The sequence below is a fragment of the Siphateles boraxobius genome, unplaced genomic scaffold (genome assembly GCF_051911475.1).
Source record: "Siphateles boraxobius isolate OS27281-9 unplaced genomic scaffold, OSU_SipBor_1 141, whole genome shotgun sequence".
Lineage (NCBI taxonomy): Eukaryota > Metazoa > Chordata > Actinopteri > Cypriniformes > Leuciscidae > Siphateles > Siphateles boraxobius.
The window spans coordinates 333,489-477,667 of NW_027508746.1; the positions used below are offsets into that span (position 1 = coordinate 333,489).

Here is a 144,179-nt window from a genome sequence, read left to right on the forward strand (position 1 = left end):
CGATCAAAAGTTCAGTATGGTGTACCACAAGGCTCAGTTCTAGGACCGATGCTGTTCACTCTGTACATGCTACCCATCAAACATCCATTTTCAAAACGGTTTTCATAGGATGAATTCTGAGTTCGTAAGCTTTCAAATGATAGCTAATTAACTACTAAACTACTACTAAAAATATGTGATATAACTACTAAAATATGTGATATAATAATAAAAAATTATTTATATATATATAATATATATTATACATTTTAGAGGACTTCTTTACTTTTTAAAATATAATTTTATCTTTTTTTATTGATAAATACTAGATTATGTTTTATGAACTTTTAGCATTAAAAACCAAAGTTTCAATTATTAAAAGTGTGTGCGTCGACTTTTTGTGACAAAGGTCCGAAACTCCTGTAATGACAGCGATTTTTTGAGGCGCACTCTTGTCATAAATTCATATATTACTGTTCAAACATAATTTTTAAGAAAAAACAGTGCTAAAATATCTATTTAAGAGTCTTAGACCTTTCCAACAATATATAGTTTGTCATAATTAGATTAGGATTTAATAGTAATATAGCAAAGTAAAGTCAGATATCCCGTATACGGGATCGTGACAGTTAATAGCAGGAAATTACACGTCATCCAGCATTTTATATAATTTAGACACTCTTAATGTGTAAATAAAACACATTTACACATAATCTTAAGATAATTGCATTTGGAAGATTTAACTTTCAGTAAAAAAATTTGCAATATATTGTAAAACAGTGGTCTCAAACTCAATTCCTGGAGGGCCACAGCTCTGCACAGTTTAGCTCCAACCAGCTCAAACTCACACCTCCAAGGAAGTTTCTAGCAATCCTGAAGACCTTGATTAGCTGAATCAGGTGTGTTTGATTAGGGTTGGAGCAAAACTGTGCAGAGCTCTGGCCCTCCAGGAATTGAGTTTGAGACCACTGTTGTAAAAGGTGTTATGCATTTTTGGGCTGGGTTTTTGTTTCATTTACACTGTTCTGACCACTAGGGGTCACGTGGAGACAGGTGTTGGATTGTTTCGAAGCCTCAGCACAATATGGCACATTTGATTCAACTGTTTCAGTGTTCCACGAAGCCTCAATCTGCCCATCACTAGTGATCTGATTTACAAAAATGCTTCTTAGTACCAGGTTTAAACTAGGCCTTGGACCGCTACCTCATTGGGATACAACAGTTAAGGGATTAATGCTGAAAGCAGTCTACTTTCAATAAACATTACTGGGACTAGCCTGAAAGAAAATCTGTATCAACCCTGCACTCATCCTTTATCCCAAGATATGATTCCACACTTGCGTGACTGTAAAAAAGCCAACAAGTGACCTTAGAGGGGTTTGGGCATCAATAGATGCAGTTATCCTAGTCCAACCACAAAGTTGTATGTAAAGCCTTAACTTGATATGTAAAACATGAACAGGGGCCCCAAGTTAACAACTAGAACTTGGAAAATAGTAAATTTAAATGGCTTAGGCAGACACTTGGCTGAGAATCTCAACGCACAAAAGAAAAAGGTTTAGTAGTGCAGCCCTAGAAGTCAAACTGAGAACAGTCATGAAACATCCAACCTCAGTCAGAAATGAAAACCAAAGAGAAACATGTTGGGTTTCATGAGGTTTATTAAAACAATAAAATTCACTTGACCAGGGTAACTTCTCCACTAGACACCACAGTTTGCCCACTAGAGATGGTCTTGATGTGCGTGTCTCTTCCTGTAAAAAGAGGTAGAAGCATGAGGGGTATTTAAATAAATTCTCAGTTCCTGAAGTCAACTTCCAGCAAGCACTCACTTTTCCTTGTGCAACTTTGCTCACAGGAGCCAGAGGAGGGATGGCACACCGCTGTACTACAGTGGATGAAGATCTAACAGAGGGGGGAAGGGTTAAGCCATAGAATTCACTGTAAAAGCACTGATATTAAGGGTTGAGGTAAGGCTGCAGAGCATACAGTTTCCTGCAGAGGAGCCAGTGATGCTGGATCTACAAATGTGAACATCTTCACAACAAAGCGCTTGTAGTGGGTCGGGAACTGAAGACCAGATGATCCAGCCACTGGAACCAATGTGGTCAGGTAACGATCATCCTGGTAAGGGCATCTGAAAGGCAAAGAGGCAGTCAGAAATGCCTTACAGCACACTAGATGGATAAACACTGGCCTTACTCACCCATCAACCAGAAGATCCCATTGGGGTAGACTGAGTGGACTGGGGGTTGATGTGGCCCAGCAATGTCCCAGCATCAGGACAATGTTGGGGTCGGTCCTCTCCAAAATGTGCACCTCAACATACACAGGCTCACGCAGGACTTTTGTAACTGGATAATCAGCATCACTGTAGTAGGACGTGTACGCCTCGTCCCCTGAGGAAGAATGCAGTGTTTAACTAGAAACTGGAGTTTTAGAAAGGCTTTAGGCATACTTGGGACAAACTCTTACCTTCTGCACAGCCTTTGGTGACACATTGACCATTTGCCAGTCTAAGCTCCACCCTGAGGGGTCCAGGAGCAGCTACTGGTGGAGGTGGAGGAACGGTGTTGACCTCCACAACTAGAGCTTCCACAGAGGTACCAGAGTACCTACACTGGAAGAGAAGCCTGGACAACAAACAGGGAGCTTGTAGTATTTGTCAATGATTCACATTTATGATAAAGCATACATCACTTACTCAAAATGACTATCCCTTGTGATGGAACCAAGCGGTCCGATACCCACTTCATATGAGGAGGTCATTCTGTTTTCATACACCACATATCCACTGTCCTCCTGCAAATAGTAACACTGTTGGCATCTAGTCCATTCTAAGCCATGCAGAACAAAACCACAAGCAGCTACTCGCCATCATGCTTGTGCCACATGCAGTGACAGGGAACTGGTATATAGCAAAGAAAGGTGTGGATCCCACAGGACTGCAAGCTGGATCATTTCCACCAAGGAGACGGACTGAATCCAGGCTCAATCGAGGCAGCGTAACATCTCTAGCCACCACTACCACAAACTGACCATCTCTTATACACTGGACAGTCACTGGAACGAGTTATAAGAGCAGGTTATTGCTGAGGATCAGTTTAACACAAACACCTTTACATTGACTCAACACTCTTACCTGCCTTCCCATAGTAACACTGCTGTCCATTAAAGCAGCAGTTGATAGCAGCACACTCGGCACCACTGATACCAGGTGGTCCACATTGGATCTGCTCATAATCAGCTACAATACATTTGTCAAGGGGCTCTGCCTTTGCCACTGGCTGCTTAGGCTGAAACTGCGGATTAGCTTGTTGAACCTGCTGAGGAAACTGTGGACTAGCTTGTTGAACCTGCTGAGGAAACTGTTGACTAGCTTGTTGAACCTGCTGAGGAAACTGTTGACTAGCTTGTTGAACCTGCTGAGGAAACTGTTGACTAGCTTGTTGAACCTGCTGAGGAAACTGTTGACTAGCTTGTTGAACCTGCTGAGGAAACTGTTGACTAGCTTGTTGAACCTGCTGAGGAAACTGTTGACTAGCTTGTTGAACCTGCTGAGGAAACTGTTGACTAGCTTGTTGAACCTGCTGAGGAAACTGTTGACTAGCTTGTTGAACCTGCTGAGGAAACTGTTGACTAGCTTGTTGAACCTGCTGAGGAAACTGTTGACTAGCTTGTTGAACCTGCTGAGGAAACTGTTGACTAGCTTGTTGAACCTGCTGAGGAAACTGTTGACTAGCTTGTTGAACCTGCTGAGGAAACTGTTGACTAGCTTGTTGAACCTGCTGAGGAAACTGACGACTAGCTTGTTGAACCTGCTGAGGAAACTGACGACTAGCTTGTTGAACCTGCTGAGGAAACTGACGACTAGCTTGTTGAACCTGCTGAGGAAACTGACGACTAGCTTGTTGAACCTGCTGAGGAAGCTGACGACTAGCTTGTTGAACCTGCTGAGGAAACTGACGACTAGCTTGTTGAACCTGCTGAGGAAACTGACGACTAGCTTGTTGAACCTGCTGAGGAAACTGACGACTAGCTTGTTGAACCTGCTGAGGAAACTGACGACTAGCTTGTTGAACCTGCTGAGGAAACTGACGACTAGCTTGTTGAACCTGCTGAGGAAACTGAAGACTAGCTTGTTGAACCTGCTGAGGAAACTGACGACTAGCTTGTTGAACCTGCTGAGGAACCTGACGACTAGCTTGTTGAACCTGCTGAGGAAACTGTTGACTAGCTAGCTGTTGAACTGGCTTTTGAACCAGCTGAGGAAACTGTTGACTAGCTTGCTGTTGAACTGGCTTTTGAACCAGCTGAGGAAACTGTTGACTGGCTTGCGGTTGAACCCGCTGAGGAAACTGTTGACTAGCTTGTTGAACCTGCTGAGGAAACTGTTGACTAGCTTGCTGTTGAACTGGCTTTTGAAACAGCTGAGGAAACTGTTGACTAGCTTGCTGTTGAACTGGCTTCTGAAACAGCTGAGGAAACTGTTGACTGGCTTGCTGTTGAACTGGCTTTTGAAACAGCTGAGGAAACTGTTGACTAGCTTGCTGTTGAACTGGCTTTTGAAACAGCTGAGGAAACTGTTGACTAGCTTGCTGTTGAACTGGCTTTTGAAACAGCTGAGGAAACTGTTGACTAGCTTGCTGTTGAACTGGCTTCTGAAACTGCTGGTCAGTTTGCTGGAACATCAGAGCTTGAGGATTCTGGGGCAGATCACTCCACTTCGGAACAGCATGACAGAAAGCACAGATCCAAACACAAAGTGCCAGCGACTGAACAGCACACCAACTTCCTGCCATTGTTCAACAGCTAGTCACAATGCTGAGATGCTACCCTTCGGTCTTTTTGTACTCTACAGACTTTGGCTAATTAATGATAACCCCTCCCTCTTCATTAACAGTCATGATTCTCCAGACTTGCACGAGTGGGAGTTTATGCAACTAGGTGATTCTATTGTTTCTTAAAAGTCAATTTTTCTTGCTTTTCCACCCTTTTGAACATACTTATACCACATTGAGCTGAATTCAGAATAGTATGCTAGTACTATTTCTGCCACTCTGAATTCAGCCTTTTTTATCCTTCAGTAGCTGAATATTATATTATGTGTTTTAGCTAATCTGGAAATTTTTTATTTTTTTATTTTTTTAACATATCATAGAGTTCTAATGGCAACAGGCCTGTATATTCAGGTTATGATTACCGTTTGTCGGGTGTCTGTTCCCCGAATTAGGAAATACAAAAAACTTCCAAACCCATGGAAGGGTAAAAATGTAATTGATTTTCAACAAATAAAGAAACAGAAATAATACAAATGAACAATTGATAAAGCTTGGGTTGCTGAATATTCTATCCCTTACTTCAAAAGCACTTATTGTTAATGATATGATTACGGACTATAACCTAGATGCGCTGTGTTTGACAGAAACCTGGCTAAAACCAAACAATTGCATTACTTTAAATGAGTGCACCCCGCAATATTACTGTTATAAACATGAACCTCGTCTGAAAGGCAAAGTATAATTCTTTTGAAGTATTAGTGCTTAATGTAACAATATATAGAGCAAATGATAAATCACATTTAAGATTTGTGCTGGCTACTGTATAAAGGCCACCAGGACACCATACAGACTTTATCAAAGAATTTGCTGACTTTCTATCAGAGTTAGTACTGGCTGTAGATAAAGTCCTAATTGTTGGTGATTTTAATATACATGTAGATAATGAAAAAGATGCATTGGGATTGGCGTTTAAAGACATTCTTAACTCTATTGGAGTTAGACAACACGTGTCAGGACCTACTCATTGTCGTAATCATACTCTAGATCTAATATTATCACATGGAATCAATGTTGATGTTGTGAAATTCTGCAGCAGAGCGATGCATCTCAGATCATTATCTAGTCTCGTGTAAACTTCATTTAGCCAAGGCTGCATAGCGGACTCCGTGTTACAAGTATGTTAGACCTATCACTTCTGCAAGATTGCTTTATTAATAATCTTCCTGATCAGTTTCATCATCTCAGCATCCCAGATAGCTTAGCAGAATTCGATATTGCAACAGAAACTTTTAACTATCTCTTTTCCAGCACTTTAGACACAGTTGCTCCGTTGCGCTTAAAGAAGATCAAAGAAAATAGTCCAACGCTGTGCTACAACGAGCACACTCAGGCCCTTAAGAGAGCAGCCAGAAAAATGGAGTGAAACTGGAAGAAAACAAAACTAGAGGTATTTCGCAATTTCATGGAAGGAGAGAACGATTGCATACAGAGAGGCCTTAAAAAGTGCTCGATCTGCTTATTTTTCAACCCTATTAGAAGAAAATAAACAAAAACCTAGGTATTTATCCGAAACAGTTGCTAAACTGACGGAAAATAAAGTTTCAAGCCCAGAAGTTTGCAAGCAGCTCAACAGTAATGACTTTATGACCTTCTTCACTTTTAAGATTGATAATATCAGGAAAAAAATTATAACTATGTAACCGTGTACTACAGTATCGCATCAGACAGTGCATTGTTGACTCACTGACGAAAAATTAGATTCATTCATTGCTATGGGAGAGGAAGAGTTTTCTAAACTCGTTAAATCATCTAAATCGACCACATGTGTGTTAGACTCTTTACCGACTAAACTATAGAATGATGCTTCCAGAGGTTATAGATCCTCTTCTCAATATCATTAATACATCTTTGTCACTAGGATACGTAACAAAAACTTTTAAGCTGGCTATGATTAAACCACTTGATAAAAAAAAACGCAACTTGATCCTACAGAATTAGTCAATTACAGGCCGATCTCAAATCGACCTTTTCTGTCAAAGATACTAGAAAAGGCAGTATCCTCACAACTATGTTCCTTTTAAGAAAGAAATGGTATCTGTGAGAATTTCCAGTCAGGATTTAGACCGTACCATAGTACTGAGACAGCTCTCATTAGAGTCACAAATGATTTGCTCTTATCATCCGATCGTGGTTGTATCTCGCTATTGGTGTTACTCGATCTTAGTGCTGCATTTGATACTATTGACCACAACATTCTTTTAAATAGACTCGGAAATTATGTTGGCATTAGTGGAAATGCATTAGCATTGTTTACATCATACTTATCTGACAGTTATCAGTTTGTAGCAGTAAATGAAGAGATGTCTTATCGATCAAAAGTTCAGTATGGTGTACCACAAGGCTCAGTTCTAGGACCGATGCTGTTCACTCTGTACATGCTACCCATCAAACATCCATTTTCAAAACGGTTTTCAAAGGATGAATTCTTAGTTCGTAAGCTTTCAAATGATACCAAATTAACTACTAAACTACTACTAAAAATATGTGATATAACTACTAAAATATGTGATATAATAATAATAAAAAATTATTTATATATATATAATATACTTTTTAGAGGACTTCTTTACTTTTTAAAATATAATTTTATCTTTTTTTATTGATAAATACTAGATTATGTTTTATGAACTTTTAGCATTACAAACCAAAGTTTCAATTATTAAAAGTGTGTGCGTCGACTTTTTGTGACAAAGGTACGAAACTCCTGTAATGACGTCGATTTTTTGAGGCGCACTCTTGTCATAAATTCATATATTACTGTTCAAACATAATTTTTTAGAAAAAAACAGCGCTAAAATATCTATTTAGGAGTCTTAGACCTTTCCAACAATATATAGTTTGTCATAATTAGATTAGGATTTAATAGTAATATAGCAAAGTAAAGTCAGATATCCCGTATACGGGATCGTGACAGTTAATAGCAGGAAATTACACGTCATCCAGCATTTCATATAATTTAGACACTCTTAATGTGTAAATAAAACACATTTACACATAATCTTAAGATAATTGCATTTGGAAGATTTAACTTTCAGTAAAAAAAATTGCAATATATTGTAAAACAGTGGTCTCAAACTCAATTCCTGGAGGGCCACAGCTCTGCACAGTTTAGCTCCAACCACCTCAAACTCACACCTGCAAGGAAGTTTCTAGCAATCCTGAAGACCTTGATTAGCTGAATCAGGTGTGTTTGATTAGGGTTGGAGCAAAACTGTGCAGAGCTCTGGCCCTCCAGGAATTGAGTTTGAGACCACTGTTGTAAAAAGTGTTATGCATTTTTGGGCTGGGTTTTTGTTTCGTTTACACTGTTCTGACCACTAGGGGTCACGTGGAGACGGGTGTTGGATTGTTTCGAAGCCTCAGCACAATATGGCACATTTGATTCAACTATTTCAGTGTTCCACGAAGCCTCAATCTGCCCATCACTAGTGATCTGATTTACAAAAAAGCTTCTTAGTACCAGGTTTAAACTAGGCCTTGGACCGCTACCTCGTTGGGATACAACAGTTAAGGGATTAATGCTGAAAGCAGTCTACTTTCAATAAACATTACTGGGACTAGCCTGAAAGAAAATCGGTATCAACCTGCACTCATCCTTTATCCCAAGATATGATTCCACACTTGCGTGACTGTAAAAAAGCCAACAAGTGACCTTAGAGGGGTTTGGGCATCAATAGATGCAGTTATCCTAGTCCAACCACAAAGTTGTATGTAAAGCCTTAACTTGATATGTAAAACATGAACAGGGGCCCCAAGTTAACAACTAGAACTTGGAAAATAGTAAATTTAAATGGCTTAGGCAGACACTTGGCTCGTTTAGTTCAAGACAAGAATCTCAACGCACAAAAGAAAAAGGTTTAGTAGTGCAGCCCTAGAAGTCAAACTGAGAACAGTCATGAAACATCCAACCTCAGTCAGAAATGAAAACCAAAGAGAAACATGTTGGGTTTCATGAGGTTTATTAAAACAATAAAATTCACTTGACCAGGGTAACTTCTCCACTAGACACCACAGTTTGCCCACTAGAGATGGTCTTGATGTGCGTGTCTCTTCCTGTAAAAAGAGGTAGAAGCATGAGGGGTATTTAAATAAATTCTCAGTTCCTGAAGTCAACTTCCAGCAAGCACTCACTTTTCCTTGTGCAACTTTGCTCACAGGAGCCAGAGGAGGGATGGCACACCGCTGTACTACAGTGGATGAAGATCTAACAGAGGGGGGAAGGGTTAAGCCATAGAATTCACTGTAAAAGCACTGATATTAAGGGTTGAGGTAAGGCTGCAGAGCATACGGTTTCCTGCAGAGGAGCCAGTGATGCTGGATCTACAAATGTGAACATCTTCACAACAAAGCGCTTGTAGTGGGTCGGGAACTGAAGACCAGATGATCCAGCCACTGGAACCAATGTGGTCAGGTAACGATCATCCTGGTAAGGGCATCTGAAAGGCAAAGAGGCAGTCAGAAATGCCTTACAGCACACTAGACGGATAAAGACTGGCCTTACTCACCCATCAACCAGAAGATCCCATTGGGGTAGACTGAGTGGACTGGGGGTTGATGTGGCCCAGCAATGTCCCAGCATCAGGACAATGTTGGGGTCGGTCCTCCCCAAAATGTGCACCTCAACATACACAGGCTCACGCAGGACTTTTGTAACTGGATAATCAGCATCACTGTAGTAGGACGTGTACGCCTCGTCCCCTGAGGAAGAATGCAGTGTTTAACTAGAAACTGGAGTTTTAGAAAGGCTTTAGGCATACTTGGGACAAACTCTTACCTTCTGCACAGCCTTTGGTGACACATTGACCATTTGCCAGTCTAAGCTCCACCCTGAGGGGTCCAGGAGCAGCTACTGGTGGAGGTGGAGGAACGGTGTTGACCTCCACAACTAGAGCTTCCACAGAGGTACCAGAGTACCTACACTGGAAGAGAAGCCTGGACAACAAACAGGGAGCTTGTAGTATTTGTCAATGATTCACATTTATGATAAAGCATACATCACTTACTCAAAATGACTATCCCTTGTGATGGAACCAAGCGGTCCGATACCCACTTCATATGAGGAGGTCATTCTGTTTTCATACACCACATATCCACTGTCCTCCTGCAAATAGTAACACTGTTGGCATCTAGTCCATTCTAAGCCATGCAGAACAAAACCACAAGCAGCTACTCGCCATCATGCTTGTGCCACACGCAGTGACAGGGAACTGGTATATAGCAAAGAAAGGTGTGGATCCCACAGGACTGCAAGCTGGATCACTTCCACTGAGGAGACGGACTGAATCCAGGCTCAATCGAGGCAGCGTAACATCTCTAGCCACCACTACCACAAACTGACCATCTCTTATACACTGGACAGTCACTGGAAAGAGTTACAAGAGCAGGTAATTGCTGAGGATCAGTTTAACACGAACACCTTTACATTGACTCAACACTCTTACCTGCCTTCCCATAGTAACACTGCTGTCCATTAAAGCAGCAGTTGATAGCAGAACACTCAGCACCACTGATACCAGGTGGTCCACATTGGATCTGCTCATAATCAGCTACAATACATTTGTCAAGGGGCTCTGCCTTTGCCACTGGCTGCTTAGGCTGAAACTGCGGACTAGCTTGTTGAACCTGCTGAGGAAACTGTTGACTAGCTTGTTGAACCTGCTGAGGAACATGTTGACTAGCTTGTTGAACCTGCTGAGGAAACTGTTGACTAGCTTGTTGAACCTGCTGAGGAAACTGTTGACTAGCTTGTTGAACCTGCTGAGGAAACTGTTGACTAGCTTGTTGAACCTGCTGAGGAAACTGTTGATTAGCTTGTTGAACCTGCTGAGGAAACTGTTGACTAGCTTGTTGAACCTGCTGAGGAAACTGTTGACTAGCTTGTTGAACCTGCTGAGGAAACTGTTGACTAGCTTGTTGAACCTGCTGAGGAAACTGTTGACTAGCTTGTTGAACCTGCTGAGGAAACTGTTGACTAGCTTGTTGAACCTGCTGAGGAAACTGACGACTAGCTTGTTGAACCTGCTGAGGAAACTGACGACTAGCTTGTTGAACCTGCTGAGGAAACTGACTAGCTTGTTGTACCTGCTGAGGAAACTGACTAGCTTGTTGAACCTGCTGAGGAAACTGTTGACTAGCTTGTTGAACCTGCTGAGGAAACTGTTGACTAGCTAGCTGTTGAACTGGCTTTTGAACCAGCTGAGGAAACTGTTGACTAGCTTGCTGTTGAACTGGCTTTTGAACCAGCTGAGGAAACTGTTGACTAGCTTGCTGTTGAACTGGCTTTTGAAACAGCTGAGGAAACTGTTGACTAGCTTGCTGTTGAACTGGCTTTTGAAACAGCTGAGGAAACTGTTGACTAGCTTGTTGTTGAACTGGCTTTTGAAACAGCTGGGGAAACTGTTGACTAGCTTGCTGTTGAACTGGCTTTTGAAACAGCTGAGGAAACTGTTGACTAGCTTGCTGTTGAACTGGCTTTTGAAACAGCTGAGGAAACTGTTGACTAGCTTGCTGTTGAACTGGCTTTTGAAACAGCTGAGGAAACTGTTGACTAGCTTGCTGTTGAACTGGCTTCTGAAACTGCTGGTCAGTTTGCTGGAACATCAGAGCTTGAGGATTCTGGGGCAGATCACTCCACTTTGGAACAGCATGACAGAAAGCACAGAACCAAACACAAAGTGCCAGAGACTGAACAGCACACCAACTTCCTGCCATTGTTCAACAGCTAGTCACAATGCTGAGATGCTACCCTTCGGTCTTTTTGTACTCTACAGACTTTGGCTAATTAATGATAACCCCTCCCTCTTCATTAACAGTCATGATTCTCTAGACTTGCACGAGTGGGAGTTTATGCAACTAGGTGATTCTATTGTTTCTTAAAAGTCCATTTTTCTTGCTTTTCCAACCTTTTGAACATACTTATACCACATTGAGCTGAATTCAGAATAGTATGCTAGTACTATTTCTGCCACTCTGAATTCAGCCTTTTTTATCCTTCAGTAGCTGAATATTATATTAGGTGTTTTAGCTATTCTGGAATTTTTTTATTTTTTTAACATATCATAGAGTTCTAATGGCAACAGGCCTGTATATTCAGGTTATGATTACCGTGTGTCGGGTGTCTGTTCCCCGAATTAGGAAATACAAAAAACTTCCAAACCCATGGAAGGGTAAAAATGTAATTGATTTTCAACAAAAATAAAGAAACAGAAATAATACAAATGAACAATTGATAAAGCTTGGGTTGCTGAATATTCTATCCCTTACTTCAAAAGCACTTATTGTTAATGATATGATTACGGACTATAACTGTCACGGTTGTGGTGTAGATGAAGACAGGCTGAGGCAAAAAGCTCCAATTCAAAGATTTACTCAAAAGCAACAACAAACAGGTACAGGCAGGCAGAGGGTACACTCACAAAACACTATAACTTTACATAAGAACCGACCAAGACAGACTGAACAGAGAGAACTAAATACAGATACAAACGTCCACTAACGAGGTGAGGACAGGTGACACAGATGATTAAGACGATGAACAGGTGGATGATTGAGGGAGTGAATTCAGGTGTGGAGACAAGAGGATGCTGGGAAGTGTAGTGAAGATGACTAAGACAGACCGGTGCAGACGAAGACTGTGACAGAATGCCCCCCTTCAACAAGGCACGACCTCGTGCCGTAGAACATCAATGGGGTGGGGGGGGCGGGCGCCCTGAAGGCTGGCCAGGGCGTGGCCAAACTGGGACGGGAAGCCTCCAGGGCGGATCAGGAAGTGCAGGCGGCCATGGCGGAGCAGGACGTGGGCGTGGCCATGGCGGAGCAGGACGTGGGCGTGGCCAGGGCGGAGCAGGACGTGGCCAGGGCTGAGCAGACGAACCCTCGGGCGTCCAGGGTGGAACGGTCAGACCCTCGGGCATCCCGGGCGGTGAAGACCCTTCGGGCGGCCATGGCGGTGCGGACCCTTCGGGCGGCCATGGCCGTGAGGACCCTTCGGGCGGCCATGGCCGTGAGGACCCTTCGGGCGGCCATGGCGGTGAGGACCCTTCGGGCGGCCATGGCGGTGAGGACCCTTCGGGCGGCCGTGGGTCCTTGGGCGCCCACGGCGAGGGCCTATGGCCCCCCCCCCAAAAAAATTAATGGGGAGAGTGACAGAGTCATTACAAGTCTCTGGGCTGGACGGAACCAGCGGTGAAGGCCCGGCTATGCTGGATGGAACCAGTGGTGAAGGCTCAGAAGGGCTGGACGGGACCAGCGGTGAAGGCCCGGCTATGCTGGATGGGACCAGCGGTGAAGGCTCAGAAGGGCTGGACGGGACCAGCGGTGAAGGCTCAGAAGGGCTGGACGGGACCAGCGGTGAAGGCTCAGAAGGGCTGGACGGGACCAGCGGTGAAGGCTCAGAAGGGCTGGACGGGACCAGCGGTGAAGGCTCAGAAGGGCTGGACGGGACCAGCGGTGAAGGCTCAGAAGGGCTGGACGGGACCAGCGGTGAAGGCTCAGAAGGGCTGGACGGGACCAGCGGTGAAGGCTCAGAAGGGCTGGACGGGACCAGCGGTGAAGGCTCAGAAGGGCTGGACGGGACCAGCGGTGAAGGCTCAGAAGGGCTGGACGGGACCAGCGGTGAAGGCTCAGAAGGGCTGGACGGGACCAGCGGTGAAGGCTCAGAAGGGCTGGACGGGACCAGCGGTGAAGGCTCAGAAGGGCTGGACGGGACCAGCGGTGAAGGCTCAGAAGGGCTGGACGGGACCAGCGGTGAAGGCTCAGAAGGGCTGGACGGGACCAGCGGTGAAGGCTCAGAAGGGCTGGACGGGACCAGCGGTGAAGGCTCAGAAGGGCTGGACGGGACCAGCGGTGAAGGCTCAGAAGGGCTGGACGGGACCAGCGGTGAAGGCTCAGAAGGGCTGGACGGGACCAGCGGTGAAGGCTCAGAAGGGCTGGACGGGACCAGCGGTGAAGGCTCAGAAGGGCTGGACGGGACCAGCGGTGAAGGCTCAGAAGGGCTGGACGGGACCAGCGGTGAAGGCTCAGAAGGGCTGGACGGGACCAGCGGTGAAGGCTCAGAAGGGCTGGACGGGACCAGCGGTGAAGGCTCAGAAGGGCTGGACGGGACCAGCGGTGAAGGCTCAGAAGGGCTGGACGGGACCAGCGGTGAAGGCTCAGAAGGGCTGGACGGGACCAGCGGTGAAGGCTCAGAAGGGCTGGACGGGACCAGCGGTGAAGGCTCAGAAGGGCTGGACGGGACCAGCGGTGAAGGCTCAGAAGGGCTGGACGGGACCAGCGGTGAAGGCTCAGAAGGGCTGGACGGGACCAGCGGTGAAGGCTCAGAAGGGCTGGACGGGACCAGCGGTGAAGGCTCAGAAGGGCTGGACGGGACCAGCGGTGAAGGCTCAGAAGGGCTGGACGGGACCAGCGGTGAAGGCTCAGAAGGGCTGGACGGGACCAGCGGTGAAGGCTCAGAAGGGCTGGACGGGACCAGCGGTGAAGGCTCAGAAGGGCTGGACGGGACCAGCGGTGAAGGCTCAGAAGGGCTGGACGGGACCAGCGGTGAAGGCTCAGAAGGGCTGGACGGGACCAGCGGTGAAGGCTCAGAAGGGCTGGACGGGACCAGCGGTGAAGGCTCAGAAGGGCTGGACGGGACCAGCGGTGAAGGCTCAGAAGGGCTGGACGGGACCAGCGGTGAAGGCTCAGAAGGGCTGGACGGGACCAGCGGTGAAGAGGGCTTCGAGCTAGGTTCATGGGCTGTGACGAATGTGTGTGGTGCCCACACACACAAAACAGCCATGGATCTCACAAGGAGCACTGCCTCCTCCAGAGCTGGCTGGACGGTCTCTGGCTGGACGGTCTCTGGCTGGACGGTCTCTGGCTGGACGGTCTCTGGCTGGACGGTCTCTGGCTGGACGGTCTCTGGCTGGACGGTCTCTGGCTGGACGGTCTCTGGCTGGACGGTCTCTGGCTGGACGGTCTCTGGCTGGACGGTCTCTGGCTGGACGGTCTCTGGCTGGACGGTCTCTGGCTGGACGGTCTCTGGCTGGACGGTCTCTGGCTGGACGGTCTCTGGCTGGACGGTCTCTGGCTGGACGGTCTCTGGCTGGACGGTCTCTGGCTGGACGGTCTCTGGCTGGACGGTCTCTGGCTGGACGGTCTCTGGCTGGACGGTCTCTGGCTGGACGGTCTCTGGCTGGACGGTCTCTGGCTGGACGGTCTCTGGCTGGACGGTCTCTGGCTGGACGGTCTCTGGCTGGACGGTCTCTGGCTGGACGGTCTCTGGCTGGACGGTCTCTGGCTGGACGGTCTCTGGCTGGACGGTCTCTGGCTGGACGGTCTCTGGCTGGACGGTCTCTGGCTGGACGGTCTCTGGCTGGACGGTCTCTGGCTGGACGGTCTCTGGCTGGACGGTCTCTGGCTGGACGGTCTCTGGCTGGACGGTCTCTGGCTGGACGGTCTCTGGCTGGACGGTCTCTGGCTGGACGGTCTCTGGCTGGACGGTCTCTGGCTGGACGGTCTCTGGCTGGACGGTCTCTGGCTGGACGGTCTCTGGCTGGACGGTCTCTGGCTGGACGGTCTCTGGCTGGACGGTCTCTGGCTGGACGGTCTCTGGCTGGACGGTCTCTGGCTGGACGGTCTCTGGCTGGACGGTCTCTGGCTGGACGGTCTCTGGCTGGACGGTCTCTGGCTGGACGGTCTCTGGCTGGACGGTCTCTGGCTGGACGGTCTCTGGCTGGACGGTCTCTGGCTGGACGGTCTCTGGCTGGACGGTCTCTGGCTGGACGGTCTCTGGCTGGACGGTCTCTGGCTGGACGGTCTCTGGCTGGACGGTCTCTGGCTGGACGGTCTCTGGCTGGACGGTCTCTGGCTGGACGGTCTCTGGCTGGACGGTCTCTGGCTGGACGGTCTCTGGCTGGACGGTCTCTGGCTGGACGGTCTCTGGCTGGACGGTCTCTGGCTGGACGGTCTCTGGCTGGACGGTCTCTGGCTGGACGGTCTCTGGCTGGACGGTCTCTGGCTGGACGGTCTCTGGCTGGACGGTCTCTGGCTGGACGGTCTCTGGCTGGACGGTCTCTGGCTGGACGGTCTCTGGCTGGACGGTCTCTGGCTGGACGGTCTCTGGCTGGACGGTCTCTGGCTGGACGGTCTCTGGCTGGACGGTCTCTGGCTGGACGGTCTCTGGCTGGACGGTCTCTGGCTGGACGGTCTCTGGCGGAAGAAGCTCAGGAAGGTCGTCAAAAAGCTCAGACTCAGGCTCGGCAGAACATGACTCAGGGCCCACAGTGAGGGAGGATCCACAAACCCACAAGGTGTGGTCGATGAACTCGACAAAAGGGAGATGAAGATCTCCCAACAGCAGCATCTGGGCGAGTAGATCGTCTATCCCACTCCAGAATTGCTGCTTGAGAGATTCCTCATCTCTACTCACGTCCTGATACAGGTTGATATAGACCTCCACATACTCCTCCAGTGATCGCCCATCCTGGGAAATCCAGTGATCTGCCTTCTTGCCAACCCTCCTTTTCCTCATGGTCGGTTCTTCTGTCACGGTTGTGGTGTAGATGAAGACAGGCTGAGGCAAAAAGCTCCAATTCAAAGATTTACTCAAAAGCAACAACAAACAGGTACAGGCAGGCAGAGGGTACACTCACAAAACACTATAACTTTACATAAGAACCGACCAAGACAGACTGAACAGAGAGAACTAAATACAGATACAAACGTCCACTAACGAGGTGAGGACAGGTGACACAGATGATTAAGACGATGAACAGGTGGATGATTGAGGGAGTGAATTCAGGTGTGGAGACAAGAGGATGCTGGGAAGTGTAGTGAAGATGACTAAGACAGACCGGTGCAGACGAAGACTGTGACAATAACCTAGATGCGCTGTGTTTGACAGAAACCTGGCTAAAACCAAACAATTGCATTACTTTAAATGAGTGCAGCCCGCAATATTACTGTTATAAACATGAACCTCGTCTGAAAGGCAAAGTATAATTCTTTTGAAGTATTAGTGCTTAATGTAACAATATATAGAGCAAATGATAAATCACATTTAAGATTTGTGCTGGCTACTGTATAAAGGCCACCAGGACACCATACAGACTTTATCAAAGAATTTGCTGCCTTTCTATCAGAGTTAGTACTGGCTGTAGATAAAGTCCTAATTGTTGGTGATTTTAATATACATGTAGATAATGAAAAAGATGCATTGGGATTGGCGTTTAAAGACATTCTTAACTCTATTGGAGTTAGACAACACGTGTCAGGACCTACTCATTGTCGTAATCATACTCTAGATCTAATATTATCACATGGAATCAATGTTAATGTTGTGAAATTCTGCAGCAGAGCGATGACATCTCAGATCATTATCTAGTCTCGTGTAAACTTCATTTAGCCAAGGCTGCATAGCGGACTCCGTGTTACAAGTATGTTAGACCTATCACTTCTGCAAGATTGCTTTATTAATAATCTTCATGATCAGTTTCATCATCTCAGCATCCCAGATAGCTTAGCAGAGCTCGATATTGCGACAGAAACTTTTAATTATCTCTTTTCCAGCACTTTAGACACAGTGGCTCCGTTGCGCTTAAAGAAGATCAAAGAAAATAGTCCAACGCTGTGGTACAACGAGCACACTCAGGCCCTTAAGAGAGCAGCCAGAAAAATGGAGTGAAACTGGAAGAAAACAAAACTAGAGGTATTTCGCAATTTCATGGAAGGAGAGATCGATTGCATACAGAGAGGCCTTAAAAACTGCTCGATCTGCTTATTTTTCAACCCTATTAGAAGAAAATAAACAAAAACCTAGGTATTTATCCGAAACAGTTGCTAAACTGACGGAAAATAAAGTTTCAAGCCCAGAAGTTTGCAAGCAGCTCAACAGTAATGACTTTATGACCTTGTTCACTTTTAAGATTGATAATATCAGGAAAAAAATTATAACTATGTAACCGTGTAGCCTACTACAGTATCGCATCAGACAGTGCATTGTTGACTCACTGACGAAAAATTAGATTCATTCATTGCTATGGGAGAGGAAGAGTTTTCTAAACTCGTTAAATCATCTAAATCAGGGGTCGGCAACCTATTTGTAATAAAGTGCCATTTTTAAGTTTCCGAGTTCATCACTGTGCCATAACCCCCCCATGTTTAAATAAACATAAACATATTTTAAATATTCATAATGGCTAACACAGAAATAGTACAGAAATTAAAATGTTTCCCATGAAATTTGTTTTAGATTTCATCTTTGTTTTCAGGCCTAAATTAGACTTTGAAGAACAGATTGGACCTGGTCATTCGTGTTTTTACTGACTTCTTTCAGTTTTGTTAAAAGTGTTACACTTCCACTTGGCAACATAACTGCATCTCACTACTTGTAATGAAGACTGTGGTGTGATCTATAATATTGTTACACTGCCAGGGCACTAGGTGGCAGTAAGGGGCGAGGACAGGGTGGAGAGGGTCAGTGTTTGAGCAGTAAAGAATAAAGGATCCATGTGAATAGATCCGGCTACGTCTTTTTTGCTTATCATAAGAACCCAACACAACATGGTGTCAGAAGTGGAGCTACAGTAAGGAAAAGGATAGCGGACATTATATGAGAAGAGGAGGAAGGAAACCGACAAGTGGTTAATGTTAATGTTAAGCAAGGTTAATGTTAAGCAAGGTTAGCAAGCATGTCGCACTCGCAACGAGGACAGCAAGCGGCCGGGGCTGAACAGGACGATCCTCCACAGCCTACTGCTAAAACATGTGCAACGTTCTCAATAAACCCGCCGGAATCCTTTGACTTTTCAAAGCCACATGACTGGGAAAAATGGATAAGACGGTTCGAGCGCTTCAGAGTGGCTAGCGACCTGGATAAGTCAACAGATGCTAACCAGGTAAACACGCTAATATATTGCATGGGAGACGAGGCAGATGACGTATTAAAAGGGCTGACTTTAACCGCAGATCAGAAAGAGGTGTACAGCTCTGTCAGAGACGGCTTCACAAACTTTTTCGTGCCGAAGAAAAATGTGATTTACCAAAGGGCTAAATTTAACCAGCGAGTTCAGGGGCCGTCCGAATCTGCAGACTCGTTTATTACTGCTTTATATGCACTGGCTGAAGATTGTGAGTACGGGGCACTGCGCGATGAACTGTTGAGGGACAGGATCGTAGTCGGCATCAGAGACAATGTGCTTTCACAGAAAATGCAGATGGAGAGCAGGTTGGATCTGGCAAAAGCCATTAATATGGTTAGACAAGCAGAGGACATTAAACGGCAACAAACAGATCTGAGAGGAGATGCTACACATGCTATTAAAACTACAGTGGATGCTGTCCACACAAGGAAAGCAAAGCAGCAAGCATGGAAAAATAAAAGACAGCCAGCTAAACGGTACAAAGACAAGCACGAAGCACAATCAGGAGCTGAGCATAAATCATGCCCCAAATGTGGAAATCTGCATGCTAAGTTCCAGTGCCCAGCAAAGAATGCAGACTGCCACAACTGTGGTAAGAGAGGGCATTATGGCAAAGTGTGCAAGTCTACTAAAAGTGTGAGTGCTGTCACGGAAGATGGCGACATATTCCTGGGAACCATTGATGCAGGAGAAGATGCATGGACTGTAGACTTACAAGTAAGGCATACTAATGTGAGGTTTAAGATTGATACAGGAGCTGACGTTACTGTCATACCGGAGCAGGTGTACAGACAGATATGCGGTGACACCGCATACAACCTCACCCCAGGTAATAAAGCACTGTTTGGGCCAGGCCGTGTACCTCTCTCGGTAGTGGGTGTAGCCAGAGAAATACTGAAAAGTGGAGATAAACGCACCACAGAGGACATTTATGTAGTGAAGCACTTGAACACAGCTCTGCTGAGTAGACCCGCCTCAGTTAACCTCAGACTGGTAGCCAGAGTAGATAGCATCGACTTGGACTCTGTAAAACAACAGTACCCAAAACTGTGCGGTGGGTTGGGTTTAGTACAGCAGCAGTACACAATTAAGCTTAGACCAGATGCCAAGCCTGTGTCTTTGAAAGTGCCTCGCCGTGTCCCACTGCCCTTGATGGGGAAAGTAAAGCAGGAACTCCAGCGCATGGAGCAGCTAGGAGTCATCAGCCGGATTGAGCAGCCGACAGAGTGGTGCTCTGGAATGGTGGTCGCACCAAAGAAATCTAAGGATGAAATCCGGATCTGTGTTGACCTCTCCCCTCTCAACGAAGCGGTGTGCAGGGAAAAGTTTATCCTCCCGTCTGTGGACCAGACGCTTGGAATGCTGTCTGGAGCAATGATATTCACTAAACTGGACGCCAACATGGGGTTTTGGCAGATCCCATTATCAAAAGACTGTGCCCATTACACCACTTTTATCACCCCATTCGGGCGCTTTTTCTTCAACCGCTTACCATTTGGTATTGCCTCCGCTCCAGAACATTTTCAAAACCGGATGGTAACGGAAGTGACGGAAGGCTTGGAAGGGGTTGTCTGCCACATGGACGATGTCCTTATATGGGGTTCCACACAAGCTGAGCACGACACACGGGTGCATGCGGTGCTGCAGAGGGCACAGGCGGCAGGCATCACACTGAATACAGCCAAGTGTGAGTTCAGCAAAACCAAGGTGAAGTTTCTCAGATACATCATCTCAGCTTATGGGATAAGCCCAGACCCAGAAAAGACACGTGCTGTACGTGAGATGGATCCGCCACACAACATCAGCGAGCTCAGGAGCTTTCTGGGCATGGTGAATCAGCTAGGCAAGTTTGTGCCCAACCTGGCTGAAAAGGACAAAGCTCTCAGAGACCTGCTGTCAAAAAAGAACCTGTGGTATTGGGGGCCAGAACAGCAGAAGGCATTCACCAGCCTCAAGCATGAGTTAGCGTCCACTCCGGTCCTGCAGTTATATGACCCAAACAAAGAACTGAAAATATCAGCCGATGCCTCGTCATATGGGCTAGGCAGTGTACTTCTGCAGAAATGCAAGGGGACCTGGGCGCCTGTGGCTTATGCGTCCAGGGCGCTCACAAGCACGGAGCAGCACTATGCTCAGGTGGAGAAGGAAGCACTGGCCCTGACATGGGCATGTGAAAGATTCAGCGACTTCATCATCGGTCTCCATTTTGAGTTGGAGACGGACCACAAGCCCCTCGTGAGCCTGCTGGTAGGACAAGCGCTGGATTCTCTCCCACCTAGAATACAAAGATTCAGGATGAGACTCATGAGGTACAGGTATACGATCATGCACGTCCCAGGGAAAAGCCTTACTACAGCAGACACACTGTCATGGACGCCGCTGAAGGATGGCGTGACTGATGTAGATGGCTTAATGGAGGAAACTAACATATATGTGGACTCTGTGATGGAACACTTACCAGCAAGCGATGCTTACCTGTCCGAGCTGCGGAAACAGCTGAGTGCAGACAGCGTGTGTGCGGAAGTGATGAAGTACTGCAGCGAGGGCTGGCCAGATCGCAGCAGACGGGATGTGCTAGTAAGACCCTACTGGACTGATAGGGCTGTTCTCAGCACTCACGATGGACTGTTATTGCGGGGTACTAGACTAATTATCCCTTCAGTAATGAGGAATAGTGTGCTAGAGAAAATTCATGAAGGTCACCAGGGAATAGTCAAATGCCGTGAACGAGCCAAACAATCCGTGTGGTGGCCGGGGCTTAGCAGCCAAATAGGAGAGCTGGTGTTGAAATGCACAGAGTGCGTTAAAGAACGTGCCAATGTGATTGAGCCTCTTATGCCTTCCAAACTACCTGATAGGCCATGGCAGAAGCTAGGGGCTGATTTGTTTACTTTGAAAAACAAAGACTACTTGCTTGTTGTGGACTATTTTTCCAGGTACGTGGAGGTGGCCCAGCTGAGCCCGACAAGGAGTGTGGATGTGGTGATGCACCTCAAGTCAATTTTCGCCAGGCACGGCATACCAGAGATTCTAGTCACAGACAACGGGCCTCAGTTCGCAGGGGCTCACATGTCGGCCTTCGCCACAGAGTATGAATTTGAGCATGTAACGAGCAGCCCAAGATACCCCCAAAGCAACGGCGAGGCCGAGCGTGCTGTCCAAACCATCAAGAACCTGCTGAAAAAAGCTATTGACCCTTACCGTGCGCTGCTGGCTTATAGGAGCACTCCTTTGAACAATGGCTTCAGTCCAGCTCAGCTGCTTATGGGGCGGCGCCTGCGCACCACTGTGCCAGCTTTCCCGGCAGTGTTGGAGCCAGCCATTCCAGACCTTCGGTCGGTGCAGTGCAAAGAAAGTAAGAGGAGATGGATGGATGCAAGCAACTACGACTGCAGACACAGAGTGAGAAATCTCTCTGACCTGTCACCAGGAGATCAAGTGTGGATCACAGATACAAGATCTACAGGTACTGTGACAGCCGCACATGAAACACCTAGATCTTACCTGGTCAGTGGACCACAGGGCACTTTGAGGAGGAATCGCCGCCACCTCATGCCCATGTCGGCAGACAAAAGCAGTAACATACAAGAGCATGCTGCAGGGGTTGACCTGCAGGACACTTCGACAGACACTGGACATGTGTCTCCGGAGGGGTCTAGGAACACTCCCCAAACTGTGAGAACCCGATCTGGCAGGGTTATCACAAAGCCAGATAGACTGAATCTGTGAAAAAAAAAGAAGAAAAGAAAAGATGCCAAATGTACTACAGGAAGGTTTAGTCAGTTAAGTGTTATAAGAGTTTAATAAGAAGTTGAATCCTGTTTGGTGTTAACAGTCTAGGGTGACTACTGTGTGTTCATGTGTAGTTTAAAGAGGCCCCAACGAGTTCATATTTTTTTTTGTGTAATTTGGTCTCACTAAGAGTTTTCAGGAAAGACGAGTGTTAAATAAGTACTGTAAAGAAATGTGTTATAGTTGAGCTATGTTTCATAAAGATACACAAGTGAGTGTAAGAGTTTTATAGTTTTATGCAATCTGCTGAAAACTGCATAGGTCACAGTCTATTGCTTTTCAGAAAGGAAGATGTGGTGTGATCTATAATATTGTTACACTGCCAGGGCACTAGGTGGCAGTAAGGGGCGAGGACAGGGTGGAGAGGGTCAGTGTTTGAGCAGTAAAGAATAAAGGATCCATGTGAATAGATCCGGCTACGTCTTTTTTGCTTATCATAAGAACCCAACACAACAAAGACAACTGTGTGTTAAGCTTCAGAATGTAAGCTAAACTTTCAGTTTCATTTGCGCAGTTTGCACGTCGGCTTGCTGAAGAGATGCGTGTTGCAGCAGCGCTGTCATATCTATAAACCGGGGGCCGTTATAACACTCGCATGTTTTTTAGTTTTTTTTTTACCAATTTGGTAGGAGTAAAATTTACATTTGTGACTTCAACAAGCATATATAATGCATGTATGCATTTTGTTCATTTTCATCTGGAATATGTAAAAGTGTGCTCTCAATCAGAGGGCATTTGTCTCACGATTGGATAGCTTTCCAATCAGAGAAAAAACATGAAGTGATCAGTTTCCACATGCATCGCAGTCATTTTAACATGTATGGAATGTTTAATAAGGACTCTTTACACTTGGTTGAAATTTATAGCATTAACTATTTACAGCGGAACGAGCTTTAAGGTGTCAGTTGGATAACTTGTTTGCGCTGATGCGCAGTGGTCAGCGCGACCACTCTGACCAATGGTTTGTTAGAGCTGCACGCTTTCATTGACTTGTGCAGTTTAATACTCACACTTTAATAATATTAATAACTCCTAACTTAAGTTAATAAAACAAGCTGTTACTACAAGGAATTATTACATCAATATGTAGATCTGTATATGTGGGAGGTAGGCTACTTTATCCGAATGAAATACATACACCCCTCTCGCGCTTGATTGCGTGCCAGCGATTAACCCTCCGCGTGCCAGTGTTGGCACGCGTGCCTTAGGTTGCCGACCCCTGATCTAAATCGACCACATGTATGTTAGATCCTTTACCGACTAAACTATAGAATGATGCTTCCAGAGGTTATAGATCCTCTTCTCAATATCATTAATACATCTTTGTCACTAGGATACGTACCAAAAACTTTTAAGCTGGCTATGATTAAACCACTTGATAAAAAAAACGCAACTTGATCCAACAGAATTAGTCAATTACAGGCCGATCTCAAATCGACCTTTTCTGTCAAAGATACTAGAAAAGGCAGTATCCTCACAACTATGTTCCTTTTAAGAAAGAAATGGTATCTGTGAGAATTTCCAGTCAGGATTTAGACCGTACCATAGTACTGAGACAGCTCTCATTAGAGTCACAAATGATTTGCTCTTATCATCCGATCGTGGTTGTATCTCGCTATTGGTGTTACTCGATCTTAGTGCTGCATTTGATACTATTGACCACAACATTCTTTTAAATAGACTCGGAAATTATGGTGGCATTAGTGGAATTGCATTAGAATTGTTTACATCATACTTATCTGACCGTTATCAGTTTGTAGCAGTAAATGAAGAGATGTCTTATCGATCAAAAGTTCAGTATGGTGTACCACAAGGCTCAGTTCTAGGACCGATACTGTTCACTCTTTACATGCTACCCTTAGGAGATATCATTAGGAAGCATGGCATTAGTTTTCACTGTTATGCTGATGATACTCAGCTCTATATTTCTTCACGCCCAGACGAAACTTACCAATTCACCAAATTAACGAAATGTATAGCTGATATAAAAAATTGGATGACTAGTAATTTCCTACTACTTAACTCTGAAAAAACAGAGATTCTAAATATTGGACAAAAAACTCCCTCACGTAATAACCTACAATACTGTCTAACACTTGATGGCTGCTCTGGCAAGTCCTCGTTGTCGGTTAGGAACCTGGGTGTGCTCTTTGATAGCAATCTTTCATTTAAAAGTCACATGAATAGTATCTGTAAAACCACATTTTTCCATCTAAAAAATATATCTAAATTATGTCATATGCTCTCAACGACAAATGCAGAACAATTAGACCATGCGTTCATGACATCAAGGCTAGATTATTGTAATGCACTTATAGGTGGTTGCCCTGCACGCTTAATAAACAAACTACAGCTGGACCAAAACGCAGCTCCTAGAGTTCTTACCAGAACCAGGAAGTATGACCATAATAGCCCGGTTCTGTCAACCCTGCATTGGCTCCCTATTAAACATCGTATAAATTTAAAAATATTGCGGATTACTTACAAAGCACTAAAATGGTTTAGCTCCCCAGTACTTGAGCGAGCTCTTAACGCATTATAGTCCTTCACGTCTATTGTGATCTCAAAATACTGGCCAGTTGATAATACCTAGAATATCAAAATCGGCTGCTGGCGGTAGATCCTTTTCCTATTTAGCACCAAAAAACTTTGGAACAATCTTCCTAACATTGTCCGGGAAGCAGACACAGTCTGTCAGTTCAAATCTAGACTAAAAACACATATCTTTGGCTTAGCATACGCATAACACATTATAGACTCCTATAATTCAATGTTGGGCTGCATAGTTTAGATCAGCTGGAACCGGGAACACTTCCCATAAATCCTGATGTATTTGTACATCATAAGAAGGATGGCGTCTACGCTAATATTTGTCTCTCTGTTTATCCCGAGGTTATCCGCAGTCCGCCGGATCCAGGCCGTATCCGGATCTGATGATGGACCTGCGCCTGGACACGACGACAACGCAGTCCTGAAGTGTCACTAGTCTCTCCCTTGTGAAGGTCTCCTTCCCTTTACCTCTGTACTGTTAAAACGTTGTCGGGATAATTCTGATTCACGTGGCTACGCGGAAGCGATAAAAAATTTCAGAGCCACCAGGCACTGTTTTATGCAAATGAGCGGACGGATCGCATTAAAGAATTTTCTGTTAGAACGGTGTCGTGTTAGCGGCCCCTAAGTTAATAACTAACGATCGTTGTGACGGAAGTGAATCAATAAAAACTAACTTTAGCTGGACAATAACTTTATTCTAGAGCTGCTGTAAAGCCAAAACAATCTCGGTTACTTTAATTTCCTATTATCACTGTAAAGCTGCTTTGAAACAGTCCATATTGTTAAAAGAGCTATATAAATGAAGGTGACTTGACTTGACTTGATTAAATAATGACGATTAATGACTAAAAACAGAAACGTTTTTCCTTTGATATTTTCGTGGGCAGACGACAACATAGGATGACCACCTCTCCCGCATTCTGCGGGACAGTCCCGAAATTGTGAGTTTTTTCCCGCAAGACATAAATAGTGTCCTGCATTTCAGTTATGTCTGTATTATTATTAGTCTTTTTTTCATCCCTAAAATTACAGTACCACAGTAAGAAATATAATAAAAACGGTGCCTGGCATTTAAAAATCTATTTGTGCAGCTGTCATGTTCTAGCTGCGGAAATAACCAACCAAAATACGCAATCGTGGAGAGAGGTTTTTTCCACTGATGACAACTAAATGGACAGCGTAAAGAAATAAGTGCAGGCCTCATCAACGTCTGTAAAAACAGCTATAGCAGCAAGAATTTCATCTCACATTCTGGATAAGAACCTCAAGAGCTGCTCAAATTTATAATTTAAAGCATGCAATCATCAAATATTTCCAACGAACATGCACCGAACCGATGCCATGGATGCTCGAGTGCCACCTACAGAAATGGTCCAGCAACTACGGAAAAAACGGCTAAGCAGAGAAAGTTTAAATCACACCTGCTAGCGCACTTAAAATTTTATGTACTAGGTCAGTAGGCGGTAGAGTACACTATGTTATGCGGCTGTTCGAACACATTCAACCCCAATAGCATCTACTCTATGAAAGCAATCTGGTCAAATGTGTTTGACTACCTCTGGAAGTGGCCAAAAATAGATAGCTCAAAAAAAAATTGGTAGCACTTTGTTTTACAGTCCTGTTTCGAATGTACATACTATGTACTTATTGTAGTAATGACACTAACTAGGTACGAACCCTGAACCTATCCCTAAACCTTAACCCATGTAGTTACCTTACACTACTCATTACTTTTGTGGTAAGAACACTGTAAGTACATTGAAAGTGCACGTACTGTAAAATGAAGGGTTACCAAAAAATTAGCCCCTTTTTACACCACAGTCCACTTGAGATTAGTGATGGCAATTTCAAAACACTGCTTCATGAAGCTTCGAAGCCTTTACGAATCTTTTTCTCCGAATCAGTGGTTCGGAGCGTGTATCAAACTGCCAGTCACGTGATTTCAGTAAATGAGGCTTCATTACGTCATAACTGTTTCGAAACACTTCGAAACTTCAATGGTTCAACCGCTGGGAGCGATGATCTCTGTCAACCCATGAATCATGAGGAGTCACTGAGAACCAATGAACAAGTGTCTGTGGGTTTTACCTGATCTCTGATCAGTTTTATACAATTGTAGACATTTTAATTAGACATTAGTATAATTACTATGAGGTAGTTAGTCTTATTGGCCGGTTTAGTTGAGCCATTCATAGGACAAACAAAACAAACCCTGACAATTTATAAAATTCAATTCAATTCAATTCAAATTTATTTGTATAGCGCTTTTCACAATACACCTTGTCTCAAAGCAGCTTTACAGAAAGTGCATTTCGGAAATGTACATAGAAAAATACAGTCAGTTAATCATGTATTAATTTAGGGCATAACATATCGCTAGCGTTGAGTCGTCTCTTCACAGGCGTTGAGTCGTCTCATCACAGGTGTTGGGGCATCTGAAGTCTCCGTGAGAGGCTGGATACAAACTGGAGCTGACGAATGCTATTTACCTCGGGACTAGCGTCCCGAGATAACAGCAGAAAGGCAGATGGGAAATAATTAGCATAGCTGATGTTCATAATGTTAATGCATTCGAACTGATTCAGCAGTGGTATAAAAGGTAAGCATTAAGTGAAAGCTTGGTTAAATAGATGCGTCTTTAATCTAGTTTTAAACTGGGACAGCGAGTCTGAGTCTCGAACAATATCAGGAAGGCTATTCCAGAGTTTAGGAGCTGAATGCGAGAACGCCCTCCCTCCTTTAGTGGACTTAGATATCCTAGGAATGACCAGACGCCTCAAATTTAGTGATCTTAAAGAGCGCGATGGATTGTATGGCGATATAAGGTCTGTTAAATACACAGGAGCTAAACCATTTAGGGCTTTATAGGTCAGTAGGAATACTTTGTAATTGATACGTAACTTAATAGGTAACCAGTGTAGAGAAGATAAAATAGGTGTTATATGATCATATTTTCTTGATCTAGTAAGAACTCTAGCAGCTGCAGTTTGCACTAACTGTAGCTTGTTTATTGAGGATGCAGGACAACCAGCTAATAAAGCATTATAGTAATCTAGTCTCGAGGTCATGAATGCATGAACTAGCTTTTCTGCATCAGAAACAGATAGCATGTTACGTAGCTTAGCAATGTTTGAGAGAGGGCGGAGAGATGGCGCCTGTGTTCGGCTATGCATCGGTCACTCTGCTCTCTCATACATTTGTAATCCTTCTTGTGATTTTCCTTGTGTCAACCCTATCAACTACTAGTTATGTCTCTGCAATCATACAGTACGATCGGGCTGTGTTGCTCCGCATTAAGGCACATATGCAGGACTTTTGTATTACCCGGGAAAGATTTTCGGAGTTTTTCCTTCCAAAGCTGGAGTGCCACGCGTCATCGCCTGAATACCTGTTGTGTATCCGGCACCGCGGTAGGAGAAGGAAGCGAGGATCCAGGGCAGGGATCCAAGTCTGGAGGAGAAAGTGGCGATCCCGTGGATTTTCATCTGGGCCAAATGGATCCAGAGCTCCCAGGAGTGAGCGGTGCCTGAGGCCGGTTCCAGTCTGCGAGTCAGATCGGGGCGCGGTCTGTGTGTCATCGCCTGTGTGGAGCACCTCCGACCGGATCTTTCCCACCCGGCCTGTTTGCTGTCGTCCGCCCCGCCAGCGTGTTCTGTGCCTGGATATATGTCGGACGGATCATGCCATCCAGCCTGTCCCAGGACAGTCACATGCGCGCGCTACCAGGGTTGCACTTCTCAATGCGCGCTCCATTGCAAGCAAGGCTTTTACCCTGAACGACCATTTCACTAAGGAGAACTTGGATTTTCTATTCATTACGGAGACGTGGCAGCGTGAGAACGAACACCTTCATCTTAAAGAATTATGCCCCCCGGACTGCTCCGTGTTTGGGACCCCTCGGCTTGCACGTCGTGGAGGCGGACTTGCGTTGGTCTTTCGGGATTCTTTCTGCTGCAGTTTGATGAACACCGTTTCGTCCGACTCCTTTGAGCTGCAGATGTGTAAGGTTGGGAAAATACACCCCTTTTACTGTGTTTTAGTTTACCGACCTCCTGGTCCTGCACGTACATTTCTTGATGATTTTTCTGACTTTTTAACGTCTATCATCAAACTAGATCGCGTTTTAGTCCTCGGGGACTTTAATTTACATATTGACGATCCCTCTTGTTCAAATGCAGTTGAACTGTCGACAATTATGGATTCTTTCAATTTTGTACAGCATGTTTCTGGCCCCACGCATAAAAAAGGCCACACGTTGGACTTGGTTTTTTCTGGTGGCCTAAACATTGATAAACTGAGTGTTGAAGATTTTCAGATTAGTGACCATTGTTGTGTTTCTTTTAATTTAACACTTACCACGATGCCTGCTGTCCGAAATGTTGTAACACAAAAACGCATCATTAGTGAGACAACACCTAGTAATTTCTCTGCCTCTTTTGAATCTCGCTCCTTTATTGAATGTGATGATGTTGATTCACTTGTGCAAAGTTTTAACAACCACTGTTTGTCGGTCTTGGATATGGTAGCACCTGTTAAAAAGATTTCAGGATCACAGAAGAAGGCCCTTCCATGGATAAATGATAATATTTGTAGTTTTAGGAGAAAATGTCGGAAAACAGAGACACAGAGTGTCTGTGGAAAGCCACTAAATTAGAGGTACATAGACTACACTTAAAAGACATGATGCTTGATCTTAATGAATTGATAAAGCAGGCTCGCTCTGCTTATTTTTCTAATCTTGTGTCAGGAAATAAGAAAAATCCAAAAGTCTTATTTGACACCATTGAAAATCTTACTGCACCTCCTGCTCCTCTTGTGCCTGTGTACACACATGAGGACTGTAACAACTTTTTGACCTTTTTTTTTAACAAAGTACATGACATTAGGGCCAGTGTAAATCCTCCACTCATTCGTGGTTGTTTTAATGAGTTTTCACAGGTGTCGTCTTGGTCGTCCTTCACTCCTGTCAGCCTACAGGATGTGAAGACCATAACAGGAAATATGAAACCGTCTTCGAGCCCCGCTGACATTGTCCCAACAAATCTATTTTTGAAAATATTTGATATTGTCGGCCCTTGTGTGGTAAAAATAATTAATCTGTCACTTAGATCTGGCTCAGTCCCTAACTACTTCAAACACGCTGTGGTAAATCCGATCCTTAAAAAACCCAATCTTGACCCTTCAGAACCTAAAAACTATAGGCCCATATCGAAACTTCCATTTATCTCCAAAATCTTGGAAAAAGTAGTGGCATGCCAGCTGACCTCCTTTATGGAGCAGCACAATCTGTTTGATACTTTTCAATCTGGCTTTCGGAAATTACATTCCACTGAAACAGCCCTTATTAAAGTCTCTAGTGATGTGATTATGGCAGCAGACTCTGGCCGCTACACTGTACTTGTACTTCTTGATTTGACTGCTGCTTTTGACACTGTGGATCACGGTATACTGATCAATCGGCTCCAAAATGAGATGGGACTATCAGGATCTGTACTTCAGTGGTTCTCTTCCTATATTCATGACAGAACCTTAAATGTTGCTGTAAACAATGTACAGTCTGATGTGACCAATTTGTCCTGTGGAGTGGCACAAGGTTCAATTTTGGGTCCTATTTTGTTTTTACTGTACATTTTGCCACTTGGTCAAATCATTGGTTGTTTCAAGGATGTATCATACCATTTCTATGCTGATGATGTCCAGTTGTATTGTTCTTTTAACGAGTCTGAGTTTCATCGTTTGACTCTGTTTCTAGAGTGTGTGTCCTCCATCAAAGACTGGCTAGCCACAAACTATTTGCAGATAAACTCAAACAAGACTGAAACGCTGATTTTTGCCCCAGACCATAAGATCCCGCTGATCAAACAGCACCTTGGTTATCTGGGCCTCTCTGTCAAATCCAGCCTCAGAAACCTGGGGGTTGTGTTTGACCAGGCCATGTCTTTGGAGACACACTCTAAACAGCTCGTCCGAAATTGATTTTATCATCTTAGGAACATCTCTAAAATTCGCAAAATGTTGTCAAAGAAGGATCTTGAAATGATAATTCATGCTTTCATATCCACAAGGCTTGACTACTGCAATTCTGTTTTTATCTGTATGAATAAGTCTGCTTTGAACAAATTGCAAATTGTTCAAAATTCTGCTGCTAGACTATTAACAGGTGCCCCTCGAAGGTCTCAAATCACACCAGTCTTATTAGATCTCCATTGGCTCCCTGTAAAATTCAGGATTGATTTTAAGATTTTAGTGCTGACTTTCAGAGCCTTAAATGGTCAGGCCCCACATTTCATCCGGGACCTTTTGAAGCCGTATTCCTCTGACCGCACTCTCCGGTCCTCTGGCCAGAACTTGCTTACAGTCCCTAGGACTCGTTTTAAGACCCGAGGGGACATGTAATTTCAGTCTGTTGCTCCCAAACTGTGGAACGCATTACCCCTGTCCATACGTCTGGCAGACACTGTTGTCTCTTTTAAAAAGGCTGTGAAAACATGTTTATTTAGGAAGGCTTTTGGTTGATGGGTTTTTCACTAGTGTCACTTTAATTTTACATATGTACATACATTTTATATTGTTTGTTTAAATTATCCTCTTGTACAGCACTTTGTGATTTTATCTGTGAAAAGCGCTTTATAAATAAACTTTACTTACTTACTACTTACTTACTTCTAAGGTGGAAAAAGGCTGTTCTTGTAACATATGAAATATGATTTTCGAAAGTCAAGTTGCGGTCTAGTATAAAACCCAGGTCTTTTACTATAGTGGATAAAGTAACAGGACATCCTTCTAAATTGTAGTTGTATTGCAAGGGATTTTGTGGGTATTTTTTGGACCAATAAGTAATACCTCCGTTTTATCTGAATTCCCCTTAACTGTCACCCCCCCTTTTGATAATTGACATTAAATGTACTATACAAACTTAAATGGTTGTAATTCAAGAATGCTTTGGAATACAGACCTAAGTTTGGTCTTGTTTTAAAGAAAACAATCACCAGATTATTACTGAAGTGAAAGCACTTCAATAAATTAAAGTATGAAAAAGTTATGGAAGTTATAATTTACAGTAAATCAAATATACTTTATTAATATATATTTTTTAATATAAAATAAATATTTTACAAAATATTTTTTACTATAAAATTACTATAAAATGAAAGCTATATATCTAACCAAGTTGTGTTCCAATTTTCAAATTGATATCACAAAAACTGAAGTTCCCATGAGATTTTGTTTAGGCGTAGTACCAAAAATAGCCACCGGGTGCCATTGCATTCCATTGAATTTAATTGTATGCAATCTGCTGTAACAAATTCATAAATTTCTATCCAAATATCACTTCTGTCACTAAATATGGAACCTTGAGACTCAGACCTTTCTGACAATATGTGTTTTGTCAATATTAGAAAAGTTTTTGATAATAAATTATGAAAGATGATGCCCAAAAGGGGAGGGGCCTAATTAAAAAATACCGTTTCTATGGTAACGCAACATCCATTTTCAAAACGGTTTTCATAGGATGAATTCTGAGTTCGTACGCTTTCAAATGATACCTAATTAACTACTAAACTACTACTAAAAATATGTGATATAACTACTAAAATATGTGATATAATAATAATAAAAAATTATTTATATATATATAATATACTTTTTAGAGGACTTCTTTACTTTTTAAAATATAATTTTATCTTTTTTTATTGATAAATACTAGATTATGTTTTATGAACTTTTAGCATTAAAAACCAAAGTTTCAATTATTAAAAGTGTGTGCGTCGACTTTTTGTGACAAAAGTCCGAAACTCCTGTAATGACGTCGATTTTTTGAGGCGCACTCTTGTCATAAATTCATATATTACGGTTCAAACATAATTTTTAAGAAAAAAACAGCGCTAAAATATCTATTTAGGAGTCTTAGACCTTTCCAACAATATATAGTTTGTCATAATTAGATTAGGATTTAATAGTAATATAGCAAAGTAAAGTCAGATATCCCGTATACGGGATCGTGACAATTAATAGCAGGAAATTACACGTCATCCAGCATTTCATATAATTTAGACACTCTTAATGTGTAAATAAAACACATTTACACATAATCTTATAAGATAATTGCATTTGGAAGATTTAACTTTCAGTAAAAAAAAAATTGCAATATATTGTAAAAGGTGTTATGCATTTTTGGGCTGGGTTTTTGTTTCATTTACACTGTTCTGACCACTAGGGGTCACGTGGAGACGGGTGTTGGATTGTTTCGAAGCCTCAGCACAATATGGCACATTTGATTCAACTGTTTCAGTGTTCCACGAAGCCTCAATCTGCCCATCACTGGTGATCTGATTTACAAAAATGCTTCTTAGTACCAGGTTTAAACTAGGCCTTGGACCGCTACCTCGTTGGGATACAACAGTTCAGGGATTAATACGGTGGCCGAGAGAGCTCAATGTGCTGCAACTTAAGAAAACACATACAAATAGTAAAAAACGCATGCAACTAGAAAAAAAACGCATGCAACTAGAAAAAAACGAATGCAACTAGAAAAAAAACGAAGGCAAATTAAGAAAACATCTTCATCAGTTTCATAACACACGTGTGCTCCAAATACTCACAGCACAACCAAATACAGAGACGCGCTGCAAATAACGCAGACCACAACGGAAATGTTTCCGGGGGAACCAAATAAGTTACGAACCCGGCTCGGACGTGCGTATGTAACCATAGATATCATATAGAGACTAGATGCCCTATTGGCCGCTGTGGCGCAAGAAATGCGGCCGCCATATTAAGCAGGTCATACTCCTATTTGCGTTGCATAGCAGCAGTAGATTTCAGAGCACTGTGCAGCATATTCCTGCTCAAATCGGCGGACCATCACTCGGGGATTACTTTACACAAGTAAGATTTAACATTTAACATTACCGTACTATTAGTTGTATTTTGTGAACAAAATATTCAATGTGTCCTGTATCGTAGCTACGTGTATGACCTTTGCATCAAAAAAACCCGCGTGAAAATCCGTTCGGTTTTCAGTGAGATATGATTAATTAAATGCGCTGGCAGCTCATTGCACCAGCCAAACAGATTACACTGAGCGGAGCGGGTGACCGGTTTAAGATGGCGGCCCCACGGCTCGTCCGCGACAATAGGCAGTAGCGGTCGATAGGGCGTCTATCTATATGATGTGTATGTATGTAACGGGTTGTATATAGTTGTTAAATTCCTGCATAAATGGGGACAGCGCCATCTGCGGGCGTCACTTGGTATTGCGCCACTGTGCTAAAAATAGGGAATTCTGGGTAATCCACAGCAGAACTTTTGATAACTGCTGTGGTAAGTCGCATGTTAAGCGCTGCAGAGACAATTATAGCCTAAGTGCTTAAAATCTCACTACACAATGTTTTATTTCACTGTATTTTTGTTATGATGTAACTAAGAGATGAATGCTGTTTGTTTGACGTCGAGTGAGTCATTAGTTTTAGAGTTGAATGTTAAATGTAGCATATGTTGCATGGCTGCTGCTGATGCTCTTCCTCCGTCTGATTTACCGTGTGTTGTGTAGGGCTGTTCTATTCTCTGTCTGCGATGTCATGCCATTCCTGATTCGTTTTGGTTTCCCCTTGTGCAGGTAATATATAGAATTTTTAGTTTATTTTTTGTTGTGTGAAAAATGTATGTTATAAGAGCAATATTTCTGTTGAAAACAATTTGCTGTTTTATATACTGTGTTTTCATATAGCAGAAATGTTTTAGAAGCTGGAGATTTTATTAATTTTATTTTATTTTACATTTTACTGTGGAAAAGACAAAGAATTGTGAAACATGTATATTTGTACTTTTGTTTAAAAAAAAGAAGAATCATTCCACTATACGATCACATTTGAACCAGTTTAATAAAAAAGAGCAGAACTTTTGATAACTGCTGTGGGCTGTTCTATTCTCTGTCTGCGATGTCATGCCATTCCTGATTCGTTTTGGTTTCCCCTTGTGCAGATGCTCCACATACACAACGAGACTGATACATAGAGGACCGTCACACGTACAGCTCAAAATTCTACTTTATTTTATTTTATTTATTTTAACTTTGTATTTTTTCGCAAAACATACAGAGATTACATTTTTATGATATACAACTTGTATAAAATATACAAAATGTATTAACAATATGTTCAATGTCATCAGAATACAAATGAGAAAAGAGCAATGAGCTGAAAACTAAAATAAATAAATAAAAAAGATAGAGAAGAAGAACATGAAGGAAAGATTTTAATCTATACATCAGTTACAGTGTACAAATTGTTTCATGCTATGTTTAAATTTTCATAAAGAACTGTTTCATGAGAAATGTTAGGTAATGTAGGGTAAAGTTGAGACAATGACACATAACGCATTTTTTTTTAAAATTGTGAAGTAAAAATAAAAAAATAAATTTATTTGCAACCGTTATGTTAACAGCATTATATTTCTGTCGTCAGAACAGCTATTCAGCTGATGGACAACGTGCTGCGTTGTCATGGGAACATCCTAGGTGAAAATAATGAGGAAATGACTTGTCTTTCGTTGTTCCCTTCATCAAGTGCGTTCCAAACGGCTACATAATGGCACACTAGTGCAATGCTCACTCCCAAGTCCCACTTGAAGAGCTCGGCCGTCTGCCCTTCGAAGGGAGTAGGGCATAGGGATGCTCACGAGCAATAAGCACGTCCGAGCCGGGTTCGTCACTTATTTGGTTCACCCGGAAACATTTCCGTTGTGGTCTGTGTTATTTGCAGTATTTGGTTGTGTTGTGAACTTTTGCAGCATTTCTGTATTTGGTTGTGTTGTGAACTTTTGCAGCATTTCTGTATTTGGTTGTGTTGTGAACTTTTGCAGCACGTTTCTGTATTTGGTTGTGTTGTGAGTATTTGGAGCACACGCGTGTTGTGAAACTGATGAAGATGTTGTTTTAATTTGCAGGTGTTTTTTTCTATTTGCATGCGTTTATTTCTATTTGCATGCATTTATTTCTATTTGCATGCATTTATTACTATTTGCATGGTTTTCTTCAGTTGCAGCACGTTGAGCTCTCTCGGCAGGGTTCCCACTCTAAACCAAATGTCAAATTCCCTGACTTTTCCCTGACTTTCACTGACTGAAAAGATGAATTTCCATGACCTATAATATGGAAGTAAAATAACGCCAAATGTTTTTGAAACAAAAAGCCTGTTGAATTGCAGATGGAAATTAGCCTAAGGCTATAATCTGACATATTTACATTTGTGAAAATGTTCATTAATATGTATTGTCCCTTTTGTTTTTTCAAAAAAATCCAAAAATAAATAAATTGTACTACTTGAAAAAAATATGCATTGCATTAACCCTGCTTGTATTTTAATGCATTGTATTTTTAGGGCTTGCATTTTTATGGGCTGAAATTTAGCATGGTTGAATATTTAAGCTGTGAATATTTAAATTCAAAACATTTCAAACACATTTTCATTAGTAAAATTTCAATAATCCATATTCACCTTTCATATTTCACTTCCACAATATTCAAACTGATTAAAAATACGACCTATAATATTCAACAGGCGGTTTTCGGTCCATTTTATTTCGCTTTGCAAATTCACTTCCACAAATTCAGTAGTTTAAATTCGACAGTAAATTCAACGTTGACATCCAGGAACTGCAGGAAAAGCAGTAGATTACCGAGCATAATCTCCATCTGCTGTTAGTCGACCTCACCAGCAGGGGGTGCAAGCGCGTGTTGTTGAAGACCAGAGCAACTGTTAGATCAAGCCATTCATTCATAAAAACTCATTTACAACGATGTAAGTGTATCTGTGAATGATTATTATGTTTTATGTGAAATTCAGTGTCTTTGCGATTACTTTTCCTGTGTAGCCTACATGCATCTCTACCGTGAACGAGATCATAATGTTATTCCCCCTATGCGGATGTATAGAGATCCAATGTTACATTTGAGTTTGACATATCTATTGGTTGTTTAGTTGCCTCAACCTTATATTGCGGGGGATTGTGCTGCATGCAGTAGCTACTAGGGTTTCCCTCAATATGTCAGCATTCCCCTGCTGGACATATAAAACGCTTAACGTAGCTTAATGGACTCATACAGTGATATAAAAGACCAAACTCGCAGGCAAGCAGAAGCACTCAGAATATGAACTTAACGCGCAAAGTTTAAAGCTGCGCGTTTCTCAGTGATACTGGCATTTGCATGACATTGACATTGGACATTCGCACATTTAGGGACCATCTCTAAAGTTACATACGACATTGGTATACACCTTTCTAACTTCAATAGCATTTGAAGAGAACGACTTGCAGTCATAAAACCAACTGTAAAGTGTTCATGTAGGTGTCAGGCATAATGCGCAATTTATTCAGATAAATTTAAGTTTGCTATTGAAGTTAGAAACGTTTAGGCCTATAGGACTACCAATGTTACCTTAGAGACGGTCCCTAAATGTGCGAATGTCAAGCCAATTTTACATTTAGTCTTTTAGCAGACGCTTTTATCCAAAGCGACATAAGTTAGTTAAACTAATATAGGACAACAATATGAAAGTGCTATGACCCTTCCCAGATTAATCATGTATGTAGGAATATTAACATGTATCTTATACTATAGATCATGTATGCGAGTTATTATGAATGAATGGCTTGCTCTAACTGTTGCTCTGGTCTTCGTCAACAACACGCGGTTGCACCCCCTGCTGGTGAGAATCGGTATAGAAAAATTACATTTTGATAAATGGAAACTCAAATTTAAAGCAACAAACTAAATTCCCTGATATTCCATGACTTGGACAAAAAATATATAAAATTCCCTGACTTTCAATGTCTGGAATAGACCTTTTAAAATTCCATGACATTCCAGAAATTCCATGACCCGTGGGAACCCTGTCTCAGCCACCGTAGATTAATGCTGAAAGCAGTCTACTTTCAATAAACATTACTGGGACTAGCCTGAAAGAAAATCTGTATCAACCTGCACTCATCCTTTATCCCAAGATATGATTCCACACTTGCGTGACTGCAAAAAAGCCAACAAGTGACCTTAGAGGGGTTTGGGCATCAATAGATGCAGTTATCCTAGTCCAACCACAAAGTTGTATGTAAAGCCTTAACTTGATATGTGAAACATGAACAGGGGCCCCAAGTTAACTAGAACTTGGAAAATAGTAAATTTAAATGGCTTAGGCAGACACTTGGCTCGTTTAGTTCAAGACAAGAATCTCAACGCACAAAAGAAAAAGGTTTAGTAGTGCAGCCCTAGAAGTCAAACTGAGAACAGTCATGAAACATCCAACCTCAGTCAGAAATGAAAACCAAAGAGAAACATGTTGAGTTTCATGAGGTTTATTAAAACAATAAAATTCACTTGACCAGGGTAACTTCTCCACTAGACACCACAGTTTGCCCACTAGAGATGGTCTTGATGTGCGTGTCTCTTCCTGTAAAAAGAGGTAGAAGCATGAGGGGCATTTAAATAAATTCTCAGTTCCTGAAGTCAACTTCCAGCAAGCACTCACTTTTCCTTGTGCAACTTTGCTCACAGGAGCCAGAGGAGGGATGGCACACCGCTGTACTACAGTGGATGAAGATCTAACAGAGGGGGGAAGGGTTAAGCCATAGAATTCACTGTAAAAAGCACTAATATTAAGGGTTGAGGTAAGGCTGCAGAGCATACGGTTTCCTGCAGAGGAGCCAGTGATCCTGGATCTACAAATGTGAACATCTTCACAACAAAGCGCTTGTAGTGGGTCGGGAACTGAAGACCAGATGATCCAGCCACTGGAACCAATGTGGTCAGGTAACGATCATCCTGGTAAGGGCATCTGAAAGGCAAAGAGGCAGTCAGAAATGCCTTACAGCACACTAGATGGATAAACACTGGCCTTACTCACCCATCAACCAGAAGATCCCATTGGGGTAGACTGAGTGGACTGGGGGTTGATGTGGCCCAGCAATGTCCCAGCATCAGGACAATGTTGGGGTCGGTCCTCTCCAAAATGTGCACCTCAACATACACAGGCTCACGCAGGACTTTTGTAACTGGATAATCAGCATCACTGTAGTAAGACGTGTACGCCTCGTCCCCTGAGGAAGAATGCAGTGTTTAACTAGAAACTGGAGTTTTAGAAAGGCTTTAGGCATACTTGGGACAAACTCTTACCTTCTGCACAGCCTTTGGTGACACATTGACCATTTGCCAGTCTAAGCTCCACCCTGAGGGGTCCAGGAGCAGCTACTGGTGGAGGTGGAGGAACGGTGTTGACCTCCACAACTAGAGCTTCCACAGAGGTACCAGAGTACCTACACTGGAAGAGAAGCCTGGACAACAAACAGGGAGCTTGTAGTATTTGTCAATGATTCACATTTATGATAAAGCATACATCACTTACTCAAAATGACTGTCCCTTGTGATGGAACCAAGTGGTCCGATACCCACTTCATATGAGGAGGTCATTCTGTTTTCATACACCACATATCCACTGTCCTCCTGCAAATAGTAACACTGTTGGCATCTAGTCCATTCTAAGCCATGCAGAACAAAACCACAAGCAGCTACTCGCCATCATGCTTGTGCCACACGCAGTGACAGGGAACTGGTATATAGCAAAGAAAGGTGTGGATCCCACAGGACTGCAAGCTGGATCATTTCCACCGAGGAGACGGACTGAATCCAGGCTCAATCGAGGCAGCGTAACATCTCTAGCCACCACTACCACAAACTGACCATCTCTTATACACTGGACAGTCACTGGAACGAGTTATAAGAGCAGGTTATTGCTGAGGATCAGTTTAACACAAACACCTTTACATTGACTCAACACTCTTACCTGCCTTCCCATAGTAACACTGCTGTCCATTAAAGCAGCAGTTGATAGCAGCACACTCGGCACCACTGATACCAGGTGGTCCACATTGGATCTGCTCATAATCAGCTACAATACATTTGTCAAGGGGCTCTGCCTTTGCCACTGGCTGCTTAGGCTGAAACTGCGGACTAGCTTGTTGAACCTGCTGAGGAAACTGTTGACTAGCTTGCTGTTGAACTGGCTTTTGAACCAGCTGAGGAAACTGTTCACTAGCTTGCTGTTGAACTGGCTTTTGAACCAGCTGAGGAAACTGTTCACTAGCTTGCTGTTGAACTGGCTTTTGAACCAGCTGAGGAAACTGTTCACTAGCTTGCTGTTGAACTGGCTTTTGAACCAGCTGAGGAAACTGTTCACTAGCTTGCTGTTGAACTGGCTTTTGAACCAGCTGAGGAAACTGTTCACTAGCTTGCTGTTGAACTGGCTTTTGAACCAGCTGAGGAAACTGTTGACTAGCTTGCTGTTGAACTGGCTTCTGAAACTGCTGGTCAGTTTGCTGGAACATCAGAGCTTGAGGATTCTGGGGTAGATCACTCCACTTCGGAACAGCTTGACAGAAAGCACAGAACCAAACACAAAGTGCCAGAGACTGAACAGCACACCAACTTCCTGCCATTGTTCCACAGCTAGTCACAATGCTGAGATGCTACCCTTCGGCCTTTTTGTACTCTACAGACTTTGGCTAATTAATGATAACCCCTCCCTCTTCATTAACAGTCATGATTCTCCAGACTTGCACGAGTGGGAGTTTATGCAACTAGGTGATTCTATTGTTTCTTAAAAGTCCATTTTTCTTGCTTTTCCACCCTTTTGAACATACTTATACCACATTGAGCTGAATTCAGAATAGTATGCTAGTACTATTTCTGCCACTCCGAATTCAGCCTTTTTTATCCTTCAGTAGCTGAATATTATATTAGGTGTTTTAGCTATTCTGGATTTTTTTTTTAAACACATCATAGAGTTCTAATGGCAACAGGCCTGTATATTCAGGTTATGATTACCATGTGTCGGGTGTCTGTTCTCCGAATTAGGAAATACAAAAAACTTCCAAACCCATCTCAGGGTAAAAATTTAATTGATGTTCAACAAATAAAAAAACAGAAATAATACAAATGAACAATTGATAAAGCTTGGGTTGCTGAATATTCTATCCCTTACTTCAACTTGTTAATGATATGATTACGGACTATAACCTAGATGCGCTGTGTTTGACAGAAACCTGGCTAAAACCAAAGGATTACATTGCTTTAAATGAGTGCACCCCGCAATATTACTGTTATAAACATGAACCTCGTCTGAAAGGCAAAGGGCGAGGTGTTGCAGTAATTTATAGTAATATTTTCAAAATTACTAAGAAGTCTAGTTTCAAATATAATTCTTTTGAAGTGTTAGTCCTTAATGTAACAATATATAGAGCAAATGATAAATCACATTCAAGATTTGTGCTGGCTACTGTATAAAGGCCACCAGGACACCATACAGACTTTATCAAAGAATTTGCTGACTTTCTATCAGAGTTAGTACTGGCTGCAGATAAAGTCCTTATTGTTGGTGATTTTAATATACATGTAAATAATGAAAAAGATGCATTGGGATTGGCGTTTAAAGACATTCTTAACTCTATTGGAGTTAGACAACACGTGTCAGGACCTACTCATTGTCGTAATCATACTCTAGATCTAATATTATCACATGGAATCAATGTTGATGTTGTGAAATTCTGCAGCAGAGCGATGACATCTCAGATCATTATCTAGTCTCGTGTAAACTTCATTTAGCCAAGGCTGCATAGCGGACTCCGTGTTACAAGTATGTTAGACCTATCACTTCTGCAAGATTGCTTTATTAATAATCTTCCTGATCAGTTTCATCATCTCAGCATCCCAGATAGCTTAGCAGAATTCGATATTGCAACAGAAACTTTTAATTATCTCTTTTCCAGCACTTTAGACACAGTCGCTCCGTTGCGCTTAAAGAAGATAATTTAGATAGTACAATAATTTAATAGCATAACTATAATAGATTGATAATCACAATTGTGATAATATAATAATAATAGCAAATGCAATGTAATATCAATTGCAGAATAATATAGACAATAATAAAATAAATAAATTAAAGTTTGACTAGTACCTACCCGAAACGAGTACCTATCATAAAAGTCGGGTTTAAAATAATATAGATGAATATTTGGATTTCAGGAAATTTACTTTGTAATATAAAATATGATTTATATCATAGTTTTAGGTTATATTATGTCAACTCATGTCTCAACTTTGAACACAGCTAAGTTAACTAGCAACATCGCTAGCTATTTTAGTCTGACTGACTCCGGTGGCCAACTAACGTTATTAGTACTAATTATATAATGACCAAATACAGCCAGAAACTAATGTTCAGTCTTACTTGTGAAACGTTCAATTGTGCGGTGATTTGTACAGCCGCAATTCCAGTTATGAGAGTTACGGGAAAGTTGCCCTCCGCAATATGGCGGCACCGTTGACGTACGATCCAGCGGCCAATAGGGCGTCTATGTATTTATAATGTCTATGGAGAATAGAGTAAACGTTTAGTCACAGCTCCACCTATAGACCAAACCTGTGCATGACCTGCAGTGTTTGGCATAAAACACGTTACATTTCTCTTCTCCTTTCAGGAATCCTGCAGAAAATGATCAATCCATAAAAATAAAAAGAGAAACAACGTAAGATCATCTCAAACTGCTTTTATTACATCTTAAATAACAGTACATTTTAATATAGTTTCTATCTTGCATCCAGCTTTCTGTTGTACACTGACTTTAAAATTAAATACAAAAGATGGATAAGGGAACAGTGGGGGAGTTATCCGTATGGAGAGAGGACAGGGAAGAGAGGGAGAAAGAAAAGCAAATTTAGTTCTTTTTTAGTCTTTTATTTTTCTTGCCGACTCCAGGCCTAACGCACAACGACAGCACTTTTTGTTTTTGTACAGAATGTTGCAGAGAAATAACAGAAGGGAAGAAATGCCACTACAGCGAAGGAAAGAGCTTCTCTTGATACATGTCGAGAGGAAATGACAAAAAACTTCTGCCGTTCAGATGCTGCGTTACTTTTTTCCTTTTTTATTAAAGAAGAGAAAACCTGTTTGTTACAAAATGTCTCTAGCACTGTCTTTGTATCTGAAATTTTTCTTTTGCTACAGAGAGAGATTTCTTTGTTCTAGTTATTTGAGAGTGTGTTTTTGTACAGAGTCAGTGTGCGTGCGCGTGTGTGTGTGTGTGGGGATTCACAACTCCATGGACAGAACAACTCATTCATATTTGTGATCAACATGTTTGCTTCTCTTAAGTGCATAGCTTTGAAAATTAAACTAAGTTGTGTATGCACAGAGTAGCAAAAGAAAAAAGTAAAATAAATACTGTGGTGATCTATTAAACAGGTTATTAAAAAAAAAGAAAACATCAAGGACTTAGTTCCATATGCACCTCTTTTAAGCAATTCTACAGCATGCGATTCTACGAGTTTCCCACCCATGGCAGACAACCAAAATAAGATTTTTTTTTTAATTTTTAACTTAAAAAGTTTTCAATATCATTATTTTCAAACATTGATTTATACAACATGTCATTCACAGAGTAGTAACTGTTTTCCAAGCACAAAACGGGCACCTCTGTCGAAACAAAAACAAAAATAATGAAGAACCGCCCACCCCTCCTTCAACATCCTCCACATCAAAGAGAGAAAAATATAAAATAAAATTATTAAAATGATTGGTTAATCTTCACTGAATTACTCGTCATTTTCCACACAAAAAAAGCATGAGCGGAAGTATGGTTAAAATTGACATGGTTTCATCTTGGAAAATCGAGCATTCGTCAACATGAACAGCACGTGCTTGGTTAGTTAACGGTTTTGAAAAATTGTAGGCTATTACCTTTGCAAACAAAAAAATTGCAAGTAGAGAGAAGGTAAAAAATGTTAATCAAATTTCCCGGGATTAAATATACTGCCTGATAGCAGCTAATGGACCCCTGATCAAATCCTTTACGTAAAGACGGATTTTGACAGTTTTAACTACCAATTTGATCCCAAAATATTTAAAAACTAGAAGAGAGAAGCACATGTGCGATCCGGACTGGGGGGAAAGAGGTCCAAAAACAGCCCATAAAGCTATCGAGCAAGTTTCTTTTAGGAAAACACGCCTGCTTTCATGTTAAAGAGAGATGACGTTAGCATAATGACATAGCAGTGGAATGAGTGTCTTTATGTTCTCAGAAATGGTCCCAGAAGGATGCACAATTATCAACTTTTATCCCCTTGCCAACTACAATCTAGCTGAGTGTAACAATTGTGCTCTTTTTTTCTTTTCTTTTTCGAAGGAGACATTTTTGCTCTTTTGCCGTTTATAGATGCTGGGGGTCAGTTCTGTTGTGTTGGAGAAGGAGAGAGGAGAATAAAATCGAACATTTTCATTTTGGAATGGTCTTCCAGTCAACCTTAGAGTCCGGATGCGATCTGGGAAGAAAGGAAAGGAAACATTTACTTAAAATCAACTTCACAACTTAAGACTTTTTTTTTATTTTATTTTTTACTTCAGTACACCTGATGAAACAGACGAACACTTTCAACTAGGACTAACACTGATCATCAGAGGCTCGGGATGCTTTACTCAATATACACACACAGTATTGAATGCTTTATGTACTGATATATCACTGCATACGACTTAAAGGTCGATTGTATATGCGTTACTACTCCCACTCATTCACACAGATGACATATCTATAACATATTACAATATAAACACCATGAAGTAAACATTGTCATAATTCATCAACAGTAGGATCATAAGCAACAGCTTGGCAAAAATGTTTTTTTATATTATAAACCTTTCTTGATGCTGTTTCAGGCTCTACTAGAACAGGTTTTCCTGCTTGAATGTTGATTATTTTCCTCATATTCTCCATTGTTGCGGCTCCTCTCTTCCCAGTCTGTCAGTAACGCTCTGTTTACTTCCTGTCTCTATGAAGCCCCTCCTTCTGAAAAGCACACTGTGCTCTCATTGGTCAGCTGGAGCAGTGTGTTGTGATTGGTCGATCGCTTCGAGTGTGTTTGGGAAAGTCCCGCCCCTTCCCATAACCACCAGTTTAACACACTCTAATTAACTCCACCAGACCCCGCCCCTTTATTCTGCGTATGAATTATTATAATGAGGAATATTGTGACGTGTTCGTTCCCGGAAGAAACTCTTTCAGGAGTTCAGAAACACTGACACTGATATAGAGAAGAACTCCCGCTGGAGGGACGTTTTCATGTTCAAACACTAAACACAGATGGAGATGTGAAGAAGAAAAAAACACCACTGGTCCTCAATTTATTGTCTTTTGACATTAAATCGTGATTTCCAGTTTTTTAGTCCTAAATTGAAGACATCTTAAGACTTTTCTTACTCCATTTAAGGCTTTTAATTGGATGAACTGAATTGAAGATGTTTTTAATGACGTGCAGTTTCATGCTCTGCTGAAGTATCTGACTGTAACAGCAGAGGGCAGTAGAGATGCATGTGTGCTCATTACAACTATTTATTTGCAAATCTGACATCACTGGAGTCTTAAAGAACGATACGGCTCCTGGACAAGGTTTCTGATGCCGAGTCTGGTTCTGGTGTTCTGGACTGAGTCTGGATAGGCTAAGGTTGTACGTTTCCTCTTGAACCCTGTCGCCTGTTAAATGAGAAGTGGCCAAAAGTGATCCGCTTACCTTGCGGCTTTAATTCCAGATCTTCAGGAAACTATCCCAGGAGCCAGTAGCCACAGCCATCCCATCATCAGTGACGCCCAAGCAGCTGACGCGGTTATCGTGACCCGCCAAAACCCCTGCGAACACACAACATGCACACGTCACTTACGGCAGTGGCTCTCAATCCTGGTCCTGGGGACCCACAGCTCTGCACAGTTTGTATGTCTCGCTCATTTAACACACCTGATTCAGATCATCAGCTCGTTAGGAAAGAGCTCTATGAACTGAACTGGCAGTGTCAGATAAAGGAGACATATAAAATGTGCAGAGCTGTGGGTCCCCAGGACCAGGATTGAGAACCACTGACTTACGGGCACACACATCTGACGGGTTTCTCCCGCATCTTCACATTCATTTCACATAAAATGATGCAACTCTTATAAGGGTGTTCGGATAATAAAACAATGTCATTCATAAATACACTACCGGCTAAACGATTTTTAAAATGTTTTTGAAAGAGTCTCTTCTTCTCACCCAGAAATGTAACTATATTATTGCTATATAAAGTTTATATTAAATATTAAATGTTTAAATATACAGTATACTAATGCAGGGCGATATATCAGGCATGTGATTGGCTAAGGACAAAAAAGCAGGAAAATATACCGATTTTAAGTTATGAATAAGACTTTCAGACCTTTTTAAGGCCTTCATTTGTGTAAGGGTGAATTAAGACTTTAATGGTGAATTAAGACTTTTTAATGGTGAATTAAGACTTTTTAATGGTGAATTAAGACTTTAAAGGATGAATTAAGACTTTTTAATGGTGAATTAAGACTTTTTAATGGTGAATTAAGACTTTAATGGTGAATTAAGACTTTTTAATGGTGAATTAAGACTTTAAAGGATGAATTAAGACTTTTTAATGGTGAATTAAGACTTTTTAATGGTGAATTAAGACTTTAATGGTGAATTAAGACTTTTTAATGGTGAATTAAGACTTTAATGGTGAATTAAGACTTTTTAATGGTGAATTAAGACTTTTTAATGGTGAATTAAGACTTTAAAGGATGAATTAAGACTTTTTAATGGTGAATTAAGACTTTTTAATGGTGAATTAAGACTTTTATGGTGAATTAAGACTTTTTAATGTTGAATTAAGACTTTTTAATGTTGAATTAAGACTTTTTAATGGTGAATTAAGACTTTTTAATGGTGAATTAAGACTTTAATGTTGAATTAAGACTTTTTAAGGGTGAATTAAGACTTTTAAGGATGAATTAAGACTTTTTAATGTTGAATTAAGACTTTTTAATGTTGAATTAAGACTTTTTAATGTTGAATTAAGACTTTTTAATGTTGAATTAATACTTTTTAAATAGTGAATCAAGACTTTATAATGGTGAATTAAGACTTTTTAAGAGTGAATTAAGACTTTTTAATGTTGAATTAAGACTTTTTAATGTTGAATTAAGACTTTTTAATGTTGAATTAAGACTTTTTAATGTTGAATTAAGACTTTTTAATGTTGAATTAAGACTTTTTAATGTTGAATTAATACTTTTTAAATAGTGAATCAAGACTTTATAATGGTGAATTAAGACTTTTTAAGAGTGAATTAAGACTTAAGGATGAATTAAGACTTTTTAAGGATGAATTAAGACTTTTTAATGGTGAATTAAGACTTCTTAAGGCCTTCATTTGTGTAAGGGTAAATTAAGACATTTCAAGACCCTAATTAGCTTCATCATCATCAGTAATTCTAAAGTTGTTTGTGAAATGGGTTACCCGTGCAGAACATCTCTCACACTGACCTGCGCGGTCGGCTTTGAGAGCATCCCACACGTTGCAGTTGAAATCGTCGTAGCCGGCGAGCAGCAGGCGTCCGCTTTTGGAAAAGGCCACGGAGGTGATCCCACAGATGATGTTGTCGTGAGAATATACCATCAGCTCCTGATCGGCACGCAGGTCAAACAGCCTGCAGGTGGCGTCGTCCGAGCCCGTGGCGAATGCATTTCCGTTGGGGAAAAACTGAGAGGGGAAAAGCAGGTTACTAACATCACGTGACACACGCGTGTGTATTCCAGCGAGTGCACGCGGGTGCCGCTTACACAGATAGCGTTGATGTCGGACTCGTGGCCGGTGAAGGTTTGTCTGCACATGCCTTCTCTGACGTCCCACAGCTTAGCAGAGGCGTCACACGCGCCCGACACAAACAGACGGGTGTCTGGGGCCAGAGACAGTGACATCACGTCACCGGTGTGACCTGCGAACGTGGTCGTCTGCTGCCCGGTCTCGATGTCCCACAGAGCACTGAAACAAGCACACAAAACAACGCATGAACTTACACTGTTCCAGTCATTGTTATTAGTAGTGTGAAATAATAAGCTAATAATAATTAAATTATACCTTTCACTACGGTTTTATATGATTTTATTTTTTTAATACGCAAGCTTCTTTCTGCCTCGGAACTATTTTTTTTTTTTTAATTGGTTAACTTTACAATGAAACTGAACAACAGCGCAAATGCATTATTTTCCTGTTATCACTGTAAAGCTTCTTTGAAACAATCTGTATTGTATAAAGCGCTGTATAAATAAAAGTGAATTGACTTTAACTCGCAATTTTTTTTAGTTTAGATAAAAACTAAAAATTTTAAGATGTATACTAAGAATTGTGAGAAATAAAGACAGAATTGTGGCAAACTCCAGATTGCGAAGCGGAAAATCAGAATTAAGAGTTATAAACTCAGAATTGTGAGGAGAGAAAAGTATGAATTGTGTTATAAACTGAATTGCGGGAAAATTACTGATTGAGTTATAAGCTCAGAACTGTCAGAAAAGTCCAAATTGAGATTGTGAGTGAAACAAAACAACAACTGAGTTATAAACCCGAAATTGCAAGAAAAAAGTCAAATTGAGAGATACAAATTCTGAATTGTGAGAAAAAAAAAGTTTAAATTGAACAAAAGTATAAATTGAACAAAAGTCTAAATTGAACAAAAGTCTAAATTGCAACTCCGGAAAAAAAAGTCAGAATTGTGTTATTAACTTGTGATTGTGAGAAACAGTCATAAATTGTAGTTATAAACTAAATTGCAAGGGGGGAAAATCTAAATTGTTAGAAAAAAGTCTGAATTGCACAATAAACTTCTTCACAGGGAACAAATCAGAACTGTGTGTTATTAACTCGTGATTGTAAGAAACAAAGTCAAAATGACAAGTTAAACTCTGAATTGGAGGAAAAGAGTCTGAATTGCATGATAAACTTACAATTTCAAGGAAAAGTCAGAATTGTGAGTTATAAAGTCAATACTGCAATACTGTCAATTGTAAGGGAAAAAAGTCAGCATTCACAGTCGCTATCACGTTTTTTTATTTTTTATTCCATGGCGGAAACAAGCTTCCAGTTTTCAAATAGTTATTTCCATTTATGATTATTTGTCTTGTAATATGGCCTGTTGACAGATCTGATCCTGCAAAATAACTGAATGCTACTATAAGACTAAAAACAGCTCTTGTGAAACAAAGCAGACGAATTTAAAAGAACATCAGTTTCAACCAATAGTCTCTATATATGAACTGGCCGAACGTATTCAAGTATGTGATCAGTGATAATAACTCCATAGATGAACTATAATGCTGATAATCATGAGCGTTTCGTTCTAAAGCAGTGCCCAAACTCACCAGGTGGTGTCGCCTGAGCTGGTGACGATCTGGTTATCATCCAGAAAACGGCAGCAGGACAGATAGCCTGAGTAAAGACAGCAGTTCAACATCAGGAAGGAGAGCAGAACACGACACACAAACACTGAGGCTCAAGTGGAGACATGACTGTGTGTGAGAACGCGTACCTGTGTGTCCAGCCAACTCACGGCTGACACGCACGTTCCCCTCACGGGTCTTTAGGTTGTAGATGGAGCAGATGTTATCCAGGCCCCCGCAGGCCACATAGTTCCCAGATGGGGCATAAGCACAAGTCATCACCCACGAGGAGCGCAGAGGAATAGCGTGCACCTACACACCAACACGTCAGAGATTTAGCTTTCATATGACACGCTGAATCTCGTGGTTCTGAATCTGCATGATCTACAGCATTTGAAGTGCATCAAAACCTTTCATCAAAGTTATACAGGAATTTTGAACAATGCCTGTTATTGTCTAAGGACAACTTTTATTAACTTTTTTGATCCAAATGTTGACAACAGTAGATTAAAAGATTTATGAGAATATAAAAACAGGTTTGTCGGCTCTACTTGTGTCATCGCACAGTCATCACAAGAACTAATGGAATTTTTATTGTGGTTATGAATAATCGAAGCAATTCTGGTTCTTTTAATATTTCTTTTCGAAGCTATGAGGAAGAAATATTTGAAGGCAATGCAAATCAGCTCTGCCAAATCCTGAGATCACGCCCTCATTTAGAGTTGCCAATAGATACTGAAATGATACAAATAAAATGCCAGTCTTTCTTTAGCTCTGACACAATTCAGTGCCTGCTCATGTGCATTTGTGCAAAGGTTTCCATTTACAGTGTATTTCTCAAAGCAGTGAGCATTGTAGCCAATCATTGAGCGCATGAATTGACCAAAATCTGTTGATTATAACCATCAAAGTACAGCGGTTGGACAATGAAACTGAAACACCTGGTTTTACAGCACAATCATTTATCATTATGGTGAAGGACCTCTTTTTGCAGCCAATACAGCATCAATTCATCTTAGGAATAACAGATACACACGTCCTTCACAGTGTTTAGCTTCACATTTTGAGCCGTTCCTCTTCCAGAAGACGGTCCAGATCACTACAGTGCCTAGCGTATGTGAACACACCCTTGCTAAAGTTGACTAAAAAGAGGAATAAAAAATCATCTTTTGGAAATTGATTTTAATGCCTTAATTAAAAAAATGTGGAAAAATGTGGACATGGGGAACTTTCCATAAGATCATCTCTCAATGCAAATCAAACTATTAGGCTGACTGAAATAACACCATGCCGATCTCTAGGTATGATGAAGGGTGTGTGATGATGTGGGATATTTTAATCCCAAAGGCCAAGGGAACTTTATCAGGATGCATATTATCCTGATCCATGAAACAACTGGCCTTTAATAATAAAAATCTGCTGTCTCTATGGGAATTTAGCATAGGGGTGTCCTGACTTATGCAACCTGTATTTTAAGGAAGAACATTTATTTATTTATGATACATTATTCATTCACAAAGAAAATTGGTGTCCTTAAAGGTTGGATTTTTCCTCATTTTTTTAATTAAGGCATTAAGATCAATTTCCAAAAGATGATTTTTTATTCCTCTTTTTAGTCAACTTTAGCGTGGCTGTGTTCACTTATGCTAAGCACTGTATGTGATGCTGGTGGAGGGAAATGCTTTCTGACTCGCTCCTCAATAATCGGGGGTGGTGATGGCGCAGTGGATAAGACACATGTCTCTGGTGTGAGAGACCCGGGTTCGAATCCACTGTGAGACACCAATGTGTCCCTAGTTGCTCCAGAGGCGTGCGGACCATGGGAGATGTTTAACTTCACTTTCATCTTCATCAAACCACTCTGTCACAAGTCTTGCTGTGTGTATTAGTGCATTATCATCTAATACACGGCCCGATCTTCAGGGTTCATATGAGCCATCGGGTGTTGAGCTTCTTTGGGCGTCTCCACAGAGAAAAACAGTGAAGGTGTTTCACACTGTCCACAACCCATGATCCCCACTGTTGGCACCAATGAAACCAATGTTTGGCATTGGCATGAGCATGAATATGGCCTGTGCTGCTCCAGATCAACAGGTTTGGTGGAAACCGCAGAGTCGAGGTGTGCATTTACTTCTGCAGTGTGTGGTTTTATGTTTTCTGGATACAATCCAGGTTGGTACCTGGACATCCCTTTCACACAGCTTCCTCTAGCGTCGACAGCGCCTCCTGTTGGATGTGGATCGCCCGACATTACTCTGGACACCACAGCTCTCCATACACCACAGACTTGATGACGAGACGCTCACCAACGATTTGTCCTCTTTTCAATTCTGATATGTCTCCCATTATGTTTTGTGGATTGCAATATTTTTAAGTACAGCTGTGCTTTTGCTCTGCTAATTCAACCTCCTATACTTTACTGGCCAGTGTTTCAGTTTCATTGTGTTTATACAGGGGTTGGACAATATGAATAAGAGATACACCGTGCAGTCTAGACTTTTTTTAATCCATCCATCTATCTATCTATATGTCTATCTATCTTTTCCTCCTCCAAATATTTAAACAGTTTATATAGTTTATGCTATGTAACTGAAACTGGTACAGTGAGAATCCAGGCTAAGAAGTTATTTAACATGTTGAGTCATTAAATGAAACCATCAGTTCACACATGGCGTTGTCTTTCACTTTTACCTTGTTTGTAGTATAGCTGTCCCAGATAATAAGTTTTCCATCCTGGGAAGCACTAACAAGAAGCCTGAAATAAACAGAGAGAGGGTGGAAATTAAGAAACCGAGAACAATGAGCACAATGATCATCTCAACTCGGTCTGAAAAAGGGATGCTCATCTTGACCATTTAACCATCAACCGAAAGTAAAAATTGACCGATTAATACTATCAGTTAAATGGATTAAAAGTTTTTTTTTCCAGAAGTAAAAAATTGTTTTTTAAAGCTTCAAATGGATTCAGTGTTTTCTTTTTGTCATCTTAATTTGTAAATTATTTAGGTTAAAACATGTAGGTGTAGGTTATTTTATGTTTTTTACTTATATTATTTTATTGTTTTTCTCTGTTGTCGCTGTCAGAAATGCTGCCGGTGCGTGAAAATGTGATGTGAATCCAGATTCTGTTGTAGATCTTTTCTGGTTGCTGCTGTTTGCACATTAAAATAATGTGAAAACCTGTGAATTATTTTTTTTTAACGGGTCACAGACACTCGTCCATTTTATTTTAATTTAATGCCAATTCAATATTATAATCATCCATTAACGGTTAATACTCGGATAACAAGCGGCGTTTGTCGGTCGGGAAAATTAACCGAAATGAGCATCCCTAGTCTGAACGCATCTATGTGATAAGAAAACAGTCTGAGGATTATCAAATGGATATAAAACATGCCGACTGCAGATGTATGACATGGTCTGCATATAGAGGAAGTCTTGTTCTATTTGAACTATAAGATTAGAGTAGTCAAATAACCCTTCAAAAGAAAACCGCGTTCACATGATGTCCATACAATAATAATCAAATTAGAAGAAAAGCACTCCCACTTCTAAAAGGATCTTGTTTTCAAGAGTCTTGAGAATAATCCAGCAGAAAACTCGCTTGTAGACATACCAGAGTTATATTTTAAAACAAAGTTTCGGGAGATTGTGTTATTGTGAATATAGTCACGGCTAAAGGCTGTGTTGTTAGGCATATGAGCATATACACAGAAATGCCATGCATTATGTGAGAGCATCAAATGATCTCAGACCACAACTAAACACTTAACAGTGCAGGGTTTCTGCACACTTTTTAAAGGCACATTTAAGGCTTTTTAAGACCTGAAGAAATCAAAATGAATACCGTGCATTAGGGGTGTAGCAATATTGACAAAAATATGTCTCTATTTTCAAAGTTTTGTTGATAATAATTAGATAATATTTCACTGATTGTGTTTGTGTGCTTGGTGCCATGGCTGGTTTAGGCCTGTTGTTGACAGCTGACTCATGAAGATATTCATATTTTTCATATTCTATGCAGTGGTTCGTTCACAGCAGTGACAGAAAATGATTTCCAGGGGCATTTTCACCTATATATGGGCATCACCTTTTATGTCAAATTCTAACATTCAAATTAAATTATATTAAAATAATAACAATACCACTGTTACCTGTCAAATTAAATCATTAAATCAAAATCCATCTTTGCAGTGCAGAGGAGACACAGAAGCAGCATCAGAACAGGCATTCATATATTTACACTGCATTTACAATTGCATAAATAAAGCTATGAGATTGTTTTTTTAATTCAATATTTAAATATGAACTGATTTCTAATTTTAACGTTTTAATTAAAGGGTACTTTAAATATGAAACTAAAACAGCCAGTAGGCGGCGGCAAGTCACTGTCTTAATAAGTGAGTTTAGGGAGTCAACCGATTTGTTCAAACGGCTGATTCATTCGGGAAAGAAGCAAGTGATTGTTCACTGAATCATTAAATTGATTCGTTCAAAAGCTGGATTTCAGTCAAAAAATTATCAGTCTGTTGCATTGAGACTCTGCTACGGTTTCATTTTGAAATTCTCGTCGGCGAAATAAAGGGAAAACAAACAATATTGACAATATTGTTTATAAAATATAACGCACAATACTCATTTATTGCTCATTTAACTTATATAAAATAAATATCACATTTGCAATTGTGCACGGGAAAACGGCACTCTTGCTGATGTGATATTGTATGATAACAACATAATATGATATAAATATAAGACAAAAACTAATTTGGGAACATACCTATAACTGCACACATCACGCAGTGAAAGCACGAGAGACAAAAGTGATGTCAGCTCACAGTGCCTCTTACATCGTTAAAACAATCATTACAATATCATAATAGACAATACACATCGCACACCACTACGCACATAAAGAATGAACTTACATTTAAGAACAAACACACGGCGAACGCAAAGTGCTCCTGATTCAATGCAACTGGAGATTTATGTAATTAGAAATGTTCGTGGTAGTTACAGCTTCACACAAAGTTAAATGACACGCAGTGACACAGATGAAGAGACGAGCTGCTGCTTCTATTTCTATGAAGAATACAGGCACTGAAATACACACGGATCCTCTAAGGATTTGCTTAATGCCAAAAGAAGACACTTGTGTTTAATCAGACCGCCTTAAAAATGTGTAATATTCAGGCATATCCAGTTTCACTGCTATTTTATATTGTATATGTTCAATTCTTATAAGTTGCACTTTGTTAAACTTAAGTAAATATGCGTCTCTCTGTGGCGAGACCAGAGTGCAAAATGTCCGTCAAGCTTTTGTTTACATATAAAACAAGGGAAAAGCAGTGCAGAAAATGTGTTCTGTGTGAACGGCTTGGTTACGGTTCTTCTCTGCGTTGAGCTTCTCCATTTCAGCAATGTTTTGAATTCAATTTTAATTTTAATTGGATGGCCCTAAAAATACTGTAATAATATTCCATTACTCCTTTAAAACATTAAACAACTCCATTTAAATACAAATATCCCACATTTCTGCCACAATCCCATGGTTTCAGTTAGTGTTACTACAGTAAATGTTGTGATTTGTGGATTGAAAAGCCTTCTAACTGTATCATTGTGGCTCAGTGTTGTTGAGAATGTCAGCGCTGTTTTATCTGGCTTTAAACTAGTTTAAAATCACACGGCATTTTTGGGTTTGTATGGGAGAACTGAACTGGAAAACTTTTCACCGGATCTCAGTGCTGTTTACTGGTCAGCGACTACATGTATTTTCTGTAAGCTCACGCTGCGGTGTGTGTTTTGAGCCGAGCTGATAAATGTTCTGTGTGGTGCGATTCAAACAAGCAGCTCCGTTTCATTCCACTTTTGCCACATTTGCCGTTTAATGTTTCTCATACGCAACAGAAATGGCATCAATTGCCCCCAGTGCGACTGTCCGCAACAAGCATACACAGCATTATTTAGATAGTGCATAAACATTATATTGAACACTTGTCAGACTTTTGTTATAATTTTATTGAGAAAAACTATATTGCATTAATCATCATTATTGTTTTTACCATCCAGCCCAGAGGTTGATATGATTGGATTAGGGATGCATGATTTTGGATTTTTGCTGATATACATTTTTTTTTCAAATAATGTTTCAACGCCATTATGCAGGCGCATTATCAACATGTTATCATCCACAATGACAATAACCTCCAATTTTCATTACTGTAAAAAAGTGCAAAAAAACAAACTCTTTCTACAGTAGTGAAATAGAATGAATACAAATGCATGCTATTATAAATCATGGTAGTGTTTTTCCACACACACACGCTTTCATGTTTACTATGTGTATGTATGCATGTTGATCATTGTTTAGATGTAAATAAAAGCTTGGATTAAACCACTAGATTCATATGGATTTTTTTTTTATTAAGAATTTATAACCTTTTTTCTTTATTTTAAGTTTTTGCTATGGGTTTGGAACGACATGAGGGTGAGTAAAGGTCGTTGCATACTGAGTCCGAAATTTTCGTATGCGACTTTTTCATATTTGTCATTCGGTGGCTCTGAACTGTCAAAGCACCTCTCAAAATGCTTGCTATGGATGCAAAAAACACAGAAAATCAAACCCGATCCGAATTGTTTTATGACGGACGAAAGTTTCGGAGGCAGTGTGTAAACGTGATGTCGTATTTATTTTTTAACGTGCAAAAATTTCGGACGAGGAATTTGTATTCGGTGTGCAAGGACCTCAAATGACAATTTTCCTTTATGGGTGAACTTTTGGATGAATTGTCATGAATATATATGTCACAATGATAAAAGTCAATTTCTTTATGCAAAATCATTTTTCCTTCTGATTTTGCAGTTGATGTGATCCAGATTCAGAAACAAAGTTGTTGTGTATACTATGAAGTGACTTTGGCTTTTCATTGCTTCAGCGGGTGTGTCAGTCAACGTGTGTGTGTTAGAACACATGACAATCATATTGGACGTGTCGATCAGCCTGCTGGAGATCAGAAACATGACTCCTCTGTACATTAACCGTCACAGCTGTACTAGCTCACAGCATCACCTTGAGTCAGTGCCCCAGTGCATGGCATAGATCTTTGCCAAGTGTCCCCTCAGTGTCCGTCTAGTGCGCATCTGAATCCGCCCCACAGGCTCAATATTGGCTGTGATCTGCCAGAAACACATGAGAACAAAACCTAGTTCAAAAAACACCCATATGAAACTCCATCTGAATACAACATGATTTGAGACGTCTATTTGTGATGCTGGTTTGATGATTAAAGAGTCCTACCTGAGAGAGGGTGGCATCTGCACATGCTTTCCGGGCATCCTTGAGAAGAAAAACACAGATAAAGCCACATTCACAAACACACAACTTCAGACAGATGCAGAAGTAAAGATGCAAAGTAGTGTCACCACAAGGCACCATCCAGAAAGCGTCAAGCCTAAAGGACGCTTTGCTTTTCCATTTCATGGATTTTGTTCCAATAAGCCTATGCAGCATCACATGACTGAAATTGTCCTGAGTGACTGGTAAAATGTCTTATTGCTTGCGGCAGTTGATTAAGATAAAAACGGGAGAAAAACTGGTTATGACACTGCATGTCATTGTTTGAGTGAAAACAAACAAATGTGTGTAATGAGCGTTGCTAAAGATAAATGTTACTTTGTACAATCTTCATATTACATTCCTGCAAAGATGACAGAAAAGTGTCCTGTGTCAAAAAACACGAGGGCGATTGTGTTTTAGACCAGACATGAAGCGGTGCGCTTGAGTGCGATCTGAACACACCAGTGAGTGATGGGATAATTTGCTAATGAAATGATTGAACTTTATTGGTATCTTGGTATCATCTCAGTGAGCTTTTATTACGTTTCATGCATGTGCAGTAAGATGATTTTAGCATTTTCCAACAGTTCAGTGTTCACTTTTGGAAAAAGCTTTAAAACACTAGTGTGGACTAGGGCTGACAAATAAAAATTAGAATTTTGAATATTCGTCAAATTGTGTAAAAAAAAAAAGCACATTCTAAGTTTTGGTGTGTCATCATGATGACGTAACTTACGCTGTTTGTTTTTGTTAGCTTATCAAGTGCAGCACGGTGCGGTTGCGTTGCAATTTAAAAAAAAATGTCGAAAAAAGGCTTCCTTCTGACGAAAACCTTCTCAGTTGGTGTCAAAAATCGTGCAATGACACACTTGCCCAAACCTGCACATCGGTCAGAGCTGAGTGTGTGTTTTCATCAGCTGGAAACATCGTCAAGACAAAGCGCTCAGCACTCGCTGCAGATCAAGCTGAGCGTCTGGTGTTTTTGATGAACAATATGTAGATGTAGTGAGTGGAAGTGGAGTTTGCCGTTTTGTGTTCATGTAGTTCATTACACTGTGTGTTGAAGCGTGTTTTCTCAGGTTACTGATGCACAAACAGTTTTATGCACTATTGTAACCTAATTTTCTTTGCATGCACATTAAGGCAATTACATTTTATTTAAAAGCAATTGTTTCAAAAGTTAATGCACTTTAAAAAGTGTCATTTTAATAAAAGATGCAATGCTAGATTTGGTTTATATTTGCATATTGTGCTCGCTTGCGTCCTCTTGTGGGCACCGGAGACAATAAAGTATTTTTTCCTCTAACATTAAGTATTGCCTTCAGAATTTGAATATAATTCGAATTTTGCAAATATTTAAGAAATTTGATTTTAACTTTTCAGCCATTTTGACAGCGCTAGCGTGGACAGAGCGTTTTGAAAAAAAACCCGCCATTTTCAAATGTATCCAGATTAATGTATACATAGCCTATTATCATATTGCGATGTGTGGCAGCATACGATTTGGTAAAGTGTTGAGCATGTGTGTGTGACGTGTTTTGCATGCAGTGACTGACTCTGATCTGGTTTTTCAGCTGTTCAGCCTCCTGACGCAACTGGTCGAGTTCGCTCATTTTCTTCTGCTAGACGATGGGCTTCACTCCGTCCGCTTACTGCCACTCACACTGATCTGAAAAACACAAACACCATTACTCTATTGATTGCATATTACTAAACAATTGATTTACATGTACGTACATTGCATGGCAGTGTTAAAAGCAGACAAATTTAAAGACGCAACCTCCTCAAGTTGATGAACTGCCATCAAAACAAATTCAGGGTTTGTTAGTTAACATGAACTAACAATGATAAATACTTCTAAAGCATTTATTAGGTAAGGGATAATGTACATCCAGCCGGTTGTTATCTCAGAATAAACCCAACAGGGTGATCAGGGTCAGGTCTTCATCAGCCTGAAGGGGTTTATTCTGAGATAACACACACACACACACACACCTGAGGGGGTTTATTCTGAGATAACACACAAACACACACACACCTGAGGGGGTTTATTCTGAGATAACACACACACACACACACACACACCTGAGGGGGTTTATTCTGAGATAACACACACACACACACACACCTGAGGGGGTTTATTCTGAGATAACACACACACACCTGAGGGGGTTTATTCTGAGATAACACACACACACACAGACACAGACAGACACACACACACACACACCTGAGGGGGTTTATTCTGAGATAACACACAGACACACGAAGGGGTTTATTCTGAGATCACACACACACACACCTGAGGGGGTTTATTCTGAGATAACACACAGACACACGAAGGGGTTTATTCTGAGATCACACACACACACACACACACACACACACACACACACACACACACACACACACACACACACACACACACACACACACACACACACACACCTGAGGGGGTTTATTCTGAGATCACACACACACACACACACACACCTGAGGGGGTTTATTCTGAGATAACACACAGACACACGAAGGGGTTTATTCTGAGATCACACACATACACACACACACACCTGAGGGGGTTTATTCTGAGATAACACACAGACACACGAAGGGGTTTATTCTGAGATCACACACACACACACCTGAGGGGGTTTATTCTGAGATAACACACAGACACACGAAGGGGTTTATTCTGAGATCACACACACACACACACACACACACACACACACACACACACACACACACACCTGAGGGGGTTTATTCTGAGATCACACACACACACACACACCTGAGGGGGTTTATTCTGAGATAACACACAGACACACGAAGGGGTTTATTTTGGGATTACCGGCTGGATGTACATTATACTGCTTATTACACGGCTACTTCCACAAAAGTAAATAATTAGACAAAATATTGATCCGAGTATAAATATTGAATATATTGTATTATTTTATTGTATTGTTTAAAGGCAAAGCTTCCGCGAAGAGAGCAGTTGCAGCGCGGCAAGGTCAAACTTGAGAGACATTTAAGAGATACGGTATACAGTCATAACACAGCATTTCACCACATAAATAATTATGGAGATACGAGATATTGATTTCAGATTAAACTTCAAATTAAATCTTATAATCCAACAGTGTACAAAACAGTCACAAAACGGCAGCCGCTGCGTTTGTATGAAACGAGAGAGCGAGTCCACGATACTGGATGACACAATTAAATAACTGTACACAAAATATTGATTCGATTAAGTTTTTATATTTTATTAGCTCAGCAAAGCCAAAACTTCCACGAGGAAAAAACATTCCTAGCGAGCGTATAGCGCTGCTGACTTCAGTGACCCGGATGAGCCCGTGTTTAGCGGTTGTTATCTGGGAATAACATACATGGTGTGATTGACCAATCAGAATCAAGTATTTCACAGAGCCGTGGAATAATCTTAGTTGATGTAAATTTCAATATAAAACGTCTGTTTTTGGATGATCAAAACGTATTCTACTGCTGTTGGTCCAGCTGTTTGGGAACATTACGCACCCGATGTGAACGGTGCACATCAAACCCATCTGATCGCAGTGATGGAGACACCAAGCCTCATTATACACTAGTCGTTCAACCCACAACATGCACAAGCACAGCTGACATCAGCGCTATAGTTAGAGCCCCGTTACCACTGGACACGGTGAGAAAAGACATTTCCAACACTAATGAAGGGATGTGAGCACGTCTCTTTCTCCGCCTGTGTCCTTGCCAACCCGTGAAGCCGTTGCTTAGCAACAGTGTTGTGCAGCGAGCCGGTGCTAAAGATCACCATTACTGCGTGTCTCCAACACAATCACACAACTACACAAACACTTCACTGCCCGAGCACAGATAATTGCATTACTATATAGTGAATATGATACACTGCTGTGTAATTAGACCCTGATCGTGTACACTTTCCTAAAAAATCAGGGATGATATAGTGAATATATACTGTGATGACCCAATGGTCATCACAAAAACATTTGCATGCCGACAATGCGATGGATTGGTTTTGCTTTTTTAAGAGAGGTGATCTAACCTTTTCATCACACTGTAAAGAAACCGGCCAACCAATGAGATCTGTGCGTTGGGTCACATGCTCAGATCAACTGCTGTTTCCTACTCTCGTCTCGGTTCTCTTGCATTTAATGTTGTTTGGTAAACACCATAGCGACTACAAAAATCTGAATGGCTGTAGTACAAACTAAACATTACAGAACAGACCATGATATAATTTCCATTTAAAAGGACTAATTTGACAACTTTTTTCTTCTCCATGACAAGCGGGTGTCAGAAACTGGAAGTTGTGCACTGTTGTATTTCTGCTTTTCAGCCCGAACAGACGAATTAAATGCAAAAACCCGACTGAATTTTCGTGCTGAACATTTGTGTTGGTATGAACGACTGCGCTTTGGCAAAAAAAAAAAAAAGCAAAAAAAAAACTAAAAGTGTGTTAAAACCCTTTCTCTTTATGGCTTCAACGGCGAAAAAAAAGCATTCCCGTCAACAATGTTTCAGAACACTGATTTCAATAGAAACCCTGGAGTAAGCTGTTGTCTTAGGGTCATGTTAACACATGAAAATCATGACAGAAAGTGTGAGTAGTTTAATGATCTTTTCTTGACTCGTGGGTATGAGTGTAAAGACAGTTGTTTTACTAGTCAAACAATGCTAGAGTTGATACGGTAATGTCCTTGAATCAGTTTAAACGGTCCATTAGCAAACTCTGCTTCAATGCCGATATGTTCAGATATGTTGCTTTTTTTAAAAAAAATACTAAAATATTTAGCTGAAGATACATGTAGGTATATATTGTTGTTTATTCCTATCTATCTATTGATCTATATATATATATATATATATATATATTTATATATGTATGCCGCATGAAAAACTGCAGAAAATGCGTTGATACGATTTTCAGTTTTCTTGTATTAAACCCATCGAACCTAATTTGTAAGACAGACATATAAATTCAGATATAAAATTACCTTTTTAGTTTTTCAGGTAGGTATTACGCTCAGCCCTATACCATTCAAATAACTATAAGCCATAAAAATATACCGTATTCATAAAAAATATACCCATACCTGGCAATATAAGTTCCGTACTTTCGGTTTTGCACTGAAAGAAATCAATCCAAAGGTAAAAGCTTGTTGAACTATGTGGGTCAAGAGTTGGTTCGCTGGTCAGAGAGACTAGAGTAAAGTGCGAGTGGACATAGACACAGACCTCGACCCGTTCTCAATGTCACTCCTGTAATCCAGGGACACAGTTGATTCAGCGCGTCCGCACAAATCCGGTTAACACCAAATCTGCTGATGAACTCTCCTGCTGACCCAAATCCACTGCAGACACTTTCACTCACATCTCACATCAAAATGAACAAGAACACAAACCTCTGACCAACAATAGAGACGGCTAGTGTGAGGACACACTCCTACTGAAGGACTACAGTAGAAACATCTTGCCTTATTCAGCACAACTAGTTCTAGTCACTACAAAACGTCCATCTAAAAGCACGAAAAGCCATCAGAGGTCCCACAAAAGTAGTACAGGATTTAGCTCACGATTCCCTCGCATGACCATTCCCTCAGGTGTGCCGTCTTATTTCTAGAGGAAAGTAAAGCCTTACCTGGATTCTGTATCCCCAGACACAGCTCCTGTGTCTCCAGCGGCCAAAGACCTTCTGTATGGATCTACACTGGATGAACACCTTCACCTGAACGCTAACGGCTGGTTGGCCGGCTCCACGTTTAGACAGAGATGCGGTTAAAGCCTCACATAATCCAGCTGATAAAGTGTCACGTTAATAATGCTAATACGGGGTCAGCGGCTGCATACACAACCTGTGTACAGCTTTATCTTCACCTCAACACTGCTCTAACACAAATGCACCTTTCAAATAAACAGTCTGTGTGCAGTTATAGCCTAATTTTCACAAAAACATTCTACACGTGACGAATATGACATAACCAGTGGACATGAGCACACAACAGGTATTTAAAGAAGCCGATATCAATCGTAGGATAGAAGTAACAGTAGAGCAGTTTGTGTATCAGAGATTTGGATATTATGCTCAAATGTAATCGAGAATGAAGTGAGAACAGCAGGGAAGAACCAATGAACCAAAAAACAGGTTAGCATTTCACATGTATATCCGATTTTTATCATAAAGTTAATTTAATCATAAAATTACTTTTGTTTTTTTTTATTAGTAAGTGCAGTTACTAATAATATTAAATGTGTTTATTGGAAATTTAACAGTAAAGCACTGAGCTTTAACTGATATGCAGATGATATTAACTTAACAGTAAATTATTACTCTTATTAAATGTACCATTGCTCCATTATTTGGGTGCATTATGTGCATCTCAACATTGCTGGTTTATGTGTGAAGCACTAAAGATAAAACAGGAAATAATAATATTAATAATAGCAAATATATGCACGCATACACTACTGATGAAAAGTTTTCGATCCGTAAGATTTTTGTTAAATGTTTTTGAAAAGTCTCTGCTCGCCAAAAATACAGTAATATTGTGAAATATTTTACAATGTAAATCAGCTGTTTTCTATGTGAATATATAGTAAACTAATTTATTCTTGTGATCAAAGCTGAATATTCAGCATCATTACTCCAGTCTTCAGTGTCACATGATCCTTCAGAAATCACTATAATATGATGATTTGAAAGAAAAATTTCCGATTCTCAATGTTAAAAACAGTTGTGTACATTTATTTTCAGGATTCTTTGATAAATAGAAAGTTGAAAAGAACAGCATTTATCTGAAATAGAATCTTTTGCAACATTATAAAGGTCTTCACCGTCAGTTTTGATCAATTTAATGCATCCTTGCTGAATAAAAGTATTAATTTCTTACTAATTATTTCCCAAAACTTTTGAACTGTAATGTATAAGATTACAACTACATTCTGTTAGAGGTCGCACAAACTCTCTTCAATTATGTGTTGCCATGTCTGTTATGTAGGGTGAATTCAGGTTTATTGGGACACTTTTTCTCAATCGATCTCAATGGCAAAAAGTTTCCCAATTAACATGTATTCCCCCCTATGAGAAACATCCACTGGAAAACACTCCAAAAGCAGGAATAACTTGATGCTGCTCATTTGAACCACACGGGCCATTTATCAGCTTGCAGTACGTACATATAAATCACAGTCATTTTTCTTTTTACACTTTTTTGATGTTATTAATACAGATACATTTACATATTTGGTTGCACTAATGCATGCTACCTTGACTTGTAACGTTTTAGCTATGAACCCCGCATGCACAAACTAACCAACTACATAAATATCAAGGATGTAACTGCGAACCAAAGCACATGTTCCAAGAGAAAAGAAAAGCAAATATTTGCTCACCCAGAGACTTTATTTACATGTGCAATTGCAAACATACTTCATCTAATGTTATTTTTACCAGACAGTGTGCCAATTTTTGACTGAAGAAAAAAAAAATGTTTTATTGGAAAGTCAAGTCAAAATTTATTTTTCACAGCCCCCATTGTTTCAAAGAAAGTTCAAACTGTTCATAACGCATATAATGCCTAGAAGTTTAGGCAAAGAGAAAACGTCTCCTTTAAACATGACAAAGCACAGTCATCCTGGAAATGATGTAACAGTGTCCAGAAAGAAGAGCAGCTAAATCTGTGCGGTACAGGAGGTGAGCAGGGCACTGCTCTGCGTATATTACACGCTGCCCTGTTTCTGTGGGGTTTAATAATGTAAGACCCCCTCCCTCCAGACCAGCACGAGCTGCAGGCCTTTAACTCCTTCCTTTCTGAAAGCCTGGCCGCAGCAGATAACACCAGCTCGTCACGACACAGTTCCTGCTGAAGCAAAGCGAGCCGCTTCAGACAGATCTCGTCAGAACTGAGCCTACTGTAACACTTCTGAATGGAAATGTTGATTTCCTCCCTGCTTGAGGTCACATTAAACCTCTCATCTGAACAAGAACTACATCAATTAGTGCTTAGAGGCTTCACAAATTCCCATCATGCACTCCACCATAAACCAGGCAGGGCTCTACAATGCCACCATTTCAGTTGCTTTGCAAAGGAAAATTACTACATGTGAATGTAAAAATATTAGTGCTGGGCAACGATTAATCACAACCCAAATAAAAATATGTGTTTACATAATATATCTGTGTAGTGTGTCTAATAATTTTGTATATATAAAAACACACATATGCATACTGTAGGTACTGTATGTATATGTATATATATATATATATAAATAAGAAATGTTTCTTAAATCTATACATGCAGGTGTGTATACACACTAATTATACACGCTAGGGCTGCACAATTAATCGAATTTCTAATTGCGATTACAGATGCCACGATTACGTAATCGTTCAAAGCCGCGATTACAAAAGAAAGTCCACTCTGCGTGTGTGTGTTTAGAGCATAATTATGTTATGGGAGGCGAATCACGACTACTTCAGAAAACCCAGCACAATATGACATACCAGGCAGTGACGGAAGTGTACGCTGAAATAAAAAGTCTTTCACCTCAGAAAAACGTACTTTACTGTCCTGTCAGCCGTTATACTGTGCTCGTAGCGCACACTCTTCAATTGCACACGCGAATGCGGCGGCGCGCGCTGTGTATCGCTTCACTGTATAAAGTGCAAAAGAAAATACGTGCATGCAACGTCGTTACAATGCAAATAATTAAGTCACGCACGAAATAAAAGTAAAATACCAATAAATCACGTGTTAGCTGAGAAGGATTTGCATGCAGGTGTGATTTTCATTCACCAGGATCTGTTTCATTAACAGTTCTTGTTAGTATTGTGTATTTACCATGGTAACTGTCCTTTCAAAAATGCCACTTTATTTTCACTTTGTGTTATTTTTTATATTATCAAGTGACTGTGGTGGCTCATATCAACATTGTATTAACAAAAACTAGTTTGGGACTGCTATTTAATTGCTTTAGCATAGTCCTAATGTTTTTCTAGTCTTTACTATGAGTCATTCTTACAATTTATGTGTTTGTTAAGTAAAGGGGGACAGTACTTGTGTGTGTTAACAATTTTTGTGTAAACATGTATTATAATATGCCTATATATATTCAATGTAAATTGTGATAATCGTAATTAATAATCGCAATTACTATTTCAAGGGAATAATCGGCAACTATGATTTGTCATAATCGTGCAGCTCTAATACACACAAATATATTATGTAAACACAAACTTTTATTTTGGATGCGATTAATCGTTGCCATAGCACTAAAACATATATTTACACCAAATCACAGCTCATGAGTAGTTGTTTAATACAATCTGAATAAAAACTATAACTCTCAAAATGCTAAACACAAGAGCAAAAGCAAGTTGTGAGCGACTGATTACATTACAGACATTGAACTTTTTGTTTATTTATGTTTATTAGGTGAAAACGGTTCACATGAGCCTGTCAACTGAAAATATTACATTTGAATTATCAGAAGCAGGGGTGGAAACTTAGAGGCATTAAATGGATAAAAATGCAAGCGAAATTCTAGGTATAAAGGCAATGCCACTGAACGAGTTCTTGTTTTCAATATTTATAACATAGTTAAGGGGCATCTTGCAGGTTAAACACCACTGTCGATTAATGGGTACATAAAGCAGTCAAGATATGTATATAAAGTTAGAAATGTCTCCAAAATTGTGTTAAAGTCCAGTTTTTGGTAAGTGACGGTTATTTTCTACGCAACTCGGCGATGACGTCACATGAAGTAGACGTGGTGGATAGCCTCAGCCTTTCTCAGCTACTAGAACTAGTTCTAGCACTGACTATGGCGTCTAACTGGGATGAGGAAGAGGTGGCGAGACCCACAGTTAACATTTATGATGGCCCACAGCCAGGGTCCGAAATTAACACCCGCCAAGCGCCAAATGCGGGTAGATTTTCCGTTTGGCGAGTAAATCTCAAAAAGCTATCCGCCACACTGGCGGGTGAATGTTCCAGACATCCAAAGTCTTGCGGAAGTTTCGGGAGTCTCCCACATATTGATAGCGGCTGCCTGATGCCCGCAAATTAGTTCAAATCTCCAGGAATCTAGAGCGAGCGAGAAAGAGCATAAAAATACAGAATGCCTCTGCAGTGCAAAGATGAATTTTGCTGATCCCATTTCATTTCAATGTTAACAGAAAGATTTGACTTTCTAATTGATTTGATTATTTTAATTTTTAAATCTGAGACATGCATTTAATAAGGTTAGAAAAACAAACTGCCCTTATAAAAGGTAAAGACGGTCCTGGAAATCAATTTAAGGGAGTAAATTTCACTCTGTAATGGGAAAGTTAATGTCTTTCATTGATCAGAAGGTGCTCCTAGATTTTCCACTGTGCTCCCAATTTTTTGTCCCAAGTCGCTGCCCGTGCTGCTAGTGAACACTGTGCTGCCTCACACCAGATGACTGCTGTTGTAGTGAAGAGAGCTGTGCGCGCGCGGCAGGAGCGAGCGGAGACTGTAGCGCGCCGTGACGCAACGCCACAAAAATAGATATGTGCTCCAATTACCAGCAGAGCTGCCTACTCTTCAAGCGTTTATAATGTGTGCGCGTCGCTTGCAGTGCAGACTGGGTGTGCAACTTCCACTGGCGGAGAAATACAATTCATTCACAAAGCATTGTTTTTTTCCGAGGTCTCAGGATAGGTATTTTAGATCACGAACCAGCCTCAATGAATATATGATCCTGAAATGGACTGGGGGGTGCAGGGGTATAACCACAAAGCCAGATGAACATTCAATTCACATTTATTTGCATAGCGCTTTTCATATATATATATATTTTTTTTTTTTTTTTTTTTTTATTGCAACAGTGGAATAGTACGGAGCCCCTAAAGGGACGTGGTGGTGGAAAAAAATTTAGGATGAGAGAATTTTTTTTAAAATCTTTTGCGTTCCCTCGCAAAACTTTTGCGTTCCCCCGAGAAACTTTGCGTTCCCTCGCAAAGATATTTGCGTTCCCACGCAAACCATGTTGTGAGCTCGGACAGACACTTCCTGTTTAATGTCCCGCTGGCAGTGCTTCAGAGATCCGTACGTTAATGGAGCGTTTCATAGTGTTTGAACTTGGACTCAAATATAAAGAAATGCGGTCAGTGTTTAACTCAAGGAACTTCCTGGATCAATATTCTTGAGCTGAACGTTGTTAAAACACAAACGACACCTATTTACAATCACAGTAACCTAGACAACGAGCTAATTCTCCTCATAATATAAATTTATCTCTAAACAGCCGATTGAGAGACAAGTCCAAATAAGGGGCCGTCTGCAAAGTTCAAATCCCAAACCCATCTTCACATTTTATATTACTAAACATATTCTATAGCTTCACTATGACATTGTGGCCAAATTCAGTTCACACATCACCGCTCTCCTGCTGGTTATACTACAATACTTAGTTTGATTAAAAAAAGCATAATTGTTATGATTTTTTTATGGAATAAAATCAATAACTTAGCACTGTTATACAGTGTAATGCCATCGAAATTCAGTAAGCAAATATAATGCATAAGCTATGATGGTAACTAGCTGCACACAGTACCAATATAATTTTGTGTAAATAAGAGGCCTACTTATTTTTTATGTGCAATTACTTCCCATAATAGCTTTCCTGTAGCTCAAACAGTAGAGCGTTGGTGCATGCAATGCTAAGGTCATTTAGGTTCGATTCCCAGGGAAGAGCAAGAACTTTGGATAAAAGAGTTACATTTACAGTTATGCATTTGGAAGACAAAGTGTTGTATAACCAATATTAGAGCAGTGATGTGTGAACTAAATTTGGTGTGTTACAGTGAAGTTATTGAATATTTTTCATAATATAAAATGTGCAAAAGCAGTGTAGTATGACCAGTGGGTCACCATTGATGTGTAAGCTGAATTGGGTGGCACTACAGTTTGTAACATTGAAGTTAATGACTATTTTTGAATATGAGTTGATACTGTAGTCGTTTGTTGGGTTATATTGCACTTTGCAGATGGTCCCTTGACTTGTCTCTCAGCCACCTGCACATCCATTTAGCCTATATTATAAAGCTCGTTTTGAGGAAAATTGGGTTGTATCTCGTTGTCTAGGTTACTGTGATTGTAAATAGGTGTCGTTTGTGTTTTAAAGTGTCTGTCCGAGCTCACAACCGGTTTTGCGTGGGAACGCAAATAACTTTGCGAAGGAACGCAAAGTTTCTCGGGGGAACGCAAAAGTTTTGCGAGGGAACGCAAAAGATTTTTTTTAAAAAAATTCTCCCATCCTAATTTTTTTTCACCACCACGTCCCTTTAGGGGCTCCGTAGAATAGTGACGAGGGCTATACATATACTAAAGTACACAGCGACAGACTACTCGCAGTGAATTCACTTCAAAGATCTGACTCTGTTTTCACATTGATTGACGCGACAAATATCCACAAGCGTCACTGATTCCTACACCACTGCATCCAACTAGTATGAGAAACCGTTCTTGACATAGTAAAGATTGATGTTAGCATCCTGGACACATTTATCAGTTTTGCAGTCAATGTATTTGACTCATGAGTAATTTAACTTTGATTACATTACAGAAGACAACCTACTTTAAGAACTGACGAGCAGAGATGAAACCGATTGACCGGCCAGGGACTGGAATCTGCCGATTTTCCGCATGATCGACCCGGACCGGTGACCGTCCGGTCAGTCTCGCGTCTTTCCGACTCCGAGCCGGATCGTTTTGTTGCCAGAGGCACAGGCAATAAACGTCAGTTTTGCGTCTGCCGTCTTCGAAGTGACACACTGCGCTTAAACGGTTAAATAAACAAATTGTCAAAATGCCCGTCTTGGGGAGTATTTAGTTAATATTACTTGAGAAAGATAAAGCATGTTGTATAACAGTATATTAGATTGTGCATAAACTCTTAAAATTAGAGCCTGACCGATTTATCGATCTGCCGATTTTATCGGCCGATATGAGCCTGTCGCAGAATATCGGTATCGGCGTATGTGACACAGATATGCTGCCGATATAAACGCTTTTTTTACAGAACATATAACGAGGATTAAATGCTTGTAAATTGCATAGTTTTCCAGCAGAGCGTGCTCTATTGTTTGCTAATGGCGACCCATGTCACTGTAGTGACACCAGCCAACCCTTTCACTTCAGTAAAAGGTCGTCTCTTCTTCAGACGTCTCTAGCTTCCATTCCACTGACAAGGTATGAAATATGGCTAACTAGCTAATGTAGCAAACGAGTATTATAAGTTTGTTGTGAGAGGCAGGGACATTGTTTATTTACTTTATAGCTTTGCGTCTCACCAGGTGACAACGTAGCGTTAAAATCACCATTTAAACAGACTCATGCAACCACCGCACAGGTAACTAGTTAGCAACTTACCTTTAAGACACTGCTTGACTGCTGCTGCCTGAACAAGACACCGGACGCGGCGCAATGCGACAAAAGACGGTTGAACACATTATAATCAGTGATGTTGTCAACTAGGGCTGTGCAATTAATTGCAAAACAATAACGATTTGAGCACATGAGTTTTCTAAACCACACAAGGCTGCGATTTTATTTAATTCAGAATACTGCACCGTTCTTGTGCGCATGTTTAAGATGTTAACCAATAGGGATGCAACGATTAAAGATTTTGTAAGTACGATTATTGTCTGAGAAATAATCACGATTTAACGATTATCACGATTATTATGCATCAATTAATTTCACAACACTATATGTATAATATCACATGAACACTCAACACTAGATTTTCATGTGTTATTTGCCACAACACAGTACAAAATTATAAAATGACAAACGATAATCAATCTCTTCCTTTGGAATTAAAGAGAAGTGCTTTGTAAACATCCAGCATTTTTCTTTTAAAATAACAAATTAAGTCAATGGCTGCAGGGCTCTTTGATTGAAATAGATCACAAAATGATTAAGTGTTTAGTTTGTTCTAAATTTATTTTCAACCTGAGGTAGAAAACTTGATAACATGAAAACAATATCTTGTTGGTATTTGACTTAAAAACAAATAAAGGGATAATAAATCCCAATGAAATAAGAATAAACAAAGTATTTGGCTCTATTGAATTAAATGTAAGCTAAATATTAACTATGTATTTCTTTTAAAAGAAAACAAATATAGTCCACATGTTATCCACTCCAATATTATTGTACTTATTTTAATACTCTTTTTTAAATTATTAATCCAAATTTTACATGTGCCTTTAGAAAATCATCTATTATAATCTCATTATTTTGGTTTGTTTGTTTGAAGTTTAAGTAAAAATTATAGAAAGAAACTGAGAACATCTCTCTTGTAGTGTTATTAATAACTGAAATGCAGTTAATTGGTAGTCCTAGAAGTCTACACAGCCCTGATCTTATGTTAGTGTTTTACACCGGGCATATTAAAACTACAAAGCCTAACATTTACAGGAGAAAGCAATAGGATATTAAGTTAAATGTTCACTGACTGAAACTCTTGAGAGCACGTCACATTCTGTTTTCCACAGACTTGGGTAACCAAAACATTCCGCTGTTTTTTGGTTGTTTTTTTACGTTGCACTGAAAGCTGAAAGTTGCACGCCACGTTCTCCTTTTTCCAAAGCGCTAGGGCGGTTGCGCTCCGGAGGCGTCTGTCGTTGCTGTGTTGGTTCTTGTCACTTGACCTAAGGTGTGCTTGCGGCATTTTGAAAAGTAGAGATGTTTTTATCTCGATGCGGCGCGCACGCGCTTGGAAAAAACGAGCGCGCCGCTTCCCTTATGAGCGCGCATGCCGCACGCTTACATTTGAAATAACGAACTTGAGCGCGCAAAAGACGCGATCTGTGAACAGGCCCTTAAGGCGTTTTTTCGGTGGAAATAGAGCGTCGCTGCTAGTCCCCCTGCCATAGTGGTTGACGAGCACGGCTTTAAGCTGGTGCACCGCTGGTGTAACCTTGTTTTCGTTTGGTGCAAAAGTTCCGTTCCGTGCAGAACACTCGGTGTAGCATAGTCTTTACGATTAATTAACCGTGACGTTTTAAAGCGCGGTTAATTGTGAAATCCGGTAATCGCTGCATCTCTATTAACCAATCAGAGCTCAGTCAGCGCACCACGCAATTACGATGAAACTGAGCGAGAGAACAGAATAGGCCAACAGGAGGAAAGAAACGAAATATGGATGCAGGTCAGAATAAAAATGATTTGGAAATTCAACATCATCAGTCGTTTGGGAGTATTTCGGATTCAGGAGAGAGGATGTGTCAGAGGAAGGTGATTCGCAAGACCTGTGAAATGATTAATTGCAACGAAAGGGGCAATACTGCAAACCTGTTCCAACGCTTAAAACAGAGCTATACAAAATAAAAAAGTATGATCAATGCATGTCGACAAAGTCCATCGAAACTAACAAAAGCACACCTCAAAGCCAGCCTAAACCAACTTATCAATAATCCATCGTTGAGAAAGGATCAAAACGGCACAAAGAAATTACCGACTCAATCATATAGAGTATCATATAATCATATATGCAAACAGTAAGACATGGTGCCTGCGCCACGTACATCGCCAGTAAAGACGGCTATTTCCTATATGTATGATGTCAGAGTGAGAATCAATACAGTTAACTTATTCATGTTAGTTCATGGTGCATTAATGACTGTTAACAGTGACGTTTGGTTATAATAATGTATTAGTAATTGCTAAAAAGACAACGCTTTGCTTTAAACTGTGGTCGAGGAGTTGTAGCGTTTATGTTTTAACCAGTTGTTTGCACATAATGTATGACATAGGCTACGTGGATACACTCACAATACTTGTTTTCAAAGCTTTGAATTTACTCATTGTTTGGCAGACAACATTGGGCAGGATTTTGAAATCCTTTTTTTTATTTTAATAAAAAATACAGAAAAATGGGAAAATAAAATAAATTATTTAATCAAATAAATAAAATTAATGGATTATCAAAATAGCCAGATGCAGCCCTATAACTGAATACTGTCTAAAGCCCAAAAAACTAAAGATATTTTTAGCTACATTAAAAAATATCTTTAGTTTTTTGGGCTTTATATCGCACAGCTGTAATAAAGCGTTTGATATCTGGAGGCATATGCATTGATTGTTATATCTGCCGCACCAGTATTTGTCACATGACCTGGCAAGTCAGCTGAGAGCATGTGCTACAAACAGGAAATGGAGGGTGGGGTGAGCCGCAAAACTAGAACAAAAGACACACACACACACACACACACACGCACCAACACTCACTACGGCTCACACACATTCAGATACTCAGACACGGCTGATTAATTGATTAATGTCATATGTTCACTTCTGAGAGAACCAGCATTACTGAGTAAAACTGCCTAGTCGAGATGGCTGAAAGAGACAAGAGTTGAACACAGGGTCCAAAATAAACACTCAATGTGTTAAACAGGCTTCAGCCAGTAACATTATCAGCAGCTGAAACACAATACTGAACTACACCGAATTAAAAAACAACAGTCTGACCTTCCTGAAGTGATGAGCGACTTAAGTAACTAAACATATTGGTCTTCAAATGAGTGTGTTTTTTCAGTCAAGTCATTTATTTCTCTAGAAGTTATGTTATGACACATATAAGGAATAATCATCACAGTAAGCCGTGAAATTAAAATATTAGCAACAGCAGACTGTTGTGTCAGGTTTCCCCCGAGCAAAACACTGGATTTGTGACTGGAAACAGTGATTGTGGCGGTACTTGACTTTGACGGTACTAAAGACAATTCAGAAAGTATTCAAGCCCCTTAATTGTTCCACATCTTGTTATGTTGCAGTTTATTTTCCTCACATCAGTCTACCGGTCCCTAACCTCAAAAAGTGTTTTGCAATACAAAATGAACTAGCCCATTGTACCAAATATTTACATGGTTAAAGGAATAGTTCACTTCAAAATGAAAATTATGTCCTCCTTTAGTCACCCTCAAGTCGTTTTAAACCCGTATGAATTTCCTTTTGCTGAAAACGATGATATTTTGAAGAATGTTTTTAGTGTTTGTTTTTTTCCCAAATATGGAAGGCCATAGGGTCAAAAATGTTTGGTTACCAACATTTTTCAAAATATCTTCCTTTGTGTTCAGCAGAAGAAAGAAATTCATACCGGTTTGAAATGACTTGAAGGTGAGAAAATGACAATTTTCATTTTGAAGTGAACTATTCCTTTAAACGCGCCTAATATAAAATGCATGTTTTACGTCAATCTTCTGTTGATTTTTTTTAAATTAAAGAGTAAATATTATGTAAAACACATTATTGCAGCAATGTTGTAGATGTGTTATTTTTTTGTATTCCAATTTAATTGTGTGATAATACTTTTTGGCCATCTGCGAATGTAGATCGACCACAAATTGGTGAATCTGATCCAGTGTTGATGGGGAGGACAGAATGGCACAACACAAAAAAATCAGTTTGTGTGCTTCGCTGTATGGGCGAAACACAGTTGTGCTCGCTTCAGAGAAGGCTTGCTACGATAGTCGGTGTTACTGGTGTTCAGTCGCAACACCGGTTTCATCACTTGCCCACCGCAGCACCGCAAAAAAAAAAGTAAAAGCGTTAAAAATATTTAACCATATTTAAAATATGTAACGCTATTACGCAGTATCCAAATATAAAGTCCTGCCTATTACTTACACACACACACACACACACACACACACACACACACACACACACACACACACACACACACACACACACACACACACACACACACACACACACACACACACACTAAGTATCAGGTTCTCTTTCAGGTAGGGCTGGGTATCGCAACAAAATTTGATACCGATACGATACTGATACCTTGACTTCGATACCGGTTCCTGAACGATACTTTTTTCGATACCAATTTTATGAAACCAGTTTTAACAATATGACATTACCTTAAAAAAAAACTTTGATTTTTTCAGTTTGTTGACTTTTTTACATTCATATTTTGAGTTTCCTAATAATTTAACAACATGTATTCTTTACTTCAATGAGCTCATTGTTTCTGCCTTAACTTAATGCATTGTTTAACAATGAAACTGAATGAAAATTAATTGAAATGCATTACACAGTCACCCCTGGTACTGAAACTTGGTACCGAAAAACAAAACATGATTCGATACTCGGTAGTATCGACGCAATTTGGTCGGTACCTAAAAAGTACCAAACTCGGTACCCAGCCCTACTTTCGGGCTTGAACAAACCATAACACAAATTATGGCAAAATAAATAGGCCTACCGTTTTGTGGTCTTTAATGTGTCGTAGCAGATCCACCGACGTTAATCTACTAACTCTCCTGACTGCTTTGTCGGACAAAAATGGTGGATTTTGATTGGTCAGATCGCATGTCAATCAAACTCCCTGTGAAGGATGAATTGACGCTAATTTAAAAGTGAAGTGCACACTGCTGCACCAGCTATTTAAAAAATTGTTTCGTTTTCAAATTAGTGCCAATTCAGGGCACAATAACAAAACAGTGCTGCTTCGCACGACCGCACCATTATGCAAGCCTGTGCAAATGTGCGCATTTTACGTTGGCCTTTAAATTAGCGATATAAAAGCCCCCGCCGGTGATACCGGTGTTGTCACACGTCGATTAACCGGTGGGAAAATCTCCTCACCGTCACATCCCTACTTCAGAGCTAAATTCAAAAGTAAAGCTGTCATCTGATGCCACAGATTCATTTAAAACCAAAAAATAAAAATAAAAAACACTCTCTGAAAGCATGTCCACTCTCTGTGAGTGCCGCCACTGGTCACACAATCCTAACACACACCGGTGGTCTCTCTCACACAGCGCTTTGTCTGTCTGTAGCCTGAAGTGATGAAGTGTATGAAGCATTGAGTGTGCGGAGCATTAATGCACATACTGAAATGGCCTGACCGCTTCTGTGTGTGTGTGTGGGTGTGTGTGCCTGCAGCCATGCACTAGGGATGGAGTATGCAATATTTCCCAGCACTCATGCGTGGAGAAGACGCACAATGCAGGAGGAGGAGGAGGGAAATGAGGATGAAGATGCTGGAGGGCACGTCTTAAAAGCCTGAATCTTTGACTCCATTCTGCCCTTTCAAAGAAACATGAGCGTCATCACTTGCCACATCTTCAGACCGCTGCTACTCTAACATTAACACTACAGACAACACACTCAAGATACAGCGACTAAAACAATCAAGAAACAATCTTGCGTTGTCAAATGTACCAAAAATTGATGCACCAAATAAATGTTGTGATGTTATCCTGTATTGACAATGCAAAATCTGTGCACCCAATTGATTAATATTAAACAAGTTAACTATGATTAAATTGAATTAAAGTTTTGTTGAATTATTATTTTTCAAACTCATGTTATTAGTTTTACTTCAATCAATTTATCTAAATATGCAGGGCCGGAATTTAATTTTGGAAAATGGTTGGGGTCTAAATTTTAGATAAAAAAAAAACAATTACAATCAATTTAATTGTGAAAGAGCTAGTGCACGGATCCATTACTGTCACGTGTTTCTCAACCATTTCTATATTTAAGACATAACCAACTGTGTTTATGAGGATACTAGCCAAGACCCGACTTTTCAAATCATTTTGTGTGGTTTGTATATATACACACAATTTTATATACTTTTAGAACAGGAAGTTGAACATTTTATAGGATATTGGTAATACTAGTTATACTGTTTAGTTTGTTGCCCTGGTACAGTTTAGTGCAGCCATGTCTGCTTATTATATTGCATTTTAAGGAGCTTGTTTTGCTTGTGACATCTGTCAACTCTTCAGCTGGAGCTTTAATGAAGAAAGGGAAGAGGAGTTCAGAAGAGTAGAAGGAAAGCAGCAGTGTGTAAACTGAACAGCAGCTACTGATAGTGCTGATTAGTTATTTAATAAAAAACAAGTTGTAACCGCGATAAGTTTACTCAAGGCCACCGCTGCTCATCCATTCATATTCACCTCTCACAGTCTTTTACTTTATAGCATTAAATGTGATGGTTCAGTGAGTGATAAGTTGAGAGACGTATTGAATCAAGTGATTATCAGCTGGTTCCTCTCAGTGTGGAGTTAGAAAAATAACACACGCTGTTGCATTCTCAATATTTAGTGATTTAGCCTCAGATACAGGATATGTTCATTTGCTTTTATAAGCAGGTTTTGTTCTTTACACGAACAAGCTTCTCGTGTGTAAGTGTGATGCAAGTTTAACTTCCACCTTCTTTGTTCAGACAAAATCAAGCTATTAACAGACATTTAAAAATAGATTTCTGAAATGTATGAATCGAGTCAAATGGGTGGAAGATAGAATCGGGAATCATGTGTGAATCGATTTCCCCCACACCTAGACATTAGAGTCGACACGCGCCCAGTAGAGGAGAGTTTCTGTGCTGTCAATGGCACATCTATTTATAACCTGCCATTGTAGAGGACAAGCAGCGCTGCGATCCACAGAGTCGTTCTGAGAAGCTGCAGTGGAAAAATGAAGAGCTTGTACAAGAGCGCAATAAAAAGCCAGAATGCAATCCACCAAAATATGTATCGCCAATACTGAGTGCAAGGTAAAAGCTGACACTAAATTCTGACATCCTACTAGGATTAAGTGATGAATATATAAATTATTTGCAGTATTATTCAATAATAAAATTGCATTAATTGCCTATAAATCATGTTGACTTGTTCAGTCACGACTTGTGAGTTCAGACAGAGAAGTTTTTAATAGCATCTCTGATTTAGAAATCTAAACAGAGATATTTCAGAAGTCTGATTCATTTTCACGACTTTGTTCTTTTGAAGTGTCTGTTAAAACAAATGGATTCAAAACTCTGACTCCGCAATATGTCTGCCATCAGTAAAACTTGTTTGCAGAAGTCTCCATCACGGATTGATTTCATTTATATAGATATATTGTTCCCGTTTCATGAATATTGGTGCATATTAGGGCTGGGTATCATAACAACATTTTCGATACCGATCCCTTGACTTCGATACCGGTTCCTGAACGATACTTTTTTCGATACCAATTTTATCCATATAACATTACCTAAAAAAATAACTTTTATTTTTTACACTCCTATTTTGAGTCTGTAAAAAAGCCCCAGTGCTAAAGTTTTCTATGTTTCCATATTAATTTAACAACATGTATTCTTTACTTCAATGAGCTCATTGTTTCTGCCTTAACTTAATGCATTGTTTAACAATGAAACTGAATGAAAATTAACTGAAATGCATTACACACAGTCACCCCTGATAACAGATCACTCTAAATTGTAATTTAGACGCATGCATTTTCTGTAAAGCTGCTTTGAAACTATATGTTTTGTGAAAAATGCTATAAAAATAAATGTGAATTGAATTAAATATAGGCTACTGGGGGTCGGGATATATGCCTCGCGCTCAGCACACATGAAGCTTGCGCAAAGCACTGGCAAAAGTAGCCTAATGATTATGGATATGTTGGGAAACGATAGCAAGGAGATATTTTAATTGTTTATTAATGAACAAGTGTTTACTAAACGTGTTGGCTGCAAAGATGATTATTGCGAATTTGCGATGCTGACTCGTCATCCCTGCAGTAGTGAACGCGCGCGCCCGCGCCTATGTGGATTAGGTAGGCTAATCAAACTATTTATTTCTAATTGTTTCGTTTAAAAGTAGACATATTTTGAACATATATAGAACTATTTCTCATGTCTGTGAGGCAAGTATCCTATACGCTGAGTTTTGGTTTATATGTGACGCGCTCCAGTTCTTGTAGTCGAAGGCGGATAAACTTTCTACTCTCGAGTGTATTCTGTGCGCTTTTAAGTGCAGATTTACCGTGTTACCGGTCTTGGCAGCAATTATCTTGTCGAAAATATTGCATTGTGTGCTTATGGCATCGAGTCGGGTACATGGGTACACTTTTGATCATTAATTTCTACATATTTTCTGGGTTGGACGTTTACACACACACACACACACACACACACACACACACTAACTACAGCCTAACGTGCGACGAGGCACAGGCACGTCTCTGGGCAGCCGCGTAAACTAGTGTTTTTCCGCCACAGCCAATCATGCTGCATGTTTATTGTTTCACTGACGTTGACGAGATTAACCACTTAGGTACCGAAAAACAAGACATGTTTCGGTACTCGGTAGTATCGAGGCAATTCGGTCGGTACCTAAAAAGTGGTCGGTACCCAGCCCTAGTGCATATAAATGAAATAAAGACTTGAATATACTTTCATGTGTGTTATACATCCTGATAATAAATACATGCTGAATAGTAGCATGTTTACTTGTGATCAATTAATTTACTGACCTGGCAGTCTTTTTAAATTATTGACATCAGCAAAATAAGTTTCTGTTCGGCTGATAAGAGTTTGAAATAGGACTTTTATACTCCCATTCTCAGTCTTCATTAGCTGACTGTCTTAAAGGGGTCATGTGGTGCTATTTTAAAAGTTTAAAAAAACAAATGTTTTCACAACCTGAACATTATTGTAGTTTCTCTATTCCCAGAATGTCTGAGTTCTGCGTTACATTGAATAAATCCCTTTGTGGGAGACTGAACTTTGTAACTTTCCTGATCATATACACCTGTACAAACACACGAAAGGAAAAGGAAAACATTAAAAAGCATCATATGACCCCTTTAACAGTTCTGTCTGATAATAGGCAGACTCTGTAATGCTTCTTTCAGATATTATCAGCAAATATACATTTATATGATTTAAATGAGTCTTTGAATAGGTCACATTGATATTTTAATGCATAAAAATGCATGTGTTCTGTGAATGATGGTCTGTCTGTGGGAAGGGTTTAAGCCGTGTGTGATCTGTATGTGGACAGGACGGCTGTCACTGGAAACACTTGATTTCAAACTATGTGACGCTCATTCATAACACATTCACTGTGTACTGTATGTAAAATTAACATTATATGTGCTTTGAGAAAATATGAGTCCCAGTATACACAAGCTTACACAGCATCTGATTGCTTACAGAATTAAGACGCTATCTAAAGTATGAATCTGTTGAAGTTCACATTATTTTTTCAAATGGATTCATTCTTAAATTATTTATTTCTAATTGTAGTAACTATACAATGCATGTGCTATTTACTATCATTAATAGTAAATAGTGGGATATTGGTCACTCTGCTCTCCGAGACATCAGGAATCAGCAAAAAAATTAAAAACCATCATCCAATAATTTTTAGCATTTTAATTCGGAGCAAAAGCCTGAATATCAAGACATGACAAACTGCTAAAAAAAAACAAATTCATATGTATTACCCAACACGGGTTACTACACAATTTCTTGGGCAGCAATGAACTCAAGATGGCCTGATCGCACAGCATCCACTTCCTCTTCTAGTAAAAGGTAAATTATATTGTCCACTGAACATGGGTGCCAATATAGTGGGTTTGAAACATTCACAAGCACAGCAGAGATGTTGACATGTATTTATTTATTAATGTCAGAGCTTCCTGTCAACTTAGTGATTCATGTAGTTGTGTGGAGAGTGACATTCACAAACTAAATCTACAAAACTGCAGGAGGAATGAACATCTGTGACCAATATTTGCTCTGGTTTTGAAGGAAGTGCGCATGTAAAAGTATGTAGGTCACATGACATACTGAAAGAGATTTCTGGTGAATTCACTTGTGATTGAACATAATGACATGAGGAGAAGCGTTCTGCCGGCGCGTCCATTAATGGGCCATTACAGACCACTGACACGAGCCTCGTCTATTTTAAGCCATCATAGTGACCACAATAACAAAAGACAACACGTATAATGCCATGATAAAAACTGCACTAAAGTAGTCTCAAGATTTTCCCGGTTGGGCCAGTATCGTTCAGATTTGACCTGCAAATATTTTCACTATCTTTATTAACAAAACTTATTCTAGAATATACATGTGCATTATATTTTTCAATGAAAGTAATTTTTTCTCTGAGACAAATACTTTCAAAAAGTTCAAAATGTTAATTTTTTTCATCAAAACCAAGAAGCTAAAAGCTATGGAAGACTGTGACTTGAAAAATAAAAAAATCATAAACCTTTAAATTATGGGAAATAAATAAATATAAATTCATAAATTATGGGAAAGGGTTTAGAACATTGTTTTACACTGTTCATGATGGATGAACAGTGACATGAGTCACATCACCAGCATAAAATCTATTGACAAATGCACACAAGAAACTCAAAAGGTCCGCACAACAAATCGACAAAATAAAAGTTGTTTACCTTGAAGAAATAGACTAAATATATTGGCCAACTCAATATACTGTGTAAAAAAAATAATAATGGAATGTCACATCATCATAAGATTGTTTTAATCCATGTTTTAATTTATACAGTAAACCTCTTTTGTGCAGCACCTTGTTAAATAAAAATGCTATATTTTGTGTTAACGGTATTGTTATTAATTTATTTGATCATACTTTTAAATCGTTAGAGCTTCATTAATTAATGTTACTACAACCATTGTTTTTGAATTCGATTGATTAGACATGTTTTTTGATTACTAAAATTTTATGGAATCCAGAAAAATTAAAACGGAAAAGAAGAATTTTGGAAAAAATAAAACGGATAAGGCCCTACAAAACCAAGCAAAGAAGATCTGCGTAAACCAGAAAGATCGGAGCAACCAGAAGTTGCTTACACACAATTATGCTAACGTGATCATGAAACATTCAAAAGCATGTTATAAATCAAAACAGCCCAACATTACTGAATGAAACGACTCGATCTACTCTGAATCTGATCCACGCAAAGTCTTGGACAAAAACTCAATTTTCTCAGCTTTTTGTTAAAAATTTTGCTGATAAGTGTTGATAAAGAATGAATGAAAAAGGTGTTGTGTTTAAAAGCAGATGTTCTGTTCATTCTTTTGATATACGAGATATTCTTATACCCATACAATGTTTCCCATACATTCATTTATTTGTGGCGGCCCGGCACAATATCCAGTTTGACCGCCACGAACAGATTTGACTATTTTAAAATGCGTGAAATCTTACTTGTGTACAGATGACTGGCTGAGCACCTCTCTCACACATGACACGGACGGATTAAAACACAGGGTGTTTATATGCGTCTCACTGTGTACTTGGGTCATCAATCACAGATGTTACTGATGGAGAAGACGACTGACAGAGTTTACCAGGACCAACGGTAAGCATCACGAACACGCTCGCCTGCGCAAATCTGTCCAAAGCCCCTGCACTAAAGTGAACTCTGATAAGAGTATGTTCTGAGTGCGGACATTAACTCGAACACGTTTTCTGCAAGCATGTAATTAAGGGCAACTAAGGACAGCTAAGCCTAACGTTAGAATACAGCTGGGAGGTCGATGGTAGCAGGTTGTACCAAGGCTAACCGATATCGACTGTATTGTTGACTTCGTTGACGCTGAATGTTTGCTCCTTCAATCCAGATGAATATTGAAAGATATTTTCCACACGTAAAAAGATGTCCAGAGGAGTCACAAACCGAGGACTTAGAAACTTACACGACGGGAAAGCTGGACAGTCGGCGAACAGTTATCCAGTTAATTTGATGTGATTGTTTCCAGGCTGAATCAGCGTCGGGAACAGAGATGTGATGCAGATGCAGAAGGGGAGATGGACAAACAACAGATGTACAAGCAGGTCAGGTCAGGAAAGCTCATTTCTCAGGAAAAGGAGATTCATTTCTATTTTTCTGAAATGTCTATTTGGCTTGTAGACACGACACCAACAAGCACGAAGAACAGAGGCACTGGGTTTCATTCAGAGTGGCTGATATGCCTCATTTTAAGACACAGCATGGTAAATTTAATAACTGCATAACTTGTGCCATCATGAACAAATATTCAGAAATAATATTTTTATTTATCTTTTTCTTTTCTTTCTATTTTCCTTTATTACTATTTCTACATCTTATTATTAATATTATTGTACATGATCCTACTGTGATAAGATTTTAAAAATCACAAAGAAATAATATTTTTTTGCCCATGTGACAGTGTTCTTTTGTCGTGTCCCATGTTTGTCACTAAATAATTGTATTTAAATTCAGGCCGTGCGATGGGGTTGCAAAGCAACTTGCAGACAGTTTCCCAAAGGTGGTGTCTGTGGCTTGTGCTGCAAGGACTCAAATAATGTAAAATACACAGCCACATTCAGGGACTACCTTCAAGAACTTTATTTATATTTCAGAAACAGTGCAAACCGTACAGCAACACTCGGCAGCATGGCTGTCAGTGACTTGAAAATAAAGTAGAAGTAATTAAATACCATTGTGTTTTTCCTCTGCCTATTCACAACTAATAATTATATCTGATACCCTAATAGTTATCTGCTCTATTCATAACGAATCACCAGGAAGCAGAGATGAGAAGATGTCCAGGGGCAAAGAGATGTACAGATGTGTGGCAGCTGTTCACCTTCAGGCCCATGTTTTGCCACAAATCAACTTTCAAACTACATATAAAAGGAGCTAAATGCTAAATGTATCTATTTATTAAGATTGATTAAGATCTGTTTGATGTGATGCACTGAAACGAGGATAGTTTGCATGTCTGACCAATACTAAACCGCAGCTGCGTTTTGTTTAGTTTTTTAAAACGTAGGTTCCTGTTACAATACAGATTCTGAGGAGCATCAAAAAGGAGGACAGACTTCACCCCCTGATCATTCCGGTCTCGTCTTCATCAGGACCTCAATGATTCCCGAGGACGTGTAGTCTTCAACATACAGCATGAGGAGGAGAGGAATAGGAGAGGACGAGATGTCAAAGAAGTGCCAAAGGAAGAGCAATGGACCAGACTCCAGCGAAAGGTATACACAAGTGTTAAGGGTGTATTCACACCGGTAGGGCTGTCACTTTTTATTCGATATTCGAATATGCATTCGAACATGACGTGAAATATCCGTATTCGAACTATAAATAAACTATCCGGTTTTTAAAGTGCCATGTTTAGCGCATTTTTTACAGTCTATGATTAGACCGTTTTTTGTTTTTTATTATTGTTTGCCATCTCATCCAGGAGCGGGCGCTCTAAACGTATTGTAGCGTAAGCCCATGACCAAATCAAGCGAATAATAGCCTCCCTGTTTTGAAAATGGAAGATAACGCACAGAACGACAGCCCGAGTGGAGAATTACGACCTCAACTCATCTAAAAAGTCGAGTCTGGAAATATTTTGGGTTCTACAGCTACACCGTATACCACTTCGTTCAACATTGACGCGCAAATCTGTGTGTGCCAGGCACGTGTGTGCACAGAGCGCGTGTTCTCCACCGCGGGGAACATCGCCAATAAAAAGAGAGCCGCACTTGACCCAGATCAAGTTGATAAATTGGTGTTTCTAGCAAACAATATTAAGAAATGAATTGAAATAAGAAATGAGGCTAGGCTATAGGCCTTACTCCTGCTGTTTAAGCCGTCACGTTATTGTTTGTGCCGTGCTGTTCCGATGCAGTTTTTTTCCATGTAGCTTAGTGGCACTTTATATAGATTAAATTGATAACCTGCTGTTTAAAACATTAAGTCAAAAAAAATGTTTTCACACAGGCCTGAGTCCTGTTTATGACTGTCAGACAGTTAATAAATTTGTGATTGAATCTCCGTTACAGTGTTTTTTTTTGTGGAGGGGGGGGGGGGGGGGGGACTCGTAGAAATTCGAATATATTCGAATACATTACTTGATATTCGATAACCGTTCGAATTTGATTTTTCTCAAAAGTGACAGCCCTACACACCGGTCTTGTTTGGTTCGATTGAATCAAGCTCCAGTTTGTTTGGTGCGGATCTTTTGGGCAGGTGTGAATACAGCAATCGCACTCGTGCGGACCAAACACCCGCACCGAAGAGTCCAGCTGAAGAGTTCCTCTCGATCCGGTTACAAACCAACTCTGGTATGGTTCGAATTTCTGTTCAAAGAATGGATGACCAGCACACGTGTGGTTTTGTTTACACATTTTGGTTCACTTGCAAAAAGGGCAGTGTGAAGGCGAACCACAGCAAACAAAAACCAAAATCTATATTGTATTTGGTGTGGACCAAAGCAAGTGAACCAGCAGACTTTCCAGGTGTGAATACACCCTGAAATAAAGAATTTTCCTCATTCTCTAAGAAGATAAAGTTAGAATATGCATTATTATTATTATTTGTTTTCATAAACTGACTATTTGGCCTGGCCATTAATTGCAGTAGGGAGGGGTTGGTGAAGGATGTTGATCTGTGCATTGTAGGTCATCCACCCTTACATGAGTGACCTAGAAACGCACCTTCACAGGAGAATCAATGATCTGGACATCCTCAGGGCCTTTTTTTGGGAACGCAATCAGCGGCACAAGATGACAGTCAACATCTCTCATCTGCATCTCTCATCATTAATCGAGCAATCGGATATTTTTTTGTGTGTGTGTTTTATTAACAGAATAGTTATATTAAACTTGTGTCTATTTCAGTTAAAGCTGTTATAAGTTACTATAAGTTATATAGTAGGGCTGCATGATATTGGGAAAAAATTACATTGCGATATTTTATTTTTCTGCGATATATATTGCGATATGAAAACAATTTCACCCAATGACTTAAATAGCTTTCTTTGGAAAGAATGAATCATCTGAATGACTGGGGTGATTTTGTAAAGGAGTAAATCTGCATAGATTCTATTAACTAATGTAGTTAACTAGAGTTTAATAAATGGAACCTTATTGTAAAGTGTTTCCGATTTGTTATATCTCGTGAGTTCAGTGTTGGACAGATAAGTTGTTTTAACCATTCATTAAAGTGAATCGGTTCAAATGAATCATTAGTTCGCGAATTGGAGGTGTCATTAACGGACCACGGCACACGTTGTGTGATTATCCCGGCAGTTAGGACATCGCACAAGATTGGTCTCAACACAGAAAACATTTCATCACTGGATAGATTTTTTTTGTTTTGTTTATTGAAAGTGTGGTTTATCTGAATGTGTGGAACGCTTTTCAGAGATTATTTTTTTTAGCACAATTCACAACCAGCGGTAGTTCAGGAAAAAAATATATCCGAATGCTTCACCTGAAACTTCGGTCTTCCGACCTTTTACCATTGTGTATTCTCAAAGATATTCAGTCAACTCAATTCATTAATATGCGCGAGGGAGGGTGAGAGAGCAAGACAGTTTGAAAACGGTGAGAGTGCGCGCGCGACCGGGGCTCTCTCTCTCTGCTCGTTCTCTCAGTTTTGCGCAGCAGTCAGTCATCTATCACTCACCGGTCAAATAAGGCTTTGGCGGGACAAAAATACGCTTTGGCGGTCGCCAAAAATTGTTCAATGGAGGAAGGGCATTCTGACTTTATTTTGAATTCTCGTGTTCGTTCAAGCTCAGAAATAAGAGAAAGACCACTGATCTGCCCGGCTCACAGAAAACAACGCGCAAGTTCCAGTCTTCTTACGCTTGATGTTTAAACTGACAGGACTTAAAAACACATGCAAATGATAAACTTTCACTATATGATGGTTAAACTTTGCAATTAATCCGGAGCTGCTGGCCCGTACAGATCATGAATCACGGATCAACTACTGTACGACTTAGGCCTACATCGCAACATCCTGCGATGTGACTATCGTGGATGCGCACATCGCGATATCGATGCTAAAACGACACATCGTGCAGCCCTATTATATAGTATGCAAGTTATAAAGCCATTTTCCTTTAAAATGTTATAATATAACCACTCTAAGCATCTAAGCATATTTGTGTATTCTGGTAGTTTAACACTGAAGAAGAGCTGTATGTAACGTGACTTGTTGTTGAACACGCAGTAAAAGCTGATGCACTTTTTGTTCCGTGCGTTCTAACTGAAAAATGAGTACTCCGAATCTTTATTAAAAACCAACAGGCTGGGGACTTTAATTTTTGTTGTTGTCTGTATTTGGCAGACGTGAAATACAAACAAGGTCTCGCAAAGACTGCAATACAATATTTGTTCCTCCATCACGTCCCGGTGTGTAACGTTACAGTGAATGCATGCTGAAATTATTGTTGCGTGGCTACATAAAAGTTTAAGCATATGTGATGCATTGCTGCAATTGGTCTGACTGGTGTGTGTGTGTGTGTGTGTGTGTGTGTGTGTGTGTGTGTGTGTGTGTGTGTGTGTGTGTGTGTGTGTGTGTGTGTAGGGGTTCTTTTTTGACTATACTCTCTTGCAATTGAACGTGATAGTTACGTTTACTACTTAAAAATGTCATCAAAGCTAAAAATCATATCTAGTCAAACCGCATCACGACATCGCTATCGGATTAAAATCAGCGAACATCAATAGGCTTAGACTACGTTACCTTGTTTCAGCAAGTTAAGTGTATTAAGTGAATTAAGTGTGTAATGATGCCATTTCTGCCATTTATTTACATATTTATTCTCCGCCATCGCGCCAACTAAATTCAAAATATATGCTTCCTGATCAGGTCCGTGTGAATAAACGGTCCGTGTGAAACAATCAAATCCCTGCGTCGCGCGTATAGTGCGGATTTTAACGAGGCTTCGAGGCAGAGTTTTTGCCTCGAGGATATTTTTGTAATCGAGTAACTCGAGGAATCGTTTCAGCCCTAACACACACACAGTAAATCAAATATTGTTTCAAGAACGGAGACCAGCTCATGAGTCTGCTGGAAAGTGAGTTTGACAGGGTTTGTGCAGATTCTGTAAAATTTAATTCCAGGACCTTTCAAGCACTACTTCTTTGGTTTTCTAGGACTACAATTAGAGATCTCACTTATCAAACAATATCTTAATTATCTTTCAAATTCTAAAAAAAGGCAAATGGATAAATAAATATTTAAAAAAAAGGTACAAATAAGTGCAGCACATGCTATAACTGTGGTCATTTTAACCATTTAAAGGATACTATGACAAAGATATCGGTTTCCTTATTCAAACTGATTTTTTTCCCCCTCATGAATATATGATTGACCTGAAGAATGGCTATGACCGTAATATTGCTCATATAAATATTCAAGTAAATGAAAAGTATGTGAAATGGCTCTATATCTACATCAAATGGGCTGCAGTGTTAATTTTGCGTTAAAAGTTTTTTTTTTAAAAAAAATAAACACTAATTTCACATATATTGTCTTTCAATAATTCATGCACTTTTCAAGTACCTTTTCATAAATATGGCTGTTTTCAATGGTTTTACAGGACTTAAATTTCAAAAAGCGAAATTCAAGTACTTCAAGCACCTCACAAACTCTCTTCCCCTTCCTGGTCCTTCTCGTGAGCACTGCACTTGTTATCCCGGTTTCCAATGTTAACTCTGAATGTGATTTCTCAACCATGAACAAGGTAAGTGCATCCCTTTGAAAAGCACAACATATAATTAAGCATTTATTTTACATTATGCTGTGGCATTTTTGTTTCATCTTTAGGTAAAAAGAAAGAGTTAATACAAAGCAAGAAAGGTCATGTGACGGTGGCTCTGTTTTGTGAGCTATAGGCAGGTCAGGCATCATGGGTGAGCAAACAGCATTTCAAAAGGTTGGCAGCATGATTATATGATCGTGTGCTTTTGTTGGTCCTATTCTAAGGCAGCATTACAAGTATTGTTCAGGGAGAATGCAATCCCAGAATGCACCATATCAAGCTCAGGGAAAACTTACATTTATAATGGCCATCTGCCATCTTGAATGAACCTCACTTGCCACTTAAAAGAATTTAAAAAAGGACCATTTTACCCAACATCGGTGCGTGCATGTATTCTGATGTTTGCTAGAGCATTGCGTCATTAGCTTATCAACACGCTATTGTGACACTCAGAGGGACTTTGCATGTTACTGAATACACAGAGCTCAAAACTAGTCAAGCACGAGGATGCCGTCTTAACAGGTAGTTGCTTATGTAGAAAGTACACCGCAGAATTTGGAACAAAGCTCATATCTCATGTAGTTTCTGTAGTCAGTTGCAGCAGTTTACCACTGGACAACTGAAGGCCAGAATGCAACACATTTAACACTGTCTAGAGCAAGTCAGACTGATCTCGTCAAACTCAGATCCTTCCGGCAAATCAACACCAGCATCTGCCTCCGACCAAACCGGTTCCTCTGGATGCTCAACTCTGTCACACATGAAAAACACAGCCGTTCGACGGCACACGCATCCAACATTTTACACAGATGATTTAAAGCATTTCCTCAATACATGAAAACAGATGTACTCTGAGCTTCTGTAGAAGTGTTTTACCATACTGGAATTTCCAACTTCGATACGGTACATTGAAAAATATCGATATTCGATACCATGGGCAAAACTGCCATACATACCGCCATACATATCATTTATTATTATCTCATTATTTTTTGATAATTTGGTTGCAATAAGCTTACACACAGCACATTGAGGCTTTATTTGAATCATACGACTACGCTTACAAAAAAAGTAAAAGTGTAGTAAAAAGTCAGTAATAAAATAAGAACAAATAAACAAATTGACAAACAATAGCACAAATAAACACAATAGAATAAAGAGTCAAATTAAATAAACAGTGCTTTAGGTTTTTCCAGTGGGTCTAACAGTAGCATTCAGGTAAGAAATATTACTGAAATTAATGTAGGCTAATAACATGTAAAACCACACTGTATGTGGATAGTTTTATTTGTAAAATTAAAATGCTTATTAAAGTTAGAAAAGTTATTCAGTCAAGAGCAGAGAGGGATTTTTTCTTTGATGAGCATGACAGACAGCAGCAGGTTTATTACGAGTTTGTGCACGGATCTAATATAGTGTTACACAACATGCTTTTTCTCTCAACTACATTCAAAATCTGTCCAATCCGAGTCAGCGCCATCATGGAAACGCAAACCACGACTAAAGATCTGTGCACTCCTATGAAGCAATAGGCCCTATCTTAATAGAGTCTCTCTACACTCTATTAACTACTTCTGCTCATTTTTATATCTGGTAATATAAATCAAAAAGCTTTTCATAGTGTCATATTGTATTATGAGTTTTTGATTCATTGGCAGGACGAGTAGTTCACGTGCTCAAACTGAAGTTCGCGGTTTTGTATCCTTGTATATTGTATCAATTAGGGATGCAACGATTACAGATTTTGTAAGTACGATTATTGTCTGAGAAATCATCACGATTATACGATTATTATGCATAAATTAATTTCACAACACTACTAATGTATAATATCACATGAACACTCAACACTAGATTTTAGTGTGTTATTTATTGCTGCCACAACACAGTACAAAATTATAAAATGACAAACAATAATCAATCTCTTTCTTTGGAATTAAAGAGAAGTGCTGTGTAAACATCCAGTATTTTCCTTTTAAAAATAACAAATTAAGTCAAAGGCTGCAGGGCTCTTTGATTGAAATAGATCACAAAATTATTAAGCGTTTAGTTTGTTCTAAATTTATTTTCAACCTGAGGTAGAAAACCTGAAAACAATATATTGTTGGTATTTGACTTAAAAACATAAATAATACTATAAAGGGATAATAAATCCCAATGAAAATAAGAATAAACAAAGTCTTTGGATCTATTGAATTAAATGTAAGCTAAATATTAACCATGTATTTCTTTTAAAAGAAAACAAATGAAAAAAATTAAAACCACTTTTCCTAAAGTGAAACAGTCTTCTTTTCAATGAATGATATATGCATTCTTTAACTACTTGCATACATCATTCTTTCAAGCAGACATATTTATTTGTATGAATATAATTAATCCTTATTATTAACAAACAGTGAATGATTTTCTCTTTTTCTTTTGTTGCTTGATCAATATAAGGACTCAGACCGCATTAGGTTTATTATCCACTGTCACTTTAAGACATCGGATCATGTCCAAAGACATGCGGATCCAATTACACTGATACACATCCGATACACTCACAACTGTTTAAGACATAACCGACATAGTTTACGTGAATACTCTCCAAAACGAACATTTAGACATAATGTTGTGTGTATTTGTCTATTTAGACACGAAAGAGAGCTCAATTCAGTACTCGCGCGCTGTATAGTTGTCTATTGTGCATGGCTGCACGCTTCGGGTCGAGTGTGTGCGCACAGAAAACCGTACCGAATAGAGCTCTTTTTTGCTCTTATTCAGATCTATATGTCTGCTCTATTCATTCTCCCAGACGTTTACATTTTTTAACTTTTTATGGGACCGCTGGGTAGATCAGCACGTTACAGTACAAATGTGCACATCTACCACAAACGCAGGACATCAGTTCTGACTGGATCGCTTCCCAGATCGTCACTATCTAACATTTTCCTCTAGTTTTTACTCATTGACGAAAATGTCAATGGGTTTTCTTCATAGTTTTTGTCATTCAAAACTAGGTTTTATTAGTTTCATTATTAATTTAGTTTGTTGCAAAATTTCCGTTCCGTGCAGAACACTCGGTGTAGCATAGTCTTTACGATTAATTACCCGTGAGGTTTTAAAGCTCGGTTAATTGTGAAATCCGGTAATCGCTGCATCCCTAGCTTCAATAGACAGTTTGTACTTTGTAATAATGTGATTCATATGGAGCTGGCTTAGTTAGACTCAAGGTCAAGGACCTGGTTGAAGATTACTTAGATCTCAATTAGGGGTGCACCGAAATTTCGGCCGCCGAAAATGTTCGGCCGAAAATGGCATTATCGGTTTCGGGATGAAATTTAAAAAAAACAACCGAAAATGTGAACCGAAAATGAATGTCACCTGCTCCTCCCATCCGTGCGCAAGCGCTTAGGTTTGACTCACGGTCAAGGTGTTATCACGCGTCTGCCTATCAAAGATAGGGATGTCTCCCGCATATTGAAAGCGGCTACCAGATGCCCGCAAATTAGTTCAAATCTCCCGGAAGAGCGAGTGAGCAAGAGCGAGCGAGCAAGAGCTCATGCTCCAAACCGTGTAGCGTGCGCACGCCAGAAAGGGAGAGAGAGAGCGAGAGAGCTTGCGTGTGTGTGCTAGTGTGCCACACATGAAGCGCATGCAAGACCCCCAGTCCAATTTTCTGTGTGTATAGCAGTTACATTAAAATTTGCGTAGCACTGCACAACTGGGTTTCCTAAGGCTACATAGGCTTACATGTTAATCACAGTTTGAGATTGGATTAAGTTCTAGTGCTGTTGTGCATTGTTTTGCACAGCAATTTAAAATGTAAGTAAAAAATTGTTAAAAACTATTTTATTTGATGGAACATAAAACTTGAAGAATAATATTATTTTGTATTATTATTTATATTTATTGTTAAAAATATTTTAGGTTTTGTACTGTATATATATATATATATTAGTATAAGTTTTTAAAAGAAGCCATTTTCGGCTTCAGTTTCGGTTTTCGGCCAAGTGCATCCTACATTTTCGGTTTCGGCCCAGAATTTTCAATTCGGTGCATCACTAATCTCAATGGAAACAACGAATGGGGAAAAAATATGCCAAGAAAAGTGGCTGAAGAAATGGGCGTTCACTGATGCTCTCTATAGAGAAGAAAAAAAAAGATTCACATGAAACAAAGCAAATCATGACAGCTGCTCGGCTTTCCGTCAGGATCGGACAGTTCAGTTCAACGCTAGCATTATCAACAGCCTTTATTCAAAATGCAAATGATGCGTTTTCACATGCAAAGGCATACTAACGTAGAACCAGCGGCTTACGGTATTGTACTCCTGCAGTTCGCTTTGCTTATTCAAAGCAGCACATGATGGTCTGATAACAGACGTGTACTCAAACGACTTGCAGGGAAAAGAGTGTGACAGCACGGGTCAACCACCATGCGCACCACTCTTCATGTAAAATAGAGATGTGCCATCGTACTCAAACATGCCCACACTGTAAGGATAACAGTTCATTAAGGGAGTTCAATGTTAGCTCAGCAACTGAAGTTCATTCAGAGAAAGACTCAGACTGATTTAAACCGCTAACTCTTTTAGACCAACTCTTAAAAAGTCATTTGTTTGTGAATCAGACAACACTGCTCACACTGTATGGACAACTCAGTACAGGGCTCCGGACTGCGACCAAATGGTCGCTTTTTGCGACCAAAATCTGAGTGTGCGCGACTGAATTTTACATCCAGTCGCACATGTGCGACCAGTAAATTTGCCCCCCTTTTCTTTTTTTTTTTTTTACAATTAATCTCGGAAGGGGCGCTTCAATGAATCCGGAATGTGTAGCAGGCCAATGAGTGTGAGAAGAATAGGGAAAGGCCACTGTAAGTGGCTAATGTGTGGAGGGTCCTAGAGATAATGAGCGCGCATAAATGTCTGTGGGACGTAGAGTTCTCAACGGGCCGGGTCGGCCCGACAAACCCAACGGGACCCGCGGGTTCGGGTCGAAAATATAAGCAAATGACTCGGGTCGGGTCGAACCTCGGGCTTAATCTTTTCCGCTCAGTGAAAAAAATTTTTTTATTAATCATCGCTGCTGTTCACCGTAAAGAAAGTCTGGCTGCTGCGTTCAACGTGCATCGCGGGGGCAGACCTGACGCCGCTGCGTGCACGCCTTTAGCCTGGAGAAGATGATGGAGTTGGTGAAAAGTAAACTTGCCGCAGGTGAATTCACCGTCGCTACTACAGGAGTGGGAAAATCAGAGGTCTGGAAAGTGTTTGGAGCGGTGCTGGATTCTAATGGAAATTCTACAGGTTATGTGCAATGCTCAAAATGCAAGGTGCTGATGAAATATGACAGCAAAAAAGCAGGGTCGCCCAGAAGATTTTTATTTGAGGCATATTTAGTAGCCTATTTATATATTTAAAGTTTGTTTCAGTTGTTTGTAGGCTATTGTTAAAAGACGTAAACATGAAAAGGTTGATTTGAATTCCCATCTGCTGGTCATGATAATACGTGTATGAGAAAAAAAGAAAAAAATTAAAATCGGCGTCAGGCCGCAGATAATTCATGTTGATGTGTCGGGTTACATCCGGTCCGGGCTTTAAAAGCCACGGGCCGGGTCGGGTCGGGTAGTAATTTTCAGGCCCGTTGAGAACTCTAGTGGGAAGGAGACAAAGAAAATATCACTATGCATCTGAGCTAGGGATGAGTCACGATTTTCAAATATTCGATTAGTTGATTTTATTATAGAATATCGAATAGGTTGAGCGATTGCCTATAAAAAAATCCCCATGTTTTCGGTTCTGATGCGGTGACACGTTCATGTAACCAGAGGGTGGCGATGCCAATAATGCATCTAAAAGCTGTCAATCAACTCTCAGACAACAGAAGAAGATACACATTGTATCATAGCAGAGCATGTGAGCGGAGTGGTAATATTTCCTCCAGAGGAGATTTCTGAAGATTACGCGCCGCTCTGTGTGACGTCCTGGTTAACATATGTGAAATAAGTAGGGCTGCCCGTGCACGACTGAAGTTATGTATACTATATGGGAGAGAATGCTAAACCATAATGAGCGTTTTCGTAATATATTGCCTATTCCGCATCTCAACGCACGCATAAAGCTTGCCACAAAAAACCCGGCAAAATTAATGATTATGCATGACGAAACATTTGAATTGTTTATTAATAAACTGGTGTTTTCTGTCAGTGTCGACTGCAAAGATAAAGTTAACGATGCTGACTCGCCATCTTCGCAGTGAACGCGCCTATAGAGAGAAATGCACACTTCATATGAATTAACCTACATAAGCAGAGCGCAGCCCATTTCTGTTCGTTTTTGATTATTTTGTTTAAAAGTAGACATTATAAGCTTTCTATAGATATACTTCTCAGGTCTGTGAGGCAAGTATCTTATACGCTGAGTTTTGGTTGATTTATGAGACGCGTTCCAGTTCACGCGCCCGCGCCTCCGTGTCCTGATTATATCGTCTACTATATTTGCTTCTTATTTATTAATCCAGACAATTTTTTGATGAAACATTGATTAAAATTTAGATAAAATTTATACTTAATGAAATTCACTTTAAAGAAAGGCTTTCTACAAAACAAAACTTAATAAATGGTCAAAATCCTGTCTGACAATCCAAATGTTTTCCGATATATTGGGCATCTTATGATCCTATTTTACTAATCTCATGTGGTTCCCCTTTCATATAATCAACATAGATGAAACAAATAAAAAACATAATATTATGAAACATAATATAAAACGGATGTTTTAGTTTTTGTTTAACTTATATTGTGTGCATGTGATGTGTGTGTGCATGTGATGGAGGGGTGCGATTTTCGAATAATAATCATATATTACCCAGCGATCTTCAAATATTATTTTTGCTTGAAATGCCCATCCTATTCTGAGCAATGAGCAAGCGAACTATTGACTCGTTCTTCCGACCTGCGGCTGGTGTGCCAGTGCCAGTCTACTGTCACAGTCGGATGGTGATCCAGAGGTTTGTGTGCCGAAAAAGGCCTGAACTCACCATTTTAGGGAAGACTGGCTGCGAGAATTCAGCTTATTGAGGTAACGTAACGTTACTGTAAGGAGACGAACTCCATGAACTGCGAATGTTGCAGTCGCTACCCCAGAACTGCGGGGAACACAAAGTTTGCTGACAGCGCAGTATTTTTTGTAACTATGAAATGACCGAAAGGTCACTAAGCACTTTGTTACTAAGCACTTTTTTATTCTGAATGTATGGTATATTTTTTTCATATTTTTTTCATATTTGTACTGATGACAGCGATGGTTCTGTCGGTTTACCTTGTTGATGCATCTTCAAAAGTGCACAATAAAATGTGAAACTGAATTTGAAACAGCACATTGTAATTTCTGCATCTATTATCAAAGATTTTTATTAGTAATACAGTGGAAATTGGTAGAAATGTGAAAATTTGGTCAGCGGTGTGGATTTACGGTGTGTGCCCCTAAATTTTCTGGTTGTGCCCCTAAAATTGTCAGTTGGGGGCCACTGTGCTCCTAGGTAAAAAAGTTTGGAGCCCTGCAGTAGAAAGATGTGCTTTCATGCCAGTGTTTCACGCTACACTGTTTTACACCGCTTTCAATTCAAACAGCAAACTCACATTTACAACTTTGTATGAAATTTGATTTTGTTTGACTTGACACTACAGATTCAGCAGTGACAGGGCAGGACACACTGTTTATGGTTGGGTCCGACATCATTTTAAATATTTTTTACCTAAAACCAAAAAAAAAAAAAAACTCTTTTGTCCATGCCTCACAGATGTAATATAACTTATGACGTTCCAGCAAATCCCTAATATGGACAAATGCATCCAGCTATCGCTGTAGCTGAATAAAAAGAAGATAGAAATGCTTTGACTTATTAAACAATGAAGACGATAAACACACGACAATACATGGTTTATCTGTACTCTCGGGTATTTTCATGAGAATAAAGTATAGGCCTTTTTATAATGCAATGCTAATCGATATTGCATTAATTACAGTAAAGAATACTAAAAAATATTATATTTTCTGCCTCATTCGGTGATGAGAAGCCACTCAAGATCAAAGTTCGAAGTTGTTTCAAACACTCGACTGGCTTTAAGAAGTGATTTGAGTAAAAACGTAATGTTTTACTTCTTCAATGCACATCAGTAGTGAATCAAACTCACAGCACTTTCAGAACTAAAGTAGCATTTACTGAACCGATCGAGCTGCTCTGATCACACCTCACTATGAAACTTACTTAAAGGGTTCGTTCAAACACAAATTTAAATCCTGTCATGAATTATTTTTGATGAAATCTGAGAGCTTTTTGTTGTTTTTGTGCACAAAATGTATTCCCATTGCTAAGATATATATTCGGTACCTGCAGATAGGCGGCCGTTTCAAACACTCCCGTGTGTGTGTTTTTGAAGTGTTAAGTATTGTAGCCAATCACAGACATATCTGTTGAGCGCATGAACACAACGGGCAACTAGAGGTGTTTAAGTTCAGAATCCACTCTCAGTTTTTATGTACCGAAATTGGTACAGAGAAACGTGAAATTTCACTGGTATTGGTACCGACTACTGGAAATTTGGAACCATGACAACCCTAAACTAAATACAGTCATACTATACTGAAAACACTTTTTTAATGATTGCAAAGTAAGTTTCAAACTGCAATTTTGAGTTCAGTTCTAGTTCCAATCCTGATTCAACACACCCCTCTGTATTTTTCAAGTATAAAGGGGTGATCGCCCTAGACTTTAGCATGCAAAATTTCTTTGGACATTGTAATGAACGAGATATGTCAAGTTCTGTGATGCCATTTTTTAAATCATAAAAATATACAATCTATTCAACTGTAGTGCAATGCTGCAAGCCAGCAGCTTAAAAGTTTTGGGAGTTTTTGCTTTTTTTAATTAAGATAAAGTGATGCACTGATGTTCAATATACTTACTATTGGTCATGTGTTTTCACACAATACGAATTTGCAGGTCGAAGTCTGTCAAACTTGAACTTTGCAATGCAGTTAAATGAAAATACTTTTTTGCACGAGCTTGTGTTTCTGATGTCCAGTATCCATATGCCCTTTTAATCCTGAAAAACTGAATTAGGTGGTTCAGGTGTGTTTGGGAAATGTGAGCTGACTGGTTTGATTTTACTCCCAGCAGAAGGCAAACATGAGCTGATGCGCTACAACCTTGTCATTCATTCAGATTAGATTACGTGACGCTCTACAAATACTGACACAAACAAAAATATGCCATGAGAGCCGGATACAGTAAATGACAGCACGCAGTGGCATGAACTTTGCTTAAGGATTAAAAAAGATCAAATATGCTGAAAGGGCATGTCAACTGTACAGACAGCTGGATAAAACAGACACGAGTCAAATCAGCACTATCACTGACCAAACCCATAATCCTAAAAGCCGCCATTTACAGACGGGAACAATTTAATCCTATTCAGAGCCGCGGCTGAAAACATGAAGTGGGATAAAAAGATAATCAGGGAGGGAAAAACGCACTACAACAAAAGCAACAGATATCCACAAGCTTCAAATGCATTTTGCATCTTCTTCCATATTGTAATGATGCAAATTTTATAAAGTATTAAGTCCCCTGTGGTGAAAATCCAGCTTTTAATGTTGTTTATATGTCTATGTGGTGTTTTAATATGCTTTAAGACAAACCATGTGTAAATTCATAAGTCGACAGCATTGCTGAGTATTTTCTGCTTAAAACTGCAGTGAACCAAAGACAGTCTCAAAAACACGCTTTGAAATCGCTGGTGTTTCTGACGTCACAAACTACCTTGTAACCAATCAGATCAACGTGTGATCGTCAACGAGTGGATCTCTGAGCTGAGTGAGTGAGTGGAGGCGGGGCTTTTTTGCATACTCATAGAACTGAGTATACTAAATGAGGCAAAGGTATAGTTACATTCAAATTATTCAAGGAAAAAACGCTTAAATATGTAATTTTTGTGATCAAAGATGAGTTAAGGCATACAATTGACTATAGGGGGACTTTAAAGCTCAATGACAAGCACAATGTCTCATTCACTTGAGCTTCTTCACATGACTTTTGACTTTAAGGGTAGAAAATAAACTAAAGTATGCGAACACATGGCCAACATGTGGTCCAGTTGAATATACAAATGAACGCTCTTCCGCTGGTCTTGCAGTTACAAGTCGAACATTCAATTGCCTCTGATATTAAACCCGTTTCAAGTAAGTTGCTCAGCAAGATTCACTTTAGACTGCTGTTTCACCATGACAGTAGCTGACCTAAAAGAGAAAATCAACCATAAAAGACATTTACGCCAAGGTTCCCGCTAAAACCCTCTGAGAACGCGGCACTGGGTTACGAGACATTTACATTTCTGTGCGTAAGGGAGCAAGATCCCTTTCTGCGGCCGCAAAATTTGGTGTAGAAACAATTTTCTAAATTTAAGACTGAAATAGTTCTCTTCTAAAATGAATAATCTTGGCAGTAACTTCATGCCATATTTGACACTCTCTGTGGACTGGTGACGTGAATCAAGCGCCCTGGGGGGGATTTAAGACGGTTTAAAATTTATAAAGGAAAAGGTTTTCTTCTGAGACTTTGTTTGCTCTCTTTCATGAGTGTCCAGAGAATGTTTGCAGGGCTTTTATTTCATTCTGACGCTGACGTTTTGTTACATAAGACACAAAGCGCAGCCCACCTTACAGCTCAAATCCCTCTAAATATGACGGATGTGCAGGTCCATCAATGTTCAGACTTTTTTTTGTTGAAAAAATTGCTATTTAAAATGTATTAAACGCAGCAGACAGAACTAAATTCTTATTGGTAGCTGAAAACATCATCTAATTAGCCTAAATATTGTCATGCAAAATTGTTTGAATGATGCCAAATTTAAATGAGCAGCAGATTCTGTGAGTGTTTACTAAATCTATACAGCTTTGTTTTCCATGCATATGCTCCAAAACACTGTGCTGAACTATGGGAATAAAAGACAACTTAGAGTTAGGGCTGCAGCTATCGATTCTTCTTGTAATCGATTAATCTAGCACTTAATCGATCGATTAATCGGATATTTAAAAAAAAAAAAATCATATCTAGTCAAACCGCATCACGACATCGCTATCGGATTAAAATCAGCGAACATCAATAGGCTTAGACTACGTTACCTTGTTTCAGCGAGTTAAGTGTATTAGGTGAGTGTGTAATGATCCCACACTTTAGACAATTTCTGCTGTTTATTTACATATTTATTCTCCGCCATCGCGCCAACTAAATTCAAAATATATGCTTCCTGAACAGGTCCGTGTGGATAAACGGTCCGTGTGAAACAATCAAATCCCTGCGCCGCGCGTATAGTGCGCGTCATAAGAATTTAACGAGGCTTCGAGGCAGAGTTTTTGCCTCGAGGAATTTTTGTAATCGAGTAAATTCGAGGAATCGTTTCAGCCCTACTTAGAGTGCATGTGTCTTTCATGGTACATCTTGTACATTGATCAGATTTAAAGATATTTTAGACATAATGACTGAATGAACATGCAGATTCACTCTCTGACAGTAGGTGGCGCTTACAGTCAGTCAAACACTACTTACATGTTTCAAACAGTCATTCAGATTTTTGGATTCACCATGTTGTTCATAAAACAACACAAAAAACTAGTGTGTTGAGCGCCAAGTCATAGTTTTATGTAACAGCAGCGGATTCGGACGTGATCAAATCAAGATTCTTACTGTTCTGAAAATAAATAAAATTACCTCTCCATAAAAATAAAATAAATCCATCTTACTGACAGCATATGAACGCTTGTGTCTGTCTGAAAAGCTCCATTAACAGTTGTTCTTTTAAATTAAAATGTTTATTGCACAGAATTTCCAAACCAAATATTTGCCTTGGTGTGAGGACTAATTATTATATATTAAAGGTGGGGTATGTGATTCTCTTTTTTGTCCATTTTTTCAAAATAACTTAAAATCCTATTCCTAACCCACTTACAGCCACTGAGTTAGAAGCACTGAAATGAAAATGAAGCAATTTAATCATTTGTGGAACGGGCAGGACTCGAAAAACTCCAGCCAATCATTTCCAAGACCACCTAGAATCATTGGACAGTAAGTTTGTCAATCAAACGGTCGTACCACACCCCCTCCCCCCAGTGGTTTGCTATTGGCTGATCTCATGTGAGTGACAGGTTGCCCCGCCCACATCATCAGAGAAAAGGAGAGATATTCTGATTCAAGATTACCAGGAACATGAATAAAAAAAAGAAAAAAAAAGATGTGCCTGGATAATTCATTTATATAATAAACCAGTCCATTTTGATTTCATAGTGACTAAGAATCAGGTGTGTAAAGTGTGATTCATTTATACCCTGCAAAGTTCAGCACCAAACTGAATGAAACTTAAACCAGCCAATTACATCGTCAAGATTCCTGAAACTAACATTACAGGAAAACTGCAGGACGATAACCCTGTGACTGATTTATAGAAATGATATTTTAGAGCATATTAATGTTTCAGATGTATAACAGTACGTGTGTGACGTGTGGTAAGATATACAAGTGACTTCTGAGTGTCAGCTGTATAAGAACCGATGCTATTTGAGCGTATATGTAATGTTTTTTAGCAGTGTATGAGAGCATGCGTGATGTGTGAGTGTGTGTGTGTGTGTGTGTGTGTGTGTGTGTGAGGCAGGGCTGTGTCTTCATCAGTCGCCATCTTGTTGGCTGCAGCAGCTGTAGGCCGTGAACACACACACACACACAGCACATAAACACACTAGTAGTGCTGACACACACACACACACACGCGCGCGCGCCCGCGTACATGTTTCAGCAGGACAGTAGATGCGCTTTAAACGGACACCGGCATTAATACATACAATCAACAGCAATATGATTGCGAACTGTGATGAAACACACTGATACTGCTCTTCCTCATTGACATTTCCGCCACGAACACAACCGTAAATCACTCGTACACAACACACATGCACGTTAAACAGATCGAGAAAATCCCATTAACTCCAATTTAAGGTCGTTAAAAGCACAGGCTCAGGGTTAAAAACCAATCAAAGAAGCACTTCGATCACACACACACACACACCCGCGAGAGTCCGGTGTTTGAGAGCTTCATCGAGGATTTATCACGGAGAAAGATGATATTTAACGTTAACCACAAACAGTGCGACTCCATGATGAAGTGAAGGGGGGGAGGTAGTTTGGCTTTATCCTCCATCTTCACTGTCCATTTCATCGTTTGCACCAATGCAGGTTTAAAATACTCAGCAAACCAGGATTTAAATTTAAAAATTCAAACGAAGAGACCGTTTAACACCCTTGTAACGGAGATGCGAGTGCCCGATAGCAGAAATCACCTGACAGTATTTAACATGAATATGGAGCCCGATTATGAGTGCTGCTAGTCAGCTAACAGCACATCTCTGCCACATGACCGTGATTTGAGGAAGTTAACACATACTAAACCACTTATGTGGCCTAGTAATTTGATATTTGCTGTTCATATTGACAAATAAAGCATCCGTGACTGTTAAATGTGTTTGTGTGCGTCCAGTAGCGGCCCCCACCCCAACCGAACCCCACAACACCCGAATACAGGCAATCAGGCGACCGTTAAAGAGAAGATAAACACTGACCTGTGTTTTGTCGGGACAGTTCGTTGTGTATGTATCATTGACTGTAAACAGCGAAGAGGGCTCCACAGCTGCCCGACCTGCAGACAGTCCGTCAGTCAGTCAGCGGAGAGCGGCACTCCCCGAACCCGCAGCCGCGACAGCTGCAACCGCGCCGATTCTTGCCCAAATAACGCACGCTTCACGCAAACGCCTTGTGGTAAATGTGACCAACAAACGCTCTGTCCAAATTTAGCCTTTCTGTACGTCCCACGCGCGTCGTTCTCCGGTGCTGGAGTGGTTCTTCTGCGTTCCGTGTGTCAGGCTCTCGCTCCGGCCATCAGACAGCAGAGATGGGCGCGGTGAGTGACCCTGCTCTCAGGGCTGGGAAACCCCACGCTGCGCCTGCGTCACTACGCAACTGATTCGACTGTTTTGGCGCGAAATCACGTTTTTGATATTTTAAGAACGACGACGGTTTTAACGGTCATCAGCATCGTAAATACTGTACCGTTTTTTATATTTTCATTTTTTTTTAAATGTAAAGCCTACATAATATATGTATATGTATTACCGTATACGTCGTATTATATTACTTTTGCCTCAAAAACAAAAAAGTAAACTGCTGTGATGGTGGCTGCATCCGAAATCACATACTTCCCTATAGTACGCAAAAAGTGACAAAGGAACTAGGCTATGTCCGAGTTCACAGTAATTATAAAAGAGTAGGCAAAAAGCAGTGGTGTGCGGTGGTGTTTTACAATGAGGAGGCAAAGTCCTAGCATTTTTATAGCCATCAAATGTAAATGTATGTATCTGTTGCACTTAATTTTCCTGGTTAAATAAAAATTACAATTATAATTGTGCTCTTATAAATTTCTTGGAAAATGTTTAGATAAAAACTGAAAGAGTTGTCAGAAGCTTAGTGATAGGGACGTTAAATTCATGGGACTGTAGTGTAGTTCATTTATAGCCTAAATTTAGCTTCTGGCGACTGCATTCAGGCTTCAAAAATCATAAAAGTTGTGTTCATCTGTGATAATTATCTTGATTGACAAAATGTGCAAGTATATCATAAACTTTTTTTGATCACAGAGCTTGTTTTTAGCGATAATACAAAAGCCTATGGGAAAATCCTTTTGGGTTTTTGTCAGGAAACCAGTGTGATGCATGAGGACTAGTGACGTCATTAGTCTGCATTAATCCCATGTCTTCATTCAGGCCGAAGAGAACCTTCAAGAAAACAAGAGGCAGGATTTATCACGACCAATCATATCCAATCATAACCGATCATATCGCGATGTTTTTTCGATGATTTCCCCCCAGTCAGTTTTATACTTTTTAATGTCATATTTTGATATATTCGAGTTGTTTATTTTTTGTGATATCAATTATTTTCTCATCCAGTTTCTTCTATTAGGGGACACTGCCTCCCTTGCCTCCTCGGACACCCCTTGCAAAAAGTACCCGGATGATTTACTGCCAGAGGTGGACAAAGTACAAAACTTCCTTACTTGAGTGAAAGTACAGATACTACGGGTCAAATACAACTCTATTGCAAGTAAAAGTTGTAAAGACCGATTTTAACTTAAGTAAAAGTACAGAAGTACTCGTTTTTAAAAATACTTCAGAATTAAAAGTAAAAAGTGAATGTCAATGCATTGTTTTATTATTGTTGCATTGTTGTATATAATACTTACAGTATCTTATGCCTCTGAATCTATGCCTGTCCTCATATCAATATCATATTTATTTCTAGAACACAGTTCCAGTGGTGGGATTGAAAGTGAGATTGAATAAATGCACTTAATAACGTCCACAATGGTTTCGGACACCCAAGTGCCCGTTCCCTCAAATAGTGCCCTATTTAAAGTTTTTTGGCTTTTAGTATGAATATGTTAGCTTTGCTGTTATCTTTAAGCTAGTGTGCTCCAAAACAATGACAAAATTCGCATTTAGAAGACCAAAGCCAACGTTGAAAATGAAAATCAGGTTGATGTCAGAATCCAAAGTCAGATCGACGTCAATCCGACTTTCATTTCCAACCAAAATCCTCCCCTGACTGACGTTTTTACTTTTACTTACTCGAGGACCTGGACAGAATTGTAGTGGAGTAAAGTACGATATTCATCTTTCAAATGTAGTGAAGTCAAAGTAAAAAGTTTCCAGAAAAAATAAAACTCAAGTAAATGACAGATACTAAAAAGAGTACTTAAGTACAGTACTCAAGTACAGTAAATGTACTTTGTTACTGTCCTCCTCTGTCTACTACTTCCGGTGGGATTCTGAAGTGTGCATCTGATGAACACTTTACTATCCCATGAGGCCACGGGAGAGGATTTATGAATGACAGTGAAGCGATGCAACTGACGCTGGTAGATCACATGATAGTGACAACATGGCTGATGTAGTATTACATCCATACTACACACACTCATAAAGAACATCCTTTTTTTAGCGGTTGTGAAGTAATTACTTATTGAAAATACGCACCTACTCAATAGAGTGAGTGATTTCGGCCGCAGCTGGTGTTTGTGGCTGTGGGAGTGATACGGAAATGTAATATTTGACATATATGTCCCTATATCGCAAGTGACGCCATCATATATGCTAAATATAAGACAATATATTGCTATCAAATACATACATATTTCTAGATATATGTTGATATAAGTTCATAACAGATATAAATTTTTCATATTAAATGAGTATATTGACATATATTAAGATGATGTATATGATTATTGTTTACATAATATTGTATGTTATGACCATATATGTCATCGACATATGCCAATTTATATAAACAACATGCATACATACATTTTACATGCCTATGGTTTCCTTATTAATTTATTCCTTGTTTTCCTTATTTGAACAGCTTGAACTTTTAACAAGTCTACACAATCCACATTTCATTTCTATCCCATTTTAGAATTAGCACAATTTTATAAATAAAATAGATTTTTTTGTACATTATTTTACCCCATCTTAACTGGCTCATAAAAACAAAAATACTACACAAATTCTATTTGGAAACTTAAATTTTAGTTTTTTCATATCAATATCAATTGTATATTGATAATTGTTGCTCAGTGTTTCATTGGTGTGTGTGTGTGTGTGTGTGTGTGTGTGTGTGTGTGTGTGTGTGTGTGTGTGTGTGTGTGTGTGTGTGTGTGTGTGTGTGTGTGTGTGTGTGTGTGTGTGTGTGTGTGTGTGTGTGTGTGTGTGTGGCCTGGTAAACCCTACATTATGGGGACAAAATGTCCCCATAAGGATGGCAATATCTGAAATGTTCGTGTGGGGACATTTTTTGGTCCCCATGAGGAAAACAGCTTATAAATCATACTAAGTGATGTTTTTTGAAAATGTAAAAATGCAGAAAGTTTTCTGTGATGGGTAGGTTTAGGGGTAGGGTTAGTGTAAGGGAATAGAATATACAGTTTGCACAGTATAAAAATCATTATGTCTATGGAAAGTCCCCATAAAATATGGAAACACTACGTGTGTGTGTGTGTGTGTGTGTGTGTGTGTGTGTGTGTGTGTGTGTGTGTGTGTGTGTGTGTGTGTGTGTGTGTGTGTGTGTGTGTGTGTGTGTGTGTGTGTGTGTGTGTGTGTGTGTGTGTGTGTGTGTGTGTGTGTGCATGGCTGACACCGCCATCAGTGTGACACATATATATAAAAACACTATTATACATACATAAAATGTATGGGCTAGTTTTATATGTCAATATATGAAATTGTTCCATTTTCTAATAGGTTTTATATATGGGCAGATATATATGTACATTACATTTCCGTAGTTGACATCTTTCTCTCTCTTCTGTGACACTATCTAAAGAAGATGAGGTTATAGATCTTCTTTTATTGACCAAAGGATACAGGCACAGGCCCTTGACACCAGGAATAGCCCATATGGCTACTCGCATTAACCATATTCCTCCTTTCAGGTTTGCATGGAGAAAACATCCAGGATAGGCAGGAAAAACATCATTTTGAGTCCTTATGAAGCGCAAGTGGCCCAACAAGTGATGCAGCTATAGTGTACAAATGTGAGCATTGTCCTCAAAACATCACTAAAGGATCTTCCTTACAGACAGTGGTTGTTAAACACCGCCTTGTTTGTTGGCAAAGACTAATTTGGTGGACGCCTAGAACCCTATATACCAGATTTACCGGTTTCTCATCAAAGATCACAGAACTCCAGCTCTCCTCCTTTATTCACGGCATTACTTTCAATTAATCGATTCAAATTCCCTCTGGGTAATTCACTTTTGCAAACTGAAGCCTGCATTCTTTATATCTTATTATTTAGCATTTTTAAAAGTGATAAACATCACTATTTAACCACATATTGTTCAATTCCATAATCCGACATTAAAACACACTACTCTAATTAATTTGTCCACTAACACTAGATAAATCACAGGAGAAATCATTTTCTTTTTCCTGAAGGTAGTGAAAAATCTAATCACCACTTTTCTGGTTGTTTTTAATAGCAGTTTGAGAAATGACATTTCCTCCATTGACGTCTTGCTAAGGCTGATTTCACAGCGAGAATATTCTGTATCCTCACACAATTAAATAGTTGTTCATAGTTTCACACGTTTTGCAAAATTTGACCAAATTTCAGCTTGATTAGATTCTGTTCATTACAGATATTTATCTTTATTTTTTGATTATGTCAAGCATATCTTCTCAATTTCTTCACTAATACAGTTTTCTCATTGGTAAAACAAGTACAGTAACTTTACAAAAAGCTAAATTAAAGTAGAATTGTTCGGTGTGGTGGAAATTGTAAAAATAAATAAATTATTGCCAGTAAACAACTAATATATACAGTATTTACAATAAATATAGAACTGGTTTGTGATTATTTAATTGTTTAATACTTTTGAACATTCAATAAATAATATTTTTATAGTGGGTTTTATGATTTAATTGGGTTAAAACATTAAAAGTAGCAAAAATAAATGATGAAAGCATGGTAAAAAGTTTCAAAGACAAACATAAAATGGCTGGGATGAAATAATGTAGCTTCATGTGAAGTAATGTAAAACTACAATATTTGTTTTTCCAATGATAATATTTGGAAAGCATAATGTTTATTTTGTGCACCAGTGAATCTTGAATATCTTTGAGTTCTGCTAAAAGAAATTACATTAAAATCAGATCTCTCAGCATGTTAGTTGCATCATACACTTGTTTTGGTTTACTACATCTCTCAACAACACTCACCGAGAGCAAATCCCTCTGGACTGAGTTTAGCAAGGCGACATGTGAGGCCTGTCACAAAGAGAAAAGGGGGCACAAATGAAAGGCAAGCAGACGAGGGACCAAGAAAGCGTCTAAAGGAGGAGTAAAGGGAGGATCTCAAACCCACAGCTCATTATCACCAGCAGCTTGACTGAGATGTTCCTCCGTGGAGAGTCGCTGTTACTTAGAGACTAGAACACAATATACCCTGATCAATTACCCACAGGCTTTATTGGGCCCTTGCATCTCTAACTCAGACTTTACCAGGGAGACTGTGGCCTCGGCAGATCCATCTCTAGGAGGAGCTATAATATCCCAAAAACAAGTGCTGTACCAACCCAGGAGATTCAGTTTGAAAACATAAAACATAAATGTTTTTATCTGCATCTTTGGTTCAAGAAAAACTTTTGCTCTCAGGGAAAATGTTCTTAGATTTGTAAATGTCCCCTTGTAATCAATCATTTTATCCCTTAAAACTCATCTTTGATCACCAAAATGACATTAAGAAAAAAATTCCTTGAAAATAATCTCTTCATGCATGCCTTAAAGTATCTTGAACGTAACTCGACACCCTTGCCTCATTTAGTATTCGCGGTTCTATGAATATGCAAATGAACCCCGCCTCCACTCACTCAGAGATCCACTCGTTGACGATCACACGTTGATCTGATTGGCTGCAAGGTAGTTTGTGAGGTCAAAAACACCAGCGATTTCAAGCCGTGTTTTGACTTATGAATTTACACATGGTTTGTCTTAAACCATATTAAAAACACAACATAGACATATAAACAGCACAGGGCGACTTTAAATGAATGGTTCCTCTTATTACATAACTGTGAAAACTCAACCTTTATTTTAAAGTGTGCATTTGAGGAGTTTTAAGGTATTGTTTAAGTCAAGGACAGATAGAGCCCATATTATCAACATGCTGGCAAATATAAGAGTTATCCTGCATGTTCATTCACAGACTGTGTTTCACTTGATCCGCATGAAGCTTTAGGTCTTCTGAAACGAGGATCAGGATTTGCAACAGAAGCTGGATGTGGAGTCAGCTCAATGTCTTTGTTGAATTAACAATTTGCATCGAATTAGAATAGCCACACTATAACAAAAATGTGTGTAATTTTAACTGTAAAAATGTCTGTTTAGTCAAATATAATTTGAATAATTGTTTCTTCTTAGGGTTTTTTTGTTGTTGTTATCAGTTATGTACATTAGGGTTTTATGTTACATCTGTTTTGTTGTATTATATTATTGTCACGCATGTTACCATGATGGTGCATCTTTATCAGTATTTCCCTCTGCTTGTGAAATTCATCATATGGTTTTCTTTTTATAGTGTTATTATGCAGATTGTATGTGTTAAAGGTACAAAACAGATTTTAGGAGAAAAGGGCTAAAAGGGCTGATGGATTTACCGATCTAAAATGTAATTTATTTATTTTTGTGATAAATTACTGTTTTCAAAAGCAAAATTTACAGGTTGTTCTGATATGCTTACTGTATTTTTTTGAGGGTTCGTACAGATACTGTAAAATTCCAGGACTTTCAATGACTTTTAAAGCACAATTTTTTTAGTTTTCAAGGACTACAATCAGAGATCTCACATATTTAACAGTATCTTTATTATCCTTTAAATTATAAAAAAGGTAAATGGATAAATAAAAATAAACTAATAAAACGAAACAGTGCAAATAAAATCCAGCACATGCTATAACTGTGGTAATTTTAACCATTGAACGGATACTATGACAAAGATATCGTTTTCGTTATTCAAATTGATTTTTTTTCTCATGAATATATTATTAATTTTTCTCCTGAAGAATGAAAGCTGTCTCATATATCATATTGGATATATATATGAGAAATTTCACGCTCATTGCCATGTGAAATTGCTCGATATCTATATCAGACGGGCTGCGGTGTGTATTTTACGTGAAAAGATTGTTTTATCAATACAATTAAACACTAATTTCACATATTTTGTCTTTCAAAAACTCTTAATAACTCTGTTTTCTGCGGATTTCCAGGACTTAAATGTCAAAAAGTCAAATTCAAGTATAAGCACTTTAAGCACATTGTATGAACCCTGTTTTTTTTCTGCAAGAACAATAGTGCAACTATTCATGTTCATAGGCTTTGTAGATGAAGAAACATATGCTTTATATATAGATTGTAACAAGAAAAATACTGCTAGGCAAAATATAATGCATTTGACCTCATTCGCGGAGGGCGATGACAACTCTCCTAATGCTAACTGTGTTGTGATGTGGACTCAGGAGGTGCAGGTGTGAAAGTGATGTCGATCCTTTAGAGAATCAGTTGTCCTGGATATGTTCTGTACAGCATGTGTACGAGGAAACATGAGACATCCCGCGAGAGATGTTGCACTGCATCACTTTTACCAGTTATTACCATCACAGCATCAACTCAGCACTGCTGATTTATTCCTGAAAGTAATTAAGCTGTTTTGCATGACTTTTTTTTATTTTTATAAATACATTTTTAGCTAACTGTGATTTTGTATATTTCTGAAATCCATAACTTAGACAGTTACCTCTGATTACAGATCACTCTGAATTGTAATGTGGACTCTGAAACGATGTGTATGTGAAAAGCGCTATATAAAAGTGAATTGAATTGAAGAAGTACAGCCACATGTCAGAGTTTGAAATCATTAATGCATGGCAGGGCCATTTGTATTCATTTCTTAAAACTGGGTTCTAATAATGAATCATCAATGGGTTCTTAAGACAATAGTTAAAAACTTTATTTTCAGTAGTAATCACAAATATGTCACATGGAACATTTAAGATATCGTGCATTTTATTTCAAAGTTTAATCCCTTCCATCAGAGACACAGCAAGTTACTTACATTTTACACGATTATCCATATTGGATGTGTTTGAGTAGTAGTATCATTTGGCATTTAAGAATGATCAGGGAAGAGATCAGATTAGTGCTTTAAAAAGGATGTGAAATACCAGAACTACAAATCTAACATTCTGCATTTCATAAAAGAGAATGGCATTATATGCAGATAAGCTTTTAATAACCTTGCTTTTTATAGCAGGGTCGGGATGCAGTAATCTGATTTGGAGTAATCTGCTCAAATCTGGCATAAATGCTGACCGTATGCCTCTCGAACCGACTGCTCCTATTGGCTGAGCCGCATCATTACTCTTATGTGCTGGAAACTGGAACATGTCATACTGACATTCAGTATTAGATCAGTCTCAAGGCAATGTCCCAGCTATAGAGTCCGATACTGTATGTACAGGTTTAAGATCAAGACATATTTTACCCTGCATTTACAGTATGCCGGCACTTCTTCAACTACTAATGTTGGAGCGTGTCACAAGTAACAAACTGTGAAACGGTTATAGTCTTGTGATTTATTCACCCTTATATAGGACTTCTGTTCCTTTAAACACAAATGAAGATATTTTGGTAACACTATGGTACAGTGTCCTTGTTACATGTGCTTAGGCCCACCATAGTAATAACAGTAAATTATATGCAACTATCCCTCAACCAAACCCTAATCCTACCCTGACCCTATAAGTATCTGTAGTTAATTAATATTAGCTACTCAGTCCTTAAATATATAATTACACTGTAACAATGACATCTTAAAATAAAGTGTAACCAATATTTTTTATATTATGTCATTATTTCTGTGCATCCATTGAAAGTCCACGCAACCAAAATGTTCAAGCTTCAAAAAGTTCATGAAGATGTCAGATCCCTACAAATCCAGGAGTGTAAAGTATGTTCTCACTTTATGAAGAGATTTAATTTAGGATTTTCTTCACATATGATCAATCCAAATACACTTTATTAGGTACACGTTTCTAGCACCGCGTTAGAGCCACTTTTGCCTTCAGAACTGTTTGTGCGGGTGTGTGTGCGCGGGCGCGCGCGCCAGTGCGCACGTGTGTGTGTGTGTGTGTGTGTATACATGACAGTACATGAACAGATGGCAGGTCCCATTATAGGTACAATATGTAAGATTTTTGTATTAAAATATTCTTGCGCAGTGTGATATTTTTCATGCAGTTGTTATTCCAAAAGTTCCCAAGGATTTGTAAATCCAGAGAAATTCCAGTTTTAAATAATGGCTTGTCCCTTGTCATTGTTGCCCATCAATGACGTAATATCCGCGCTATCTTTGGTTTCCGCTTGTAAAACCATAGAAATTTATATATATACAAAGACTCCTCATTAGCGGCCGTTTCAATATATATCTATGATACAATATTGCAGATGCTGTTGTGGTGTCGTTCAGTCATCATGGATCACGATTATTGATTGTGAGTACAGAAATTCCCCAAAAAGGAGGCAACATCAACATCAACATCAACTGAGGCATGCAGGCTTTGGGAAAAACATAGAAATAAAACAAGGATCAATATTGGCGTGGAGTTTTTGAGATGGAGAGCTTCACAACAAACTTGGACTTGACAGAGACTTTGCTATCGCATGTGTTTTAATAGACAGGTAAGCAAATTTATGTTATTTATTGTACACATATTAGTCTATATTCCACTTTGTTTGTAGCCTACTTCAGAAATGCTTTTTATCAAGTCTGGTGACCAAGTCTATGGCAGTGAAATTAAATCTTTGCATATTGTAAAAATTTGCCGATGCACATTGGCGTGCGAGAATTGCATCACACGCTCCGCCCCTCAGCGCGGGTATAAACACGGAAGTGGATGCACGCACTATTTGTTTTTCGCTGAGGAACCGAGCGGAGCCCGGAATCAGCAGTGGTCCAGCAACAGTGGCGACGGGACTAGTTCTCCGTTCCCTCCTTCAGGGAACGAGGGTTACATATGTAACCGAGACGTTCCCTGTCAGTCGCTCACGTTCGACGTAGACAACGTGTTGACTGATTGGGATCACAATTAAAACGCCACTAGTGCTGCCACATTCCAGTGCCTAGACAAAAGCCTTCTGATCCTCCCGCATTATTGAGGCGGAGACGGGACAGGGCTTAGGCCAGGGAAGTCACTGCTGTTCCACAAGACCACTGGGAATGCGTTCCCTTTCTTTGGAAAGGAATAAGCTGCGGAAGCCACATCCTGCCCATAGGGAGGTAACATGTGGAGGATACACACATGGACTGGGCGTTACCGGGCAGTACTACATATAGAATGTCACTGAGTTGGCTCCAGCCTATTACAGGGGGGAGACTCACATATACACATATGGGATCGCCGCAAGGATCACAACATATGGGACCCAGCCTAACACAGGTTCCACCAGTGCATACGAGTGTTAGGCCTGCCATCGGACGCTCAGCCACGTCTGTTGCTGAAGGGTGTGGAGGAACTCAACAGGGTTCTGCTAAAGAGGAACTCTACTGGAGCAAGAATGGCACACGTACCCAGTCCATAGGAGGGGAATGGCGCAGCAAGCCGACACTTCGAACCGGGCTGTCGAGCCCACGGGAAGCAACCGGCTCGACACATAGGCTATTTTTCTAGCGAACGTGTTTGGTGTCGCCCAGTCCGAGCTCTAAAACATCTGTCAGCGAGGCACCCTGTGTCAACGCCCAGGAAGGAGCTACACTCTTTCTTTGGAGAGGCTCACTACCCAGGTGGGCACGGTGCACCTTGGGTAAACACACCAAGATGATGGCAACCACTATCCAGTGGGCCAACCTCTGCTTGGAAACAGCCTTCCCTTCTGCTGGTTTCCGTAACAGACAAGAGCTGGTCTGAGGTCCTAAGGCTTTGCATTCTGTCCAGTTATAACCACAAGGAGAGGAAAGGACAGAGAAAAGCCAGAGCTGGGTCTGCCTCCTCCGGGCCAGCGCTTGCAGGCTTTCCACCTTGTCCCTTTTTCAAGGGAGAGGTAGGAGCCATGTGCGCACATCCAGGCCGGGGTCTCAAGATATTGTGAGAGTTGGCTGGCTCGAATTCCAGGCACGATCCGTCGACCGAAAATGCGTGCAGGTCCCCTACCGTCTTGATAGAGGCCAAACAAGCAGGAGAACTGTTCTTTAAAAACAGGTTTTTAACTCAACTGCCTGTAGTGGCTCAAGGGGAGGTCTCTGAGTTCAGTAGCACCAGAGATAAGTCCCAAGAGGGTATAGAGGGGGGGGGGGGGGGTAAATTCTATCCTTGCTCCCCTCAGGAACCTGACGATCAAGTCGTGCTTCCCCATGTATCTACTGCATCATGATGTGCATCAATTCATAGAGGCAACATACAATTTGAGGGTGGAGGGAGACAGCCCTCGCTCTGACCCATCTTGCAGGAAAGAAAGCATGGAAGAGATCGAATGTCTTCGGGGGTCTTCTCCGGAGAGAAGAACACAGTCAATGAACAGGTTCCACTTCAGGGCGTAAGCATGCCTCGTAGAGGGTAATCTCGCAGAAGTGATGTTGTCTACGACATGTTTTGCGGTAGATCACCTAGAACCTCCACGTCCTGTCCTTTTGGGACCTGACATGGAGTTTCCAGAGGTCTAGATGGTGGTCTAGAGGTCCAGCACGATTGAGCAGGCCAGAAAATTAAGTGGAATGAAGCGACCTCAGAAGCTTCTGACCCCATAGGAGGAGGTGGCGGGCGAGTTGCGACATGATAGGGAAACGTAGCGCAATGGTCGCTGTTTGTACAGACCAGTACAAGCTTGCTGAGCAGCGGTGTCTCAAAACAAGGTATACTACCAGCAACTCGAGGCAGTTGATGTCAATGCAGTCGGAGGTCCGCCCAGACCCCCGTTACTGCATGCCAGCTGTACGTGGCCCCTCAGCCGGTGTTTGACGGACACTTGTTCTAGGGGCGACTGGCCCGGAGAAACCAAGGTCTGATAACGGGCTGAGGGTTTGGTGGCAGGCCAGGTGATTGTCACAAGGAGTGTGCCGGTCTGCCACGGCCACCTCAGGACTACGCCGCGAAGCCAGTGCTGAAGCGGTCATCATATGGTGGAAGCCTTGCTATTGCGGCTGTACCTGCCATATGCCCAGGAGTCTCTGAAAAAGTTTCAGTTGGACCCTTTCTCACTTCTGTATAGCACTGCCCAGACACGTTCCTCCTGAGAGACTTGTTGGACCGAGTCCAGCTATTTACCGGAAAAAGAGATCCTCAGCCCATAGGCGAGTTTACTCTATTCCCAGTTGACCTGAAGACCCAATTGGCTGTGGCTGTGAAGTACGGGGGACCGGCTCAATCGCGTCCTTCGCCAGTAGGAAAGCGATGTCCGCACGCCTGCCAGGGGCACATTCGCTCAACACCGAAGTGAAGCAAATAGCGCTGACTGGGTGGACGCCCGCCGAAGTGAATCGTAAGCCAAGTCTGCTGGTACAGAGGACCCAGCTGGACCGGTTGGGAGCATTTTAAGCGTGTACGAACCGGGCTAGGGGGACCAGAGGCACCACAGACATACCCAGGGTGGGGCAGCGAGGTAGAGGACAGGGACCCGGCTCAGAAGGCCCGAAGGCGGCCTGAAGCTGGGTCCGAGTGTGCGGTGCAAGGGGTGTGCAGGGGGTGCGTGAGAAGGCGTGACCGGGTCCTTGAACGCATCCAAGTACCTGCTGGCGATACAAGAGGGGGCTGAGGGGTGCAAGTCTTTACAGGGCCGCACAACACCAGTCTGGCACTCTTGGGACCCAGGAACATAGGAAATTACTCTTTCTTTGAAAATGTGGGTGCCGCTGGCTCCGGGCACCCACCGTACACCCTCGGCGACGAGCAGTTGGAGGATCTACCACTGGCGGACGGGTGGAGGCAACAGCGGGCCGCCGGGGCAGGTTGTGCCGGATGGCCTACGTCTGCTTCTGGGCGGCAGAGAACTGTAGGGCAAAGTTCTCTACTGCGTCGCCGAACAACCCAACCTGTGAAATGGGGGAGTCCAGGAACTGAACATTGCCCGCATGACCATCATTCAACCCACTGTGACTGTGGACCATTGACAATAATACGTGTGTGTGTGTGTGTGTGTGAGAGAGAGAGGGAGAGAGAGAGAAATAGAGAGAAATAGAGAGAGATAGGGGCTAGTGAGAGAAGTGTTTTCTACTTTTGTTCACAAGCTACCTATTGCCGTCATGGCCTAATGGTAACAGAGTCGGACTGGTGACCCAAAGGTTGCTGGTTCGATTCCAGTACCGGCAGGAATATGACTGAGGTTTCCTTGAGCAAGGCACCTAACTACCAATTGCTCCCCGGGCGCCACTCAAGGGTGCCCGCTGCTCCAGGTGTGTGTATCCACGTTTGCAGTGTGTGTGTGTGTTCACTACTCACTACTCTGCTCCTAATGTGTGTGCACTTACTTGGATGGGTTAAATGCCGAGGTCAAATTCCAAGTATGGGTTACCATAGTTGGCCATCACGTGTCACTTTCACTTTTATAGCAATATACGGTATTTCTCAATTGTGCATAATACATACTTTACTTTTAGTACACTGTTAAAATTTTTTGTGTAAAATTACAGTATATTCCAGGTTAATATTTGCATTACTTTCACAGCAATTTCCCAGTAGAACTTCTCTTGTATCTAATGCACTCTTAGAGATTTCTTGTAAAATCTATAGTACTTTTCTGGCAATTTAAGTCAAGATTTTACAATATTACTGTAAAACAATGCTTGATTACTGTAAACTTTATGCTAAAAATTACTGTAAACAAACAACATCATACTGTGTTTCTCAGTGTCATGATCCTGTCTCGTTCTCTGTCTCCCTCTGCTGGACACACACACACACATCTCCCTCTCACTCTCTTCACAGAGCTCTGTGAACAGCCAGCCTCTTTAGCAATGACCTTTTGTCAGTTTTGTCAGTGCCACAGACTGATCGACTCCATGCCATGTTTGTAAAATACATCATAGAGTTCATGAATGGACTGTGAGCTGCCATAGGTGATCCTGACTGGTTTACCATTAATCTTTAGATTCAACACAAGTTTTATCGGCCACTTAGTATATTAGGTACACCTTTCTAGCACCACATCACATAATAAGCATGATGTCACTTTTTTCCCAAATTCATGTTTTTGTTGTTTACATAGAGGCGATAGATAACGGTGTCGTGTTCAAAATCTTGCACTTTGAAAGCAGTTTTCAAAATTTTGCGGTTTCAGGCTCCCAAAACAGTGTTCCCTTTCGAACAGTCACTTCGTATTGCATAGCTGTACGCAGTGGGGAAACTCCTTTTCCTCGATTACTGAAGCCTATAATGTAAAACGCATTTGCAGCTGCACAGCCAGCACAGGGAGCGTCTGGCTCGCTCATTGCATCTCATGCCTGGGAGTCGACCACACCTAGAATGCACTCTCTGCATGCGAGAGCATGCCCATCTCCGTGCTGCGAACGCGGCTAGCTCTCTCTGGGCACGGAGCACAGCTTACATATCAACTGTCTGGAAATGAAAGCGGTTGTTTTGGCCCTGAAGACATCTCTGTCAAACCTCAAAGGTCACCACATCTTAGTCCGCACGGACAACACGTCAGTGGTGGCCGAAGTCGACCTTTTCGTCTCGAGAACCAACACTCACTGTGCAGTGTTCTTCTCGAAGAGCAGGGTAGTAGTTAAGTAGTAGCCCATCTCTGGTCCAGCCACCCCCTTTATGCGTTTCCCCCTGTCTCGATGATTCCCCAGGTCATCAAACGGGTCAAGGAGAGCGGATGCCCAGTCCTCCTGGTGGCCCGTCTCTGGAAATCTAGACCGTGGTTTCCGGAGCTGGTTCAGTTATCAGACAGAGTCCCCTGGCCTGTTCCAATGAGGAAGGACTTCCTCACACAGGCCAACGGGTCAATATGGCATCCTCGACCCGACTCCATGTATGGCCCTAAACGGGTACCCAGGGACCTTCCTAAGAAGGTCTTAAACACTATCTCTGAGGCTAGGTCCCCGTCTACTAGGCGCCTTTATGCTTTGAAGTGGTCAGGTTTTTCCAGCTGGTGCTCAAAAAAGTTTTTTGATCCAGAGTCATGCGAGGTATCTGTGATACTCTCCTTCCTACAGGAGTTGTTGGACGTGGGCCGATCCCTGTCCACGCTCAAAGTGTATGTGGCAGCCATTTCAGCCCATCATGCTCTAGTGGATTGCCAATCAGTGGGCAGAAACGACCTGGTGGAACGAGCATTGCGTAGCCAGCCGCATGATAGTAACCTGGCGAGTTGTCGCTTCAGTCGTTTAAACCTGCTATTATGGCGCTTTCGGGGTCTAATATAGGCTAAGGCCGCGCCATTGGATGTTCAGTTGCAAATGAGCTTTACATTCTTTGATGACGTTGCAGGGCATTCCAAATGATTATTGTCAGCGAAGTCCACTTCAACTGATGTACTGTGTTCAGGGAGTAGGGAGCAGTGAACACTGCGTAGGGACCCTGTCAAATGGTACGCACCTCAAGACTTTTTGAAAATGTCCCCATTTACTTACATTGTAAGTAAAAAAAAAGAAGAAGAAAAAGAAAAAGAGGTAGAAATAGAAATTATTTTTTTGTGATAATAAAAATTATACCATAAATGCTGTCGATTGAGCTTAACATGTACTGATTCTGGAATATTCCTTTTACTCTGATCACAACTATAGTTATATCTTTGTTTTGTGGACTTTTATGTTATTTCCTGTTCTGTGCCATGTTTTGTAGTCCTTTGTAGTTTTTTTCTTTTTGATTAGTTATTTGATTGTTCCCAGGTGTGTCTTACTTTTACCACTTGTGTATTTAAACCCCAGTGTTTCTCATGTTCTTGTCTGTTGTTGTCCTTCATGAATGTTGTGTACTCTATTTATCTCGAATTTTAAATCTCCTGTTTGTTGCCTGGATTGACTTTTGTTTTTAATAAAATAGTCACTGCATTTGGATCCTCTTCTCTGTAATTTCTGAACTAACATATACTGTAGTAAAGACATTGCATGTACATTTCAAACTTTGATAAATCCAGCAACTATTTGGATCTCATTAAATCATTCATAACTGATATGTAATTTAAAACAAATTTATAGTTTGATATAGTCTTTAGTACGACATACTAACATGTTTTGAAGTAAACTTTGGGCATATCTGTGGCTGAGACAGAAAGTGGGACCTTATTAAATAGGCTACTTACATCATAACATAATGTCTTGCAGATAAAACAGTTCAAAATGAGTAAAAAAAAATGATATGGCTCAATATATATCTAAAAAAGTAAGTTTGGCTGAATCCCGAAAATCCTAGAAGTGCCTCTGAAAAAAGAAACAAACATTAATAAATCTTTCAAGAAGCTTGTTGAATCTTAACATTATATGGTGAATAATTGCCTTCCTATGCATTTCTTGTTCAAATTTGAGCTTGTCATGTGAGGTAATAAACTATGTCCAGGAGATGGCAGTACCATCCCAGCAATATTTAAAGATAAATTACTGAACAAATATTTATGTTCGTACTCTGTACAGGTTAAACTGTTTAAAAATTAACATTAAATAATAAACAGTTCCATTGGGATGAATTTTGATTAAATAACCTGATATAAACTGAATAAATAAAGCAGGCACAGAATAAGATGTTCTCACCTAAAGTCCTCATATCCACATCTGTCAACAATTAATAATTAAAATAAATGCTTAGGCAAGCCTGAGAAATAACATTCTCTTTTGTGACAATGATGACTAGATAAAGTCGTAAATCTTATATCAATCTCACTGTCTTCTATATGACTCTTACAAAGATTTCCCCATAATGTTGAATCTTTTATATATAAAGTTTATTAATTCTCTGCACCTCATTCCTGCAAACATTGTGATTGAACATGTCTGAATGATGGCAACAGTATTTGGCAAAACTGTGTGAGATATACATGTACTTTCTCAAGGTAAATATTTCGGTTCGGCACCACATTAAATTAAAGCATGTCCAATGCATTTCCGGACTGATTAGATAGTTAGTTGGCAACTAATCAGTCTTAAAATAGTGAATTGGAGGTTTGGAGCGCATATAAAAAGTATGAAGTTAACTTCCAATGTTTCTGCTTGCATTTTTTGATCCATCTTTTTCTTCTCGTTTGTACCTCTGTTTTAATAGAACTGCCACTTTTCACTCTGTGATAAACAGGCTTGTGTTTGTTTGTCCCCAAATTCAGCTGAAAGTATTATACCTGTCCATTAAAATCAAGTAAACAACTGCGTCACTTGAAAAGAAAAGACAGAACCAGACGTGACAACACACACGGTATTGATCAGAAACGCTCACACACACACACTTTCACCCAGGTCCTACTCACCCTGCTCTGTGCGGGCCTCAAACCCGGGTCTCTGGCGTGGGAGTCTGTGTTTCCCAGGGTTTTGTGGGATTGTCTGCACTCATCTCTTCTTAGCTGCTACTTTAAAGCTTTGGTTAAGCAATGAGAAAGTGTGTTATATTATAGAGTTACAGGTGCTGGTCATAAAATTAGAATATCATCAAAAAGTTGATTTATTTCAGTAATTCCATTCAAAAAGTGAAATTTGGATATTATATTCATTCATTACACACAGACTGATATATTTCAAATGTTTATTTCATTTAATTGTGATGATTAAAACTGACAACTAATGAAAATCCCGAATTCAGTATCTTCGGAAATTAGAATATTACTTAAGACCCATACAAAAAAAGGATTTTTAGAAATGTTGGCCAACTGAAAAGTATGAACATGAAATGAAAAGTATGAGCAGGTAGAGCACTCAATACTTAGTTGGGGCTCCTTTTGCCTGAATTACTGCAGCAATGCGGCGTGTCATGGAGGCAAACCATCACTGACTGTGGAAACTTTACAATGGACTTCAAGCAACGTGGATTCTGTGCCTCTCCTCTCTTCCTCCAGACTCTGGGACCTTGATTTCCAAAGGAAATGCAAAATTTACTTTCATCAGAGAACATAACTTTGGACCACTCAGCAGCAGTTCAGTCCTTTTTTGTCTTTAGACGCTTCTGACGCTGTGTCTTGATCAAGAGTGGCTTGACACAAGGAATGCGACAGCTGAAACCCATGTCTTGCATACGTCTGTGCGTGGTGGTTCTTGAAGCACTGACTCCAGCTGAAGTCCACTCTTTGTGAATCTCCCCCACATTTTTGAATGGGTTTTGTTTCACAATCCTCTCCAGGGTGGGGTTATCCCTATTGCTTGTACATATATTTTCTACCACATCTTTTCCTTGCCTTCACCTCTCTATTTATATGCTTGGACACAGAGCTCTGTGAACAGCCAGCCTCTTTAGCAATGACCTTTTGTCCGTTTTGTCAGTGCCACAGACTGATCGACTCCATGCCATGTTTGTAAAATACATCATAGAGTTCATGAATGGACTGTGAGCTGCCATAGGTGATCCTGACTGGTTTACCATTAATCTTTAGATTCAACACAAGTTTTATCGGCCACTTAGTATATTAGGTACACCTTTCTAGCACCACATCACATAATAAGCATGATGTCACTTTTTTCCCAAATTCATGTTTTTGTTGTTTACATAGAGGCGATAGATAACGGTGTCGTGTTCAAAATCTTGCACTTTGAAAGCAGTTTTCAAAATTTTGCGGTTTCAGGCTCCCAAAACAGTGTTCCCTTTCGAACAGTCACTTCGTATTGCATAGCTGTACGCAGTGGGGAAACTCCTTTTCCTCGATTACTGAAGCCTATAATGTAAAACGCATTTGCAGCTGCACAGCCAGCACAGGGAGCGTCTGGCTCGCTCATTGCATCTCATGCCTGGGAGTCGACCACACCTAGAATGCACTCTCTGCATGCGAGAGCATGCCCATCTCCGTGCTGCGAACGCGGCTAGCTCTCTCTGGGCACGGAGCACAGCTTACATATCAACTGTCTGGAAATGAAAGCGGTTGTTTTGGCCCTGAAGACATCTCTGTCAAACCTCAAAGGTCACCACATCTTAGTCCGCACGGACAACACGTCAGTGGTGGCCGAAGTCGACCTTTTCGTCTCGAGAACCAACACTCACTGTGCAGTGTTCTTCTCGAAGAGCAGGGTAGTAGTTAAGTAGTAGCCCATCTCTGGTCCAGCCACCCCCTTTATGCGTTTCCCCCTGTCTCGATGATTCCCCAGGTCATCAAACGGGTCAAGGAGAGCGGATGCCCAGTCCTCCTGGTGGCCCGTCTCTGGAAATCTAGACCGTGGTTTCCGGAGCTGGTTCAGTTATCAGACAGAGTCCCCTGGCCTGTTCCAATGAGGAAGGACTTCCTCACACAGGCCAACGGGTCAATATGGCATCCTCGACCCGACTCCATGTATGGCCCTAAACGGGTACCCAGGGACCTTCCTAAGAAGGTCTTAAACACTATCTCTGAGGCTAGGTCCCCGTCTACTAGGCGCCTTTATGCTTTGAAGTGGTCAGGTTTTTCCAGCTGGTGCTCAAAAAAGTTTTTTGATCCAGAGTCATGCGAGGTATCTGTGATACTCTCCTTCCTACAGGAGTTGTTGGACGTGGGCCGATCCCTGTCCACGCTCAAAGTGTATGTGGCAGCCATTTCAGCCCATCATGCTCTAGTGGATTGCCAATCAGTGGGCAGAAACGACCTGGTGGAACGAGCATTGCGTAGCCAGCCGCATGATAGTAACCTGGCGAGTTGTCGCTTCAGTCGTTTAAACCTGCTATTATGGCGCTTTCGGGGTCTAATATAGGCTAAGGCCGCGCCATTGGATGTTCAGTTGCAAATGAGCTTTACATTATAGGCTTCAGTAATCGAGGAAAAGGAGTTTCCCCACTGTGTATAGCTACGCAATACTCGTTCCCTTATCACAGGGAACTGAGGTAACGATAGTAATTTTAGTTATTTTTTTATTTTTTTCATTTTTAGTTGTAATACTGTTGTGTAAACATTACGTTTGTGTGTTGTCTGGAATTTTGTTTATAGACATTTACTACTATAACTTAACTACTACATCAAAGCTCATAGTCAAATGATGATCACAAAAACAATCCAGAAAAATCAGGCATCAGTTTGTCACACTCTAAAATACACTGGGTTAAAAACAACCCAATTTGGATTGTTTTAAAAACATATTAGGATTCCCACACATCACGCACCTGCAACGCTTCTGTGAACCTAGAAAAACAGGAATAAAGCAGTAAAAGGAATACATTAAATAGAACTAAATTAAATATATTTCACTTACATAATTAACAAATTAGTGTAGTAGTAGTCGCTCTATCTATCTATCCAAAATATACAAACAAAATGTATTCCTGTTTTCTGCTTCTGCACATTATAGAGCAAATTGTATAATTATATACGCTATAATTGTGTGGGTGTGTTGGTATGAATGTCAGAGTGTGGTTTGTATGTGTGTAATAAAAAAATGTTGTGCTTGAAATATCTGAGAGAGAAAAACTCAACTGCAAATCACAAACCCAACAACTGTGTGTCCCAGTGGAGCTTTACTGGCATCTGATGGAGGAAATCTGGTAGTGTGCCCAAACAAAATCTTACTGAAAGCATTTATTTTTTAGATGTCAACCTCAAATTTGGAACACAACTTATTAAGATTTCTGGCTTTGATTTTCTAGCGGTTTCATTTTATATAAAATAATGTTCATAAACCATTTCATAAACTTAAACCTCTATAACCTTTTTTGTTTCACTTATAAAACTTTTTCACTGCAACAATTATCCAGGTTTCTTCTTTAAAAGGAGACCAAACATAAGTCTGTGCTCCCAAGCTTCAAATTTATATGATGAGAACATTGTTGTACTCGATCTATGGACCCACGTGTAACTTTAAAAAAAAATATATATTTTTAAGTTTTATCAGCAGTATTTAAGTAATGTGTATGTTTTCAATAATGGACTGATAAACAGACAAAATGAATTCCAGGTTAGGTTAATCATTGAAATTAACGAGCTTGATGAATTCCTCACGACAATTAATAGCGTTTAAATATCGCTGCAATCAGCGCAGATTGACAGAAGCTGTTGAGAAGTAAACAGCGCTAGATCTGAACAGAAGTTCTGTGGGGTTTCTGAAAGAGACTTGTTTCACGTTTAGTGTTGGATGATCGCTCTTCATGGCTGTGAGGGAGATTTGTGTTTGGAAATGGCTCATTTTAGCCCTTTTCCTCTTTGCTGTTGAGGGACAGAGATCAGGACCGTAAGTTAATGTGGTTGAAGTGAATGAAAGTGTCCTTCTATCTGTTTTAACCTGATTCCTCAGTTTATGCATTTCCAATCCGATCTCACGGCAATTCGTACCAATTCATACGACCACACTCGTACTAATTTGTACGATTTTTGGTAAATCGTACATATTTTAAGAGTTGCCAAATTTGTATGAATTCGTAGTATTACCAGCCCCCTAAACCTGGCCATCACGTGGGTTTAGACGAATCGTACCAAGCCACCTTTAATCACTCGTAGGCCTACGAATTGGTCGTGAGATAGCGTTGGGATTTCTCAGCAAAATTCCTTGTTTCTTTCTAGTCTCTAGTACAACATTATGGCAACTACTTCTGTGATTTCTACACTTGCATGATTATCTTCTGATCTGATTTCCTACACTAATGTTTCCACAGAGCCTTCTTGGTGTCGTTCCCTGCTGTGATTGAGTCCGGTTCTGATGCCAAACTGTGTGCGAGTCTATTAAAGCCCAATGAGAGTCTCAAGATGACTGTTTCTCTGCTTGATGATAAGAATAAGACGACTCAACTTGTGCAGCAGAGTTCTGTGACAGAGTTTCACCGTTGCTTTAGTTTCAAGGTCTGTCATTGTGCAGCACATGCAGCATTTTTGTCTTTCTTTTCTTGAACAACATTTCTTCACAGGCTCCTCTAGGAGATCTGGACTCTGTGCAGACGCTTAAGGTGGAAGTTCAAGGGAGGGTCTTCAGAATGACAGAAGAGAGGAAAGTCATGTTCAGATCTTACCTACCTTTGACCTTCATCCAAACAGACAAACCCATCTACAATCCAGGACAAACTGGTGAGCTGTGAATGACCCTTGGTTGAATATTACAAGTGACCAGAACTTGTAGTGTAATGGACTTTCTACATGTTTGAGTGCATTATGTAATGCATTTCAGTTCTTATCTGTTTTCCCTTTTGCAGTGAATTTCAGAGTTGTGACCATGAATGCCAAATTTGTGCCCCTTGATCAAATGGTATGTTTGTATCTGTCATGTCCATTGTTTTTAATGGTATACAGGTTGTTAAAATCAGAATTTATGAAACTTTAAATGTCTTTTATCTGTGTTTTTACAGTATAGTCTTGTTGTGGTGGAGGTGAGTATTTGCCTATGAAGGTCTTCAGGTTTTCAAGCCTTAAAAGACTAGGACCAGTTTCATTTTCGGAGCAAATTTTTTTTTTCAATAGGACATTCAAAGTAACCGGATTGGTCAGTGGACAAACATTTCCTCAACGGGTTGGATATTGCAGCTTTCTCACGAGTTAAACCCAGAGGCTCAGATAGGGATTTACACACTAAAGGCTTTTATTGGTGACCGATTGATCCTCCAGAATTTTGAGGTGCAAAAATATGGTAAGCCAGTTTTTTTTTTGAGTGCAAAAGTACAACCGCTGAGGTCCTCAAGCAGTTTTTCTGGTTTAGTTTTACCCAAGTTTGACGTGACCGTAAAAACACCACAGACGTACAGTGTTGGAGTTGTGGAACTGAAAGTTGAGGCTTGTGCCAAGTGAGTGACTGTTTATTTTCCTGTATTGTGGACGGATGGGTCTTTATCTCAATCCTTGTAACATTATTTTCCCCAGATATACATATGGGCAACCTGTACCTGGTCAAGCGTTGGTGGAAGTATGCCGTGAGCCATATTCATTCATTGAGGTTCCTGGCCTGACTCGTCTGTGTCTGAATAAAACTGTTAAGGTGTGACTCCTGCCATACAGAGGATTTTCTTCTGCTTGACTTTTTACTGACTATCTTTGTTCTGAAACCAGATGAATGCCACAGGGTGTGCCTCCCTTACCTTCAGTACATCTGTGTTTTTCAAAACCAAATTTGAGGATAACCTGCAAGATTTTTTTCTTGTTAACTTTAATATTACTGAGGAGGGAACTGGTGAGTTATTGGCTTATTTAACCCAGTGACGCATGTTTATTTGGTGTCTTCATGTTTCTGCTTTTTCTTCCCAGACATAGTTGTATCAAAATCCACAACTGTGTCCATTACATTTGAAGTCGGGAAAATCACATTTGTGGAGCTCCCAGAGTCTTTTAGATTTGGATCAATGATTGCTGGAAAGGCAAGTAAAAGTTCATGACGTTACAGAAGCCTTCACATTGGTTCCCTTTCCTAACCTTGTCTTTGCCAGCAGGTCTTGGCGTCTTTTTTCAATGGGACTCCAATTGCGAACAAAGTAGTGTACCTCCTGAATGGTAACGGTGGGAATGATAATCTGCTGCTGAATCTAACCACAAACCAGAACGGACTGGCCACATTCTCCCTCAACACTGCTAAACTTCCCAAGGCTGATTTAAATCTGGTGGTATGATCTTTTCTTTTCTTTTTCTCTTATTTTAAATGACTTTTCTCACAAAACTACAATTGTACTTGTTCTCTAGGCAAGTGCAACTCCAGCAAGTTATTATGGTTATAGATCCCCGTACTTCAGCACAGATTGGAGGGTTGTTCAGCTTCTCCAACCTTCATCTCCTGACGGCCAAAGGTTCAGTGAACTGACTATAGTGAAGCTTGAGCAGCCGCTCAAATGTGGTGCTGTGATTCCAGTGACCATCAAGTATTCTTTTGTTGGAGAAACTGGCAGCTACAACACTGACATCATCTATATGGTGACTATAAATATTGATTTGTTTTGATTGCACTGATCTGTTTGTCTGGCATATTTTATGCATTGGTCTCTTTTGTCAGGTCTTGTCCAGAGGAGTGGTCGTCCTCCATGGACTTCAGACTGTCACAGCGAGAGCTTCTAATGCTGTCACGAGTGGCTCCGTGTCATTCCAACTGTCTGTCGGTGTTGATATGGCTCCGGTAGTGCAGATTCTGGTCTACTGTGTTCTGCCCAGTGACAGTGTAGTTGTTGGTACAGCGTTGTTTGAAACGGAAAAGTGTTTCCAAAACAAGGTATGATGTGCACTAGCATATTTTGGCTTTAAGTGGGGAACGATGACGTGTCTTACAGTGTGTTGGTCCTTGTTCCAGGTGTCTCTACAGTTCTCTCCTGCTAAGGCGGTTCCCGGTGAGGAAAGCATTCTGACCGTCTCTGCTCAAGCGGGATCCCTGTGTGGCCTCAGTGCTGTAGATCAGAGCGTGCAGATCTTGAAGCCAGGGACACGACGTCTGAGTCCTGAAATGGTACCCATGTTCAGTTTTCCTGTTGGACTTTATTTGACATCCAGGTTTAACTTTTTAGGATTTGAGTGTCCTTATGGATCAATTGGACTAACCCATACTATTATGACATGGCTGTTATATTTAAAGCATTACCATTTGGTCTGCTGGTCACAAGTTTATAAAAGTTGTGCATTTAGTTTAATTTTCTAAAAGTGGGTGACTTACTATCTGCTTGCATTGACACTTATGACAACACTGTTCTCCAGAGCGGCTATATGTAATTTTACAAGAAATGAACCTTCTCTGAATTTGAGCTGGATTTGTAAAGTGCTATATAAATTGGACTTGTTTCATGGACACAGGTGTTTGACTTGCTCCCGGTGCGGTCGCTATCATATTATCCATACGACGTTGAGGATAAACAGGAGTGTCTTACACTTCGAGCCCGTCGAGCTGTTCCTACAGATCATGCCTATACAAGTTTCCAGGTAGAACATCCTTCATGACCATGTAGTCACTGAATACTACAGGGCCCTTGATTTCAGTTTAGTCTCTTTTCTTTCTCTGGCAGAGTGTGGGGTTGAAGCTCGCAACAAATCTGAATGTACGAGAACCTGATTGCCTGAAGTACAAAGACCTGGTTTATTATCGTAATAACCCCAGACGTAGGTCTATGCAGTTATAGTTTCCATTAAAAACATTTCTGCATGACTTGGTGAACCTAAGGTTATTCCATTTGATCTCAAACTTGTTTTTGTTTTTTATTTTAAAGATGCATTGTGTAATATTTTAGGAGGATCTGTTGACAGCAATGCAATATCATATACATGACTTTTCAGTGGTGTATAAAGACGTTACATAATGAACCGTTATTACCTAGGAATGAGCTATTTCATCTACATACACTGCCGGTCCCCTTACATTGAAAAAGCCGTTTAGGGCCACTAGAAACATGTCGGCTCAAAATGGCTATGCGTTTTGTCATTTTTCGTGCAAGCTAAAAAAGCACTGACACAATTATTCAGTAAAACAGTTATTGCTACTTGTTAATCAATCAGATATAAACATTCTTAATTTATCTTTGTAAAGAGAACTCATTGCTAAACTGCTACTCGCTGATGTCTCAGATGACGACATCTCCTGTCGGCCACGTGATTTTTTGTTGGTTGCAATTTGCATCCTCACAACTAGATGCCACTAAACGCACTGCACCTTTAATGCAATAAGAGGGGCTGTTTGGATCTCTTGTACCTTTAGAAATTGAATGCATTCAAAAAGCAGGCACTTCTAGTCTTAATGTTGTCTTATTTCAGCATTCTTTGATTTGCGGGCCATCGCGTCCCCTGCAATGGAATCCTCTGCTGTATCAGCAGCAGGTGGAAGTGGCAGCAGCTCCACCAATGATGTGACCGTCAGGGTTTACTTTCCAGAAACCTGGATCTGGCAGCTTGCTCAAGTGGGGTTAGTAAAACATCTTTTGTTGCTAAAGCACTTGCCTAGTTTTTCCTGCTGTCCCTCTCGCTTCTACTTTCTGCTATCCCTTCAGAGACACTGGATCCACACAACTTCCCCTCAAGGTTCCTGACACAATCACCACTTGGGAGACGGAGGCGTTCTGCCTGTCTTCCAAAGGTTTCGGTCTCGCTGCTCCTGCTCTGCTGACGGTCTTCCAGCCCTTCTTCCTGGAGCTCTCGCTGCCGTACTCCATCGTCCGGGGGGAGTCTTTTGAGCTGAAGGCCACGGTCTTCAGCTATCTGTCCGAGTGCATCATGGTCTGTCTTGGTTTCTTTATATAATGGATCTGTATAGAGAAGGTGCTGTTTTTGCTCCATGTGCCCTCTCTCATTGGCAGGTTCGAGTAACTCCAGCTCAATCCTCGGCCTTCACTCTGAAACCATTGAATGATCTGTATTCAGCCTGTCTTTGTGCCAAAGGGAGAATCACCTTTAAATGGGATTTCACAGCTTCTCTCCTTGGTCAGTTTTGGACCATCTCTCGCTCTTTCTCAATTGAAGCGTTTGAGGTGTTACTCGCCATAGGGATGCACAATATTTAAAATTATTTATTTTTTTATCTGAATTATAGCACTTTAATTTAGCATAAATCAAGAGAACATCAATTCACAAACATGGTTTATTTAATCTAGTTTCCTGGTTTATATTTAGTAGTTAAATTGAGTCATATAAATTTAATCCATTATGAAATCAAATAAGCAGCTACACTCAAAAGCAAAAATTGTGGATTTGCTAATATGAACTAACAATCTGGAATTGTTAAATGGGTTTTCTATTAACTTAAAGGCTGACTGTGGTTGCAGCTATTCAATTGCAAATGATAGTCAAGTTTATTGCTGAGAAGGTTTCATCACAGATTGTCACGACACAAGTGGCCACGTGAGAACACATGCTGTATTTCATTAGAGCAGAATGTCACAATGGAAATCGCTGAACAGCAACATGTTTTCCGGTTTTTCAGATCATCAGCATTTTCTTAATGCAGATTGGGAAGATGAACACTGGGCAGAAATTGTATCCATTTAAGTGAAAAGCTCAGATGCTTAATTTTAAGCTCTTGATGCCCGGTAACTACAACCATGAAAGCTTGTGGAGGCTTATCAATTCAAGAAACTGCAAATGTCAGAGAATTGCTATTAGGATTAATGGCTAGTGGGTTTATGCGTAATAGAGAAGTGAAAATCACAATTGCAATTAAAAAACGACCCATCACCACTTGTCCGTCACTGCAGGAGCCATCAATGCGACTGTCAATGCTTCAGCTGAACCATCCCAGAATCGATGTGGCACTGAGGCCGTGACTGTGCCAACGAGAGGACGCATTGACGTAGTCACTCGAAGTCTACTTGTCCTGGTAAGTGTTAGCCAGCCTTCTGGAGTTTGATCATGGAGCTCACGCTACTTTACTGATGTGGTGTTTTACTGCTTTTATAGCCTGAAGGAGTTGAAAGGACAAACACCCAGAGTTGGTTACTGTGTCCAAAGGGTTTGTTTGCACTCATTGATTCCCCCCCCCCCCCCCCCATAGCCTACAGCCAAACATTAGCCTAGCAATCTGTGCTGATCTGTTCTGTTTGGACCGCAGGAAATCTCCTTTCTGAAGATGCGACTCTGACGTTTCCTACAAATGTGATCCAGGGATCTGCCAAATGCTCAGTTTCGGTCCTAGGTAAAGCAGTTCATTTTTGGAGAAACCAGCGGTGACATTCAGCAGAGTAACAAATGGCTTAACCCCTTGTTTCTATTCCTCTTATAGGAGACATAATGGGCCGTTCACTGAATAATCTAGATGGGTTGTTACGGATGCCATATGGCTGTGGAGAACAGAATATGGGTGTTCTTGCTCCAAATATTTACATACTGCAGTATCTGAAAGGCACGAAGCAACTCACCGCAGCCATCCGAGAGACTGCCACTGGCTACCTTCAAAGAGGTGTGGAGGACTTTATTTTTATTTAGACTAGTTCCAAAAGACGTTCAGTTCTCTTCCCGTAGAAGCGTGTCAGACTATCTAATTTCTTGTGGATTTTGACCTGAACAGGATACCAAGGACAACTAAACTACAGGCAGAGGGATGGATCATACAGCACATTTGGTTATGATGAATCGAATACATGGTGAGTTTCATGCTGGTTCTAGATTTTAGTCTTGTCACCAGAAGATGAAGCTGTTTGTATTTTTAGCTTGTCATGAAACTTCCTCCACGGCCAGGTTGACTGCCTTTGTCCTGAGATCTTTTGGCCCGGCGAGGGACTTCATCTTCATAGATCCCAATGTCCTTCAGACTGCAAAGGATTGGTTGATCAGCCAGCAGGTTTCGGACGGCTGTTTCATGCAGCAGGGAACTCTGTACCACTATGAACTGAAGGTGGTCACATTTTTCTTCAAATGCTCCATGATGTATTCAAGTGGTGAGACTTCTTAATCCATATACTGGTGTTTTAGGGTGGAGTTGATGATAACATTACCATGACTGCCTACATCACCGCATCACTACTTGAGCTAGGCGTCCCCTCCACGGTAAACTTCAGTAGTTGTGAGCTCCTTACGGACGACCGTCCGTTCTGGCTTTTGTCTGACACTTGCTTTGATTTTCAGGATCCCGTCATTACCAACGCTCTGTCTTGCTTGAGGCCTGTTGTTGGGAACCTGGGAAACACTTACACCACGGCTCTGCTGGCCTACACATTCAGTCTGGCTGACGAGACTACCACTCGATCACAGCTTCTAACCACCTTGAGAAATCGTGGCATTTCTGAAGGTGAACTTTAACAGCCTCTTGTTTGAGATTTTCATCAGTTCTTTGGCATCAACTTTTATCCACTCCATCTCATCCAAAGGCACTAAACTCCATTGGTCTCAGACTACATCTGGTGATACTGTGGCGGTGGAGATCAGCTCTTACGTGCTGCTAGCGGTTCTCACAGCTAAGCCCCTCACAACGGCTTCTCTGAGCTATGCTAACCGCATTGTCAACTGGCTGGTGACCCAGCAGAATCCCTATGGAGGCTTTTCCTCCACCCAGGTGCCTCCGACTATCAAACATGAGCACAATCAACCTTATCTGAGTGGCGTTTCTAATAAAAGTTTCTTGTTTTAGGACACTGTGGTGGCTCTTCATGCCCTGTCTGTGTACGCTGCTAAAGTGTTCAGTCTGGATGGCTCCAGCACAGTTACCGTACAGTCCTCAGTAGTAGCAGGAGACTCTTATAGCTTCAGTGTGAATCGGGACAACAGGCTCCTGTATCAGGAGAAGCCGCTGAAGAATGTTCCAGGCAAATATAGTATTAAAGCGTCAGGATCCGCTTGTGTGTCTGTGCAGGTCTGTATCTTCACCCTCTCAATTTGTTTCTTTTGTGCACATACTAATTCTGTTTTACTTCTCATAGATTGCGTGTTTCTACAACATCCCGACACCTATTAAAGTCTCCAGGACGCTGAGTGTCGAAGCGAAGGTGACTGGAGACTGCAGACCGCTTGGGGCTAATCTTATGTTGAACTTCACAGTGAAGTAAGAACATCTTTGACGTTCTTAAAATCAGCTCGTTTATAGCTTTAATGCCCTGAAAGCTGCTTGTTGCCTAAACCTCTATTCCCCTTCATACAGATACAATGGTCCACAAGCAAGTACTAACATGGTTATCGTGGACATTAAGCTGCTGTCGGGCTTCATGGCTGATACGTCACCGGTTTGTTTGGGTTTAAGATGACTTGTAAGATGCTTGAAGCTCCTTCAGATGTTATCTGTAAATGATGGTCTTTTATTCTCAGCTTGGTTCTCCACCCAAATCGTTTGCTCCGCTAGTGGAGCGGGTTGATGCTGAAGATGATCATGTGCTAGTGTATCTGAAAGCGGTGAGACTACACTGGTACATTACTAGTTGTCACCTTGTTTCTGCATCTGTGCTGTTCATCTCTTCTGTCTTGCAGGTTCTCAAAAGCTTCCCCATAACTTACACACTACGGCTAAAACGGGTTCTTGCAGTCAAAAATCTGAAGCCAGCAGTCATCAATGTTTATGACTACTATCAGACAAGTAGGCTTTCATCGACTCATGCGTTTGGCTGAATTGCTTGTATGCTCTGACTAATTTTTTGTCCTTTTTTCAGGTGATCAGTTTGAGACAACATACACATCCCCCTGTCCATGATTGTACAATAGTACTGGCTAAAAAAACATGAATCAAATAAAACTTTATACAATCAGTGATGTGTTGCATGTTTCTGTGGATTAAGTTTGTTTGGTCTGGAAGCAGTTTTACAGTGATGACCGTAACAATGCAACAAATTATTTCTAGAAGAAAATGGCATCAGTCCAGCTAAATGAAAGTTCAGTTTTGGTTCATTTTTGTAAGTTATTGAATATTAAATGCACAACTAGGCAAACCAAAGGTGACAGTGGAGAACTGTGGGAGAAACCAGGCTCAGTCGCGGACCAGTTCTCCACTATCCAGCGAACAGTGTATGATCATGATTCAGGCAGCAATACAGGTCAGATTGAAACATTTTGCACTGAGTTTTTATTTGTACTGTGACTTCTAGTAATCTGCATTTGAAAAGTCCCAGTTTAGAACAGCCATTAATCAGTTCCTTACCTCAATCACTTTTGGATTTAAAATCAGGACTCTAATGCTCCCTTATTGTTACTACTTTAATACATTTTTCACTAAGCATTTTAGGAAGTTACTTTTCTCTAATAAAAAAAATTGAAGGTATTTAAGTGGGGTACATTTAAATTAAAGCATTCCTAACCTGGTCTCTTTCTGTAGGTTTTACATTAAGCATTTAAAATGTGATGAATACCTGAAATCTCTTCCTCAATCTAATTCAATGTCATACTGAGCTTCTCAGATTAATGCTATATATGCAATGTTCTGGCATGAAACTTATCTAGATATTAGTCTGCACTAGGTCTTTAACTCGCCTGTTCATAATCAGTTATGTATAGGCTGCAGCTGATTGGTTCTTGCATATTCCGTAGCCAATGAGCTCGCTGTTTAGTCTTCAAATACTCGGTCAGTATTTGCCTTAGCAGTGCAGCACGCTTTTAGAAATCCAACATCAAAGATAAGTGTATATGTGGGATTCACTCTCATTGTGTTGATGTAACCATTACATGGGACAGATATGAAATGCCAAGAAATCACGCAATAGCAATGTAACTCAGACAATAGATATAATAGAATATCAGCTCAAATATTCAAGTTCCAAAGGTTTCGGTCCTCCAGCCCTTCTTCCTGAAGCTCTCGCTGCCGTACTCCATCGTCCCGGGGCTGAAGGCCAGTCTTTTACAAATATTGTAAAATAATGACTCAATCAAAATCTAAATGTCCGCGGTACATAATGCGTACTCTGAGTATGTTTGAGCTTTTTGGCACTGTCACAGGCCAATAGAGTTAAGCAATTCGGCAAAGCAGGCCCAGGCACACATACTGTAGTCTAATAGGGCACTAGAGCCAAGTCTTATGGCCCAGACTACTTAGTTTAGTGGCACACATACACTGGTATTTAGACACCTGTAGAACACCACATTGGTAAGTCACTAGGGACACCCCTTGAGAAAAAAAATAAATAAAAAGGGGTACACTTCTAGTACATATAGGGCTACACTGCGAGATGCTTCACTCGCCTTATATGCAGCTCATGGCAACCCACCGGTCTAACGGCTAGATCAGCTTGGATGAATACAGCGTAAGCAGATCTAGTTCGCCTAGACCAAGCATACAACACTGTCATACCCATTACCAGTCAATCACTCCGAGTCTTTAGTCTTCCATGCATAAATTATAAATTAAAGATGAATCTTTCTTAAAACAAAAGTTGAGTCAATAGCAATGAGTGATTTTCTTTTGCTTTTGTTCTTTGATTAAAGGGGTGGTATAATGCCCCTTTTACAATATGTAAAATAAGTCTCTGTTGTCCCCAGAGTGTGTATGTGAAGTTTTAGCTCAAAATACCCCACAGATAATTGTTACAGCATGTTAAAATTGTCCCTTTTTGAGGGTAAGTAAAAACGTGTCGTATCGAGTGGGTTTTACTTTTGCCTTCAGAACTGCCTTCATTCTTCGTGGCAGAGATTCAACAAGGTGCTGGAAACTTTCCTCAGAGATTCTTGTCCATATTGTAACAATATCATCCATGATTTGAATCTCTTGTTCCACTACATCCCAAATCTGCTTTATTGGACTGAGATCTGGTGACTGTGGAGCCGTTTGAGTTTAGTGAACTCACTGTCATGTTCAAGAAACCAGTTTGAGATGATTTGAGCTTTGTAACGTGTGTGTTATCCTGCTGGAAGTGGCCATTAGAGGATGGTCATGAAGTGCTGGACATGATCAGCATCAATACTCAGGTAGATTATGGCATTTAAACGACGCTCAATAGCTAATGAGAGAACCAAAGTGTGCCAAAAATATTTAACAAACCATCACACCACCTGAACCACAGGATGACCCATGCTTTCATGTTGTTTACTCCAAAATCTGACCCGACCATCTGAATGTCACAGCAGAAATCCAGACTCATCAGACCAGGCAATGTTTCTCCAATCTTTTATTGTCCAGTTTTGGTGAGCTCTTGTGAATCGTAGCGTCACACAGACAGCAACATAGTGTAGGCCTAGATCTGGGCCAGATCTGGTACATGTGTTTCAAACAATACAGATTGTTTCATAGCAGCTTTACAGCGCTAACAGGAAAATAATGCAACAAAGTTTTTCTCTAGAAGGAAATAGTGTCATAGTTCAGCTTAAGTAAGTTTGGTGTGTTGAGCATTCAGAGATGCTCTTCTGCAGACCTCGGTTATACCGGTGTTTATTTTGTTACTGTTGCCGTTCTATCAGCTAAACCAGTCTGGCCATTCTCCTCTGACCTCAACAATTTTCACCCACAGAACGGCCGCTCTCTGGATATATTCTCGTTTTCAGACCATTCTCTGTAAACCCTAGAGATGGTTGTGTGTAAAAACCCCAGTAGATCAGCAGTTTCTGAAATACTCAGACCAGTCCGTCTGGCACCAACGTTCAAAGTCTCTTAAATCAGCTTTCTTACCCATTCTGACGCTCAGTGTCTATTTCAGCAGATCGTCTTGACTTGCCGTGTGTTACCTGATTGGCTGATGAGATATGTGCTAGAGTCGTACAGACCTCCTTTAGTCTGTTATTGGTGCCCTAATGATGATAGAGAGTGATTTTTATAGGCTCTTTCAGTAATGTGATATGCCAGATATGTTTAGAAGAGTGTCCTTTCTTCCTTTGACAAAACATTTACAAGGATGCCTTTTTTGTCAATCATTATTTATTGTTGCACAGAACCACACACACACACACAGCATAAAAAAATGATGATGTCATATCAAATCATTAATGATCACAAAGATGTCTTCAACTAGATTCAGATATCAGGGTTGAGTAACAGTGAATTATATAATAATAAATAATGAATGAATGTCTAGGTGGCTGTATTTGTGCCTGTATGGGCCATGAGATTGACGCGGTAAACGACGGTCTCGTCTCCTCTGACGGTCAGCAAAGCAAACGCTTCAACCACTGCGTTCGGCTGGAACACAAACACACACACTTCTGACTGATAACCCTGGACAAGCCGGGGTAAAACACACACAACACCAATTCCAGTTCTGTGAATACAGCGTATTTTATTACCATATGACTGATGATTATTTAATATTCACACAAAATATGACACATCCGACCTAAAACCTGGAGCTCGCAAAAGTTGCTGACAGAGGACAGACGAAGATGATCTCTGGAGGAATTTGGAGTCAAATCGAAGAACAAACTGGTGTGACGTTATTTCGAACAAAATCAGCCTAAATGAACATTGTTTGGAGTTAATTTCTGGAGTTTCGAAACAGCATGTAAAGCTAACTTTCTAGAAAAGAACACCATCGAACACCCATTGGTCGGTGTGGTGATGATGCAATAGGTGGGTGCGGCTCTGAGGCTCCGCCTTTGAGGTGTAAATTTCTCCGGTTCCCTTTCGTTGTCACTCCGAGTTACGTCGGATGACGACGAATGGGGTTTCGCTTAGAACACCTATCGACTTCGAGTATTACAAAACGAGCCAATGGCAAGGAAATGCCATGGGTCTGCGGAATTTGCATGGCGTAACTCCGCCCCACCTCGTGGGTATAAAAGGAGGACGCCGGCAACAGGCAGATATGTTTTCGCTTCGGAGCCAAGAGCATTTCTTCACTCCACAGTCATCTCTGACTTCGCTCTACGAGACGAGCTTCTCTCTCCGGTGTTGGTGTGACGGCGATCTGCAGCGAGCTCACAGTGCCTGCTGATCTGTGCAGTAATCTGCCAGTGTGTGTGTGTCTCCCTGTGCGCTTCAACATCGCGGAGTTTTTTTCTCTCGTCTCATAAAAGAGCTCGCACGCGGCACGTCTTTTTAAAGACGGCTCGCCCGTGCATTTCTGGTTGCAGCGGACTGGTATCGGACTCTGATGGGCACGAGCGCTGTCTAGTGTGTTTGATCATGCTTGAACAGCGCTCGTGGGTGACTCATGTTCTCGCAAGGGAACGTGATCATCGCGTCATAAATAGGTCGAGACTCGGTGAACTCGCAAGAGTGAGAGTCCCCTCATCCACCCCCCGATCTTCGGCGGGTGGCCAGGGTGACCTGAGGGTTACGGTCTGGAACAAGGCGCCGACTATGTGTCCGTGACCCCAGCCCCCCTCTTCGATGACGGTGCCCACTAGTGAACTGCTGATTCCCGCGAGTCTACCCTCTGGTGGCCCGCGTGTTTCAGTTGAAGCTACAGAGGAAGACGCCATGTCTGTTGCAGCATCACTAGGTGGGCTTGAGTCTTCTGGAAGTGAGGGCTCGTCACAGCTGCCACCTTCCGGTGTGCATACGGCTGTGCCTGAGTCTGATCCGGAGATGACGGCCATGCTTTCCTGGGACGATTGGTTTTGGGTAAGGCCGCCGACCCTCGTCCGTGGCAAACCCCAATACCTCTCTTCCCGGACGTGCATGATGAGATCTCGAAGTCCTAGAAGACCCCCTTGTCTTCTTAGGACCGCTCGCTGATCTCATCCGCCTTTCCTCCCCTCGATGGGGCCGCTGCCCTTGGGTACACTGGGGTTCCCCCGGCTGAACGCTCTGTTGCGATGCTATGTGTCCTCAGAGTGCTTCTTCTCGGCGCAATCCTAAGCACCCGCCCGTGGCCTGTAGTTTTTCGTCTACGCTTGTGGCGAGATCCTATAGCGCCACGGGACTGGCAGCCGCCTCACTGCATGCCATGGTCATTCTGCTGGTCCACCTGACCCAGATGCTCATGGACCTGCACGAGGGCGGGACTGACCCAGGGCTCTTCACTGAGCTGCGCGCCGCCACTGACCTTGCTCTCTGAGCGACGAAAGTGGCCGTACGCTCCCTGGGTCAGGTGATGCTCACCAGTCTGTGGCTGAACCTGTCTCATGTGCTGGATGTCGCGCGGACCCGTCCTTCCGACATTCCCATATCCCAGGTCGGCCTCTTCGGCGGTGCGGTTGAGGGCTTGCCCAACAGCTCTCAGCCGCCCATGAGCAGAGTGAGGTTGATTCTGTCCCGACGGCCCCGCCGTCCGCTCAGATCCCTCGTCTGCCCACCGCCGAAGGCGCCCTCCCGCGGCTCCCACCCCGCCCGTTCACGGGCCGGCTCTGGGGGCCGCGGGCGGACGCCACAGCCCTCTCCAGCCCCGCCCCCCGCTACACGCCGGGTTAAGCGGCGCTCGTGAGACGGGCACCTCGGCGATGGAGCAGGCTGAGGTTGATTCTGTCCCGACGGCCCCGCCGTCCGCTCAGATCCCTCGGTCTGCCCACTGCCTGACTGCCACAGTCCTCTCCAGCCCCGCACCCCGCTACACGCCGGGTTAAGCGGCGCTCTTGAGTTGGGCTCCTCAGAGATGGGACTCAGTTCTTTCCAGGAGTTGGTAGCAGGACCACTCCTTTCCCCGGGGAGGGCCGGGGAAGAATCCTTATTCTCCAAAGAGCTGATTCTCCCGTCTCTGAGCACAGAGTTCTCGGACGTCACAGAGCGCCGCCCACAAGCCGTGCTCTCCTCGTCCCCCTCTGTCCCAGAGGTGGTTGACATGGTGTGCCGTCCACGGACCGCTTCGCCCCTGTCCCCCTCTGTCGCCAGACCCCTGGCAGAGCAGGCCCCCGCGGGACGACCAGCCTGGTCCTCCCCTGGCCCCTCTGCCAGGGCGCGGTTGCTAACTGTGCCCCCACATCGGGCCGCTATGCCGTCCACGTCTGGGCCAGTTACTCCGCTTCGCTGCCCCTCCGGGGGGACGCCTGTGGTCGCATGATCCCGCTGGTTAAGTTCCTGGGAGCCTGGTTAGAGCTTCCCCGTCTGTCCCGCTGGGTCGCGCGGACCATCAGGCTCGGCTATGCGATTCAGTTCGCACGGTCTCCTCCCCACTTGGGGAGTCCGCTCCACTTTTGTCGGTGGCTATGCCCCCATCAGGAGAGCAGAGATTGCCACCCTGCTGGCGAAGGGCGCAATCGAGACTGTCCCTCCAGCCGAGATGAGGTCAGCCGGCTTCTCAGCCCCTACTTCATTGTCCCCAATAAAACCGGTGGGTTACGGCCAATCCTGGACTTGCGCGTGCTGAACCGCTCCCTTCACAGGATGCCGTTCAAGATGCTCAAACGCGTTTTCGAATGCATACGGCCTAGGATTGGTTTGCAGCGATCGACCTGAAGGACGCCTACTTCATGTCTCTATTCTCCTTGACACAGACCGTTCCTTCGGTTTTCTTTCAGGGGCAGGCATCCAGTACGCGGTTTTCACTTTCGGGCTAGCCCTGTCTCCTCGCATCTTCACGAAGGTCGTCGAGGCTGCCTTTGTTCCCCTTCGGGAACACGGGGTTCGCATCCTGAGTTATATCGACGACTGGCTGATCATAGCTCACTCTCGAGTTCAGGTTGCGAACACAGGGACCTAGTGCTTCGGCACCTAGCTCGTCTGGGCCTTCGGGTCAACTGGGAGAAGAGCAAACTTTGCCCCGTGCAGAGGATCTCTTTTCTCGGTATGGATATCGACTCGGTCGCCATGTCCGCGCAGCTCACGAGCTAGCGCGCGCGCAGTCACTGCTGACTTGCCTGAGACAGTTCGAGGGCAAGAGTGCGGTTCCACTGAAACTTTTTCAGAGGCTCCTGGGCATATGGCTTCTGCAGCCGCGGCAACGCCGCTCGGATTGCTTCATATGAGACCGCTTCAGCTTTGGCTTCGCGACCGAGTCCCGAGGTGGGCATGGCAACACGGCACCCTCCGAGTAACAGTTACTCCGACCTGCCGTCAGACCTTCACCCCGTGGTCGAACCTCAGTTTTCTACGGGCCGGAGTGCCCCTGGAACGAGCTTCGCGGCATGTTGTTGTAACGACAGATGCCTCCTCCACGGGCTGGGGTGCCATGTGCAATGGACGTGCTGCCGCGGGCTCCTGGACAGGACCCCGTCGCCTCTGGCATGTCAATTGCCTCGAGTTGCTGGCCGTACGTCTTGCTTTGCGCCGCTTCCGGGCCGTGCTCAAGAACCAACACGTACTAGTCCGCTCAGACAATACCGCCACTGTAGCGTACATCAACCATCAAGGTGGTCTACGCTCCCGCCATTTGTCGCAACTCGCTCGCCACCTCCCCATATGGAGTCAGAAGCATCTGAGGTCGCTTCATGCCATTTATTTCCACCGGAGCCCTGAACTGTGCAGCCTACGAGCTCTCACGGCTTCAGCCACTCCCTGGAGAATGGCGACTCCATCCCCAGTCGGTCCAGCTGATTTGGGACCAGTTCGGGGACGCACAGATAGATCTGTTTGCCTCCCACGACTCGACCCATTGCGCCCAGTCTTATTCCCTGACCGAGGGCACGCTCGGCACGGATGCTCTGGCGCACAGCTGGCCGCAGGGCCGCAAGTATGCGTTTCCCCCAGTGAGCCTTCTTGCGCAGACCTTGCGCTAGGTCAGGGAGGACGAGGAGCAGGTCATTCTGGTCGCGCCGTACTGGCCCGCCCGGACCTGGTTCTCCGAACTATTACTCCTCGCGACAGTACCTCCTTGGCCGATTCCCCTGACGAAGGACCTCCTTTCTCACGGACGGGGCACCCTATGGCACCCTCGTCCCGATCTTTGGAACCTCCACGTGTGGCTCCTGGACGGGACGAAGCAGGTTTGAGTACCCTTCCACCTACGGTGGCGGCTACCATCACTTCCGCTAGAGCGTCGTCCACGAGACACGTCTACGCGTTGAAGTGGAACCTCTTCGTCAACTGGTGCTCTTCTCACCGAGAAGACCCCCGGAGATGTTCGATTAGTGTCGTGCTTTCCTTCCTTCAAGATAGGCTGGAGCGAAGGCTGTCTCCCTCCACCCTGAAAGTCTATGTTGCCGCTATTGCCGCACACCATGACCCAGTCGAAGGTAAGTCTGTTGGAAGGTACGACCTGATCATCAGGTTCCTGAGAGGAGCGAGGAGACTGAATCCTCCTCGCCCTCCTCTCGTTCCCTCTTGGGACCACTCAGTGGTTCTAACTGCCCTGCGGAGTGCTCCCTTTGAGCCTTTGCAATCAGTGGAGCTTAAGTTCCTGTCTATGAAGACAGCGCTCCTGGTTGCATTGGCCTCCATCAAGAGGGTGGGGGACTTGCATGCATTCTCTGTTGACGAAGCGTGCCTGGAATTTGGGCCGGCTTACTCTCACGTGATCCTGAGACCCCGGCCTGGATATGTGCCCAAGGTTCCTACCACTCCCTTCCGGGACCAGGTGGTGAACCTGCAAGCGCTGCCCCCGGAGGAGGCAGACCCAGCCTTGGCACTGCTCTGTCCAGTACGCGCCCTCCGCGCCTATGTAGACAGGACGCAGTGTTTCAGGACCTCAGACCAGCTCTTTGTCTGTTATGGTGGGAAGCTGAAGGGAAAGGCTCTCTCCAAGCAAAGGTTGTCTCACTGGATAGTGGACGCCATTGCCTTGGCATACCAGCAGCAAGGTCGACCGTGCCCCCTTGGTGTGACTGCCCCCTCCACCCGGAGTGTGGCATCCTCTTGGGCTCTAGCGCATGGCGCCTCGCTAACAGACATCTGCAGAGCTGCAGGCTGGGCGACACCTAACACATTCGCCAGATTCTATAATCTCCGAGTGGAGCCTGTGTCCTCTCGTGTACTCGCTTCAACCAGCTAGTACCGGACCCGCTCAGGTGTCTTCGCTTGCTCGCCATTCCACTCCACGGACTGGATACGTGCGATATTTTCCTCAGGTGAGCTTCTCCGAAAGCCCTGAGCTCCTCCAGCACTCCTGACGTCGGCGCCAGTGTCTATTGCCTGTGCGTCGGCTAGGTGCCTCCCGTGTGCATGGTCCCTCCTCTGAGCGACCCCCACATGTGTATTTCCACTGTAAGCCTCTCTGAGCGTGTGTCTTTCCCTTGGCAAGCCACCTTGCCACCCCTGGGGTTGAAATATTCCACCTGCGGCTGGACACCCCAGTGTTTTCCATATGCTTCCTTCGGGTCATATGTGTATTCTCTAAGTCCCCCCCCTCCGGGCTGGCATTAATTGCATACTTCCCCTAAGCTTGGGATATGCTTCCCAGTGTACCTTGGTATTCCTGTGCTAAATAGGAGTCCTTCGTCCGTGCCAGTCTCACGACAGGGATCTCAGATTTACGCAGGGCACTGGAAGACAGCTGAGAAGGTGGCGTGATTAGACTGGTAACCCCATTCGTCGTCATCCGACGTAACTCGGAGTGACAACGAAAGGGAACGTCTCGGTTACGTATGTAACCCTCGTTCCCTGAGTAGGGAACGGAGACGTTACGTCTGCCTGCCACTTTCCGCTGTACCGCGGGGATCGCCTGAGCTCAGTCTTGGCTCCTCAGCGAAGAAACATATCTGCCTGTTGCCGGCGTCCTCCTTTTATACCCACGAGGTGGGGCGGAGTTACGCCATGCAAATTCCGCAGACCCATGGCATTTCCTTGCCATTGGCTCGTTTTGTAATACTCGAAGTCGATAGGTGTTCTAAGCGAAACCCCATTCGTCGTCATCCGACGTAACGTCTCCGTTCCCTACTCAGGGAACGAGGGTTACATACGTAACCGAGACGTTCATTTCTTCTGTTCAGTCCGTCGAGGACAGACACGAGTGAAAACATGAACGCACTGAGAGCCGCTTTATAGTCGAAACTGAAGCTGTAATTTTAAATGAAAGAGACACTGATACTGTTTTTTCATGTTTAATACTGTAAAGCTGCTGCTGTAAAGCAATCTACTGTATAAAGTGCTGTATAATTAACATTACGTGACCGGAGTGCTGAGTTACAAACATCGACATCACTATGATCAGATGCTTTCTGAACTGCTGTTTTCTCACCGCTGACATGTTAGTTGTGTGTTTATTGTGTTATTGACAGGAAAGCGCAGCACATATTCATATATTCATCTAAACGTCGCTCTCAGAAGTGTGGACGGCTCAGGATGTTCACTAACAGTAAATCACTGCAAACGGGTTTCCAACTTCTTTTTACCCCGAAGCGAAGGACAATAAAGAACTTCGCCGTAAGTTTATCTGGGCCTTCATGTAAAAAGTACATTGAAAAACTGGTGTGTGTTCTAGAAAGCAGGTTAAACGACTTATCCGAGTAAGTTTACTTAAGAGGAAATATATAACCTCAACTTACGGTTCCAAAAACTTCGGTAACTTTTAGAGAATTAGTAGCCAGTAGTTCCAGAGTTAGTCAGAGGCATTTACATTCATGCATTTGGCAGATGCTTTTATCCGAAGCGACTTACTGTACATTGCACATACACTACCGTTCAAAAGTTTCGGGTCAATACGATTTTTGTTTTTTTTAAAGAAATTAATACTTTTCTTCAGAAAGGACGCATTAAATTGATCAAAAGTAACAGTAAAGACATTTATAATAATGCGAAATATTTCTTTTTTTAATTAAATGCTTTTCTCTTGAACTTTCAAAGAATCCTGAAAAAAATGAATCACGGTTTGCACAAAAATATGAAGCAGCAAAACTGTTTTCAACTGTGATAATAATCATAAATGTTTCCTGATCATCAAATCATCATATTATACTGATTTCTGAAGGATCATGTGACACTGAAGACTGGAGTAATGATGCTGAAAATTCAGCTTTGATCACAGGAATAAATTACACTTTACTATATATTCACATAGAAAACAGATGATTTACATTGAAATAATATTTCACAATATTACTGGGTGTGTTTTGTATTTTAATCAAATAAATACAGCCTTGGTGAGCAGAAGAGACTTCTTTTAAAAACATTAAAAATCTTAGCGAACCCAAACTTTTGAACGGTAGTGTAAGTATAGAAGCTTGTTTCTGCCACAGTATAAACGGCTTTTATCTCAGAATTACGTGATCTAAAGTTGCAATTGCATGTTATAAAGTCAGAATTGTGAGATATAAACTCGCAATTGTGAGAAAAAAAGTCAGAATTGCGAGTTTATATCAGAATTGTGTGATTTATTTAACTTTATATCACGCAATTGCGACTATATCTTGCAATTCTGAGAAATAACGTCAGAATCGTGAGATGTAAACTCACAACTGTGAAATAAAAAGTCGCAATTATCTTTCAAAATGTTTTATTCTGTGGCGGAAACAGGCTTCCTTACATAAGTCATACAGTTCATCAGTTCATGCACTCCCTGAGAATCAAACACATCTATGCCGTAGTTTCTGTAGTGCCACTCTACATCTATAATGGGCACGACAGCACAGATCTCACACAGTATTATATCATATTATCTGAATGATTTGAGGTCAGTACTCACAGCGAGACCAGGAGACGGCACCCAGACGAGGCTGATGGGACGCCTGTGTCCTGCGTCCACACTTCCCTGCACCGGTGTCACTCTGAAGCCCTGCGGCTCGAGCGCGGAGAGATTCTCCCAGAGGAACTCCACCGTCTGACAGCAGGAGACAGGATTCATCAGCCGGAAACACTTCAAACAGGTCAGGGTCAATTATGTCTTCAGATGAACTGTTCACTTACTTTTTTAGTGGCCTGTTTTGAGGCGAGGACACATCCCACGTGGAGTTTGCGTGTGGCTGCGACGGCTCTGCCCTCTTGATATTCACTGATGAAAGTCAGCAGCAAACTCTTGCTGTCTACACAATGTGTACGTTTGCGGAAAAAAATTACAAAGATAAGGAAATCAGGGATAACTGCTCAAAAAAGTGTTTCGACCAATGGTGTGAGTTTGGGCAAGGATCACCTGAATGTCTAACCAATGAGAGAAGAGGAGAGTGTTTGGGAAACCTGAGACTTCTAATGATTAATAATTAAGACTTTTCTTATACCAATTAAGATATTTAATACTTAATTTTGATACAAATTGATTTCTGATAGGCATTTATAGCAGGACTACATACACAAGCAGGTTTTACACAAGTTAAACATGTTAGAAGGGTTGCAGAAGGAAATACAGCATTAGCATGACTACATTAAAACACAACAACAGAAC

At 41.1% G+C, this 144,179-nt stretch overlaps 6 protein-coding genes across 8 annotated transcripts in view; 1 reads left to right on the forward strand and 5 right to left on the reverse strand.

The window, feature by feature from the left end:
* Positions 1 to 1,622: 1,622 nt before the first annotated feature.
* On the reverse strand, positions 1,623 to 4,788 carry LOC143738254 (uncharacterized). Its single transcript, XM_077230287.1, has 10 exons — positions 4,181 to 4,788; positions 3,336 to 3,754; positions 3,122 to 3,281; positions 2,855 to 3,042; positions 2,684 to 2,781; positions 2,455 to 2,612; positions 2,186 to 2,378; positions 1,969 to 2,116; positions 1,812 to 1,884; positions 1,623 to 1,733 (listed from the first exon to the last, which is right to left on the reverse strand). Exons 1-10 carry the CDS (start codon positions 4,779 to 4,781, stop codon positions 1,657 to 1,659), a joined length of 2,115 nt encoding a protein of 704 aa, XP_077086402.1. The 5' UTR covers positions 4,782 to 4,788; the 3' UTR covers positions 1,623 to 1,656.
* Positions 4,789 to 8,762: 3,974 nt separating this feature from the next.
* LOC143738261 (zona pellucida sperm-binding protein 4-like) lies at positions 8,763 to 11,565 on the reverse strand. Its single transcript, XM_077230300.1, has 10 exons — positions 10,919 to 11,565; positions 10,496 to 10,795; positions 10,262 to 10,465; positions 9,995 to 10,182; positions 9,824 to 9,921; positions 9,595 to 9,752; positions 9,326 to 9,518; positions 9,109 to 9,256; positions 8,952 to 9,024; positions 8,763 to 8,873 (listed from the first exon to the last, which is right to left on the reverse strand). Exons 1-10 carry the CDS (start codon positions 11,529 to 11,531, stop codon positions 8,797 to 8,799), a joined length of 2,052 nt encoding a protein of 683 aa, XP_077086415.1. The 5' UTR covers positions 11,532 to 11,565; the 3' UTR covers positions 8,763 to 8,796.
* A 26,835-nt stretch (positions 11,566 to 38,400) lies between these two features.
* On the reverse strand, positions 38,401 to 40,552 carry LOC143738262 (zona pellucida sperm-binding protein 4-like). The gene is made up of 8 exons (XM_077230301.1): positions 39,901 to 40,552; positions 39,634 to 39,821; positions 39,463 to 39,560; positions 39,234 to 39,391; positions 38,965 to 39,157; positions 38,748 to 38,895; positions 38,590 to 38,662; positions 38,401 to 38,511 (listed from the first exon to the last, which is right to left on the reverse strand). The coding sequence occupies exons 1-8, from the start codon at positions 40,550 to 40,552 to the stop codon at positions 38,435 to 38,437; spliced, it is 1,587 nt and encodes a 528-aa protein (XP_077086416.1). The 3' UTR covers positions 38,401 to 38,434.
* A 2,097-nt stretch (positions 40,553 to 42,649) lies between these two features.
* Positions 42,650 to 102,102, reverse strand: gnb1a (guanine nucleotide binding protein (G protein), beta polypeptide 1a). Of its 3 annotated transcripts, none has more exons than XM_077230296.1 (11): positions 101,710 to 102,102; positions 58,256 to 58,368; positions 56,661 to 56,699; positions 56,433 to 56,539; positions 52,055 to 52,118; positions 49,513 to 49,675; positions 49,346 to 49,412; positions 47,771 to 47,972; positions 47,474 to 47,690; positions 45,681 to 45,796; positions 42,650 to 44,435 (listed from the first exon to the last, which is right to left on the reverse strand). In XM_077230296.1, the coding sequence occupies exons 2-10, from the start codon at positions 58,310 to 58,312 to the stop codon at positions 45,690 to 45,692; spliced, it is 1,023 nt and encodes a 340-aa protein (XP_077086411.1). In that variant the 5' UTR covers positions 58,313 to 58,368; positions 101,710 to 102,102; the 3' UTR covers positions 42,650 to 44,435; positions 45,681 to 45,689. The 3 variants fall into 3 exon arrangements, with proteins under 3 accessions (XP_077086411.1, XP_077086412.1, XP_077086414.1); XM_077230297.1 differs by lacking the exon at positions 101,710 to 102,102 and adding an exon at positions 62,365 to 62,500; XM_077230299.1 differs by lacking the exon at positions 101,710 to 102,102 and adding an exon at positions 61,820 to 61,976.
* A 20,710-nt stretch (positions 102,103 to 122,812) lies between these two features.
* Positions 122,813 to 131,879, forward strand: LOC143738255 (alpha-2-macroglobulin-like). Its single transcript, XM_077230288.1, has 34 exons — positions 122,813 to 123,013; positions 123,435 to 123,618; positions 123,684 to 123,840; positions 123,966 to 124,018; positions 124,119 to 124,139; positions 124,231 to 124,396; positions 124,466 to 124,550; positions 124,627 to 124,741; positions 124,813 to 124,933; positions 125,008 to 125,117; positions 125,190 to 125,360; positions 125,437 to 125,664; positions 125,744 to 125,956; positions 126,035 to 126,187; positions 126,529 to 126,654; positions 126,738 to 126,831; positions 127,480 to 127,627; positions 127,713 to 127,938; positions 128,019 to 128,142; positions 128,913 to 129,034; positions 129,115 to 129,166; positions 129,266 to 129,349; positions 129,437 to 129,613; positions 129,722 to 129,797; positions 129,892 to 130,048; positions 130,126 to 130,200; positions 130,279 to 130,441; positions 130,521 to 130,705; positions 130,781 to 131,002; positions 131,070 to 131,191; positions 131,288 to 131,369; positions 131,452 to 131,535; positions 131,611 to 131,716; positions 131,790 to 131,879. Exons 1-34 carry the CDS (start codon positions 122,931 to 122,933, stop codon positions 131,828 to 131,830), a joined length of 4,326 nt encoding a protein of 1,441 aa, XP_077086403.1. The 5' UTR covers positions 122,813 to 122,930; the 3' UTR covers positions 131,831 to 131,879.
* Positions 131,880 to 134,952: 3,073 nt separating this feature from the next.
* cfap74 (cilia and flagella associated protein 74) overlaps positions 134,953 to 144,179 on the reverse strand; it is a 99,460-nt gene continuing 90,233 nt past the window's right edge. Inside the window, exons 37-39 of the mRNA XM_077230293.1 lie at positions 143,708 to 143,823; positions 143,487 to 143,621; positions 134,953 to 135,235 (exon numbers count right to left, since the gene is read on the reverse strand). Coding sequence (XP_077086408.1) covers positions 135,128 to 135,235; positions 143,487 to 143,621; positions 143,708 to 143,823 — 359 coding nt within the window. The 3' untranslated portion in view covers positions 134,953 to 135,127. The remainder of the gene's footprint in view (positions 135,236 to 143,486; positions 143,622 to 143,707; positions 143,824 to 144,179) is intronic.

Bases quoted from the DNA above. Each gene is read 5' to 3' on its own strand.
- LOC143738254 (XM_077230287.1), bottom strand. From the start codon at position 4,781: ATGGCAGGAAGTTGGTGTGCTGTTCAGTCGCTGGCACTTTGTGTTTGG. The intron at 3,755-4,180 runs GTCGTCAGGTTC...AGGTTCAACAAG, and splicing joins TCAGCAGGTTCAACAAGCTA to CTAGTCAACAGTTTCCTCAG. The intron at 2,613-2,683 runs GTAAGTGATGTA...TTTGTTGTCCAG, and splicing joins ACAAGGGATAGTCATTTTGA to GCTTCTCTTCCAGTGTAGGT.
- LOC143738261 (XM_077230300.1), bottom strand. From the start codon at position 11,531: ATGGCAGGAAGTTGGTGTGCTGTTCAGTCTCTGGCACTTTGTGTTTGG. The intron at 10,183-10,261 runs GTAAGAGTGTTG...AACTCTTTCCAG, and splicing joins GTGTTACTATGGGAAGGCAG to TGACTGTCCAGTGTATAAGA. The intron at 9,922-9,994 runs GCGAGTAGCTGC...TACTATTTGCAG, and splicing joins CGTGTGGCACAAGCATGATG to GAGGACAGTGGATATGTGGT.
- LOC143738262 (XM_077230301.1), bottom strand. From the start codon at position 40,552: ATGGCAGGAAGTTGGTGTGCTGTTCAGTCTCTGGCACTTTGTGTTTGG. The intron at 39,392-39,462 runs GTAAGTGATGTA...TTTGTTGTCCAG, and splicing joins ACAAGGGACAGTCATTTTGA to GCTTCTCTTCCAGTGTAGGT. The intron at 38,512-38,589 runs GTGAGTGCTTGC...CTCTTTTTACAG, and splicing joins GCAAAGTTGCACAAGGAAAA to GAAGAGACACGCACATCAAG.
- gnb1a (XM_077230296.1), bottom strand. From the start codon at position 58,312: ATGAGCGAACTCGACCAGTTGCGTCAGGAGGCTGAACAGCTGAAAAAC. The intron at 49,676-52,054 runs GTAAAAGTGAAA...GTTGGTGTGTAG, and splicing joins ACAGCTATACTACAAACAAG to GTGCACGCTATTCCTCTGCG. The intron at 49,413-49,512 runs GTACGCGTTCTC...GTCTTTACTCAG, and splicing joins TGAGTTGGCTGGACACACAG to GCTATCTGTCCTGCTGCCGT.
- LOC143738255 (XM_077230288.1), top strand. From the start codon at position 122,931: ATGGCTGTGAGGGAGATTTGTGTTTGGAAATGGCTCATTTTAGCCCTT. The intron at 124,934-125,007 runs GTGAGTTATTGG...TTTTCTTCCCAG, and splicing joins TATTACTGAGGAGGGAACTG to ACATAGTTGTATCAAAATCC. The intron at 131,717-131,789 runs GTAGGCTTTCAT...TCCTTTTTTCAG, and splicing joins TTATGACTACTATCAGACAA to GTGATCAGTTTGAGACAACA.